This window comes from Nomascus leucogenys, chromosome X, assembly GCF_006542625.1.
Source record: "Nomascus leucogenys isolate Asia chromosome X, Asia_NLE_v1, whole genome shotgun sequence".
Lineage (NCBI taxonomy): Eukaryota > Metazoa > Chordata > Mammalia > Primates > Hylobatidae > Nomascus > Nomascus leucogenys.
Window position 1 is genome coordinate 42,335,498 of NC_044406.1, and position 136,749 is coordinate 42,472,246.

Consider the following 136,749-nt stretch of genomic DNA (forward strand, 5'->3'; position numbering starts at 1 on the left):
CGTTTTTTGTTTTTGTTTTTGTTTTTGTTTTTTTTGAGTCAAAGTCTCGCTCTGCCACCCAGGCTGGAGTGCAGTGTTGCGATCTTGGCTCACTTCAACATCCGCCTCCTGGGTTCATGCAATTCTCCTGCCTCAGCCTCCCAAGTAGCTGGGATTACAGGCACCTGCCACCACGCCCGGCTAAATTTTTGTATTTTTGGTAGAGACAGGTTTCGCCATGTTGGCCAGGCTGGTCTCAAACTCCTGACTGCAAGTGATCTTTGTTTTTTATGACATTGATGTCTTGATGAGTTCTTTGGTTGGGGTTTGCCTAATAGCTTCTCATGATTCGATTCAGATTATGAATTTTTGGCAGAAATACCACAGAAGTGATTTGTGTCTTTCTCAGTGCATTTTGTCGGAAAGCACATAATACCAATTTGTCCCTGTCCTGGTGATGCTAAAGGTGACTAGGTTAAGGTAGTGTTCTCCATTATAAAGTTAACCTAATCCTTGTTATAATTAAAAAGTAAGCCTGGGCAACATAGTGAGATCTCGTCTCTGCAAAAAATTTAAAAATTAGCCCTCTGGGCCAGGTGCGGTGGCTCACACCTGTAATTCCAGCACTTTGGGAGGCCGAGGCGGGGCGATCACCTGAGGTCAGGTCAGGGGTTCAAGACCAGCCTGACAAACATAGTGAAACCCCGTCTCTACTCAAAATACAAAAAATTAGCTGGGCATGGTGGCAGGCGCCTGTAATCCCAGCTACTCAGGAGGCTGAGGCAGGAGAATCGCTTGAACCCACCACACCTGGCTAATTTTTGTATTTTTAGTAGAGACCGGGTTTCACCATGTTGGTCAGGCTGGTCTTGAACCCCTGACCTCAGGTGATCCGACTGCCTCGGCCTACCAAAGTGCTGGGATTACAGGCGTGAGCCACAGCACCTGGCCTATTTTTTGCTTTTTTTAAAAACAGAGAGTCTCGCTCTGTCGCCCAGGCTGGAGTGCAGTGGCCCGACCTCGGCTCACTGCAACCTCTGCCTTCCAGGTTCAAGCGATTCTCCTTCTTCAGCCTTCCGAGTAGCTGAGATTACAGGCACCTGCCACCATGCCCAGCTAATTTTTGTATTTTTAGTAGAGACGGGGTTTCACCATGTTGGCCAGGCTGGTCTTGAACTTCTGACCTCAATTTATCCACCTACCTCGGCCTCCCAAACTGCTGGGATTACAGGCGTGAGCCACTGCGCCTGGCCAATGATGCTTGCCTAAAACAATTATTACAGTAGTAGTTGCCAAATAGTTATTTTCTAATTCCATCATTCCTTGTACATTTATTAGTTGGCATTCCTCTGTGAGGAAGAATTTTCCCTTCGCCTCCATTTATTTATTTAGATCACTTTGGTCTCCTATATTCTTTTTTAATTCAAATTCTTTCAATGTGTGGTTAAAACAAGATGTTCCAGGCTAATCTTGCACTTTCCTTGCCCCAGCCCTGCAATCAGCTATTTCTCTAAGGGGCCCTGGTTCCTGTTAGTGGAAAATGGTAATTAGGCAAGAGAAATCAATTATAGCCAATGTGACTGATTGGAAAAGAATAAAGATATCCCTATTTTCAGATGATATGATTTTGTACCTGGTAAACCCTAGAGAATCAATGATAAAACACTCTAACAATAAAAGTATTCAGTAAAATGGAAGGATATAAAATTAACATAGAGAAATCAATGGCTTTTGTATATATCAACAATAACCAGTGAGAGGATATAAAGACGCATAGTGGCTCACATGTGTAGTCTCAGCTACTTGGGAAGTTGAAATGGGAGGATCGCTTGAGCCCAGGAGTTCAGTGTGCGATGATCATGCCTATAAATAGCCAGTGCAGTCCAGCTGGGGCAACATAGTGAGATCCCGTCTCTACCAAAGAAAAAAAAGAGATACAATGATAGAGAAAACCTCATTTACAATAGCATCCACAGCATCAAAGAAAATAATTAGGAAGAACTCTAACAAGAAATGTGAAAAAAAATCTATGTGTGGAACACTTTAAAATGCATCTGTCAAAACCTGTTGATCTTTACGATACAAAAAAAGTTTGTCAATATATGCAAAATTAAAAAAAAAGCAACCAGGAGGTCAGGGGATCCAGTATGGAATGGGGACTGTGACAACATAATTTATATGTTACAAATGTAGGCAAGGGCCGGGCACGGTGGCTCACGCCTGTAATCCCAGCACTTTGGGAGGCTGAGGTGGGCAGATCCCTTGCGGCCAGGAGTTTGAGACCAACCTGGCCAACATGGTGAAACCTGTCTCTACCAAAAACACAAAAATTAGACGGGCATGGTGTCACGTGCCCGTAATCCCAGCAACTCGGGAGGCTGAGGTAGGAGAATTGCTAGAACCTGGGAGGCAGAGGTTGCAGTGAGCCAATATTGGGCCACTGAACTCCAGAGCGAGACTCCGTCTCAAAAAATCACACACATCCAAAAAAAAAAAAACAAAAACAAAAGTAGGCCTGGTGTGGTGGCTCACGCCTGAAATCCTAGCACTTTGGAAGGCAGATGTGGGTGGATCACTTGAGCCCAGGAGTTTGAGACCAGCCTGGGCAACATAGTAAGACTTGGTTTCTACAAAAAATTAAAAAAAAAATTAGCTGGGCGTGGTAGCCTGTGCCTGTAGTCCCAGCTACTCGGGGGGCTGAGGTAGGAGGATTGGTTGAGCCCAGAAGGTCGAGGCTGAAGTGAGCTGAGAGTGCACCACTGCACTCCAGTCTGGATGACAGCGAGACCCTGTCTCAAAAAAAAAAAAGAAAAGACAAAGGCCATGTGTGGTAGCTTAGCTCACGTCTTTAATCCCAGCACTTTGGGAGGCTGAGGCGGGTGGATCACCTGAGGTCAGGAGATCGAGACCAGGCTGGCCAACATGGTGAAACCCTGTTTCTACTAAAAATACAAACGTGGTGGTGGGTGCCTGTAATCCCAACTACTCGGGAGGCTGAGGCAGGAGAATCGCTTGAACCCGGGAGGCAGAGGTTGTGGTGAGCCAAGATCGCGCCATTGCACTCCAGCCTGGGCGACAAGAGCAAAACTCCGTCCACTCCCACCCAAAAAAGTTGTTAATATTCCTAACATACAAAGAGGCCAGGTGCGGTTGCGCACACCTGTAACCCCAGCACTTTGAGAGGCGGAGGCGGGAGGATAACTTGAGGTCAGGAGTTTGAGACCAACCTGGCCAACATGGTGAAACCCCATCTCTACTAAAAATACAAAAATTAGCTGGGCATGATGATGGGTGCCCGTAGTCCCAACTACTTGGGAGGCTGAGGCAGGAGAATCTCTTGAACCCGAGAGGCAGAGATTGCAGTGAGCCGAGATTGCGCCACTGCACTCCAACCTGGGCAACAGAGGGAGACTCCGTCTCAAAAGAAAAATAATAATTAAAGTAAAAAAAAATAAGAACAGATATTAAAATGGTTCTTGGTGGCATATATCTGTAGTCACAGCTACTTGGGGGGCTGAGGTGCGAGAATTGCTTGAGCCCAGGAAGTCAAGGCAGCAGTGAGCCCTGATTGTGCCACTACACTCCTGCGTGGGCGATAGAGCAAGACCCTGTCTCAAAATAAAATAAAATAAAAATAAAATAAAATAAAATAAAATAAAAATAAAAAAAGTTTGGGCACGGTGGCTCATGCCTGTAATCCCAGCACTTTGGGAGGCCGAGGCAGGTGGATCACCTGAGGTCAGGAGTTCAAGACCAGCCTGACCAATGTGGTAAAACCCTGTCTCTACTAAAAATACAAAAATTAGTCGGGCATGGTGGTAGGCGCCTGTAATCCCAGCTACTTGGGAGGCTGAGGCAGGAGAATTGCTTGAACCTGGGAGGCTGAGGTTGCAGTGAGCTGAGATCACACCAATGCACTCCAGCCTGGGCAACAAGAGTGAAACTCTGTCTCAAAAAAATAAATAAATAAAAATAAAAAATAAAATAAAATGGACCTTAAACATAGGACAAGGTGGTGAATCTCACTCATAATAAGAGGAACACAAATTAAAACTACACTAAGAGAATGGATAAACAAATTGTGGTATAGTCATACTATGGATTTTGTTTTGTTTTGTTTTGTTTTTGAGGCAGAGTTTTCCCCTCTATCACTAAGGCTGGAGTGCAGTGGCACGATCTCGGCTCACTGCACCCTCCACCTCTTGGGTTCAAGCGATTCTCATGCCTCAGCCTCCTGAGTAGCTGGGATTACAGGCGTGTACCACCACTCCTAGCTAATTTTTGTATTTTTAGTAGAGATATGGTTTCACCATGCTGGCCAGGCTGGTCTTGCACTCCTGACCTCAGGTGATCCACCTGCCTCGGCCCCCCAAAGTGCTGGGATTATAGGCGTGAGCCACTGAGCCCACCTGGCCCATACTATGGAATTTTACTAATCAATAAAAAGAAAAAAAGATATTTATACACAAAACAACTTGGATGAATCCCAAAAGGATTATGGTGAGTGAAAGAAGCCAGACAGAAAAGGATACATCCTGTCTCACTCTATTTGCATGAAACTCTGCAAGAGAAATGTAATCCAGTAACAGGAAGCCAATCATTGGTTACCTGGGATAGAGGGTGGGGTTTGGGATAAGGTATAAAGGAATCAATGTTCCCTATCTTGCTTGTGATGGTGGTTACAAGGTTGTATACATTAGACAAAGCTCACTAAATTGTACCCTTAAAATGGGTGCATTTATATATATAGACAGATCAATAGCGTTATCTTTCAATAAAGTTAATTAAATCAAGAAAGGAAACAAAGAGTCCTGGCTGGAAATCTTTTCTTTTTCTTTCTTTCGTTTTTCTCTTTTTTTCTTGGAGACAGAGTCTCGCTGTATCCCCCAGGCTGGAGTGTAGTGGTGCGATCTCGACTCACCGCAACCTCTGCCTGGCGAGTTCAAGCGATTCTCGTGCCTCAGCCTTCCGAGTAGCTGGGATTACAGGCGTCCACCACCACGCCCGGCCAATTTTTGTGTTTTTAGTAGAGACGGGGTTTCGCCATTTTGGCCAGGTTGGTCTCGAACTCCTGACCGCAAGTGAACCGCCCGCCTTGGCCTCCCAAAGTGCTGGGATTACAGGCGTGAGCCACTGCGCCCGGCCCTGCTGGAAATATTTTTCCACAGCAGGGAAATCATTAACTTCTATGAAAATAAGATGAAGGCTGGGCACGGTGGCTCACTCCTGTAATCCCAGCACTTTGGGAGGCCGAGGCGGGCGGACCACCTGAGGTCGGGAGTTCGAGACCAGCCTGACCAATATGGAGAAACCCCATCTCTACTAAAAAAAAAAAAAAAATAGCCAGGCGTAGTGGCGGGCGCCTGTAATCCCAGCTACTCGGGAGGCTGAGGCAGGAGAATCGCTTGAACTCGCCAAGCGGAGGTTGCTGTGATCGGATATCGTGCCATTGCACTCCAGCCTGGGCAGCAAAAGTGAAACTCCGTCTCTCAAACAACAACAACAACAACCAGAAAGAAAGACAAAAGAAGAAGAAAAAAACTACACTGAGATACCATTTCTTACTCTCAGATCGGTGAGGGTTATAGTGAATTCTTTTTTTTTTTTTTTTTTTTTTTTTTTTTTTTTTTGCGACGGAGTCTCGCTCTGTCGCCCAGGCTGGAGTGCAGTGGCGCAATCTCGGCTCACTGCAAGCTCCGCCTCCCGGGTTCAAGCCATTCTCCTGCCTCAGCCTCTCCGAGTAGCTGGGACTACAGGCGCCCGCCACCACGCCCGGCTAATTTTTTGTATTTTTTCGTAGAGACGGGGTTTCACCGTGGTCTCGATCTCCTGACCTCGTGATCCGCCCGCCTCGGCCTCCCAAAGTGCTGGGATTACAAGCGTGAGCCACCGCGCCCGGCTTGGTTATAGTGAATTCTAATAATTGAATGAGCCTGGTGTTTCACCACCCTGGTTTGTTTTTGTTTTTGTTTTGTTTTAATGTAGCTTTTTCGTTTGATTCACTGTCACTCTTTCCACTCTGCTATTTTTATTGGTGGCTAAGTCCTTTACCTAACGTGACGTGCAGTATCATGATAACAAAATAAGTGTCAAACCTTAAAAAAAAAAAAAAAGGCCAAAGGCTTTACAAGAGGTGGGATTCCCCTTTGGGGTCTCCCGGAGGAGGGCGGGAACAAGACCAGAGCGAAGCTTCCGCTTTCATTTCTATGGTTATTAAGTTACCCATTCTCATTAAAGGAGTACCGCGGAAGGGTGATTTTCTGTCGGCAAAGACTTCCCTAGCGACGAGTCCACCCATGAAACGGGGATGTAATAATGTCGTATCACAATGGGTGGCCTAGAAGAGCCCAAAAGCCAATCAGATGACTCACATTCGGGTAGAACGTTGTATTACAGTTCACCTGACCTGTCGGTTTCGTTCTCTTCTCTGCGTCTCCAAAATGCTGCCCTTCTGATTTAGGTTCTACCCCCTCCATTCCTGGCCAGTGGTTTGGTCCGACCTTAATACTGCCAGGAGGCGCGAGCTGCGTCTGCGCAGAAAGCTGGCGGGGGGGGTGGGGGGAGGAACATGGCGCAAGCTCTGTCTGAGGAGGAGTTTCAGCGGATGCAGGTGCCGCTCGCGGTGGGAAAGACCACCCGGCTAGGCGACCCGGGGCGGGGTAGAGAGAGGTCGTGCTATCAGCTCTGAGAAGGGGTTGGTTGGGATGGACCCTGAGTTTATGGGGTGGGTCTGGAGAAGGGAAACTGAGGCTCAGAGTGGTAAGACTATTGGATTCCGAGATACTCTGCGGCTTTGAAGGTTGGACTCTGTTAGCATTGTGGGCGGGGGAGAGCGCCCTTAAGTAGGCGGTACCTTACTCAGACCTGGAGGGGACGAGACTTTTGGGCCCGTGCAGGGCACAACGTCGGCGGGTGATGATAATGGGCTTTGAGGGAAGGAGATCCTGAGGAGGCGAAACCATTTTGTCTGGAGAAGAAGGAAGCGGGTGTTGGGTCGTTTGCGTCATGGTGGTGGGAGCCCTTGAGAGGGCAGAACCATTAGCGGGTGGGAGGTGGTAAGTTTTGGGGAGATACCACTGTGCCCGGGGATTGGGGAAAGACCCCAGATGTTGTCATTGTTCCTGGGAGGTGGAGATCCTGTGCCATTGGTGGTTGGTAGTGCATCCTAAGAGGGGGCGGCACCATTGGATGATTAAGGGTGATCCCATTAGGCTTGGGGTGAAGAAGGCCATGAATGGGTAATACCATTAATCCCATTAACTGGGGGGAGGACCAGAGGAGGTAAAAGATTGATACCTTGGACTACAAGGAGGAAAGATCACTGGGTTTTGGGGAGGTACCCCCACTTGATTCTTTTGGGGGGACTCTGAGATGCAATGAAAGGCCATAGCATTGCACTATGAATGGGCCCTTGTTGAGAGGGTTCCTCACTGGGGGGCTCTGAACAGGGTCCTGCATGGGGAGGGGAGGAACTCTGAGGGAGGACAGGTAATCCAATTGGTCCTTGAATGAGGGAAACCGGCTGTCCCTGTGTGAGGGACACTGAGAATGGAAGGGCGAGTTGATTAACCCATGAATGGGGAAGACCACTGTCATCTGAAGGGGATTCTAAGTGAGTAAGAGTCATCCAACTGGCCTACCCAAGGCCTTGTAGAGGCCTACCCTGAAGGGTGTAGGGCCATTCCCATTGGACCATGACTGGGGAGATCTTGAGGGGAGTGGGAGTACCCTTGAATGAGGAACATTGATCCCACTGGGCCATGAATGAGGGAGAACTACTGGGCTTTGTTGGGGGGCAAGTCTCAGGGGGTACAGAGGATATTCCAATTGGACCAGTACTTGGAGAGACAGATCACTGGGTCCTGGGGAGGACAGGAGCAGGAAAGATTCTGTGAAGGCCAAGCCCTCTGACCTTGAGCAGACTACCAGAGAGTAGCGAGTGGAGGCTGGTGGCGTGGGAGGGAGGGAAAAGTCCTGGTAGACGAAGGAACAGTAAGTTCCTTAATGGGAAGGAACCGGCCTTGCTGGGTGGAACCAGCCTCAGGGTCCTATAGGGCTGGTAGGGAGGAGGATGCTTAATTCTTTTTTTTTTTTTTTTTGAGACAGAGTCTCTCTCTGTCACCCAGGCTATAGTGTGCAGTGGCACGATCTCAGCTCACTGCAACCTCCACCTCCCAGGTTCAAGCGATTCTCCTATCTCAGCTTCCCTAGTAGCTGGGATTACAGGTGCGTACCACCACGCCCAGCTAATTTTTGTATTTTTAGTAGAGATGAGGTTTCACCATGTTGGCCAGGCTGGTCTTGAACTCCTGACCTCAAGTGATCTGCCCACTTCGGCCTCCGAAAGTGTTTGGATTATAGGTGTGAGCCACTGCGCCTGGCACTTTCCCTTAATTCTTTTTTTTTTTTTTTTGAGACAAAGTCTCACTCTGTCACCCAGGCTGGAGTGCAGTGGCACAACCTCGGCTCACTGCAACCTCTGCCTCCCAGGTTCAAGCGATTCTCCTGCCTCAGCCTCCCGAGTAGCTGGGACTACAGGTGTGCGCCACCACACCCGGCTAATTTTTTATATTTTTAGTGGAGACGGGGTTTCACCATATTGGCCAGGCTGATTTCGGACTCCTTACCTCGTGACCCACCCGCCTTGGCCTCCCAAAGTGCTGGGATGACAGGTGTGAGCCCCCGCACCTGGCCCTCCCTTAATTATCGAAGGGGGCCTGGATGTAGTTGGAGAGCCTTGGAGGTGGGGGGACCCTGGAAAGCCCCCGACTCAATGAAAGTTGGGCAGAATACTTGACCCTCTTCCCTTAGGAAAGAGGGAGGAGGACAGGCCCTTAACCCCCTGCCATCAGGGGCCCCCACATCTGGTCAGAAATATGGACAACGCCCCTGACAGTGTGTGTTCAGTGTGTGGAGAGGTCAGCCAGGATGAAGAGGAGGAACTTTATCCTGTGGGCATGGAGAGCCAGGGAACTCACACAAGCAAAACCCTGACTGGGGCAGTGCTCTGGGATGGCCTGAGTGCAGCGTAGATTGTAGTGTGAGATGGAGGGGTGAGGCTGGCTGGGGTTGTAAGTGGAGCTGGAAAAGGTGAGCCAGGGTCTGAGGGCCTGGAAGGTCACTTTGGGTGTAGCACATACAGGTCTTACGGAGTAGCTACAGAGGCACATGGAGGGCGTAAGGTCTGTGGGGCTTAGGGGCTTGGTTCTTTCATGGTAGGGGTAGGAGTGCTTTCCTGACCAAGTCTTCTCTCTTCCTGCCTCCCCCAAAGGCTCAGCTCCTGGAACTCCGGACAAACAACTACCAGCTTTCAGATGAACTACGCAAGAATGGTGTTGGTGAGCCAGGAGGGCCTTATTAGATGGGGGTGGCTTTGGGGCATGGTGTCCGAGGTTTTCCCTCAGAGGCCTGGCAAGAAGGCCTTTCAGTTTCTTGCCACCGGCTGAGGCTGAGTTTCCCTGCTTTCCCGACACCAGAACTCACCAGTCTTCGACAGAAGGTCGCCTACTTGGATAAGGAGTTCAGCAAAGCTCAGAAGGTACCTCCTTCCACCCACCCATCCACCTACCCATCCACCCTTGCCTCTACCTATCTGACTCATTCATCCCTCCAGTGAGCACCTACAGTGAACCAGACCTAATGTTGCATGCTGTTTTCATGTAGTCATTTAAAGGATTCTCATGGAATTCTCTTTAGTTGCTAATTTTACATAATCCTGCTTAATTTATTGATTAATTTTAATTTACTTTTAATTCATTTCCAATTTCAGTTACTCATTCTCATTCACTGACTTTTAATTAAATATTCAAATCTATCAGTAAATCCACCTCGAATCTGCCTCCCATCCTCTACTCACATTCCTGCCTTGTGCTCCTACTTCCCATCTCTGTCCTGGTCCAGTTGGGAAAATGAGAGCAAACCTACCTCTCAGATCCTCTAAAGATGAGATAGGATATAACCTATTGTGGCCCCTCAAGACATTCAAGGTCCTCCTTTGTCACTGCTCTGTCCCCATATCTAGCCATACCTAGCACAATGTTAATACATAATATGTGCTCAATAAATATTTGTTGGATGAACGAATACAGTATGCAGAAAATCCGGCAGTCAGGAAGCTGCACTTCTCTTTGGTAGGATGCTGATTCTCCTAAGCTGGCAATGCTCTTGGCTGCCCAGCAGGGGAGCGACAGTTTCCACACTGCGTGGGTGGGACCCACAGAGACATGTATGGACAGACGTAACAATGAAGCCACAGTTTCTGAGCCTGGAGATCCAGCCCATAAATGGTTAAATACCAGGGCATCTCCCTACCTCCCCCATCCCCCAACCAGCCTCAAGAGCTTCCAAGAAAGGACTATTTATGTGTGCTGGGGCCCCAGGGCAAGACTTGCATTCATTCATTCACTCATGCACTCATTCCGTCATTCCTTTGGGCTCCAAACTGTCACACATGTTCTGTGGTAGATGATGCTCCCATCCTGCAACCCCTGTCATCATTGTCCTCCCAAAACGCTTGGCACAATTGTCTCCATATCCTAGTAAGGCAGTCCATCTCTGTTCACTTTAGCTCTCTTCCCACCCACCCCCACTTTAGGCACTGAGCAAGAGCAAGAAAGCTCAGGTAAGGGGATCCTTTGTGGGTGAGTGTGACTGGGAGATGTCTTGGTGGGCTATTTCTGTATGCTGAGATTTCCTTGTACTGGCCTTTCTTTCTCTGTGTGCCTTTACGTCTGCTACTACCTCACTGCCATGTGTTGCTGTGTCTGTCCTTGTTTCCCTGTATTTGTCCTAACTCTGTGTCTCTTTCCTTTTCTCTCTTTCCATTCTTTTCTCTGAGCCTCTTTCTGTCTCTGTCTGTCTTCCTGTTCCTGTCTCTCTGACTCGTTTCTCTTCCCAATCTTCTCTGTCTCTCCCCCTCCTGTTCCTGTCTCTGTGATTTCTCTTTTTTCTGCTGTCTCTCTCTAACTCCTTGTTTCTCCCCCCCATTCCTCTCTCTTCCTAACTCATTTCTTTTCCTGACCCCTCCTTCTCTTCTCCCTGTTCTGTTCTCTCCCTGTTGATTTCTGTTTGTTCTTCTCTCCATCTTTTTCACTCTCTCCCTCCCAATCCCTCTCCCCCTCCCAATCCCTCTCCCCTTTTCTATCTCTCCCCCTTTCCCCATCTCTACCTCCTCTCTCCCCTATCATTATCTTCCTGTCTTTTCCTCCACTCTCTTCCTCCCTGTATTCCCTTCTCTCTACCTTCCCATGTCTTTATCTTTCTTTCCCTGTCTCTCGTTTTATCCCTCCCCATGTCTCTTTCTCCTATGTCACCTCATTCTCTGTACCCTATGTCCTCTCCCACCCATGTCATTTTCTCCCTCTCTCTGTTTCTTTGCCCTACCTCCCTATCCTTTTTGCCCTTGCTGGAGTCCTGGCCCTTGTCTGCCACTGCAGGAAGTCGAGGTATTGCTGAGTGAAAATGAGATGCTGCAGGCAAAGCTGCACAGCCAGGAGGAGGACTTCCGTTTGCAGAACAGCACGCTAATGGCCGAGTTCAGCAAGGTGCTGGTGCCTGGGATAGTCAAAGGGGAAATGAGGGGTAGGGTTCATCTGGGCTGAAACCTAACAGCAGCAGAGAGTGATTGGACAGGGTCTGTCCCTGGAGCACTGTCCGTGGTGCTGAAACAGGTCCTGGCTTGCTGCTGGGGGGCAGTAATTTGACAGATGGGGCCACTCACTCTGCTGGGATTAGAAGGCTTTGAGCCCTGAGGTCACCTGGTTCCTGGCCAAGTCACTCCTTTTATTTGAGCTTCAAGTCTCCATGTGTATAATGTGGGGTTGATGCTGTGGTGCTGCAAGGTGTTGGGGGGTTTTAGGCAGAGTTCTTATGCTTAATATAGGATGGAAAAGTGTTCGAGCTTCTTCCCTTTTCTCTTTCTTCTCTTCATCTGACCTGAGCCTGGGGTTCTACCTCTTCCAGATAATTCATCCTGGAGCTACTAATTCTATCTCTCCATTGATTTTAGTGTCCCATCTGTTTCTAAATCTACTGGGCAGTTGGAGACATTGTCTTTTGTTCCCTCATCTATCTTCTGTATCCACAGTTAATAATTGTCTATGTTTTTAGTGTGTTTTAAGGAAAAAAGTCTCATGGCAACAAATTTTTTTGAGATGGAGTTTCACTCTCGTTGTCTAGGCTGGAGTGCAATGGCATGATCTCGGCTCACCGCAACCTCTGCCTCCTGGGTTCAAGCGATTCTCCTGCCTCAGCCTCCCAAGTAGCTGGGAGTACAGGCATATGCCACCATGCCTGGCTAATTTTGTATTTTTAGTAGAGATGGGATTTCTCCATGTTGGTCAGGCTGGTCTTGAACTCCCGACTAAAGGTGATCCACCCGCCTTGGCCTCCCAAAGTGTTGAGATTAAAGGCATGAGCCACCGTTCCCGGCCCAAAAATGGTATTTCTAAGGCTCCATCTGAGAATATAGTGCCTATGACCTTAAAAAAACAAAACCGAAAATAACCTTTAAGCAGGTACAATACCAGGAGAGGCAGTTGAGCAAGTAGTAGTTACCAGCAGGGACTCTGGAGCCAGAAGGCCTAGATTAAAATCTTGGCTCTACCTTTTACTAACTGTAACCTTGAGGAAGTTACTTAACTTGCCTGGTTCTTGGTTCCCAAATGTTTAAAATGGAAGCCATGATAATAATAGTACCTGCCTCTTCACAGGGCTTTTGTGAGGATTAAATGAATAAATGCATGTAAATAACTTAGAACAGAGCCTTGCACGTAGTATCAGCTATGGAAGCATTAGTTATAATATTATCCTTCTATTAACTCATCTTCCCTCTAAAATATTTGACTTTTTAAAAGTTTTATGGCTGGGCGTGGTGGCTCACGCCTGTAATCCCAGCACTTTGGGAGGCCAAGGCGGGCGGATCATGAGGTCAGGAGATTGAGACCATCCTGGCTAATGTGGTAAAACCCTGTCTCTACTAAAAATACAAAAAATTAGCTGGGTGTGGTGGCACGTGCCTGTAGTCCCAGCTCGGGTGGCTGAGGCAGGAGAATTGCTTGAACCCGGGAGGCGGAGGTTGTAATGAGCCGAGATTGCACCACTGCACTCCAGCCTGGGCGACAGAGCAAGACTCTGTCTCAATTAAAAAAAAAAAAAGTTTTATGTCCACCCTGTGGCCCTGCTTTGCCTTAGCCTCTAGCACTTATCATCTGCTGTTTCTACAGCCGCCTTCCTGGTCTCTTCACTTCTACTTTCTTCTACTTAGTTCACACCACAGAGGCTGTTCTGACCTGCAGATCTTACGACATCACTCCTTTACATAATATATTCCAGTGCCCCGGTCCTGCTCCTAGTTCAGAGCCCCTGGTATTCACATAACTGCTGGCTTCACTGACTGACTCCTCACTGCTTCCTGCCTCCAGCCTCCATGGTATCATGATTCTTGCAGAGTGAGGCAGGGGCAGACATTCTTCCGTAAATCCAGCTTGTTTCCCTGCATCTGCCCTGGGCCAGCACTGGGCTAGTCGTAGAGACTTCCTACATAGTCCCCTTCCTCCTCCAACTCCTCCCAGGAACTGGAAGTGCTTACAGAGAGAGCTACGTTAAACCTGCCACCACCCCTTATTCACTAAGACATTTCAGCTTAATTGTTCCTTCAACAAATAGTTACTGAGTACCCACCACTTGCTCTATGTTCTAGAAATACAGTTGTAAGCAGCACAGAATGATCTCCTATCTTGGGTAGCTTACATTCTGGGGGTGGGATGAGGAGAAAGATGGTAACAGTAAACAAATAATACTAGTAGCTGACATTTATATGGTGCTTACTGTGTGCCAAGTCCTGTTTGAAGTACTCTACATTATTAACTCATTTAATCTTTGAAATAAGCCTATGAGATATTAGTATCCCTATATGGCAGATGAGGAAAACTGAGTTCCAGGGAGATTAAGTAATTTGTCACACAGCTAGTAAATGGCAGAGTAGAAATTCACATTCAAGCAGTCTCGTTTCAGAATCTGTGCTTGTTACAAAAGAAAATTGTGATTAGTACTAGATAAGAAAGAAATGAACAGTGCTGTGACAGAGTACTGGAATTTTCTGTGTTCAGGGATACTACTTTAAAGGTGACATCTGAGCAGAGCACTGAGGGATGCAAAGAAGGCAGTTAGGTGAAGAACTGGATGAGAGGATTGGTGTTCTGGATAGAAAATATTGCAAGCAGGCCAGGTGTGGTGGCTCACGCCTGTAATCCCAGCACTTTGGGAGGCTGAGGCGGGTGGTGGATCACCTGAGGTGAGGAGTTCGAGACCAGCCTGGCCAACATGGCGAAACCCCGTCTCTAATAAGAATACAAAAATTAGCCGGGCATGGTGGCGCATGCCTGTGGTCCCAGCTACTCAGGAGGCTGAGGCAGGAGAATCGCTTGAACCCGGGTGGTGGAGGTTGCAGTGAGCTGAAATCGTGCCACTGTACTCCAGCGTGGGTGACAGAGCGAGACTCCATCTCAAAAAAAAAAAAAAAAAAGAAAGAAAATATTGCAGGCAATAAAATAAAAATTCTGTGTAGGCCTCAATATCCTCATCTGAAAATGGGGACAAGGGAGTTTCTCAGGACTGCTTTGAGAAGTGTACTTCAGCCAGGAGTTGGGCAGGGGGCTGGCTTAGTTGTATTGGCATTGTATACCTCTCCAAGACTAACGGCTGGCAATGCAGGAGCTGTCATCAGTGTTGGCCCTGGAAATGCCCTGCAAGCTCTTTGTGGTGCTTAGGATGAGAGGGAGCTATCTCTGGGCCTAGGATCCAGCCCTTCACAGAAGAGGGGTTGCAGTGAGGCTGTCTGTAGCACTAACAACTTCCAGAGGAGCCTGAGGTATTGGGTTGCATCTCTGAGGTTGGGAGTAGGAAGAGGAAAATGGTTTTTGGTGTCCTCATACTTGTATGCTCTTGGTATTCTCTGACTCTGCCACTTAAAAGATGTGTGAATTTGAAATTGTTTAACATCTCTGTGCCTCAATGTCCTTATTTGTAAAGTGGGAGGGCACCTATATCATAGGGTCATTATGAGAATTAAGTGAATTGTAAAGTGCATGGACAAATGCTATATAGGTTTCAGCAAATACTGCTCTGATTCTCTGCTTCTCTGCCCCTTCTCTTCCTCTGTTCAGCTCTGCAGCCAGATGGAACAGCTGGAGCAAGAGAACCAGCAACTGAAGGAGGGGGCTGCAGGAGTAGGGGTTGCCCAAGCTGGGCCCCTCGTGGATGGGGAGCTGCTGAGGCTACAGGCTGAAAACACAGCCTTGCAGAAGAACGTGGCAGGTGCATAGAGGCCCACCTGGGGATGCGGGGACGTTGGGGCTTGAGTAGGGCAAGGAAGGCCGTCATCCTCTCAGGGGAAGGAGAAGGGCTTCAGAAATAGGGTTGGCCCATGCCCTGTGTGGCTTTGGACAAGCCATTTCACCTCTCTGAGCCAAAGCCTTATCATCTACACAGTGCATGTAGGGATGTCTGTCACCCAGAAGATTGTAGTAGAGATAAAAGGTGATATCATTCTGCATTAGTTCAGTGGTACTTAGCAGATGTTACAGATTAGCAGCTTGAATGTCAAAAAGGAGATATTTGCGGCCGGGCGCGGTGGCTCATGCCTGTAATTCCAGCACTTTGGGAGGCTGAGGTGGGCGGATCGCAAGGTCAGCAGATCGAGACCATCCTGGCTAACATGGTGAAACCCCGTCTCTACTAGAAATACAGAAAATTGGCCGGGCACAGTGGCGGGCACCTGTAGTCCCAGCTACTCTGGAGGCTGAGGCGGAATGGTGTGAACCTGGGAGGCGGAGCTTGCAGTGAGCCGAGATCACACCACTGCACTCCAGCCTGGGCGACAGGGCGAGACTCCATCTCAAAAAAAAAAAAAAAAAAAGGAGATATTTGCTAAGTGAAAAAATGAATGGAGTGTTGGGAAGATTCTGAGCCCAGATTGTAAGTGGGGTCTGGGATGAAAGCTGAAAGAAAGCTTGATAGAGTGTGGGAGCATGTGGTGTGTGGAACTTTGGAAAGCAGCTGGGACTTCTGTGGTGGTGGATGCTGGTTCCATGACCAGGAGGGAGACTTAGTAGAATGTGAGTAGGAATTAGGAGGCTCTAGGAGGGATTCAGCTGTAAGTCAGTGGTGGCATATGGTGGGCATGGCCTTCAAGGGCTATGGGTGGGGCTTGAAGGATTAAGAATGGGATTTGTGAAACCAGCTTGGGCTAATTTAATAGTAAACAAAATCTTAGTGGTTGATAGGGCTTAAAATATTTGTGAGAGCCTGGGCACAGTGGCTCATACCTTGATTCCAGCACTCTGGGAGGCCGAGGCAGAAGGATCTCTTGAGGCTAGGAGTTCAAGACCAGCCTAGGCAACATAGCAGGAACTTGTGTGTACTAAAAATAAAATAATTAGGCCAGGCACAGTGTTTCACACCTGTAATCCTAGCACTTTGGGAGGCCGAGGTGGGCAGATTGCCTGAGGTCAGGAGTTCAAGACCAGCCTGGCCAACATGACAAAACCCCATTTCTATTAAAAATACAATAATTAGCCAGGTTTGGTGGCAAATGCCTGTAATTCCAGCTACTTGGGAGGCTGAGGCAGGAGAATCACTTGAACCTAGGAGGCAGAGGTTGCAGTGAGCCGAGATCACACCACTGTACTCCAGCCTGGGTGACAAAGAGAGACTCAGTCTCAAGAAAATAAACAAATAAATAATAAAATAAAATTAACTGGGCATGGTGTGCACTTGTAGTCCCAGCTACTTGGGAGGATCGCTTGAGCCCAGGAGTTTGAGGTTGCAGTGAGCTATGATTGCACCACTGCACACCAGCCTGGGCAACAGAGCAAGACTGTCTAGGGAAAAAGATTTTTTTGAGACGGAGTCTCGCTCTGTCACCCCGGCTGGAGTGCAATGGCTCGATTGCGGCTCACTGCAACCTCCGCCTCCTGGGTTCAAGCGATTCTCCTGCCTCAGCCGCACGAGTAGCTGGGATTACAAGAGTGTGCGCCACCACGCCCGGCTAATTTTTGTATTTTTAGTAGAGACGGGGTTTCACCATGTTAGTCAGGCTGGTCTTGAACTCCTGACCTCATGATCCACCTGCCTTGGCCTCCCAAAGTGCTGGGATTACAGGCGTGAGCCACCGTGCCCAGCCAGGGAAAAAGATTTTTGGGGGAGGCTGAGGTGGGAGGATTGCTTGAGCTCAGGAGTTCAAGACCAGTCTGGGCAATGCAGCGAGACCTTGTCTCTACAAAAAAATCAAAAAATTAGCCCGGCATGATGGCACACACCTCTGATCCCAGCTACTTGGGAGAGTGAGGTGGGAGAATCACTTGAGCCCAGGAGGTCAAGGTTGCAGTGAACTGCGATCATTCCACTGCACTCCAGCCTGGGTGACAGAGCAAGTCCCTGTCTCAAAAAAAAAAAAAAAAATGTGAGAGGCATGGATAGAGCTGAACCTTCGTCTTTTAGGCATATGGTCATTTGGCACAGGGACTCTGCCACCTGAGGGGTTGAAGGCCAGTTCTCCCTCTATTCGAGGCATGGCAAGGGACTTCAGAGGCCACCTCATCCATCATATATCCCTGTTCTACTCACCAGCCCTGCAGGAACGCTATGGGAAAGAAGCCGGGAAGTCCTCAGCTGTCAATGAGGGCCAGGGGGACCCCCCAGGGGGCCCGGCCCCCACCGTCCTGGCCCCCATGCCGTTGGCAGAGGTGGAGCTGAAATGGGAAATGGAGAAAGAAGAGAAGAGATTGCTCTGGGAGCAGCTGCAAGGCTTAGAGGTGAATCTGGGTCTGTTGGAGCTGGAATGCCAGAAGGCAGGGCAGATGTTCTACCTCTGTCTATAGTCCCACGGAGATGGCTGTGACATCACCATCTTGTGGGCTGATGGGGTGAGGGAGGCAGGAGGGCGGGGGAAGGCTTCTCCTTGTCCTTGCTAACAACAACCCTCCCATCCCTCATCCTTCCCTGCAGAGCTCAAAGCAGGCCGAAACATCCAGGCTGCAGGAGGAACTTGCTAAGGTGCGGCTGCTTGGCTGTTTCCCATTCTACTCCCAATCTGCTGGATTCTTTCCCATTCCATTCCCAATCCTAGGGCAGAAGGGGCATTGTACCCCATCAAAGCCTAGGTTTCACCATCTGTGAAATGGAGAGACTCACACCTATGTCTCAGTTACTTTCAGTATGGAATGAGCTAATGTGGTCCCACTATATCTTGTGCATGATAAGTTTCATCCCATCCATCTCCTCTCAGCTTTGCCCATTCACTCATTCATTCATTCATGCAAGCATTTACAGACTCCTGGCTCTTATCTTAGGACCTGGAGACCCAGGGGTGTGGCACCCAGTCATGATATCCTGCTTTCCAGGCCTCCCAGCCTAGCCATTCTATAACATGGCCATTGGTCACTATGTTGGGAGCATAAATACTGGGCTTTGGAGCCTGAAGGATCTGGGTGGAGATAATATTGTTGTTGCTGACCCGCTGAGCAACCAAATTACTTAACCTTTCCAAGACTCAGTTTCCCCATTTGTAAAACTGATACTACTCACTTGTCAGGGCTATTTTGAGGATTCCACAAGACAACATAAGTAAATCCTGGCTTCCAAAAATGACTTAATAAGAAGTATCTATATTTATTAATTTTAGGTTTGTCTTTATATTATTCTCAATGTTATCACTTGTCTGTACCCCTCTCCCCAGCTCTCCGAGAAACTGAAAAAGAAGCAAGAAAGGTAAATTTCTTTTTCCCAAGGGTACTGGGGGCCGAGGGGGGAATTAACTTACGGAACTGACCCATCTACATCTGTCCTTCTGTGCCCAGTTTTTGCCGTCTGCAGACAGAAAAGGAGACTCTATTTAATGACAGCAGGTAACTGCCAGATTTGCGGGCATTGGTAGACAATTGGGACAGTGCCCAGTGAAGACTACAGGGGCAGAGCTAGGAGACTGGGCCTCAAGCCATGCCGAACACACCCCCTCCCCATCACTCCTAGGAACAAGATTGAGGAATTACAACAACGGAAGGAAGCTGATCACAAAGCCCAGTTGGCTCGAACCCAGAAGCTGCAGCAGGAACTTGAGGCTGCCAATCAGGTGATGGGGGCTGGGTTCTGAGATCCCTGGGGTAGGGACCAGGACTGGGAGCCTGGAGAGGTCTGAGGTCCATGGAGGCTGGTTGGGGAGTCTGAGATTTCCTGTGTTGGAAATGGGTTCTAGGGCCCCCCAGGAGCTAGGAAAATGGGAACTGGAGAGCCCTAGGAATTGTTATAGGAGTCTTCATGAGTGTAAGATCTCAGGGGGCTAAGGACTTAGGGGGCTGTGTGCTATAAGTTTGTGTAAATCTGAAACTCCTGGAGGTTTGAGACCATAGTCTGGATGAATCTGTGGTCACTAGGGCCTAGGACCAGGAATTGGGGTAAGTCTGAACTCCCTGGGTGCTGGGTGACTTTGAAATCTTTAGGGGCTGGGATGTCAGTAAATTTGGGACTCCGAAGGGCTGAGGACATGGCTGGGTAGATATACAACTTTCAAGGGTGAGACAGTTGGGGCTGAAGGCTGAGTGCATTTGAGACCCTCAGGATCTGGGCGCTGGCTTGGGCCTAAGACACCTAGGAAGTGGGATCATATGGGCTAGGTAGTCCTGAGATCCTTGGGAGCTGCGAACAAAAAGCTGGTCAGTTTGAGACCTCCAGGGGCTGGAGCAAAAGTTTAGGTGGGTTTGAGGCTCCTGAGGACTGGGGGCTGGATGATTCTGAAGCCTCTGGGTTTCCTTCTAGAAAAGGTGAGTCTGAGGTCCCTTGGAATGGAGGATATGGTGGCTTGTGGTTCTGAAGTCCCTAGAAACTGGGAACATGGGATCTGAGACAGGAGTCTGGGTAAAGCTGAGACCCCCAGGAACTGGTGGTTAGCTGGGTCTGAAGATCCCAAGACACTGGGGATCAGAGTGACAGGTGAAGGGGTCAGTCTGAGAGTTCACCAGGACCTGGAAACTAGGAGGTTGTGAGTTTGAGATCTCTAGGATCTGGGAGTATGAGTTTGGGTGGATCTCACTTGGGAGGTAGGGACGTGGGAGATGAGTGTGTCTGAAACCCCTGGTGGCTGGGACTGGGAGGCTGGGTGAAGCTGTCATCCTTGGGTGCTGACTACATCTGAGATCCATGGGGCTGTGTCTGAGAATCCTGGAGCTCCCAAGCTAGAATCTGGGTGAGTATGAGACCTCTTATGGATGGGAGCTGAGTAAGTTTGAACCACGTAGCAGCTAGGGCCAGGAGCCTAGATGTGCCTGAGATCTTGGACGCTGGGATAGAGGGGTTGACTGTGTCTGAGGCCCCTGAGGGTAGTGACCTGGCGTCTGGGTGAACCTGAGATTGCTGCTGGCTGGATAGTCTGAGACCCACAGGTGCTGAGAATATGCTGTTGGGTGGTCAGAGAGTCTGTACGGTTATATGCACCCCAGGAGAGGCTGAGGTGTAAAATGGGCTCCCCTGGTCTCCACAGAGCTTGGCAGAGCTGAGAGATCAGCGGCAGGGGGAGCGCCTGGAACATGCAGCAGCTTTGCGGGCCCTACAAGATCAGGTATGTTGTACTGGGTGGGCTCAGGGAGCTGGGGTTCAGGATGGGGGCAGCCTGAGTGGGTACTACATAGGCATCCAGGGTCCTCTACCTTGTTTTTTTTTTTTTTTAGTTGTCCTTTCTGGACCCACTCTCACGTGCTGTGGGCATGGGGCCAGGTATCCATCCAGAGTGCAGATGCACAGGAACAAGTGGAAGGGCTTTTGGCTGAGAACAATGCCTTGAGGACTAGCCTGGCTGCCCTGGAGCAGGTAAAGAACACCTGGGGGCCCTTGCTGATTCCTCTCTGGTTCCCCCATCTCCATCTGCTTCTGGTCCACATCAGGGTAGGGTGGTCTGTACCCCATGCTGTTCTCCTATCTTTATTTCTGTTGCTCCTTTCTGTTGGCGTCCAGCCCTCTTCTCTCTGGCCATCCAACCCTACTTTTTTTTTTTTTAACTTTTAAAAATTTTATTGGGGAGGCTGAGGCAGGAGAATTGCTTGAACCAGGACCCAGGAGGCAGAGGTTGCAGTGAGCCGAGATCGCGCCACTGTACTCCAGCCTGGGCAACAGAGCAATATACTCTGTCTCAAAAATAAAATAAAATAAAATAAAAAGGGCGTGGTGGCTCATGCCTGTAATCCTAGCACTTTGGGAGGCCAAGGTGGGTGGATTGCCTGAGCTCAGGAGTTCAAGACCAGCCTGGGCAACATGGTGAAACCCCATCTCTACTAAAATACAAAAAATTAGCTGGGCATGGCAGTGTGTGCCTGTAATCCCAGCTACTCAGGAGGCTGAGACAGGAGAATCTCTTGAACCCAGGAGGCGGAGGTTGCAGTGAGCTGAGATCGCGCCATTGCACTCCAGCCTGGGCAACAGAGCAAGACTCCATCTCAAAAAAAAAAAAAAAAAAAAAAAAAAAGCTGGGCACAGTGGCTCACTCCTGTAATCCTGGCACTTTGGGAGGCCGAGGCGGGCAGATCACCTGAGGTCAGGAGTTCAAGACCAGCCTGACCAACATAGAGAAACCCCGTCTCTACTAAAAATACAAAATTAGCTGGGTGTGATGGTGGGCGCCTGTAATCCAAGCTACTCGGGAGGCTGAGGTGGGAGAATCGCTTGAGCCCAGGAGGTGGAGGTTGTGGTGAGCCGAGATCGTGCCATTGCACTCAAGCCTGGGCAACAAGAGTGAAACTCTGTCTCAAAAAAAAAAAAAAAAAAAAACTTATTGGCGGGCGTGATGGCTCACACCTGTAATCCCAGCACTTTGGGAGGCAGAGGTGGGTGGATCACCTGACATCAGGAGTTCAAGACCAGCCTAGCCAACATGGCGAAACCTTGTCTCTACTAAAAATACAAAAATTAGGCCAGGCGCACTGGCTCACACCTATAATCCCAGCACTTAGGAAGGCTGAGACGGGCGGATCACATGGGGTTCGGAGTTCGAGACCAGCCTGGCCAATATGGTGAAACCCCATCTCTACTAAAAATACAAAAAAAATTAGCTGGGCATGGTGGCACATGCCTGTAATCCCAGCTACTCGGGAGGCTGAGGCAGGAGAATTGCTTGAACCTGGGAGGCAGAGGTTGTAGTGAGCTGAAATCACGCCACTGCACTCCAGCCTGGGTGACAGAGCGAGACTGCATCTCAAAAAAGAGAAAAAAAATTATTTTGTAGAGACAGGGTCTCACTATGTTGCCCAGACTGGCTTAAACTTCTGGCCTCAAGCTATCTTCCCACCTCGGCCTCCCAAAGTGCTGAGATTATAGGTGTGAGCCACTGTGCTTGGCCTGTCTCTGCTTTTTTTTTTTTTTTTTTGTAGACGGAGTTTCGGTCTTGTCGTCCAGGCTGGAGTGCTATGGCACGATCTCAGCTCACTGCAACCTCCACCTCCCGGGTTGAAGCGATTCTCCTGCCTCAGCCTCCCAAGTAGCTGGGACTACAGCCGTGTGCCACCATGCCCAGCTAATTTTTGTATTTTTAGTAGAGACGGGGTTTCACCATCTTGGCCAGGCTGGTCTCGAACTCCTGACCTCATGATCCACCCGCCTCGGCCTCTCAGAGTGCTGGGATTACAGGCGTGAGCCACCACGCCTGGCTTCTGCTTTACTTTCTTTCTAGTTTCTCTCTAGTAAAGTGCATGAAATGTACTAATCTTAAGTGTACACTCAGTGAATCCTCTCTTCCTCTCTCTCTCTCTCTCTCCCTCTGTCTCTCTTTCTCTCTCTCTTTCTCTCCCTGCCACCATAGCCACCACCCAGATCAAAGTATAAAGCACTTTTAGTACCCCAGAAGGTCCCCTTTACCCCTTCAAAGTCAGTACTCCCCCAGAAGTAACCATTATTCTGATCTCTAGCAACATAAGATTCATTTCGCTTGTTCTTTAACTTCATATAAATGGAATCAGCTGCTCTTTGTCTCTGACTTCTTTCTGGTAGCACTATGTAAGTTTATCCACGTGCAGCACAGGTCTGTTCTCTTACTGTTGTGTGGTATTCCATTGTATGAACATACCACATTTACCCATTCTCTTCATTGTTTTTCTGTTTGAAATTTCCTCTCTCTTCCTGGTTCTCTTCCCACCTCCCTCCCTGTTTCCCTGGAACTAGGAGGCTCATACCCTGTCCCTGGCCCCTGGGGTCCCTTTCACTCTATACTTCTCATCACCACTACTTTCTCCAGATCCAAACAGCAAAGACCCAAGAACTGAATATGCTCCGGGAACAGACCACTGGCCTGGCAGCTGAGTTGCAGCAGCGGCAGGCTGAGTATGAGGACCTTATGGGACAGAAAGATGACCTCAACTCCCAGCTCCAGGTAACACCTTTGGCTCTGGTCTGTCTCTTCCTAGTTCCCTAGTAATGGCCCAGTGAAGTTTCCAGTAAGGTGGAGTGGGAAGACTGGAGTCAGGAGGACCTAGGTTCCAGTCTGGCTCCCTAACTTATTAGCACCTGTGTGTTCTGGGACAAGTCATTTCACTTCTCTGAAACTGAGCCTCTTCAGTTAGTTAGGATATCAATTCTTTTTCATTTTTTAAATTTTTATTTTATTTTATTTTATTTTTTTTGAGATGGAGTCTCGCTCTGTCACCCAGTCTGGAGTGCGGTGGCATGAGCTCAGCTCACTGCAAGCTCCGCCTCCTGGGTTCTCGCCATTCTCCTGCCTCAGCCTCCCGAGTAGCTGGGACTATAGGTGCCTGCCGCCATGCCTGGCTAATTTTTTGTATTTTTAGTAGAGACGGGGTTTTACCGCGTTAGCCAGGATCGTTTCGATCTCCTGACCTCGTGATCTGCCCGCCTCGGCCTCCCAAAGTGCTGGTATTACAGGCGTGAGCCACCACGCCTGGCCTCCTTTTTTTTTTTTTTTTTTTTGAGATGGAGTCTCACTCTGTTGCCCAGCCTGGAGTGCAGTAGCGCGATCTCAGCTCACTGCAACCTCTGCCTCCTGGGTTCAAGCGATTCTACTGCCTCAGCCTCCTGAGTAGCTGGGATTACAGGCGCCTGGCACCACACCCAGCTAATTTTGTATTTTTAGTAGAGACGGGGTTTCACCATGTTGGTCAGGCTGGTCTTGAACTCCTGACCTCAGGAGATCCACCCGGCTCAGCCTCCCAAGGGATATCCATTCTGATTCCATAATAGAAACCAGAATAGTAATAGATTAAATAAGATACAAATTTAGTTCTCTCTCATTAAAAGTTCAGGGATGGAATGATGGCTTTCCAGTCATCTGTGACCCAGGTTCTTTCTCCATTGCTGTTCCTCCACCTTCAACACAAGACTTTTATCTTGGCATCCAAGATGGTTGCTGAAGCTCCCCGACCACCATGTTTGTATTCTATCTGGAAGGAAGGAGGAAAGGGGCAGGGAAGAGTGTGCCCCTTTCCTTTAAGAGCATAACCTAAATTACGCTCACCACTTCCGCATACAGAAATAAATCACATGGCCACACCTAACCATAAGGGAGGAGGGGAAACATCTGCTAGACAGCTGTATGCCCGGTGATAAATTTTATTGCTAGGGAAGTAAGGGACAATGAATACTGGGGAGCAACTAGCAGTCTCTGCTATATTTCCTATCCAGAAATTGAGATCACAATACCAACTTTACCAGGGAGAAGGGAGATGGTCTACCAGATGGTCCTGGGTGACTAGCACCTACTGGATGCTCTTTATCAAACTCTTTCCCTTTGGTGTCTGCATTAGGAGTCATTACGGGCCAATAGTCGGCTGCTGGAACAACTTCAAGAAATAGGGCAGGAGAAGGAGCAGTTGACCCAGGAATTACAGGAGGCTCGGAAGGTAGGGGGACATGAGGGTTGAGGGGAGAGGATGGGGGGTAGGAATTGGCTCAGTCCATGGAGATGGGAGGAGGTGATATAACCAAATATGTGGGGATAGGAGGGAAAGGAAAATTGACTGGTTTGTGGTTGACCAGTTTCTTGGCCAAATCCATGAGAGTGGGAGGGGAAAGAAAGAAAGTGACCAGTTCTATAAGGATGGGTGAGTGCCTTAGCCATTTCAATGGGGATGGGAGGGAGTGGAGTTTGACTAGTTCCTTGGGCATGGGAAGAGGGTTGGAGGCCTTTTTTTGATGTTGTGGAAGGAAGTTGACTGCCATCGTCCTGTCCCCCAGAGTGCTGAGAAGCGGAAGGCCATGCTGGATGAGCTAGCAATGGAAACGCTGCAAGAGAAGTCCCAGCACAAGGAAGAGCTGGGAGCAGTTCGTCTACGGCATGAGAAGGAGGTGCTGGGGGTGCGTGCCCGCTATGAGCGTGAGCTCCGAGAGCTGCATGAAGACAAGAAGCGTCAGGAGGAGGAGCTCCGTGGGCAGATCCGGGAGGAGAAGGTGGGTGGGTAGATGACGATGCCCTTCTTCCTCTAAAACCTGGGAACCACTGGCTGATAGGCCAGTGGGTGGCATGCATCAGGTACCTGCTCCTCTGCCTGCCTGGCCCATGACAGTCTGCCCCATCCCAGGCCCGGACACGGGAGCTGGAGACTCTCCAGCAGACAGTGGAAGAACTTCAAGCTCAGGTACACTCCATGGATGGAGCCAAGGGCTGGTTTGAACGGCGCTTGAAGGAAGCTGAGGTGAGTTGGTGATGCCTGGTGAGGAACAAAGGCTGATTGGGGCCCTCATGTCAAACCATAGAAGCAGGAGTGGTCAGGCCCTGGAACTTCCCGAGATTTTTTGGACTTAGGGATATCCCCACAGTCCCCTGGCTCAATAGCAGCCCTCTGGAGTGGATCAGGGGATGGCCATCAGATAGGACAGACTGTCACGTGTTAAGGCTGCCTTGCCTTTGTGCAAATTTGGAAAGGCACCTTTCTCCTGAAACTGTACTTCTGTCAGGAAATTAATGCGATACACTGATGTTATTTGAACAAGAACCTGCTGGGTGTGGTGGCTCACGCCTGTAATCCCAGCACTTTGGGAGGCCGAGGTGGGTGGATCACTTGAGGTCAGGAGTTCGAGACCAGCCTGGCCAACATGATGAAACCCTGTCTCTACTAAAAATACAAAAATTAGCCGGGCGTGGTGGCTGGCGCCTGTAATTCCAGCTACTCAGGAGGCTGAGGCAGAAGAATCACTTGAACCGTGGAGGCAGAGGTTGCAGTGAACTGAGATCGTATACTGCACTCCAGCCTGGGTGACAGAGCGAGACTCTGTCTCGGAAAAAGAACCTTTGTTGCCATTTTCTGGAAATCTCAATACATTGAAAGGCATTGTCATGTAGCAGTGAAGAGCACAGGCTGGAGTCAGTTGTTTGTCTAGGTTTGAATCCTGGCTGGGCCATTTCCTAGCCGTGTGACCTTGGGTAAGTTATCTGACCTCTCTGTGGCCTGTTTTCTTCAATGGTAGAAAGGGGATAACAATAATATCTACCATCTAGGTATTACGGGAGGATTATAGAAAATGAGTTAATATATGTAAAACCCTTAGAACATTCTTGGCATGTAGTAAGCACTGTGTTATGTTTTATTAAATAAAATAAAATGTAAATGCAAATCTAAGTCAACCATGTGAATGGTGCAACTTTAGATGTGACACTTCTGCATATTGCCTAAGGGCGTGTGGGGTTCCCTGCAGGAGGGTCATTTCTGCATACCTCTGGGCCCCCATTGCAGTCCCTGATACCCCTAACTGGGCATGATACCTACTGGGGGGCTGTGGCCAGACCTGGGACTTGTCTTGTAGGAATCCCTGCAGCAGCAGCAGCAGGAACAAGAGGAAGCCCTCAAGCAGTGTCGGGAGCAGCACGCTGCCGAGCTGAAGGTGCCTCTCGCATGATGGTGTTCCTCTCTCCAGACAGTGATGGGCCCTCCTGGGAGGACAGAGGCTTCCCAAGCCAATGCCTAAGCTGCTTTCTGCTTTGCAGGGCAAGGAGGAGGAGCTACAGGATGTGCGGGATCAGCTCGAGCAGGCCCAGGAGGAGCGGGACTGCCACCTGAAGACCATTAGCAGCCTGAAGCAGGTCAGCGGGTCCCTGCACATCCCCAGACACACCCCTGATCCTCAGCGTGCAAGAGGGGCAGGGAGGGAGCACGCTTCAGGCAGCCCTTCTGGCACCCGCCAGCCATGCCTGCTTTCTCCCACAGGAGGTGAAGGACACAGTGGATGGGCAGAGGATCCTGGAGAAGAAGGGCAGTGCTGCGGTAAGACGGAGGGGTGCCCAAGCACGGCTCCCTCCTACCTGTAGCCTGCCTCCTATGGGCCCACTGGGCCTCAGTCCTCATCTTACCCCTGTCCCCCACAGCTCAAGGACCTCAAGCGGCAGCTGCATTTGGAGCGGAAACGGGCAGATAAGCTGCAGGAGCGGCTGCAGGACATCCTCACTAACAGCAAGAGCCGCTCAGGTGAGGGACTAGGACAGGGAGAGGAGGCTGAGGCATGGAGGAGGCAGGGCCTGGGCCTGCAGGCTGCAGGTTAGTCCTGCATCTTCCTCAGCTGTGCTTTCCTGCTTCTGTCGCTCTGGAACTCCATCTGTCTTTTACCTTTTCTCTGTCTCTCCTCTGATTGTTTCTCTGCATTCTCTATTTCTATCTTTCTGTCTCGTTTTTGCCCTGTCTCTTCTCTATTTCTGTCTCTGCCTCTGTCTCAGTTTGTTCTCTCTCTTTCCTCTATATTTGCCTTTATCTCCTTGCTTTCTTTCTCTAGTTTTCTCCTTTTCTCTCTCTCTTTTTTTTTTTTTTTGAGACAGTTTTGCTCTTGTTGCCCAGGCTGGAGTGCAATGGTGTGATCTCGGCTCACTGCAACCTCTGCCTCCTGGGTTCAAGCAATTCTCCTGCCTCAGCCTCCTGAGTAGCTGGGATTACAGGCATGCACCACCACGCCTAGCTAATTTTGTATTTTTAGTAGAGACGGGGTTTCTACATGTTGGTCCGGCTGGTCCCGAACTCCCCACCTCAGGTGATCCGCCCGCTTCAGCCTCCCAAAGTGTTGGGATTACAGGCATGAGCCACTGGGCCCGGCCCCCGCCCTTTCTTTTCTCTGTCCCCTTATCTCTTCCCGCCACTCTGTCTCCTCTTCCTCTCTCTTCTGTTTATATCTCTGTCTGTCTCCTCACTGTATGTACTACATTACACACTCCCACACCTCACTTGGCGTTTCTAAATCTATTGTATACAATCTCTCATTCTATAAATCTCCATGCTCAAGTACAGGGTCCCTGATATAAAACTCCCCAAGTCTCTACCCTCCAGAAGCCCCCAGCTGAGCTAGGGAGACAGACTTATACACAGCCAGCAACACTGTGGTGTTTTCATTATACAGCTAATCCAATCTGTTATTTCTGCCACTTCAAGCAGAAGACACACACACACACACACACACACACACACACACACAACTTTAGTTGCTTCAGCCTTTTTTTAGACGGGGATGGCCTATAAATACATTTAAAAGTAAAATGCAGTGAAGGCTCTGGTGCATCTCTTAGATTACAGACTCAGAGAAAACTTGGTCCCTTGTTCCCCCACTCGGGATACCTATGGATCCCCACTCAGTCACCCCACCCTTGCCAGAGATCCTTGAGGGCTTTAAGTGATGTGGCAAAACAGATGTGTATCTCTCACCAAATCAATTTCTCTCTGAGGCACTTGGTCTCCTGAAGTAACCTTTCTTTAAAAAGGAGTTTTGTTTCTGTTTTATCACAGATGAATGTAAGAATCTTGGGAAAGGTGTAATCCCAGCACTTTGGGAGGCCAAGGTGGGTGGATCACCTGAGGTCAGGAGTTCAAGACCAGCCTGGCCAACATGGTGAAACCCCGTCTCAACTAAAAATACAAAAAAATTAGCTGAGTGTGGTGGTGGGCGCCTGTAATCCCAGCTACTTTGGGAGGCTGAGTCAGGAGAATTGCCTGAACCCCGGAGGCAGGGGTTGCAGTGAGCCGAGATTGCGCCATTGCACTCCAGCCTGGGCGACAAGACTGAAACTCTGTCTTAAAAAAAAAGAATCTTGGGAAAAGTTACAATTGTATACCATACATTCAATACATTCACCTTGTCCATTAGATTAAACTGAGATTGAGATTTAGGTGCGTGGGTACAAGAGCCTGCTTGCATCTTTTTTTTTTTTTTTTTTTTTTTTTTTTTTGAGACAGAGTCTCGCTCTGTCACCCAGGCTGGAGGGCAGTGGCGCGATCTCGGCTCACTGCAACCTCTGCCTCCCGGGTTCACGCCATTCTCCTGCCTCAGCCTCCCGAGTAGCTGGGACTACAGGCACCTGCCACCACGCCCACTTAATTTTTTGTATTTTTAGTAGAGACGGGGTTTCACCATTTTAGCCAGGATGGTCTCGATCTCCTGACCTCGTGATCCACCCACCGCGGCCTCCCAAAGTGCTGGGATTACAGGCGTGAGCCACCGCACCCGGCATCTTTTTTTCTCTCTGTCTCTGTCTCTGCTCTGGCTCACTTCTTTCTCCAGGGTCTCTGTTAGTTTCTGTCATCTGCTCTGGCTTTCCATCTCTGGCATTTTCTTTCTGCAAGTGGATGTGCCCTGTGCCCTCTCTAGCTGTCTTCCTTTCTCTGAACCCTGTGTCCAAGTGTGTCTGCCACTTGAGGCTCATGTGTACCCACATCGTTGTCTTTCTCCAACCTCTTCCATTTTCTCCTTCTCATTTTGTATGTGTTTCTCCAGAAAGGCAGCTCTTTCTTTTCTTTTCTTTCTTTTTTTTTTTTTTTGAGGCAGAGTCTCACTCTGTCACCCAGGCTGGAGTGCAATGGTACGATCTCGGCTCACTGCAACCTCCGCCTCCCGGGTTCAAGCGATTCTCCTGCCTCAGCCTCCTGAATCGCTGGAATTACAGGCACACACAACCACACCTAGCTAATTTTTGTATTTTTAGTAGAGACGGGGTTTCTCTATGTTGGCCAGGCTGTTCTCGAACTCCTGACATCAAGTGATCGGCCCACCTCAGCCTCCCAAAGTGCTGGGATTACAGGTGTGAGCCAGTGCGCCCGGCCTCAGCCCTTTTTTCTGTCTCTGTCTCTCCCTGTCCTCCTGTCTGCTTCTGCCTTTCCCCATGCCCAGGTGTCTCTCTTTCCATCTCTGTTAAATCTATTTCTGCCCCTTCCTGCTGGTTGCTGCCCTGGGACTCAGGGGTATTGGGGTTCAAGTTTCTCTTCCCTCCACCGCCCAGGCCTTGAGGAGCTGGTTCTCTCAGAGATGAACTCACCAAGCCGGACCCAGACAGGGGACAGCAGTAGCATCTCCTCCTTCAGCTACCGGGAGATCTTGCGGGAAAAGGAGAGCTCGGCTGTTCCAGCCAGGGTAAGGGGAAAGGAAGAACCTACAGCTCCAGCTTCTCTCAACCCAAAAATCTGAGAACCCCTCCCCTTTTCTCCTCACCTAAATCCATCTCCTACTTTGGGCGCAGCACACATATTTTCTTGTCAACTTTTCCCCAAGCCCACCAACTTGGATTCAGATTGCTACATGCAGGACAGGCCAATCATTCTCTCTCTGACTTTCTGTTTCATCATCTGTGGGCTAATTCCCCCTTCTCTGGTGCCATAAAGTATGTGGCTCATAGTAGGTGCACCATCCAAGGAGAAGGTCCCTTTTCCCAACTTGTAATGATCACTAATTATTATTGCCGGCTGTCATGTCAGCCTCCTTACCAGCCACTTTCCTTTGGAAATAACTTTTTTATTGTTCCACAAATAGTATGTGCGCGGCCGGGCGCGGTGGCTCACACCTGTAATCCCAGCACTTTGGGAGGCCGAGGCGGGCGGATCATGAGGTCAGGAGATCAAGACCATCTTGGCTGACACGGTGAAACCCCGTCTCTACTAAAAATAAAAAAAAAATAAAAAAAAATTAGTCGGGCACGGTGGCGGGCGCCTGTAATCCCAGCCACTCAGGAGGCTGAGGCAGGAGAATGGTGTGAACCTGGGAGGCGGAGCTTGCAGTGAGCCGAGATAGTGCCACTGCAGTCCGGCCTGGGCAAAAGAGCGAGACTCCGTCTCAAAAAAAAAAAAAAAAAAAAAAAAAAAAAAAAAAATAGTATGTGCGCATTGTAGTACATTTTTTAAAAACCACAAATGAGCAAAGATTTTTTAAAATCTTAAATGTCTGGCTGGGTGTGGTGGCTCATCCCTATAATCCTAGCACTTTGGGAGGCCAAGGTGGGCGGATCACTTGAGCTCAGGAGTTTAAGACCAGCCTGGGAAACATGGTAAAACTCCGACTCTATTTTAAAAAAACAAAAACAAAAAAACCTTGAATGTGAAAAAAAAAAAATAATATTTTCACCATCCAGAAGTCACCATTATAAATTCTTAGTTCAGGGCTGGGCGTGGTGGCTCATGCCTGTAACCCCAGCACTTTGGGAGGCTGAGGCAGGCAGATCACTTGAGGTTAGGAGTTTGAGAACTGGCCTGGCCAACATAGCAAAACCTCGTCTCTATTAAAATACAAAAATTAGCCGGGCGTGGTGGTGCGTGCCTGTAGTCCCAGCTACTCTAAAGGTTGAGGCAAGAGAATCGCTTGAACCCGGGAGGTGGAGGTTGCAATGAGCCGAGATCACACCACTGCACTCCAGCCTGGGCAACAGTGAGACTCCATCTCAAAAAATAAATAAATAAATTCTTAGCTCATACCCTTCCAGAATTCTCTCTCTTTTTAAAATCTAGATGAGATTAACCTGTTTTTATTCAACTGTTGTCTCTACCTTCCCAATTTGATAAGTTTTCATGTCATTGGCTGGGTGCGGTGTCTCCTGTCTATAATCCCAGTACTTTGGGAGGCTGAGGCGGGCAGATCACTTGAGGTCAGGAGTTCAAGACCAGCCTGGCCAACATGGTGAAACCCCGTCTCTTCTAAAAATACAAAAATTAGCTGGGCGTAGTGGCACGTGCCTGTAATTCCAGCTACTCGGGAGGCTGAGGCAGGAGAATCGCTTGATCCCGGGAGTTGGAGGTTGCAGTGAGCCAAGATCTTCCATTGCACTCCAGCCTGGGCAACAAGAGCGAAATTCTATCTCAAAAAAAAAAAAAAAAAAAAAAAATTTCACGTCGTCTAATACTTTGACCTTAACCAGATTTCTCTAGTTGGCCCCAGAATGTCCTTTCTTGCTGGTTTTATGAAAACTAGCATTCAGATTCAGAGCACATGTTACATCTGGTTGTTTTATGGCCCTTAAATCTCTTTAGTGTGGTCCCTTTTTTCCTGAGACCAACTTGTTGAAGAGGCCAGCCCAGTCACCCCACAGGAAGTATGCTACCTTTTGGGTTTTTCTGCTGGCTTCCTGGTGGTATGATTTAACATGTCCCTCTCTTCCAGTTTTCCTGTCAGCTGGAAGTTAGATCTCATTTGCTTTGGGATCTTCCTTTAATCCTCTCCACAAGGCTCTGATGTGGTTTACTCTCTACCCCCATTTAGGCAGAGGAGATAACAAGAGTCTGAGGGTACCAAGATGGGCCTACAGTCCCAGCTTCAGGGCCCACGTTCTCTCACCCACCTCTGGCCTGGTTCTCTTCCCCAGTCCCTGACACCTGTCTGGGGTCGTTGGTGCTGAGCCCGGGGCTGGCCTCTCCCCTTCTCTTTCCTGCAGTCCTTATCCAGCAGCCCTCAGGCACAGCCCCCTCGGCCAGCAGAGCTGTCAGATGAGGAAGTGGCTGAGCTCTTTCAGCGGCTGGCAGAGACACAGCAGGAGAAATGGATGCTGGAGGAGAAGGTGCTCCCTGCCTGCCTGCCTGCCCATCCCCACTTGAAGTGCCCTTGGGGGTGTGGGGTCTGCCCGGGCCCGCCTCATGTGTGAACATGCACAGTAGAGGGGTCTCAGGTGGGCTGGGCCATCTTGCAGGTGAAGCACCTGGAGGTGAGCAGTGCTTCCATGGCAGAGGACCTCTGCCGGAAGAGCGCCATCATTGAGACCTACGTCATGGACAGCCGGATCGGTCAGTGCCCCCTCCCCGGCCCTCAGCCCTGGTCCAGCCTTCACCTGGCCCTCCCTCTCCATTCTGTGCTGCGGCTTCTCTCCTCTCCTCTTGGAACTCAGTGAAGCTACTGACAAGACCATGGCCTGTCGAGGGGAGAACAGGAAAGCACTGTCTCTTGATCTCGCCTCCTCCCTCTTCTCTCTTTCTCTGTCATCTCTCCTCTCTCCATTCTCCAGTTTGTCTCTCTGTCCGCTTTCTCCTTTCCTCTTCCTGTGCCTCATCTTCCTCTCCTCTCCCTCTCCCTTCTCTCTTCTCCGTTTCTCTTTTTCACCCCACTCCATCTTGTCTCGCTGTCTATATTGTTTTCCTTCTCTGTTCATTGCTTTTGCTTTCTTTCAAACCTGCTCCTTCACAGATTTTTCTTTATTAATCAGAACCATACTGACCAACATGTGCTGAGGACTTTCTGTGTGCTCTGTGCTTCACATGCAGTCATGTGCATCTTTCCAGTTCCACAAGTTAGTTATCCTCATTTCTCGGGGCCATAGAGCTAGTGAGTGACAGAGCTAGGTTTTGTATGTCAAAGCCTCTGTCCTACATGACATGGCTTTTCCTGCTCCCTTCTCCCCTGGTATTCGTCTCCCTCTTTTCTCCTCTGGCTCTGCCTGGCTCTCCTCTGGCTCTGCCGAGGGGGTGGTTTTCAGCCTGGGCCCTTGCAGATGTGTCTGTGGCAGCAGGCCACACAGACCGCAGCGGGCTGGGCAGTGTCCTGAGAGACCTAGTGAAGCCAGGCGACGAGAACCTTCGGGAGATGAACAAGAAGCTGCAGAACATGCTGGAGGAGCAGCTCACCAAGAATATGCATTTGCACAAGGCGAGTGTGGCCTGCCAGCCTACCCATCTGTTCACCCAGCCACCTGCCTACCCAGCCACATAGCCCCTGGGTCATCTGCCAGTTCCCTTGCCCACCCACCCAGCCTGTCCTCCCAGCTATCCTCCTACCCACGCATCAACTACTACATCATGCTCTCATCTTCCACCCTCTCTTCAACTTATTATCCATTCGTTCCTTCCATGTACCCACCCATCCATTTATCTACACATTCACCCAACCATCTGCCCATCTGTCCATCTACCCAATCTACTACTTACTCATCTCATTGTCTACCCCATGTCCTGCCACCCATTTCTTGACATATCATTCTCTTATCTACTCATCAATTGCCCCTTGTGTTACCTTTCACCCACCCAGTTACCTGCTTGCCCACCTGTTGATCTCCATCTGTCCTCTGGACAATTCATTCATCCACCAATTTGTCTACCATAGATCCCCCATGCCCATGGCCCCCCACACACATCTTTCTGCCCAACCTGCCACCCAAAGACTTTCCCCATCTCTGAGAGTCAGAAAGGAGTCAGACCCAGCTCCTGCCTTTGAGAAGCAAGCTCACACTTAGTAGAAGAGCAGGTGGCCAGAGTGGTGGTGTATCCTGCAGCAGCACCATGCCACAGGAGGCATCCCACTCCCATTATCTGTAGCTCCCCACCCATCCTCATGACTTTTCTGAGCTCAGCCCACTGTTGGGGGTACTGTGAACTTCTCCAAGTACCTTCCCATCCCAGGCCAGACACAGCTGAGCATTGATTAATGAAAGGGTGTGAAGGAAATCACAGATGATACCCTACGTTTGGCAAGGGAGCAGCCTGTCCCCTTCTCTGGCCCCTGATGGTTCATTTGTTTCTTAGGATATGGAAGTTCTGTCCCAGGAAATTGTGCGGCTCAGCAAGGAGTGCGTGGGGCCTCCTGACCCAGACATAGAGCCAGGAGAAACCAGCTAAAGACCTGCAGGCTGCACCCACCTCCTCCCCTTCCTACCCCTTAGGATGCCATTCCCTTGGGCTGTGGTGGAAAAATGAGGGCTGGAGCCAAAATCAAATAGCTTGGGAGACTGGACATTAAAAGGGCTAGAGGCCTGATGGTTAGTGTTAATGATCCTGTCTTAGGGCAGAGGCCACCAGGGAGTGGGGATCGTGAGGGAAGGGGCAGGGATTTCTCCTTCTTCTTGGTCCTGGCTCCCAAAGGCTTCTGTCTTCATCTCTGCATGAGCTCTCCTTCCCAGAGACCAACTCTTTTTTATTTTATTTTATTTTATTTTATTTTTTAATTTATGTCTGGAGCCTGGCTACTCTGCATTTGGGATTGGGGATGTTGGGTGGGTGTGTGGTCCATGTTCAGCGTTCTAGCAACACGTGCGTGTGTGTGTGTAAAGGCTGTGCAGCCAAAATACCATCTGGCCAGACGGGCCCACCCACTGACTGTCTCGTCTCGTTCTTTTCAACCAGGAGGGATGTGCTGGGGGCGGGGAGGTTCACACCATTGGAATAGGGAGGGAGGTCTCTGGCTGCAACGTTACTCTCTTTTCCCCACCCTCATCCAGCCTGTCTCCATTTACTGCTGACCAGCCCCTCAAACTGAGTGGAGCTGAAATACCTGCAGATATGTACATGGGTAGACATGTATGGGATTGTGGGTATAGATGAGTAGACAGACGGGAGGATGGGTAAGTGGTTGGATGGACCGATGGATGAGTAAGTGGACGGTTGCATGGACTGATGATGGATAGACTGGGAAATAAATGGATGGATGGATGGATAGGTGGTTGGATGAATAAATGGGTAGATTGGTAGGTGGATAGAGGATGGATAGTAGAGATGTAAATGGACAGATGGATAATAGGTCTATGGACAAATGGATGGGTGGATGATTTAGGTAGATAGGTGGATGGATGGGTTTATGGACAGGTTAGGAGTAAACAGACCAATGGTTAGGGGAATGGATGGATGGGTAGATGAGCTAATGAATGGGAAGGGTAAAGAGTGGGAGAAGAAATGACGAGTGGAGCTATGTATGGACAGAGATGGGCAGAGGATGTCACCCTGCGTGTGTTCCGGGTGGGAAGAGATGGGCAGAGGATGGATACATACAGATAGATTGGCAAATAGCCAAATGGGGTGAACTTACAAATACAAATGGATGAATGAGTGGGTGGGTAGATTAACGACTAAGTGGACAGATGGGTGGGTGGAGGGATGGATAGAGGAATTGGTTGTGTGGGTGGGAGAATGGATGGATGGGTAGGTGGAGGAATGGATGTAGAAATGGACAAATCAGGAGTGTGCCAAATGGGCAATTGGAAGATTACACGGGTGGGTAAATTGGGTGAAAGGCTAGGCCTGGCCCTGCATTACGGTGCCCCTGTCATCACACTCCTTTAATTAAGATTAAGCATCCCCAGTGTGTGCTGTGTCCAGTGCTATCACCTTTCACATCATGTAATGCTCCAAATGACGCTATCAAGTTGGGATAAGTCTCTCCATCTGACAGTTGAGGAAACAATGCAAGTCACTTGCTCAAGGATGCAGCAAGTCAGTGGCAAAGCTGGGGTTTGAACCCACCCATAGCCAGCCAGAGGCATTCCATTATCAGTGCTCCTGCCATCCAGAAGCAGAGCCCTCTAGCGGAGGAGGTGTGATTTGAGGCCACTGGATATGGACAGATAAGAGACTACCCCCTCGGAGTGGGGCCTGCCTGAGATGGTAGGGGGGTGGGACCTGGATTGTCCCCCTCTACATTCCCTTTACCCTCATTTCATATCTAAAAACAGGAAGTCCCGTGCTCCAGTCCCACAGCCGAAGTCTTAGAGCTGGGGCTCTAATCCATGCTGCGCCCCTCAAGGGGGCGGCTTCGGAAGCTTGGCCATCTAGAGAAACACTCCCCAGCAATTACCCCCGACTCCTGGCTCTCCTGCCCTTCCACAGTCTGGGGGGCAGGGAGGGGACAGCGCTGCATCATTCCCTGTGGCACTCCGCTCTGGGGCCATTAACAGACGCCTTCCCATCGATCGGATCTGCTAAGTGCTGCTGATTCAGGCGAGTGGGGGTGGGGGCCCCTGGGGGCAGAGCGGGTAGGAGCTGGGCAGGAAGAGAGGGGAGTCCAGGAAGGAGGTGGAGAGAATTGGCAAAGTTCCCTGCCACCCCCATTTTCCAGATGACGCGACTGAGGCCCAACCAGCTTTGTAGGAGGCGGAGTCTCCCCAGGGTCCCTCTCTGGCTGTCCTAGGGGAGGGGGCTCGGGGAGCCACGAGGCCCCTCCCTGCCTCTCTCTCCATCTCCCGGCAAGCTCGGAGGGGCGGGGAGAGAGAGCCAGAGGAGGAGGAGAACTCAGGCAGCTCTGCAGAGGGGGCCAGGAGCTCGGGTGTTTGGTACCCCCAGCCCCACCGCTGTTGCTGCTGCTGCAGCGGGGACACAGGTGAGGACGGCCCGAGAGGGAGGGGGAGGGGGACCACCACTAGCGCTGTCCTCATCCTTCCCTGGTCCAGCCCCCACGCCCTAGCCCATCCTGGGATAGTCCCCAGGGGTCCCACTGGACCTTGCCCTTCCCAGGCCTCCTTCCAGGGACCCCGCGCCCTCTCCCTGCCTATGCCACCTTCTCCCCTACGCCTGGCTGTGATTGCTTCTCTTCCTCCTGCTGCCGCTGCTGCTACTGCCACTGCCCAGCACACACCGCCAGCCCCTCGGGGTGTGGTTTCCCCAGACCTGCCCCCAACGGTGGGACCCAGCCTTCTCCCGGCCTCTCCTGCCAGCTTCCTGCAAAGCCCAGGAGCCCCCCTCCCTGGAGACACACCCAACTCCCTTTCAACACCCCACCCCCCTCTTAATCCCATTTTGGGGGTAACCCCCTTCCTCTTATTTAGTCTTCATAGATCCTCTGGGTGCTCTGGGACTGTGCCCAACTTCCTAACATTTGAGTCCCGGCCCCTTGGAATTCCCCAGACCCCTTTTTCCTCCCTGTAGAACTCCTGAGAGTGTTGACCAGGCTTTCTTGGCCCCTCTAGATACCCACCTCCCCCAGATAACTCTCAGCCTCTCAAAAAATAACCCAGCCCCCTGTCTACCCCTTTAGATAACCCCTTCCCCTCTCCAGCCCTACTAGGAAGCCCTGGCCTCTCTTTTCTTCCCCAGAACTCCTGTAGAGTACAGACACCCCCCCGGGCTATTCTTGGCAACTCTAGGCAGTCCCAAGACACCTTTCAGCCTCTTTACAACCTCCTAGATCCACAGCCACCCCTCGAGATGCACCAGCTCCCTTTCCAGATCCATGAGGGGGGTCTAACCCTCTTATGCTTCCCCTAGAAGTCTTGAGGGTGTGGACAACCCTCCTCACCTGTCTCAGCCCCTCTAGAACCCCCATTTCCAGGCACTCTCAAGTCTCTTTCAAGCACCTCTGGTCCCATTTCTACCCCTCTGGATGCCCCAGTCTCCTCTCCACCCCCACAAAGGAGTTCCAGGCTCTTCTGCCTTCCCTGAGACTCTTGAGAGTGTAGAGAACTTCCCACGTGTTTCTTGGCCCCTCTAGACGCCCCCAGACACCTCTCAGGCACAGGCTGACTTCTTTAGAATCATCTCAGTCTCTCTAAACCCTCCCTCAGCTCCTTCTTGGCCCCATCCCCACACCCCTTTTCTGCTCTTCTCCATGTCCCCAAGGCCCTTCTCAGTCCCTCAGAACATTGCCCAGGCCCCTCCTAGGCTCTGTAAATGTCCCCCAAACTCCTTCGCATCTCTTTAGTTCTTCTTCCTGCTTCCTCTTGGCCTCTCTAGACACCCCCAGTTTCCTTGTTCGGGTGGCTCAAGGTGTCTCCAAGCCCCCACCATCCTGGAGACAGCCACATTCTCCTAAACGCCACCCTCACTAAGTCTCCCTGGGCTTGGGGAGTGGCACGATGGCGGCAGGCCTGGCCACGTGGCTGCCTTTTGCCCGGGCGGCAGCGGTGGGCTGGCTGCCCCTGGCCCAGCAGCCCCTGCCCCCGGCACCGGGGGTGAAGGCATCTCGAGGAGATGAGGTTCTGGTGGTGAACGTGAGCGGACGGCGCTTTGAGACTTGGAAGAATACACTGGACCGCTACCCAGATACCTTGCTGGGCAGCTCAGAGAAGGAATTCTTCTACGATGCTGACTCAGGCGAGTACTTCTTCGATCGCGACCCTGACATGTTCCGCCACGTGCTGAACTTCTACCGAACGGGGCGGCTGCACTGCCCACGGCAGGAATGCATCCAGGCCTTCGACGAAGAGCTGGCTTTCTACGGCCTGGTTCCCGAGCTAGTCGGTGACTGCTGCCTTGAAGAGTATCGGGACCGAAAGAAGGAGAATGCCGAGCGCCTGGCAGAGGACGAGGAGGCCGAGCAGGCCGGGGACGGCCCAGCCCTGCCAGCAGGCAGCTCCCTGCGGCAGCGGCTCTGGCGGGCCTTCGAGAATCCACACACAAGCACTGCAGCCCTCGTTTTCTACTATGTGACCGGCTTCTTCATTGCCGTGTCGGTCATTGCCAATGTGGTAGAGACCATCCCGTGCCGCGGCTCTGCACGCAGGTCCTCAAGGGAGCAGCCCTGTGGCGAACGCTTCCCACAGGCCTTTTTCTGCATGGACACAGCCTGTGTACTCATATTCACAGGTGAATACCTCCTGCGGCTGTTTGCCGCCCCCAGCCGCTGCCGCTTCCTGCGGAGTGTCATGAGCCTCATCGACGTGGTGGCCATCCTGCCCTACTACATTGGGCTTTTGGTGCCCAAGAACGATGATGTCTCAGGCGCCTTTGTCACCCTGCGTGTGTTCCGGGTGTTTCGCATCTTCAAGTTCTCCAGGCACTCACAGGGCTTGAGGATTCTGGGCTACACACTCAAGAGCTGTGCCTCTGAGCTGGGCTTTCTCCTCTTTTCGCTAACCATGGCCATCATCATCTTTGCCACTGTCATGTTTTATGCCGAGAAGGGCACAAACAAGACCAACTTTACAAGCATCCCTGCGGCCTTCTGGTATACCATTGTCACCATGACCACGCTTGGGTGAGTGTGGACTCTGCATTGGGGGCTGCCTGATTACACTCACCCTTTCTGTAAAATTAGGAAGTTTAAAGGAATGATCTCTCTCTCTCTCTCTCTCTCTCTCTCTTTCTTTCTTTCTTTCTTTTTCTTTCTTTCTTTTTTAAACGGAGTCTTACTCTGTCGCCCAGGCTGGAGTGCAGTGGCAAGATCTCAGCTCACTGCAACCTCTGCTTCCTGGGTTCAAGTGATTCTCCCGCCTCAGACTCCCAAGTAGCTGGGATTACAGGTACATGCCACCACGCCTGCCTAATTTTTGTATTTTTAATAGAGACAGGGTTTCACCATGTTGGCCAGGCTGGTCTCAAACTCCTGACCTCAGGTGATCTGCCCGCCTTGGCCTCCCAAAGTGCTGGGATTACAGGCGTGAGCCACCGCGCCTGGCCTCTTTCTCTTTTTGAGCTTCAGTTTGCTCATCTGTACAAACTGAGGGAGCTGGACTTAATTCTTCAGATCCCTCCCAGCTCTGACAATGCCTTGATTTTCTAGGTCAGGAGACTTGGGTTCAAGGATTGTCTTAGCTGCTCTCTTTCTGTTGATGTTTTCTCATGGCCTCAGTTTTCCCCTCTGTAAAATGGGAAATGCTGATCCCTTCATCATCTAGAGAGGATTCAATGACATCATAGTTGTGAAAGTTCTCTGAATGTTTCTGGTGCAGGATACATAGGTGTTGGCTTTCTAGCACCTTTTTCTGTTTTGGGGACCCATGTCTCCCAACCTTCTAGAATTGTCTGCTGTGTGGGGCACTACTTCTGTGCCTTTGCGATTCCTTGATGTTTCCCAGAACAAGATGTTTTCAGCATTTTTTTTTTTTTTTTGTCGATCCCTGCAGAAGAAACAGAGTTGGGATAAAAGTATCAAATGGAATCATCGAACTCACGAGCTTTCTAAAGATACTGTCAAGGGCAGATGCTGTGATCCTTCTCTAAGTTTCCATCACTGGGATTGGGTATACAGTTGGTGCTCAGTATCTGTTGAAGGAATAACTGAATGAATTGGGTTTGCTCAGTTTCTTCATAGAGGTACAAAAAAAGTTGATTTGGGGTTTCTAAAGCATAGAAACCCCAATTTTGGTTGGAGGTCCAGGATCAGACTGACAAACAAATACTGAGCGCTGACAGTGGGCTGGAACTGAGTATTTTGATGGCTTTTACTCTATTCAGGTCCTCACAACAACTCTGTGAGGGTGGATGGCTGCCCATGTCTCACAGTTGAGGACACGGTCTGAGATGACACATCACAGAGCCAGCAATGGCCAAGTTGGAGAGACTTTTGAGCAGAGTCCTGAATGCTTAAAATGAGTCAAAATACAGAAATAAGGAACAGCCATCCTAGGGCACAGCCTGAGAAAAGGCTTAGAGGCTGAAGACTGCAGAGGCTGTGTTTCTGTGGAGGAGTTCTGATTGGTTCTGCGGTCAGAACAAAAGTATGCAGTGTGATCTTGGGCGAGTCAGTTACAGAATCTCCCTGATCTTCAGGGGAGCTCTCTGTGAACAAGTTAGTAAGGTTGGCTCTGCTCTACCTCTGTGGGAGGTGGGTGGCATGGAGAAAGGCAGGGAGGTTTCAAAGCTCCTCCCTGTTTTGTCACATGTGGACAGTTTTCACGGATTCCCCTATAGGGGAATGAAAAGGGGTCCTACCTAGACCAGGTAAGACAGAGGCAGCCAAAACCAACAAAACACTCCTCCTGGGACTTGACGCCCTTCGGCTGGCCTGTGGTGCTGGGACTCTCTCCCCAGGAGGCTGTGTTCACTGCCTGTGACTTCCTCATGCTCCCCTCTGCTTGGTTTTCATAGATTTCTGGCTGACTCAGGTGCTTGGTATGTAGCTTGGACAGGTGCAGCAGATGGTAGGGGTTGAGGGCCAGGCCCATTTCTCACTTGACCCCCCAACATTTTACAGAGCAAGAAACTGAGGGATTCAGAAGGTTTGAGTGCCTGGCCAGGGTCACAGAGCTAGTCCAGTTAGATGGGGTGGAGTGGGGGACTGAAAGGTAGGTGGGCACTTTTCCTGACCTTGGCCTACCTCCCCTCGCTCCAGCTACGGAGACATGGTGCCCAGCACCATTGCTGGCAAGATTTTCGGGTCCATCTGCTCACTCAGTGGCGTCTTGGTCATTGCCCTGCCTGTGCCAGTCATTGTGTCCAACTTTAGCCGCATCTACCACCAGAACCAGCGGGCTGACAAGCGCCGAGCACAGCAGGTAACCACACTTTCCATCCGAGCACCTCCTACTCCCCACACCCCAAGCCAGTCTACTTTGGGGCTCACCCACCTGACCTTTTATCTCCTCTCTCTGCAGAAGGTGCGCTTGGCAAGGATCCGATTGGCAAAGAGTGGTACCACCAATGCCTTCCTGCAGTACAAGCAGAATGGGGGCCTTGAGGTGGGTCGGGGCCTGGATAGGGTTGGAGTGAGCCATAACAGGGGGAGGAAGGTGCTGCCCTTATCGCTCTGCTCCATCCACTCCAGGACAGCGGCAGTGGCGAGGAACAGGCTCTTTGTGTCAGGAACCGTTCTGCCTTTGAACAGCAACATCACCACTTGCTGCACTGTCTAGAGAAGACAACGGTGAGGCCTAATGTGAGGTGATATAGCAGAATAGAGGGGGTCCCTCTGTGGCCATGCCAACTCTCTCCCTTGGATGGGAGGCTCACTACAAATTGTGGAAATCACACAGAGCTTCCTGGAAGAGGCTACAGGAGAGCCAAGCCTTGAAGGATGGGCAAGGGAAGGGAAGAGGGAGTAATTTCCAGAAAGGAGAAAACAGCCTGAGCAAAGGCTTGAGGGTGGGATCAGCTCCCATGGGATGCCCCATGACCCTGCCTCCCTTCTGCCCATAGTGCCATGAGTTCACAGATGAGCTCACCTTCAGCGAAGCCCTGGGAGCCGTCTCGCCAGGTGGCCGCACCAGCCGCAGCACCTCTGTGTCTTCCCAGCCAATGGGACCCGGAAGCCTGCTGTCTTCTTGCTGCCCTCGCAGGGCCAAGCGCCGTGCCATCCGCCTTGCCAACTCCACTGCCTCAGTCAGCCGTGGCAGCATGCAGGAGCTGGACATGCTGGCAGGGCTGCGCAGGAGCCCTGCCCCTCAGAGGTAAGCAGCCCTCCTATCTGCTAGCCACACCTGGGGAAGCTCAGAGCTTAGACCAGCAGCTCTGAGATTTCATAACTCCAGGCCTAGCAAGTGAAGCTCGAACCCAAACCCCTCCATGCTGGAAGCTTGGGCTTATCTTGTCTGTAACTCATTCTTTATCCATTCTTTTTTTTTTTTCTTTTTTTTTTTTGAGACGGAGTCTCACTGTCACCCAGGCTGGAGTGCAATGGCAGGATCTCAACTCACTGCAGCCTCCACCTCCTGGGTTCAAGCGATTCTCCTGCTTCAGCCTCACGAGTAGCTGGTATTACAGGCACACGCCACTACGTCCAGCTAATTGTTGTATTTTTAGTAGAGATGAGGTTTTGCCATGTTACCCAGGCTAGTCTCGAACTCCTGACCTCAAGTGATGCACCTGCCTCAGCCTCCCAGAGTGCTGGGATTACAGACATGAGCCACCTCGCCTGGCCTCTTCATCCATTCTTTCACCAAATATTTATTGAGCACCTACTGTGTGGCAGGCACAGTTGTAGGCAACTTGGATGCGGCAGTGAATGAACAGACAGAAGCCCCTGTATCCCAGTCCTCTGGAACTTCTATTCTAGTGGGGTAAGACAGTTAATAAACAAATACACAGATTATATAGCATATCAAACAGCTGTAAACACCAAGGAGAAAAGTCAGTCAGGGATGGGGGCTAGAAAGCATAGAGCAGGCCGGGCGCAGTGGCTCATGCCTATTATCCCACCACTTTGGGAGGCCGAGGCGAGCGGATAACAGGTCAGGAGTTCGAGACCAGCCTGGCTAACATGGTGAAACCCTGTTTCTATTAAAAATACAAAAAACTAGCTGGGTGTGGTGGCACGCACCTGTAATCCCAGCTACTTGGGAGACTGAGGCAGGAGAATCGCCTGAACCTGGGAGGTGGAGGTTCCAGTGAACTGAGATCACATCATTGCACTCCAGCTTGGGCAACAAGAGCAAAACGCTGTCTAAAAAAAAAAAAAAAAGCATACAGCAGGGTGGTGATGCAGTTTTTTTTTTTTTTTTTTTGACGGAGTCTTGCTCTGTTGCTAGGCTGGAGTGCAGTGGCGTGATCTTAGCCCACTGCAACCTCCGCCTCCCGGGTTCAAGCGATTCTCCTGCCTCAGCCTCCCAAGTAGCCGGGACTACAGGCACATGCCACCATACCCCGCTAATTTTTGTATTTTTAGTAGAGACGGGGTTTCACCATGTTGGCCAGGATGGTATTGATCTCCTGACCTCATGATCCACCTGCCTCGGCCTCCCAAAGTGCTGGGATTACAGGCGTGAGCCACCGCGCCTGGCTGCATTTTTTTTTTTTTTTCGAGACGAAGTTTTGCTCTTGTTGCCCAGGCTAGAGTGCAGTGGCGCGATCTCGGCTCACTGCAACCTCTTCCTCCCGGGTTCAGACGATTCTCCTGCCTCAGCCTCCTGAGTGGCTGGGATTACAGGTGCCTGCCACCATACCCAGATAGTTTTTTATATTTTTGTTATGTTTATTTTTATTTATTTATTTATTTATTTATTTATTTTTGAGACGGAGTCCTGCTCTGTCACCCAGACTGGAGTGCGGTGGTGCAATCTTGGCTCACTGCAACCTCCGCCTCCCAGGTTCAAGCAATTCTCTGCCTTAGCCTCCCAAGTAGCTGGGACTACAGGTGCGCGCCACCACGCCCAGCTAATTTTTGTATTTTTAGTAGAGACGGGGTTTCACCATGTTGGCCAAGATGGTCTCAATCTCTTGACCTCGTGATCTGCCCACTTTGACCTCCCAAAGTGCTGGGATTACAGGCATGAGCCACCGCACCCGGCCAATTTTTTATATTTTTAGTAGAGATGGGGTTTTACCATGTTGGCCAGGCTGGCCTCAAACTCCTGACCTTCAGGTGGTCCACCTGCCTCGGCCTCCCAGAGTGCTGGGATTACAGGCATGAGCCACCACTCTTGGCTGGTGATGCAGTTTTAATAGTGTGGTCTGGGAAGGCTTTACTGAGGTGACAACTGAGCCAAGACCTGAAGGAGGCAAAGGAGTGAGCCATGCAGATAACTAGAGGAAGAGCTTTCTAAGCAGAGTGAATAGCCTGTGCAAAGGCCTTGAGGCAGATGTGGGTCCACATTAGAGACATAGCAAGGAAGCTATCATGGGTGGAGGAGAGTGAGCTGGGGGAGAGTGGTAAGAGGCAAACTCAGAAAGGAGTGAGGGTCCTACCTTAGATCCTACTGTGGACAGTTTGTAAGGACTTGGACACTGTTAGGAGTAACCATGAGAGATAACATTTTCATATGTATGTTCATTGTGTTCCAGACACTGCTCTGAGCACTTCGTATCATTTTTAATCTCACTTAATCTCCACAGCAACCTATGAGGTGGGAGATAGTGTTCGTCCCATGCTACAGATGAGAGAAGAGAGAGGTTTGGAGTGGTTAAAGTGGGACCAGGATTTGAACCCAGGACTATCTGACTCCAGAGTCCTCACTCTTTACCACTATAATTGGGGATGCAGGAGAAGTACTTAAGTACTTAGCACAGTGCCAGGGACCCAGTAGGTGCTCAATAAATGCCATGATTGCTGTGGCAAGTATTAATTTTTTTTTTTTTTTGAGACAGAGTCTCACTCTGTCGCCCAGGCTGGAGTGCAGTGGCGCAATCTCAGCTCACTGCAAGCTCCGCCTCCCGGGTTCACGCCATTCTCCTGCCTCAGCCTCCCGAGTAGCTGGGACTACAGGTGCCCGCCACCACGCCTGGCTAATTTTTTGTATTTTTAGTAGAGATGGAGTTTCACCGTGTTAGCCAGGATGATCTCAATCTCCTGATCTCGTGATCCGCCTGCCTCGGCCTCCCAAAGTGCTGGGATTACAGGCATGAGCCACCACATCCGGCTGATAATTTTTTTTTTTTTTTTTTTTTTTGAGACAGAGTCTCATTCCGTCACCCAGGCTGGAGTGCAGTGGTGCAATCTCAGCTCACTGCAACCTCTGCCCCCCAGGTTCAAGCAATTCTCCTGCCTCAGCCTCCCGAGTAACTGGGATTACAGGCATGCGCCACCATGCCCAGCTAATTTTTTGTATTTAGTAGAGACGGGGTTTCATCATGTTGGTCAGGCTGGTCTTGAACTCCTGACCTCAGATGATCCACTCACCTCGGCCTCCCAAAGTGCTGGGATTACAGGCATGAGCCACCGCACCCGGCCTAAGATAACTTTTTAAGAGCCTTCCATCTTCTCCACCCTTGTCCACAGCCGCTCCAGCCTCAATGCCAAGCCCCATGACAGCCTTGACCTGAACTGCGACAGCCGGGACTTCGTGGCTGCCATTATCAGTATCCCTACCCCTCCTGCCAACACCCCAGATGAGAGCCAACCTTCCTCCCCTGGCGGCGGTGGCAGGGCCGGCAGCACCCTCAGGAACTCCGGCCTGGGTACCCCTTGCCTCTTCCCCGAGACTGTCAAGATCTCATCCCTGTGAGGGGTAGGCCTGCCAATTCAGAGAGTCCTCTTCATTTTTGGGAACTCCTTTCCAAAGCCATATTTTTGGGAGGCAGAGAGGGGCAGGCTTGGGCACCCCTTCTGCCCCCCTACTGAGAACTATGCAATGGAGTTTCATGAAATGGTCCACATACTGGGGAAGTAGCCAGGAAATGGGAAACTTCCTCCCACCCCAGACATCTTTCCTGGTAGGAGCTGAAGCACTGGGCTTCCACAGGCCCCTGGCCTCCTTGCCCCAGCACACTGGGACTGGCCCCACTCTCCCAGCTGGACTCCTGCATGCTCCTCCCCTTGGGCTCTCAGATGAAGGTAAAGCTTTGATCCGACATCTGAGCTCTAGCCTAAGAAGGAGAGTTGAGATTTCCTCCTCCCTCTGGCTGGGATATGGAGCTTTGCAGGTTCAGAGAAGAGAACGCTCACCTCTGATCTGGCCTCTACGTGAGGTCCCCACCTCCATCTGGCCCAGCAATTTCCAGATTCTGAAGCTTGGAATGCAAACACAGGCTTCATGGGCTGTGGCCTCTGCAGCGACCTGCCATCCCCAGGCCTTGCCTGAGGGGTCAGGCTGCCTCTCCCAACAGACACTCAGATAGCACAAATTCTACTATCCCCTTCCCTGGCTGCTGGAAATGGACCCCGCAACCCTGTCCTCTGCTGGGCCCCCAGCAAACTCTAGCAATAGCAGCTGCTGCCGTGTCATTATGCAAAGCCTCTGACCAGTTTGCTGCAGCATTTACATCTGCCCTAATCAGAGGGGCCACCTCTAACTACTCCTCCTCCTCTCTTCTCCTCTGGTTTGCCTCCTTCTTGGGGTGGGCTGGAGTCTGGACTGGCTGAGATAAGAGCCTGGCAACCAGCAAGAGCTGGGCTGTATTTGGAGATCAGGGGCTCCGGCCTGGGATGTCTCTGAACTTTGGGAGTTATAGGAGACAGGAGGAACTTCTCCTCCTCCTCCTCCCCTACAATTCCTTTTCACATATTCCTTTCTTCTCCCTCTGGGGTCACCTTCCAGAACTCTGCTCTCAGGCTGAAATCTGGCATCATCTCAGGTTCCCTGTCCCCAGCACTGTCCCCATGGAGCTGGCGGCTGACAAAGATGTAGTTTCCATCAGTCAATAAAACCTGAGAGGAGAGATGAGGACTGAGAGTATCTCCTCGCTCTGTGGGTTTGGGGGCTGGGTTGGCCTTGGGCGTTGAAAACACTCTGATTTCAATCCCTTTTGGCTAGGAGAAGGGCTGGTATGGGTCAAGGTATGGGAGATGGATGGTTGGTGATGTATTCTGGAAGATGGGGATCCAGGAGAAATGAGTGTGGTTTGAGGAGTTCATCTACAGCCAGTGAGACAGGCCAGGGGGTCCTGAGACATTCCTCCTTGGATATCATCTGCGCCAGCTTCCTGATTCACAGATCGGGAAACTGAGACCCAGAGAAACACATAGTTAGTTAGAGGAGGCTTAAACCCAGCCTTCCTGACAGCAAACAACCCTGAATTTAACCCTAATAAAAGCATCACTTGGTTTGGTGAATTTCCCTTCCTTGTGGACGCCCCCTACATTCTCTCTTCTGGGCTACTGGCTACACTAGGCTAGTGTGTGGCTGAGTTCTATAGAGCACTGAGCAGACAGACCATGGATTCAGGTTGATCTGGGTTCCAATCCCTGGGTGAGAGAATCATTTACCTTCTCTTGCCTCAGGTTGCTAGTCCGTGAAATAGGGATAATTCATTTAGTCACCAAATATTTATTAACTTCCATCATGTGCCAGCCCTAGGGATACAAAGATGGGCAAAGTAGACATTGTCTCTGATGTATAGTTGAGCGTGGAAGGCAGACAAGTAATTACAACATGGTGTGGCAGAACTAAGATCCATGGGTTATAGAAGCATGCAGATGGCAGGAGAACTTAACCTGGCCAACACACAGGGAATGAGTTGGAGTTAGCCAGGCAGCAAATGAAAGGATGCAATGTTCTGGGCAGAGGGAACAGCATGTGCAATGACCTGGAGGTTAGAGAGTGAGCTCAGGCCTTTGGGGAACTGAAAGTAGTTCAGTCCAGCTGGGGAGGATAGTGAGGCTGTGAGGAGAGGAAGGATGGAGAGGTAGGCTAGATAACAAAAAGCTTTGAAGCTATGACGCGAATTTTGAACTTCATCCTAAAGATAGTGGGGACCTCTAAAGACTTTTAAACAGAAAAGTCATGATGAAGTTTGTGTTTTCAGAATGATAATTCTGGCTGTGGAGAGTGGATATAGAGAAACAGTCCTGGAAGGAAGAAAATTAGGGAGGAGGCTTTTATAATAGTCCAGGTGGTAGGGGACAGTGGCTTGGACCAGAGTAGTGGCAGTAGAATTGGAGAGTCTAGAGATTTGGGAGGCAGAATTGGCAGGACTTGGGATTGACAGGCATGTGGGAGTTGAGGAAGAGGGAGCAGTCAAGGTTGACTCCCAGTTTCTGGCTTGGACAACGGCTGGATGGGAGTGCTATTCCCTGGTAAAAGGAACATCAAAGCTGTTAGCACTCAGTGCTAGGTACATAGTAAGTACTTGGTGAAGGGTAGCCATGATTGCTATAATGAGTTCAGTTTTAGATGTGTAGTGAGTGAAATATATGGGGCTGGAGTAAGATGATCATGAGAAGATTCAATGTGATAATGTGCATAGGCATTTGGCACAGAGCCCTGAACACAACAGGCCCGGTAAACGTGAAAGTCCCCTCCCATTAAGTCTCATGAGCAGAAAACACTACTTAGAGCCCATTTATTACTTACACCTTTCAGGGAAGAATTTCAACTAGGGTTAGTATCTGAAGGGAGGAAAGGCTATACTCAAAACAGCTTTCCCATGGTCTCTTTCAGTCAACCTGTTGTATGGTTTGTCTCCTAAGACTGGAAGCGAACTCCAAATACCTTCTTGGTTCATCAGCTCATCTGAACCCCATAACCATTCCCTGAGGTAGTCTGGGCAGGCATTATCATTCCTGTTTTACACATGGGTAATCTCAAAAGCGACACAATGACTTGCTCAAGGTCATACAGTTGGTAATGGTCCATCTGTGCCTGGAACTGAGGTCTTTCTGGCTCCAAAGCCTTCCACTGCACCACCATGCAGACTACTTTATTGAACACTTCCTATGTGCTGGGCACAACACCAGGCCCTTCACAAGCATTAATCTCTGATTCTCGGATTGGAATTATCATTGCCAATTTATAGAATAGAAATTGAGGATGGGTGCTCACTTCGCACCACATATACTAAAATTAGAACGACAGAGATTAGCATGGCACTATGCAAAAGGATGACACGCAAATACGTGAAGCGTTCTATAAAAAAGTAAACAACAACAACAAAAATTGAGGACGGGGTGGGTTTTAAATGACTGACAAAGATCACTCAGACAGGAAGGGCAGAGCTTGGATTAGCGTGTAGCTCTCCAGCTACTCAATAGCAGGGATTCTGCCAATCCCATTTCGAGACGCTGACTGGTGACAGAGCTTTCATAAACCTCGATCGACCCAAGCAAACTCAGTTTTAGAAAAAGGATGGGCTTGGCCAGGCGCGGTGACTCACGCCTGTAATCCCAGCACTCTGGGAAGCCGAGGCGGGAGGATCACTTGAGCTCAGGAGCTGGAGATAAGCCTGGGCAACATAGTGAGACTTTGTCCCTAAAAAAAAGTGAAAAAAAAAAAATTAGCCGGGCGTAGTGGTGCGCGCCTGTGGTCCCAGCTATTCGGGAGGCTGAGGCGGGAGGATCGCTTGAACCTGGGAGTTGGAGTTTGCAATGAGCTATGATCGCGCCACTGCATTCCAACCTGGGCGACAGAGACCCCTGTCTCAATTAGAAAAAAAAAAAAAAAAAAAAAAAAAAAAAAAAAAAAAAAAGGCTGGGCCGCGCCTGCGCACTAGCCATAGGGGCGAGGAGGTCAACGCGAGGCCGAAAGTGCTGTGGTGCCAGAGAAGGCGTGTCTGTTTCCCAAACAACCACTGTCCCCACGGTGCCTGTCTGTCCCAAGGTTGGTCGGTATGACGCGAATGACGGCGTATCTTAACCAATCACCGCAGAACTCAGGCTGTTGCCGGGGTGAAGCGGTGTCCGCCTCCCCCGGAAGGGTATTTGTAGGTGGGTGGGACCGGAAGTGACGCTACAGGGGGGATGCTATGCTCCGGGAGTGTTGATGTTTTCCAGTCATTCCGGCTGACAGCGTTCAAGTTGGAAGCCTGGAGGGGAGGTGTTTTTCCTGTCGTACGTGGGACAGGCCACGCTGTCCGTCCGCAGTACCGACGCCTGCGAATCAGAGCTTGGGGAGAAAAGTGAAGAGCAAGACGGGACCGACGGGGAGAAAGGCTGGGAACCAGGGTGTCGACTTTGACTGAAATTTGAGCCGGAGGGCACCGGAGGGCGAGCACTCGCCTGTGATTGGCCCGTGGGCGTCGTCGAGGACCCACGCAGCTGCTCAATTGGTTGGTGTTTGCAATTGTTGTGGCGGCGGCGGCGATTTTGCCCACGTACTTCCGAGCAAGGGGCGGGGCTGTGCCCTGGCGCGCGTGCGCAGCGCCCGGGGGCCCCACCCGGTAGTGCAAGAACCTGCGAGGGGGCGGAGCGAAGAGGTGCTTGTTTTGGTTCTGTTTCCTTTGAAGCAGAAGGCCGGAACAAGCGTAGCAATAAACTTGCTGGACTTGGATAGAAGGCTAAGACAAACTCACCGCACTGCCTTCATCTTGGACTTTACATCCGGGTTCTCCTCCCGGCGTGACCCGCGCGCCGCCGCCGCCGCCGCCGAGGGTTCTCGAACCGGTGCCGCGATCCCTTTATCCGGGTTTCGCCGTTCCCGTCGTGCCTCGCGCACTACACTAGCCCCCCTCATCCGGGTTCTCTCCCGGCGTGCCACGCGCCGGGTTTGTTGGGGGGTACTCGGCAGTGCAGCCATGACTATACTCCCCAAAAAGAAGCCGCCGCCTCCCGACGCCGACCCCGCCAACGAGCCGCCGCCGCCCGGGCCGCTGCCCCCGGCGCCGCGGCGCGGCGGGGGCGTGGGCGTGGGCGGCGGCGGCACGGGCGTGGGCGGCGGCGATCGCGACCGTGACTCCGGCGTCGTGGGGGCCCGTCCGCGAGCTTCGCCACCGCCTCAAGGCCCGCTACCAGGACCGCCGGGCGCTCTTCATCGCTGGGCGCTGGCCGTGCCGCCTGGTGCAGTGGCGGGTCCCCGGCCACAACAGGCTTCTCCACCTCCTTGCGGGGGCCCAGGTGGTCCCGGCGGTGGTCCCGGCGACGCGCTGGGCGCAGCGGCGGCGGGTGTGGGTGCCGCGGGCGTGGTGGTGGGTGTGGGTGGTGCCGTAGGCGTGGGCGGCTGCTGCTCCGGGCCTGGGCACAGCAAACGGCGACGTCAAGCTCCCGGGGTTGGCGCGGTTGGCGGGGGCAGTCCCGAGCGTGAGGAGGTCGGCGCAGGCTACAACAGTGAGGACGAGTATGAGGCGGCTGCAGCACGCATCGAGGCTATGGACCCTGCTACTGTCGAGCAGGTAAGAGCTGTGGGGTGAGGGGTGAGCGGCCACGGCAGATGGGACCCCCAGACTGTGAAGGGACTCAAGGAAGGCTGTTTGAGATCGCCCCAAGGGATCTAGGCGTTTTCACTGGGCCTGACAGTCTTCTCTGGCGGTAGGGGTGTGAGACACCTTCTTTCCTCCCCTCCAGGGATTTGGGGCTAGAGGCCTACGATAAGGTGGCAGACTTAAAGATCCGATGCCTCTTTTAGGGTCTATAGTCGTCATTCCAATCCCTGGGACCTCATCTTGTAGGGCCAATAGGTGGGAATTCTCCAAGAAACACAGGTAGGATCGCGCCCCTCTTGAGCAGGAGTCTCAGGTCTCCCAAGAGACCTGGGTATGTGTTCAGTGGCTTAAGAGCTCTTTTCCTCTGGGATAGAAGTTTGAGATTCCCCTTCCAGGAAAGTCAAATAAGATGAAGACCTCTGAGGTCGGGGCTGAACATCCCCAAGGAGCCTAAGCCCTTTCAAGAGTCTGAGACACTCTGCATATAGGACAATCCTCTCCCGCTTCGCTGGGTAACACTGCACAGGACCACTGAATAGCCACACCTGAGACCTCAAGGGTCCTAAGTCTGTCTTCAGGGGCCTGAGAGTCCTGCTTCTAGAATCAAGGTCCTGACACACACACACACATGCCCCACTTAAGGATAGGGATCTTCTAAGCTTTTTCCAGGGATGTAAGACTTTTCACAGGGAGATACGATTCCCTTGCCCTTGGGGACAGGGACCAAAACCAACACCCAGTGACCAGCAGCTTTACTTGAGTGCAAGATACTCATCTCCTTTTGGAGTGACAAAGGTCTGCATTTCCTATCAGTGGCCTGAGACCTACCTCTTGGGAGACAAGAGCCTGAACCTCTTCAGGATCTTAAGCTTCTTGTAAGAAGAGATGGGCCCTCAGCACCCCCACCAGGGGCCTGAACCTTTCTTCAGGAAAATGAGACTCACAGCGTTGGATCCTAGGGCCTAAGATCCACCTGCTTATGAACTGAGGTTTTTAGAGACCGAGTCTGAGGCGTTTTCAGGGGCCTGGTGTCCTGCTGCAAAGGTCTCAGACAAGCTGAAGTCTTTAGGAGATCCTTCTTCTCAAGACTGGTGTCTGAGTGGTTTTGGAGGTCTGAGACTCCCCACCCCACGAGCATATGTGACCCTTTTACCCCAATTATAAGGGACTGAAACATACCTTGGGGATACAGTATCCCATTTTCCCCTCTGTAACAGGGGTTTGAGGCCCTCCCACCTTGGGCCTAAGCTTTTTGTCAGGGACATACGACCCATGCCTTGGGAACTTGAACCTGAGACGACTACTCAGGGGACATGGGCAACATGGGATCCCAGAGATGATGTCTGGGGCCTCCCTACAGATCTTTGCCTACTTTTAAGGGCCTGAGACCCACTCTGCCAAGGACACTTGAGCTTTCCTTCAGGGACAGGAGACTTATACATACCTTGGTGACTTGTGTGTCTAGAGGTAAGGTCTGAGCTTCCTCCTCAAGGAACTTAAGGTGTACACCTGAGAAACAGGAGGACTCCTCCCCCCAGACCTGAGCCTTGAGACCCTTCCCTTGGGGCAAGGATAAAGGATCCCTGTGGAACAGGGTCCTGAGTCTACCTCCAAGGGTTTGAATCCTACCTCAGGTGTGCGAAGGCCTGTTCCCCACCTTAGGACCTGATTTCTGAACCTGCCCTGAGGGTACTGTCACCTCACCTCAGACAACTTACATACACCCTAGTCTTAGGGGTAATTTAGGGACATAAGATTTCCTGCCTCGGGGACTTGGGCCTTAGACTCCCAACTCCTTTTGGGGACATGAATAGGGTAGGATTCTGAGGAAAAGAGTCCGGGCCCGAGCTTTCTCTGGGACAAGATACCGTTTGCCTTAGGGACTGGGGCCTGGCTCCCACTTGGGCATGAGGCTCTCCTCCTACCACACCAGGCAATCCTTTCTGTCCAGGGAGAGGAACGTGAGGTCATCCTCTCCCATTGGACAGAAGGACCTGGATGCTCTTCAGGGTCATATGAACCCCTTATCCTGAGCTCCCTCGTGGCCAGGGCCAAGAAGGTCCTCCTGCTTTCTATGAGAAGATTGTCAGGTCCTGGGGACATGGAGTCTGGAGCCTCCCTTCTGAAACCAGGAGCAATTCCGAGTCTCTCCCTGACCTAGCTATGCTTGCTTCTCATCTCTAGGTCATATAATAAGTTTTGAACTGCTTATGACAAGCTTTTTTCTTCCCAGGGACAGGAAAGGGGTTTGGGACATCGCCACTCTGGGGAAATTCTCCTCCCACATTCCTTTTCCCCTTGGCTCAGGTAAATCTTTCTGTACTTCACAGGGGCCCCAAGCCTTGTCTTGAGCTCCTTGTTCTTGGTCCCTTCCTCCCATCATTAATTCTGGCACGATAAGCCATTTGTACTCAAGGGTCAGGACCAGTTATTTCTTCTCTCCCTGGTTGGGTAGTTTCTTTCCTTCTCTAGAGGCAGGGAGCCATACATCACTGGTCCCAGGGACAGAGGAAGAACATCCTATGCAGCCATGATAACTCAAAAACACCTCCTTACTACCCTCCCTTGCAATACATCCCTGGTCCCAGGGACAGAGAGAAAGAACATCCTATGCTTCCATGGTAACTCAAAAACACCTCCTTATGCCCCTTGCAGTCCCTCCCTTATACTTGTCCCCATAAGAACATGGGAGTAAGCTGGGCATAGTGGCGCATGCCTGTAGTCCCAGCTACTCGGGAGGCTGAGGCGGGAGGATCACTTGAGCCCTGGAGTTCAAGACCTGCTTGGCAACATAGCGAGACCTCATCTTTATTAATAAAAAAAAAAATATGAAAATCAAGTTCTGTGGGTTCATGAAACCTGCCCTTCACAATGACAGGAGAGGCTTTCTGTCCCCACACTTCTTGGGACAAAGAAGGTGATCCTCTTCTCCCTGCCTCACCTGGTCCAACTTGAGAGCTTTTGGGGATGAGAAGAGGGAAGATTCCTCCTGCTACCCCAGTCTTGGTCCTAAACTGTCACTAGGGGTGGTTGTAGCCTGGAGGCCAGTTGGATCCCTTGGGAAGAGAGGCGTCGTTGAGAGGGAGTCTGGATGGCGATTCTGGGGTTCTGACTACTTGGGGGCTTCTTCTTTGTCCTGATTCTCTTGTATCCCTACTTCCTTTAGGAGTCTTTTTGGCACTCTGGGGTCCAGGTGCTGGGTGGGTGGTGATGTCAGGGGTTCCCAGGCATGGCTGTCTTGCTGAGAGTCTGCTGTATGAAAAGGTTGGCCTGTAAGCATCCTGAGTTTGGAGACCCCACAGAGCTCCTTGAGAAGGGGCATGTGAACTGAGGTGGTGGAAAAAGCGGGGCGTGGCACTGTAGTTGGTGCCTGGGTTCCAACTCTGGGTCTTTCAGGGCTTTGCTAGATGAACCAGGGTAGGTTCTACCTATGCTCTCTGGGGCCTCAGTTTCCTCACTGGCCAGGCAAAATGCTGGTGAGGTGTTACTTAGCTTTGGGATTTTAGGGAACTCAGTCCAAAGCTCTCTGGACCTGGAGCTGGCAAAGAATGGTGGATGTCTTTTGAGGAGGAACTGGGTTTCTCCCCTCTCTTCCTGGCTCCTCTGTTCCCTCTCAGCCATCCAAGCTTGGTGGGCAGGACAAGCAGCCTGTTTTGTGTGAGGCTCAGGGTTGATGAACAGCCATTTTTTGTGGGCAGCCATGTTGTAATGAACAAGCTCGATGGGATTTCCTGTCAGGAGGCCTGTTGGATAGTGGTGTAGAGAGGTAGAGTTGTGTGTGGAGTTTGGGCTTTGGAGCAAGGCAAGCTTTGAGCCATCATCCCTCAATTCTGTCATCGCCTTCCAGACCTCAGCATCTCCTCCTTACCTGCTTTATAGCTTTAGGCAAACTACTTCCCCCCTCAGCTGCCCATTTTGCAAAAGTTTGTCCATGCCCAGGTGTATCTGACCTTGCTCACCTTGGACCTTGGCCGGTTCTTCCTCTTGCCCAGAATGGGCAGTTTGCCCCAGGGTCATCTTGGTTCGTCCTAGGAGCCTTTGTCCACTCCTAGTAACCTATCTTTGGTAGCAAAGGCCCTTCATTTGGCATCTAGGAACCTGCTGATTTCTTGGGCTCTTCTTATCCCAACTGGAATTGGGTAGCTAGCTGGTGGGGAAGCACGAAGGGGTCTCTGCCCAGGTAACGTGGATTTGAGTCCTGTTTCTGCAGTAAGCTTTTGTGTGGTCTTCAGGCAGTTCCCTTTTCTGGTTCTTGGTTTCTCCCTCCATGAAATGGGTAGTGGTGAGGAGGGAGGTTGGACTCATTGCTCTGAAGCGAGTTATAGTCTCTTCCCTGCTCCCACTCCCCTCACCCTTCATGAAAGTTTTAAGTGGGACCCCTTGGCCTTTGGGGGTTGTGCTAGGACGTTTCAAGCAGTGTTCAGCATCCTTCTTGGCTGGTGCTGAGCCCTTGGGTGTGTTTCTTTTAACAACTGTAATGAGATGTAATTCATGTACCATACTATTCACCTATTTGAAGTGTACAGTTCAGTGGCTTTTAATATATTCCCAGATGTGTGCGTCCATCACATCACTACAGTCAATTTTAGAACATTTTCATCACCTTAAAGAGAAATCCAGCACTCTTTTAGCTATGATCCCCCAATTTCCTCATCCCTTTCCAGCCTCTGGCAACCACTAATCTACTTTCTGCCTTGATTGATTTGTCTGTTCTGGATGTTTCATGTAAATGGAATAATAGAATATGCAGTTGTTTGTTACTTGGCTTTTTTCACTTAGCATAGTATGTTCAAGGCTTATCCATGTTGTAGCATGTATCAGTACTTCATTCCTTTCTATTACTGAATAACAGGACCTTGGGTTTTTTTGTTTTTTGTTTTTTGTTTTTGTTTTTGTTTTTTAAGGTGGAGTCTCGCTCTGCTGCCCAGGCTGGAGTGCAGTGGTGGCGCAATCTCGGGTCGCTGCAACCTCCGGCTTCTGGGTTCAAGTGATTCTCCTGCCTCAGCCTCCCGAGTAGCTGGTACTACAGGCGTCTGCCACCACGCCCGACTAATTTTTGTATATTTAGATGGGGTTTCACCATGTTGGCAAAGCTGGTCTCCTGAACTCCTGACCTCAGGTGATCCGCCTGGCTTGGCCTCCCAAAGTGCTGGGATTACAGGTGTGAGTCACCGCACCCTGCCGATCTTGGAGGTTTTTAATCCCCCTGCCCTCAGTGGCCTAGCCAAATGTTGGGGCCTTGCTCTTTTCCCCTTCTGCCCTGGAGGGCTTGTGTTGGTCCTTAGAGAGTAGTGTGTCTATGTTTCTCGTTGGATGGGTTGCCTGTGTGTGTGTTTTTTTTTTTTTTGAGACAGAGTCTTACTCTGTCCCCCAGGCTGGAGTGTAGTGGCACGATCTTGGCTCACTGCCACCTCCACCTCCCAGGTTCACGCCATTCTGCCTCAGCCTCCCGAGTAGCTGGAACTACAGGCGCCTGACACCTCGCCCGGCTAATATTTTTGTATTTTTAGTAGAGACAGGAATTCACCGTGTTAGCCAGGATGGTCTCGATCTCCTGACTTCGTGATCCGCCCACCTCGGCCTCCCAAAGTGCTGGGATTACAGGCGTGAGCCACCGTGCCCGGCCCCCTGTGTTTTGTCCATGGAGCCAGGCTAGTGTTCTTGGGTGCTTTGCTGGAGGGGGTGGTCTTGGCACCAGGACTGCTGGGACAGAGTTGTGAGTCACAGAATGTTAAACACCTCTTGGCCATGGGCTCTGGGAAGACATCTGTCCATGAACTGCCACTGCTGCTACCATCTTTTGCCCCCCCCCCCCACCCCCCCACTTCAGTGGCAGCTCATCCATCCATAGGCAGGGTCAGTAGTTTCCCAGGCTGAGAAGGGAGATTCCAGGCCCCTGCTGCCTTAATTCTAACCTCCCACCCTGGAGGATGGTAGGCAGGTGGACCTTGCAGAGTGTGATCCATGCCATATGTCTCACACCTGTAAGGCACTAAGGAACAGACACCAAGGAGTGCTACCAAGGGGGGTGTGTTAGTTTCCTGTGGCTTTTGTGACAAATGTTACCACAGACTGGGTGGTTTAAAACAACAGAAGTTGGCTGGGTGTGGTGGGTCACCCCTGTAATCCCAGCACTTTGGGAGGCCGAGGCAGGTGGATCACGAGGTCAGGAGTTCAAGACCAGCCTGGCCAAGATAGTGAAACCCCATCTCTACTAAAAATACAAAAATTAGCTGGGTGTGGTGGCGGGTGCCTGTAATCCGAGCTACTTGGGAGGCTGAGGCAGAGAATTGCTTGAACCCAGGAAATGGATTGGAGGTTGCAGTGAGGTGGAGGTTGCAGTAAGCTGAGATTGCACCACTGCACTCCAGCCTGGGCGACAGAGTGAGACTCCATCTCAAAAAAAAAAAAAAAAAAAAAAAGTTTATTCTCTCACAGTTCTGGAGGCCAGAAGTCCGCAATCAGTTTCACTGCATCCAAGTCAAAGTGTTAGCAGGGCCACACTCCTTCTGGAAGCTCTCAGGGAGAATTTAGACCTTTTCTAGCCTCTCGTGGCTGCCAACATTCCTTGGTTTATGGCTGCATCATTCTAATCTCTGCCTCCATCTTCACCATCGCCTTCTCTGTATATGTGGTTTCCTTTTCTGTCTGTATCAAATTTTCCTCTGTCTCTCTTTTATAAGGACACTTGTGATTGCATTTAGGTCCTACCTGATACTCTAAGATAACCCCCCATCTCCAGATTTAATAATGTAAGTTAATTACATCTGCAAACACTTCTTTTCTTTTCTCTCTTTTTTTTTTTTTGAGATGGAGTCTCGCTTTGTCACCCAGGCCCAGTCTTGGCTCACTGCAACCTCTGCCTCCCGGGTTCAAGCTATTCTCCTGCCTCACCCTCCTGAGTAGCTGCAATTACAGGTGCCCACCACCACGCCTGGCTAATTTTTGTATTTTTAGTAGAGATGGGGTTTTGCCATGTTGGCCAGGCAGGTTTCAAACTCCTGACCTCAGGTGATCCGCCCGCCTCGGCCTCCCAAAGTGCTGGGATTACAGGCATGAGCCACTGTGCCCAGGCTTTTCTTTTCTTTTAGGACAGTGCTGGCCTGTCACCCAGGCTGCAGTGGCGTAATCTTGGCCCACTGCACCCTCCACTTCCTGGACTCAAGTGATCCTCCAGCCTCAGTCTTCCGAGTAGCTGGGATCACAGGTGCAAGCCACCATGCCCGGTTAATTTTTGGTGTTTATTTGTTTGTTTGTTTGTTTGTTTTTGAGACGGAGTCTCGCTGTGTCACCCGGGCTGGAGTGCAGTGGTACGATCTCGGCTCACTGCAACCTTCACCTCCCAGGTTCCAGCAATTCTCCTGCCTCAGCCTCCTGAGTAGTTGGGATTACAGGCGCCTGCTACCATGACCAGCTAATTTTTGTATTTTTAGTAGAGACAGGGTTTCACCATGTTGGCCAGGCTGGTCTCGAACTCCTGACCTCAGGTGATTCACCCGCCTTGGCCTCCCAGAGTGCTGTGATTACAGGCGTGAATCACTGTGCCTGGCCTGTATTTTTTGTAGAGATGAGATTTCACCATGTTGCCCAGGCTAGTCTTGAACTCTTGAGCTCAAAGTGATCTGCCTGCCTTAGCCTCCCAAAGTGCTGGGATTGCAGGCATGAGCCACAACACCTGGCCCTACTTTTTTCATTATAAGGTAACATTTACAAGTTCCAGGGGGGTTAGGGTTTGATATCTTCACGTGGCTATTAATCAGCCTACTAGAGAGGCTTTTTTCCCTCCTGGGGAAGGGAAGGGAACTCATTAAGTGGTCTCTTACTGGGCAAAGCCCTGTAATATTTTGAGTCTGCCCAGCATCCCTATTATTGGGAGGCTTGGTATCCCCATTCACAGATTGGAAAACTGTGGCTCAGAGCAGTTCATCATCACATGGCTAATAATTGGTGGAGCTAGATTGGAACCTAAGTCAGTTGGGTTCCACAGCCTGCCCCAACTTCACTTGGGCCTTTAGACCACTAGGTTACAGAATCTTGCCTCAGCTCCTGGGATCCTCTGGTGTTAGGGAGCTTTACTTAGCCTTTTTGTGGAGGCTCAAAGATATGGAGGGATTTTCCCACAGGCTCAGCAATGGGTTTGCAAAGTTCACAGCCTCCTCAGGCCAGGGCATTGTTGGAGCTTACATTTATCTATGGCTGAGCTATCCCCTACTAGCCCTTCCTGAGCAACATTTTCTCCTCAAAAGGAGAAAGAGAAGGGCCAGGGCCCAAACTCTTCAGGCTGCTGATGACAAAGCCAGTGGGTGGCTAGCAGTCCAGCCTCTAGATCCAAGCCTGGATGCCAGTTTGACTTCCCCAGGACCCAAACCCTGCAGTGTAAGGGGCCTATTCAGGTCTCTTTCATGTTTAGAGACAAACCAGGATATTCTATGGATGGGCTGCAAGGTATGTCCTCCATGCTGTGGCTCGTGGGGGCCTTCCCTGTTGCCTCTACACTAGGCTTTGCTGGTATCCAAACTCCAGCTCCTTTCTCTTTCTGCCTTTGTTTTTTTGTTTTTTTTGTTTTTTGTTTTTTGTTTTTTTTGAGACAGAGTCTTGCTCTGTTGCCCAGGCTGGCTGGGGTACAATGGTGCCATCTCGGCTCACTGCAACCTCCACCTCCCGAGTTCAAGCGATTCTCCTGCCTCAGCCTCCCAAGTAACTGGGATTACAGGCACATGCCACCATGCCCTGCTAATTTTTTGTATTTTCAGTAGAGACAAGGCTTCGCCATGTCAGCCAGGCTGGTCTTAAACTCCTAACCTCAGGTGATCCTTCCGCCTTGGCCTCCCAAAGTGCTGGGATTACAGGCGTGAGCCACCGTGTCTGGCCTCCTTTCTGCCTTTGTAAAGTGAGGGTAATGTTTCCTGCCACCTGGGCTGTGGTCAGGACAATTAAATGAGGTCACCCTTTGCATCTGGCATGGGGCAGGTATTCAGTTAATACGCGTTCGTCTTTCTTCCTGGCCCTCCCTGCTTACCTGCCTAGTACTACCCAGAACTTTAGCTCTACTGAATTCATTGCTGGGCTCCAGGCATTCCTGGTACTTCGTGGCAGAAGTGACTTCATTTCTCATCCAGTTAACAAGCATTTTTGGAGGTCTTGGTGTTTTAATCCTTTGGTCAGGTGGCACCTCCTCTCAGGTGCTAGCCTTAATGACTGTTTCTTTTTTTTTTTTTTCCCTTGAGACGGAGTTTTGCTCTTATTGCCCAGGCTGGAGTGCGATGGTGCGATCTCGGCTCACCGCAACCTCCGCCTCCCGGGTTCAAGCAATTCTCCTGCCTCAGCCTCCCGAGTAGCTGAGATTACAGGCATGCACCACCACGCCTGGCTAATTTTGTATTTTTCAGTAGAGATGGGGTTTCTCCATGTTGGTCAGGCTGGTCTCAAACTCCCGACCTCAGGTGATCCGCCCACCTCAGCCTCCCAAAGTTCTGGGATTACAGGTGTGAACCACCGCGCCTGGCCCAATGACTGTGTTTCTTTTCTTCTTTTTTTTGAGACAGCCTCACTCTGTCGCCTAGGCTAGAGTGCAGTGGTGTGATCCCGGCTCACTGCAACCTCTGCCTCCCAGGTTCAAGTGATTCTTCTCCCTCAGCCTCCTGATTTAGCTGGGATTACAGGCGTGCACCACCATGCCCAGCTAATTTTTTTTGTATTTTTTAGTAGAAATGAGGTTTCACCCTGTTGGCCAGGCTGGTCTTGAACTCTTGATCTCAAGTGATCCACCTGCCTCGGCCTCCCAAAGTGCTGGGATTACAGGCGAGAGCCACTGCGCCCAGCCTTTTTCTGTTTCACAACACCGGGCATTTACATTTTTCACGGCCTTGTTCATACCTTGTGGTGGTTGCCTGTTTCCCTGCCCCTCTGCTAAGTAGTTTGTGAGCTTATCAAGAGTGGCGACTAAGTCTGATTCATTTTACTGTCCTCACTGCCCAGCCCAATATCTTACTTAGTAGCTACCTGGTAAGTCTTTCTTGAATGGATAAGTAGGAGCCCCTCTCCTGTTTGATCTCCTTTTCTCCTCTCTTTTTCCCCTCTCTCCAAAGCCAGGAAGTCGCTGTGTTCCCTTCTTTTTAAGAACCCATTCTTGTGTCAGGTTTGGGACTATAGTTGTGGTTGCACCATCTCTGCTGGAGACCCCTGGCTGGGGCAGGCCCATGACTCTGAGAGATGGCTGACCCTGCGTGGCCAGATGGACTTGGGCATAACTGGCTGGAGTGTGTTAATCCACAGGCTTGGGGGCAAGGAGGGGCACCTGGACCACTGGAATGTTGTGCACAAACAGGAGTCCTTGTGCTGTGCATGGAAGCTCATTAAGGGCTTCTAGGTGTCTTTGTCATCTCTAGAAATCCAGCCCCATCGTGGGCCCTGATGATGGGGCTGGCTGGGTATTCCCTTGTCACCTCTTCCTCCCCTCCTGTCCCGCTACTCACCTAGGACTTTCTGAGGGTCTCTCAGTTGTACATAATCTCTGTGCTGATCTCTTCCCCTTCTGTGATTGGCAACAACTTCCCCCAGTATACGGTACGTTATTTACAAAGTTGCTTTAGGTCCTGAAACTCCTCTGAACCTCTTGACAGCTCTGTCCGGTAGATCAACATATCCCCCATTCCATAGGAAACTGAGACTGATATCGGACAGCAAGTGTGTGGCAAAGCTGGGATTGGAACCCAGAGCTCTTGCCTTCCAAACCTTGTGCTTACAACTTTGCCAGAGATGCTTCTCCTCTGGCTTTCTTAGGGGATGGGTTCCACCCCTTGCCTGAGCTGGGGAAAAATGGCCTTACAGATAGGTGGGCCCCTATGTCTGGTCTCTAATACCCCAGATCCTATAAATCCCTGGGCAGGCCTGTGTCCCCAAGGAGCAGGCTTGGGATCCTGTAGTTTGCAGCCCTGTTGCTGGGTCAGGCTGGCTGCTTCTGGTAGCCAGCAGAGGGCGTGAAGGGCCCAGGAAAGGTCTGCTGCTTCTGGTTGGTTTTGTTTTGAAATTGTTTTAAGAGGTTATGTGGTCATTATTTTTTTAATAAAAAAATATGCATTTGTACAGGTTCATTTAAGTTGAACCTTCGTGGTGCCAGGTGTGCTTTGGAATTTAGGAAAAATACAGAATTTATAAAACTTACCTGGTGTGTATACTTTGTATTACATAACACCTCCAGCAGGGTCTGAGGCAGCACCTCATAAGCAAACACCTGAATGTTTTCTGCATTGAAATATTTGAATATTCACCCCAAGTGGGATAGATTCTTGTCAGTTCTGGTCAGGTTATGATGCCAAATGAATTAGATAAAGACTTTTGGGCCGGGCACGGTGGCTCACGCCTGTAATCCCAGCACTTTGGGAGGCCGAGGCGGGCGGATCACGAGGTCAGGAGATTGAGACCATCCTGGCTAACATGGTGAAACCCCGTCTCTAATACAAATACAAATACAAAAAATTTGCCAGGCATGGTGGCAGGTGCCTGTAGTCCCAGCTACTCGGGAGGCAGAGCTTGCAGTGAGCCGAGATAGCACCACTGTACTCCGGCCTGGGCGAAAGAGCGAGACTCCGTCTCAAAAAAAAAAAAAAAACTTTTGATTTTCAAAGCTTTTTGGGTTTAGTGTAACTTTATGAAAGGAAAAGTGCAATAAAATCTCTGATAACACCAGGACTTAGGGATAATATTTTGCTGTCTAGCCTTCCCAATTTTGTGTACGTGTGTTTGTATACATACATATGTATATATATATATGTATTTTTTTTTTTTTTTTTGAGACAGAGTCTTGCTCTGTCGCCCAGGCTGGAGTGCAATGGCGCCATCTCGGCTCACTGCAAGCTCCGCCCCCCGGGTTCACGCCATTCTCCTGCCTCAGCCTCCCGAGTAGCTGGGACTACAGGCGCCCGCCAACACGCCCGGCTAATTTTTTGTATTTTTAGTAGAGACGGGGTTTCACTGTGTTAGCCAGGATGGTCTCGATCTCCTGACCTCGTGATCCGCCCGCCTTGGCCTCCCAAAGTACTGGGATTACAGGCTTGAGCCACCGCGCCCGGCCCATACATATGTATATATGTGTAGATACCTGTTAAATGTGTTCAGTCACAGATGAAAACATTGTTTGCACACTTTTGCCTTCTAGAGTATATCTCTTTTTTTTTTTTTTTTTTTTTTGAGACAGAGTTTCGCTCTTGTTGCCCAGGCTGGAGCGCAATGGCGTGATCTCAGCTCACCGCAACGTCTTGCCTCCCGGGTTCAAACGATTCTCCTGCCTAAGCCTCCTGAGTAGCTGGGATTACAGGCATGCACCACCACTCCCGACTACTTTTGGATTTTTATTAGAGACTGGGGTTTCTCCATGTTGGTCAGGCTGGTCTCGAACTCCCGACCTCAGGTGATCCACCCACCTTGGCCTCCCAAAGTGCTGGGATTACAGGTGTGAGCCACCACGCCTGGCCTACAGCATATCTTGGAATCCTCTAGCCCTTTGTCAGGTTCAGGATCTAGGTTCTTGCTAGTTACTCCCTCTTCACCACCTTTCCTAGATGAAACTCCTTGAGGTAGAGCCACATTCTCCACCCAGGCACTTGCTGAGTCTCTGGCTGCCTGGGGCAGTGTGGCTCCCTGGGCCAGGCCCTGCAAGGTCAACAGAAGCCATAAGGCATATGGGGCCACTGTTCTCAGGGCACCTAGGACCCTTTTGGAAGCAAGTCTTAGTTTCACTCAGCAACTAATTCCGTAAAAGAGTCTCCTACTTCACATGCATGGAGTGGTCAAACAGGGCTGAGAACTTTACCTTGGCCAGTGTCCTCTCTGTCAATGATCTAGGCCTCTCGGGAGCTTGAGGTCGGGGCCCTGGGGAGGGAGTACAGGGTTTCCCTGTTGCTGACCCCCACCTCTTCCCTCCAGCAGGAGCATTGGTTTGAAAAGGCCCTACGAGACAAGAAGGGCTTCATCATCAAGCAGATGAAGGAGGATGGCGCCTGTCTCTTCCGGGCTGTAGGTGAGTCTCTGCCTTAGTCCTTAAGGGCCTAGGGCTGCCCCTAAGCTGTGTCCCAGTTATCAGGAATAGCCCCTGAGACAGGGTTGAGGCAGAGCTAGCTAATCTTTTAGGGACTCTAGGCTCCAGCCTCAAGTTGGTATCTGACCTCTAGCTGTGGGTCTTGAGATATTGTAGTGGTGCAAGATTAATATGAATAATAACAGCAAGAAGAGTGATAAAGAAAATAATATCCTTTGGGACACATTGTTCTGTCAGGTGCTACAGGAAACCTCTTTGATTCCCCTCTAAGCTAGGTGAGTGTAGGGACTATTGTTGCTTCCATTTGTCAGATGAGAAAAGTGGCTCAGAGATGGTGAGTGACTTATCTGGAATAAAATAATAAGTGGTAGAGTTGGGATTCAGTGTCTGGGTTAGATTAGTCAGGCCCATGCTCTTAACCATAGCACACTGCTGCCACCCTGGGCTGTATGACCCCTAGGTTTATACCCAGATCCCATCTCTGGTGTGTTGCGGGTCTCTGTTCCTCAGTCTGTGTGTATGGGGGCTATCAGACTAGATCTTTACAAATTTCTTGTATCATATAATTTTTTTTCAACTTATATGAAAGTAGAGAGAATGATGAACCCTCATTTACCCATCATCCAGCTTCAAAATAGTCAATACGTGGCCAGCCTTGTTTCATCACTATCCCGCCCACTCTTTCTCACTCCCCTGAAAGAAGAGTATTTTTAAAGCAAAACCCCGACATTGGATCATTTCATTCGTAAATATTTCTGTATGTTTCTCTGACAGATACAGACTTACTCTCTTCTTTTTAACATAATCAAAATGCCATTACTGCACCTAACAGAATTAATAATGCCTTAATACCATCTGTTATCCAGTCTGAGTTGGATCTTTGAGGCCATTTTGGCTCTGAATCTGTGACCCAACAAGTAGTTGTGAGGTCCTGTGCTAGGGTGAAGGGGAAGCTGGGAATGTGACCTGATCCTCCCTCTGGTGCTCTGATATCTACCAACGAAAAGTGCCCTCTGATAGGAGCTTTGAGCTGGGAGTCAGAAGACCTACCTTCTAGTTCTGTCCCTGACTCATAACTGCTGTGACACTTGGCCTTGCTCTTCCCGTCTGTGAAATGGTGTTGATTCTCAATGCCTCCTTGAGTTCCTTCTTGGTCTGCTATTCTCTCCGTCTGTGGGTACCCCCCATGTCTATTGGTGGGCTGGGGTGTTTTAGGCTCCATCCCTGGCTGCACAACTGATTCTTGGTATGACCTTAGGCAAGCAGCTTTTCTTTCCTGAGACTGTTTCCTCATCTCTAAAATGGGGCTAAAAGACCCCAATGCTGTAACGATTTAATGAAGTTGCTTTGGTAAATCCCTTTAGTGCCTGACACATATAGTAGAACCTAATGGAACAGTAGCATTTGTAAAACCCAGATGCCATTTTCACTGGTGCCTCAGAGTCACATGTGTTTGTTGAAAGGGTGGAGTGAGTGGTCTCCTCTCTATTCTGCCAGGCAGAAGAGGCTCAGGCAATGGGCTCTATTGGACTGGGAAAAAAACTTACCCCTCTGGCTCAAGTTTGTGTTTTCCCTAGGATGTTTCCCAGAGGAAGAGCTGGGTTTTGGGGCATCTTGGACAAAAGAAAGGCAAAGAAAGAATAGGTGGGGGCCTGTTAGATGCTAGGCCCTGTGTTGAGACCTCAGGCTGGATGTAGGGTAAGCAGAGCTTCTGGTGGAGTTAGGATTAGAAAATGCAGCGGGCATCTGAGTCTTGGGCAGTCATTGAGGGTAAGCCTCGGGGCTGGCTAGTGAGGACCTGGCTTGTGTAGTAACTCATATCAAGAGCTGTGTGTGTGTGTGTGTGTGTGTGTGTGTGTGTGTGTGTGTGTATCTAGCTGTTCTCCCCAAATACCCCCGACCCTTGGGGCTAGCTAGTGAGGACCTGGCTTGTTGTAGTAACTCGTATCAAGAGCAGTATTTGTGTGTGTGTGTGTGTGTGTATGTGTGTGTGTGTGTGTGTGTATGTATCTAGCTGTTTTCCCCAAATACCCTCGACCCTTCCTCCCACTGGGGCCTTCAGTAAGGGGCCTCTACTTACAGGAAGAGCTGACCAGGGCAGGTTGAAGGCCTTTCCTTATTGGCACTATGGCTACACATTTCCCCTGACTGGGCTGCCTTTGGCTTTTCTCTGTAAAACCTCAGAAGTCCTGTGGCCTCTCCCCCGAAGTACATGGCCCTTGGTCTCCAGACCTTATCTGGAGGTTTCCTTGGTACAGAGTGCATAATACATGTGCCTGGGAAGGGGACTTTGTCCCTGGGCTTTTTGCTGCCCCCGTTTCCAGCCTCGCCTGGATGGGGACAGATGGCAGTCAGCTTAGACTGTAGTGTGAAGCCCTACAGGCTGACTTCCTGCCATGTGTTGAATAGTGGAAGGAACGTGGAGCAGAGTTGGAGTTGGAGTGGGAGGTTGCAAACATAGAGGGCACTGTTTCCTTGACCCCTGCTGTGTGCTAGGCATTCAGCTGGGTGCTTCAGGCTCACTGCAAAACTTGGATCATTATCCCATGAAACAGGTGAAAAGATTGAAGCATAGAAAGGGAAATGACATGCTCAGGGCCATTAGCCAGAGCTGGCCTGGGAACCCAGAGGTGTCCAAAGGACACACATTCTTTTTTTTTTTTTTTGAGATGGAGTCTCCCTCTGTCGCCCAGGCTGGAGTGTGCAGTGGCGTGATCTTGGCTCACTGCAACCTCCGCCTCCCGGGTTCAAGCGATTCTTCTGCCTCAGCCTCCTGAGTAGCTAGGATTACAGGCATGCACCATCACACCTGGTTAATTTTTGTGTTCTTAGCAGCGACAGGGTTTCACCATGTTGGTCAGGCTGGTCTCAAACTCCTGACTTCGTGATCCACCCGCTTTGGCCTCCCAAAGTGTTGGGATTATAGGCATGAGCCACCGCACCCGGCCAGGACACATTCTTTTTATGATCCTAGGATCCTTAGCTTCTTAGCTTGGTTGTCAACTGGCTGGATGACCTTGGCTGTGTTCCTTGACTTCTCTGGACCTTACCTCCTCCAAGTAGGAGCACGTGGCCCTCTATTGTTGGGAGTCTTGAGGCAGGTGGCTTTCTGCCTTCTGTTCCCCTGGATTATCTTCCTATAGAGTCCTACCATTTGCTTTAGAGACTTCCGAGAATTGCCTACTCCCCAGGTAGCTGCCTGCCTGTCATTGGTTCCCCTGAGTTAAGCAATATCCATTGCTTGCGCTCAGTTCTCTCCCACCTCCTCTTATTGGGGATTCGTAAGCATCAGTGAAGGCTTGGGTGGAGTGGAGGTGGGAACCTGAGCCTCAGAGGTATCCTGTGGCCCACCCTGTCCCTGTTATGCTCAGATAACCTCCTCCTGGAAACATGACTCTGCATCTCTCCCTTGCTCCCTCCCTCCACGTGGCTTTGACTCAGCAGAAACCTCTAACCCTGACCAGGGTCCTGGTGCTAGCTTCTGTGGGCAGAGTGGAGGCCACGTGGTTGTTTCTATATGCCACTCCCATGGGGGAGTGGCAAGGGCTGTGCATGTTACCACGATGAGGCCCAGAAACATTATTAGCTAGGCCCACTCTTCTGGGCCTTTTGGTCTTGGAACATGAACCATCAGCACTAGGAGGGATGGATCTGAGATCAATTTTGATTGTTTTATAAATGGGGAAACTGAGGCCTCAAGAGAAAGCCAAGACCCTACCCTATCTAGGTCATACAACCAGTGTCAGAACATTGGTATTTGAGGTTGAACCAGGCCACAGAAAGAAGATTCCCATGGGCCATTTCCTGAACACCAGCTTCCTTCAGCCTCTCTCTCCCCTGTATCCTTCAGATTTCTCATCCTTGCAGTGGGAATCCTTGAGCAGAGGAGCACACATCTCAGGAACCAGACTATCCAGGGGGATAAGTACTCCTGTCTCTCCCACTGAGGGTATGCTAATTGGGGTAGTTGGGGCCACAGACCAGGTCACACCACAGCTGCTTGACAGGCAAGTGAGACCTTTGTCCTGGCTCATCTCCTCAGGAGATTGGTTCTCAGTGGGCCCAGGGTTCCCACTGGACCAGGAAGGTAGTGGGGAGCAGACCAGGTCCCTGTTTCCCTCTGCAGCTGTGTGTACACACATTTGTGTGGTTTGTTTTTAGGTTCCCTGTAGACACCTAGCTTCCTTTTTTGCCCTTAGCGGGACTTGCTGTGGCTCTTCTGGGAGGCAGGCAGCTACCTGGGGAGTAGGCAGTTCTCAGATGTCTCTAAAGCAAATGGTAGGACCCTATAGGAAGATAATCTAGGCTCTCATGTCTTGCTTCTTAACATAAATCTGGGTACATTATTGGTTACATTACATTAGTTACATAAGGACTTCCCCCGGGCAACAGAGGAGAGAGGTTGAGGCTAGTCTGTTAGAGCTCTTGGTTATTTCCCCTGCCCTCCACCTACCCTGCCAGAGGCCAGGAAGGAGGTTGGTGGGGTAGGGAGTCCCTCAGTTTATAGAGCCTCACATCTTCAGTCTTTCCTGAAGTGGCAAGGGCATCTACTCATTGAATGTGATAGTTCTCTGTTGTAGGATTTGTTGGGTGAGCATTTAGCCTCAGGGAGCATCTTTGGCAGGCTCTGCTGTATGTGTATACACATGCGCATTTCTATACTGGTGTCTCTGTGTGTCCAGAGAAAGGAAAGAAGTGGGGTGCGTATGGGGAGTCCTAGGGAGAGATACAGCCCCTGATATCTATAATCTCTGCCCTCTCATGCCTTTCCTGGGTTCTAGCTGATTCCTGCTTGTGCTGGTGTGGAAACTGAGGCACACAAGATCAGGTCCTGCTCCAGGGAGTAAGGTGACTAAGATGGTGGCTAGATTGGGGTGAGGGTGGTAATATCAGCTGGGGCCAGCAGTTACCCTTTGAGAGCCTGGCCTCCCCTTCACCCCCCTAAATCTGTGATCCCAGGCAAGCTTTGCCACATTTCTGTGTCTCCTGGGTAAAGTAAGAGTATTTTGGTAAGGATAGAATGAGTTGGAGTGTGAAAAGTCTTTGGTGTGGGACAAATTGTAGTATTGTACTGAGGATTTCTGAGCCCTGTTGGAGATGGGAACAGAGGTAGAATGGTGGGGGACCCCCTTCCAGCTGGCCTCTGGGAGGGGAGAACAGGTGCAGATTGCCCACAAGTGCAGCGTCAGCAAGAGGAGGAGTTTCAGTTTCTATCAAAACAAGTTCTCTGAATTCCCCTACCTCTGCAGGTCATCCCCCCAACCTCAGACCCTTCCACAGGGAAGTCAAGCCAGCCCTGTGTGCCAGCCTTCTGGAGGACAGAGGTGGAGCTAGGAAAGTCAGAAAAACGAATTCTTTTTTTTTTTTTTGAGACAGAGTTTCGCTCTTGTTGCCTAGGCTGTAGCGCAGTGGTGTGATCTTGGCTCATTGCAACCTCCACCTCCTGGGTTCAAGTGATTCTTCTGCCTCAGCCTCCCAAATAGCTGGGATTACAGGCGTCCACCACCCCGCCTGGCTGTTTCTTTGTATTTTTAGTAGAGATAGGGTTTCACCATGTTGGCTAGGCTGGTCTCGAACTCCTGACCTCAGGTGATCCACCTGCGTTTGCCTCCCAAATTGCTGGGATTACAGGCATGAGCCACCACACCTGGCCAAAAATGAATTCTTGTTGAGTACTTCCTATGTGTTTAGCTCTGTGCTTAGATGCTTTTCCTGCCTTTATATTATTGGAGAAATCCTTCTATTCTCCCTTGTTGGGGTGGTACTATTGCTGTTTTCCTTGGTTTGGAGATGTATATTTTCTTCCATATTAATGATTCCAAACTTAGGGTATACCTTATAATCAGTGTGGTGTGTTTTTCCCCTCAAAAGCTGTGATTAGGTACATGTTATACCATATCACCTATCAGTTGCATCATCGGATTGAGGAGAAAAGGTGGTATTTTACATTTTACAGATAAGTAAAGAAATGTCATAACTCATCCATACTTTAGGACCCTGTTTTATGAAGCCTGTATTGTTAATTTGATATTAATTTAACTGCTGAAGTTTTGTTAGAACTAAGGGCCTAGAGGTAGACCTTTGGACCTTTGGTTTCACTAAAGGTAGAGAGCCAGGAGAGGACATGCATCCTAGGTCTGCATTTGGGGCTTTCCTCTGGCTGAGGATTTGCAGCAGAAATGAGGAAAGGCTCCATAAGTGGTTATGGCAACATTCTGGCTGACTCGTGGGTAACTAGCATATGAAGGAATCATTGTCGTCATGACAAATTGTGTTCCTGTTTCTTGACCAGCTACTATGCCTTAGGTGCTTGGCAAACCTCCTGTGTAGTTTTGACAACACCCAGCAGATGGAAGAGGAGTTACTGTCTCCACCTTATGCATGAGGACATTTCAGCTTAGAGAGGTTAAAGGCCTTATCCATTGCCACATAGCTAGGAGGCAGCAGAGCCTTTCTGCCAGGCAAAGGGGTCAGTGGCAGAGAAATGGGACCCTCAGGGGGTTTTCCCCCAGATCCCTTCCCTGTTCCACAGTCTCCTCTCTTTCCCACATTTTCCTGCATCTGGCATCTAGCTCTTGAAGATAGAACTCCCAGGCCTGGAAATGACAGTTGACCTTTCCATAGGAGATGGGCTTTCTCCAGCACCTCAGCCTATCTCTCTGAGCCTGGCCAGCCAACCCCTATTTAACCCCTTCACTCTCATCTTTGTTCCTGTTTACTGCAGCTGCCAACAGCACTGCCTCCCAGTACCCCAAGCTCAGCCTACAGAAATAGCTCCTCAAGTAGCTCACTGTGCGGGCTCTGTGGTCCTGGCTTCTAAGAAAGGCAGCAGCAGGGGGCCCCCAGCCTGTGCGCAGGACATGTGACTTGCTGGAAATGCCGCTGGGGAGGGCGGGGGAGAGTGTGGCCGCAGAACCCACATCCTTGTTTACATTGGTGAAGGGGCTACCCCCTTCCCGCCTTCACAACCTCCACACCCCCTTACCCTTCAGGTCTCTTCACCTCCAAGAGGACTGGAGACAAACGTGGGCCCTATTTTCTATCTCAGAGTAGCCTTTCTCACAGAACCCTTCAGGGTAGGAAGGGGAAGGCGGGGAAGGCAGGGAAGGCGTTCTTCTGACAGTTCTTCAGAGAGGTAGACTGACAGGGAAGAACTCAGGAGTGTTCCTGTGTGACCTGACCCTAGCCCCGTGCCCCAGGGAGATCCCATCAGAGCAGTGGTCTTCTGGGGAAACAAAGGGAAATTCCCAAAACCAGTGGAAATCAGACTTGCATGATCTTCAGGCCCACTTTAATTTCACAGGGAGAAGAGCTCCCTGGCTTACCCAGCCTATCCATTTGCTCAGTAAACTTTTCCTGATTTCCTTTACTGTATCGGGCCCTGAACTGGGGGTGGACTTTGGTGTGAACTGCCCTTTGCCTTCTGTGGGAGCCCAGTGTGGTCGGGCAGAAGTCTATGCACACCTTTGATAAATCTGGTGATAGAGGTGTCCTGGGTAGTGGGGAACTGTATTAAAGAACATGTTGGGCCAGGCGCGGTGGCTCACACCTGTAATCCAGGCGCTTTGGGAGTCTGAGGCGAGAGGATCGCTTGAGCCCAGGAGATCAAGGCTGCAGTGAACTATGATCACGCCACTGCACTCCAGCCTGGGCGACAGAGCGAGACCTTGTCTCAAATAAATAAATAAATAAATAAATAAAGAACACATTGGTGTTTGAGAAGTAGGCAGCTGACGAGGATGGAAGGAGCGTCCTGAAGAGAAGGAACGGCATGTGTGAAGATCCTCAAGCGAAGCAGAGGGAGTGTGTTTCCTTCTCGCCTTAGTTTGACCAAATCTCACGACGCCTGGACTATTCGGGCCACAGGCTGCCCATCCTGAGTTAAGCTAAAGTTAGTTGCATGTGTGTCTTATCTCTTTTACTAGACTGTGTGCTCCCCGAAGGTAGGGGCAGGATTTTACTCACCTCTGTCACCTTCACAGTACCCCACATTCAGGCCTCCCTATGGAGGAAGGAATTCTGATTTACTCTGTGGCTACTCTGTCCCAAGCCCAGTGGTAGTTATTTTATACCCATTATCTCATTTAATCCCCACAAAAGGCCTTTTTTTTGAGACAGAGTCTCACTCTGTTGCCCAGGCTGGAGTGCAGTGACATGATCTCGGCTCACTGCAACCTCTGCCTCCTGGGTTCAAGCGATTCTCCTGCTTCAGCCTCCCAAGTAGCTGGGATTACAGGCGCCTGCCACCATGCCCGGCTTATTTTTGTATGTTTGGTAGAGACGGGGTTTCACCATGTTGGCCAGGCTGGTCTCGAACTCCTGACCTCAAGTGATCTGCCCGCCTTGGCCTCCCAAAGTGTTGGGATTACAGGTGTGAGCCTCCACGCCTGGCCTGTTATCCCTCTTGTTCCTATTTTACAGATGAGGTATATGAGGCTTAGAACACTTGGGTCACTTGCCTCTGGTCACTCAGCTCTCTAGTATCTGGCAGAACTGGGCTTGGAGCCCATTTTTTTTTTTTCTTTCCTTTTTTTGTCTTTGTTCCCTTTTTTTTTTCCAACCTACACAGGCCATGTTGACTCGTGGGAGTCAGGAAAACTGAATTCAGAGTTGACTCTGTCACAAACTGACTCTTTGTGACCTTGGACAAACCACAAACTACCCCTGAACCTCAGTTTCCTCATGTGGAAAGCAAAGGGGGGGTGTGGGAATCAATAGCGTTTGAGGCCAACCTGTGGAACTTAGAATGTTGTTGATTTCTCTGAGTGGCCACGTGTACCCTAGACAAAGTTATTATCTGCCCAAGAGGCGTGTGGCTGTTTTCCTCTCACCTGCACTCTCTTGTTCTTCAAGTCTGGCCCTGCCTGCCTTATTTTTCCATGACCCCGTTCTAGCCTACAAGGGCAAGAACTCTCCAGGCCTTGGGGTAGAAAAGGGAATTTCCCTGGTCCCCCAGTTCCTCCTCCCCAAAGGATGTTCTATGATTCAGAGCTCTTCTCTGGCATCTCTGACCCTAGCTGCTGCTTTCTTCTGCCCCCACAGCTGACCAGGTGTATGGAGACCAGGACATGCATGAGGTTGTGCGAAAGCATTGCATGGACTATCTGGTGAGAAAATGGGGGAGGCCTTTGGGGGAGGGGCATGGTGGGAGGATTTCTTCTCCACACAGACCTTAACCTTCCAATCTATTCTGCAGATGAAGAATGCCGACTACTTCTCCAACTATGTCACAGAGGACTTTACCACCTACATTAACAGGAAGCGGAAAAACAATTGCCATGGCAACCACATTGAGATGCAGGCCATGGCAGAGATGTACAACCGTCCTGTGGAGGTGTACCAGTACAGCACAGGTACTTCTGCAGTGGGTAGGTGAGGGAAAGATGGCGCCTCGTTCGAGCCTGCCCTACCTGGCCTGCTGTGGATGCTCCCTCCTTCTCTTTCTCTGCAGAACCCATCAACACATTCCATGGGATACATCAAAACGAGGACGAACCCATTCGTGTTAGCTACCATCGGAATATCCACTATAATTCAGTGGTGAATCCTAACAAGGCCACCATTGGTGTGGGGCTGGGCCTGCCATCATTCAAACCAGGGGTGAGTGGGTCCCTGTGCCCAGAATGGCTGCTGGATATAGAGGTCAGAAACCTGTTGGAGTCTGTTTTGCCCCTAACTCACAAAAATATCCTGTCTCCTCTCTCCCCTGAGGTCTCACCCTTATAAAAAAAAAATAGGGAGTTACTTAAGGTGATCTCTCAGGGCTTGTTCTTTGGTCTTGGTTTGCCTGTCTGAGTTGGCTTAGCTATCTTTTGTGCCCGTTGAGGGCTGGCATTTTAGGATATGGAGTCCTATTTGGGAGCAGTGAGCCAGGGCTTGCTCTGGGCATCTTGGCATGGATCTTTCTCCCGGGATCATAGTGGTTACAGACAGCCATGGTCACAGAGACATGGGGTACAGGCCTGGCCCCACCACTCACTGGCTGTGTGATCTAGGCAGATTCTGTAAGTATTCCAGGCTAGCAGCTTGACTGATACAGAAAGCACCTCCCACTGGGCCTGGGGCCTAGTAGGTGTTCAGAAGGTGGCAGTGCATTTTCGCAGCACATACTGATAGATTCTCATTCATTTCTCTCTCTCTCATAGTCATCTGCTGAGGATTTTGGTATCTTCTATTCAGGTTTCACTTCTACAAACACAAAGTACTCCTTCATTTTCGGAAACACATAGCCTAACACCAACACACCTTCCAACATAGGGTTCTTTTTTGTTTTGTTTTTAAATAAACTTAATTTTAGAGCAGCTTTAGATTTACAGAATTACTGCAAAGAGGCCGGGCACGGTGGCCCACACCTGTAATCTCAGCATTTTGGGAAGCCGAGGCTGGCAGATCACCTGAGGTCAGGGGTTCAAGACCAGCCTGGCTAACATGGTGAAACCCTGTCTCTACTAAAAACACGAAAATTAGCTGGGCGTGGCAGTGGGTGCCTGTAATCCCAGCTACTCGGGAGGCTGAGGCAGGAGAATCACTTGAACCTGGGAGGTGGAAGTTGCAGTGAGCCAAGATTGTGCTACTGTACTCCAACTTGGGCGACAGAATGAGACTCTGTCTCAAAAAAAAAAAAAAAAAGTTGCAAATATATTACAGAGTTCCCATATGCCTCACTATGATTAATGTATTAACATAGTACATTTGTCATAGTTAATGAACCAATATCGACATATTATTAACTAAAGACCATACTTGACTCAGATTTCCTCAGTTTTTCCCTAATGACCTTTGTTCCAGGATCCCATCCAGGGTGCCATATTATATTTAGTTGTTGTGTCCCCTTTATCTCCTCTTGGCTGTGACAGTTTCTCAGAATTTTCTTGTTTTTGTTTTCGATCTGTTTACTGACTCTCGTTTTGCCTTTTCTAGAATGTCACATAATTGGAAATGTACAGTATGTAGCTTTTTCAGACTGGCTTTTTTCACTTAACGCTATGCATTTAAGATTCATCTGTGACTTGTCCTGGTTTAATGGCTCATTTTCTTTTTTGGTGGGCGGGTGGAGAGACAAGGTCTCACTCTGTCACCCAGGCTGCAGTGCAGTGGGGCAATCTAGGCTCACTGTAGCTAGCCTCCACTTCCCAGGCTCAAGCAAGCCTCTCACCTCAGCCTCCCGAGTAGCTGGGAGACTACAGGTGCTCACCACCATGCCCGGCCAGTGTTTTAAAAAAATTTTTTATAAAAAAATGAAAAATTTTTTTTTGTAGAGACAAGGTCTCACTATATTGCCAAGGCTGACCTTGAACTCTTGGGCTCAAGTGATCCCCGCGCCTCGGCCTCCCAAAGTGCTGGAATTACAGGCATGAGCCACTGCACCCAGCTTCCTCTTTTTCTTTCTTCAAAAATATGAATGTTCTGGCCAGGTGCGGTGGCTCACGCCTGTAATCCCAACACTGGGAGGCTGAGGTGGGAGGATCTCCTAAGGTCAGGAGTTCGAGACCAGCCTGGCCAACATGGTGAAACCCTGTTTCTATTAAAAATACTAAAAAAATTAGCCGGGTGTGGTGGCACACACCTGTAATCCAAGCTACTTGGGAAGCTGAGGCAGGAGAATTGCTTGAACCCGGGAGGCAGAGGTTGCAGTGAGCTGAGATTTCACCCCTGCACTCCAGCCTGGGTGATGGAGCGAGACTCTGTCTGAAAGAAAAAATAAAAATGATTGTTTTAAGTTTTTGTATTTAATAGACTTAATTGTTTAGAGCAGTTTTAGATTTACAGAACAATTGAGGAGATAATACAGAATTCCCACATATCCTCCTCTTCCCAAACACAGTTCTGCTATTATTATTATTATTATTATTATCTTTTTTTTGAGACGAAGTTTCTCTCTTGTCTCCCAGGCTGGAGTGCAATGGCTCAATCTTGGCTCACTGCAACCTCTGCCTCCCAGGTTCAAGCAATTCTCTTGCCTCAGCCTCCCGAGTAGCTGGGATTACAGGCACCTGCCACCACGCCCAGCTAATTTTTGTGTTTTTAGTAAAGACGGGGTTTCACCATGTTGAAGGCTGGTCTCGAACTCCTGACCTCAGGTGATCCACCCATCTCGGCTTCCCAAAATGCTGGGATTACAGGCGTGAGCCAAAGCGCCCGGCCCAGTTCTGCTATTATTAACAGCTCAGATGATTATGGTACATTTGTTACAATGTGCGAACCAATATTAATACTTATTATTATTTTTTTAAGACAGAGTTTCTCTCTGTGGCCCAGGCTGGAGTGCAATGAGGTGATCTCGGCTCACTGCAACCTCCGCCTTCTGTGTTCAAGCGATTCTTCTGCCTCAGCCTCCCAAGTAGCTGAGATTACAGGTGCCCACCACCACACCTGGCTAATTTTTCTAAGAAACGGGGTTTCACCACATTGGCGAGGCTGGTCTCGAACTCCTGACCTCAGGTGATCCACCCACCTCGGCCTCTCAAAGTGCTGTGATTACAGGCGTGAGCCACCACGCCCGGCCTAATATGTTGCTATTAAATGAAGTCTGCATGCCTCCTTAGGCCCCTTTATCTTTGATAGTTTCTCAGTTTTGTTTTGATGACCTTGACAGTTTTAAGGAGTACTGATCAAATATTTTGTAGGAAATGTCTCTTTTGGACTTTTTCTCATGTTTAAACTAGGGTTGTGGGTCTTAGGGAGGAAGATCACAGAGGTGAAGTGCCATTCTCATTACATCATTTCAAGGGTTTATACTATGAGTGTCATTTATGCCTGTTGGTGTTACCCTTTATCAACTGGCAGAAGTAGTGTTTGTTAGGTTTCTCCACCTAAGGTTACTCTTTCCCACCTTTCCCATACTGTACTGTGTGGAAGGAAGTCACTATGTGCAGCCCACACCTAAGAAATGGTTATGCCCCATCCCCTTGAGGGTAGAGTGTCTACATAGATTATTTGGAATTCTTCAAGGAGGATCTGTCTCTTGTTCTTAACTCATCCTTAATTTATTAATTTTTCCAGTTATTTATTTACATCAGTATGGTCTTTTTTTTTTTTTTTTTTTGAGAGAGAGTTTCGCTCTTGTTGCCCAGGCTGGAGTGCAAGGGTGCCATCTCAGCTCACTGCAACCTCTGCCTCCCAGGTTCAAGCGATTCTCCTGCCTCAGCCTCCCGAGTAGCTGGGATTACAGGCATGCGCCACCACACCCAGCTAATTTTTGTATTGTTTAGTAGAGATGGGGTTTCACCATGTTGGTCAGGCTGAAGTCTCGAACTCCTGACCTCAGGTGATCCACCCTCCTCGGTCTCCCAAAGTGCAGGGATTACAGGTGTGAGCTACTGTGCCCAGCTGAATCAGCCATTTCTTTAAAGAGCCCTGGAATGTATTGGAGACTGTTAACAGAAATCAAGACCTAGGTGTTGAATCTGCTCTTCGATATCAGGTTGTCCATGCTTCTAGGCCCTCTCAGCTGATAGAGCAAGGAGCTACATGTATGTATAGTGGCCTGTGTACACATATCTATAAATATTTCTACCTGTAACCATCTGTATTTATATTAAACATGAATCCTTACTGATGTCTCCAACTCAGATCCATTATCACATGCTTCATTCTAGCCTTCTCCCCTTGTTCTTCTGCAAATTCCCACTCCAACAGTAGATATGCCATCAGATGTATATGCACTGGTTCCTACCATCCATTTATGTAACTGCTCACTTCCGTATACACATGTAGCAGAATCACACTTGTTCACTCGTACCCCCGTGGGAAACAACTTTATCACTACAACACAATGCTACATATAGTTCTTTTTTGCCTTTGGTGTTATAGACTCCATTCATTTTGAAAGTGACCTACTTTTGCCCCCACCCCCTTCAAATGAGGGTGTTTATTTTTATTTTATTTTATTTTTTGAGACAGAGTCTTTCTCTGTCGCCCAGGCTGGAGTGCAGCGGCGTGATCTCAGCTCACAGCAAGCTCCACCTCCCGGGTTCACGCCATTCTCCTGCCTCAGCCTCCCAGGAAGCTGGGACTACAGGCACCTGCCACCATACCCGGCTAATTTTTTGTATTTTTAGTAGAGACGGGGTTTTACTGTGTTAGCCAGGATGGTCTCAATCTCCTGACCTCATGATCCGCCCGCCCCGGCCTCCCAAAGTGCTGGGATTACAGGCGTGAGCCACCGCGCCCAGCCAAGATTGTTTCATGTTTGTAATACATTTGTATTATTTTGTCACATTTTTGCATTCTATGCTGGGATCTCAGATCCCCTAATTTTTTTTTTGTTTATTTTTGAGACAGAGTCTCACTGTCGCCCAGGCTGGAGTGCAGTGGTGCGATGATCTCAGCTCACCGCAACCTTTACCTCCTGGGTTCAAGCAATTCTCGTGCCTCAGCCTCCCGAGTAGCTGGAATTACAGGCATGCACTACCACACCTGGCTAATTTTTGTATTTTTAGTAGAGACGGGGTTTCTCCATGTTGCCCAGCCTGGTCTCGAACTCCTGACTTCAGGTGCTCTGTCCACCTCGGCCTCCCAAAGTGCTGGGATTACAGGCGTGAGCCACCGCACTGGCCGTAGATCTTTTAATTTTAATTTAATTTAATTTTAGTTTTTATTTTTGAGACAGAGTCTTGCTCTGTCACCCAGGCTGGAGTACAGTGGTGCGATCTCGGCTCACTGCAACCTCAGCCTCCGTGGTTCAAGTGATTCTCTTGCCTCTGCCTCCTGAGTAGCTGGGATTACAGGCACGCGCCACCACGCCCAGCTAATTTTTTGTATTTTTAGTAGAAACAGGGTCTCACCATATTGGCCAGGCTGGTCTCGAACTCCTGACCTCAGGAGATCCACCCGCCTTGGCCTCCCAAAGTGCTGGGATTACAGGCATGAGCCACCGTGCCCAGCCTTCCTAATTTTTTTTTAAATAGCATATATTAAGGTCCACTCTTTCTGTTGTACATTCTATGGGTTTTGACAAATGTATAATGTCACGTATCTACTATTACAGTATTATTCAGAATAGTTTGACCACCCTTAAAATTCCTCGTACTCCATATGCTTACCCCTCCCTTCCTCTCTCTTCCTGCAAACACTAATCTATTGTGTTTGTGAGTTGCCTGTTTCAGAATGTCATATAATTGTAATCATACAGTATGTAGCCTTTTCATACTGCTTTTTTTTTTTTTTTTTTTTTTTTGAGACAGTGTATCACTGTTGCCCAGGCTGGAGTGCAGTGGCACAATATCACTGCAGCCTTGACCTCCTGGGTTTAAGCAATCCTCCCACCTCAGCCTCCCAAGTAGCTGGGACCACAGGCACACACCACCACGCCTGGCTAACTTTAAAAATATTTTTATTTTGTAGAGACAGGGTCTCACTGTGTTGCTCAGGCTGATCTCAAATTCCTGGGGACAAGTGATCCTCCTGCCTTGGCCTCTCAAAGTACTGGTATTGCAGGGGTGAGCCACCTGCAGCCAATTTGCTTTTTTTCCCCCTGAAATTAAAATGGTCAGCGTGACAGACTGCTTCTTTTTACTTAGCAGTATGCATTAAGGTTTCTCCATGTTCTTTCATGGCTTGTTAGCTGGTTTCTTTCTTATCACTTAATGTTCCTTTTATGGAGGTACCAGTTTAATTATTCACCTATTAAAAGACATTCTTGGTTGCTTCCAGTTTTTGATGATTATGAATAAAGCTTCTGTAATGTGCATGCAGGTTTTTTTGTGGACTAAGTTTTTAGATCAGTTGTATACATAGCTGGGAGCAAGATTGCTGGATTGCGTTGTAAGATTGTGTTTTGATTTATGAGGAACTGAGAAACTGTCTTCCAAAGTGGCTGTATAATTTGCATGCCCACCATAACGATTTAGAAGTTCCTGTTGCTCAGCATTACCAGCAATTGATACTGTCATTGTGTTGGATTTTAGCCATTCTCTTAGGTGTGTAGTGGTATCTCATTATTTTAACTTGCAATTGCCTATTGGCAAATGCTGTTAAGCATCTTTTCATATGCTTATTTGCCATCTGTATAGCTTCTTTGGTGAATTGTGTTTGTGACTTCCTGACATACAATTCCTAAAATCCTTAGAATCTCCAAAGTGATGCCTTTTTGTATGCTAATGAGATGACTGATGGCTGGCAGCCTCTAGGTAGCTTCAGGATGGGGGCTGGTGACCTGAAAGACCAAGGCAGGATTAGAGGTTTGCGACTTTAAGCCCATCCCCCAGCCTTTGGGGAGGGGAGAGAGGCTGAAGATTAGGTTGATCACCGATGTCCAATGGCATAATCAATAATGTCTGCATAATGAAGCTTCCAAAGAATCCCAAAAGGATTGGGTTCTGGGAGCTTCTGGGTAGCTGAATACATGGAAGTTTCTAGAGGGTGGCACCCCAGGGAGGGCATGGAAGCTCCACGTCCCTTCCCCCATATCTCACTCTGTGCATCTCATCTGTATACTTTCTAATTTTCTCTATAATAAACTGGCAGACGTGTTTCCTGGGTTTTGTGAGCTGCTCTAGGAAGTTAATTGAACCCCCCAAAAAGTATTGTGGGAATCCCAGTTTATAGCTGGTCAGTCAGAAATTCTGGAAGCCCAGACTTTCGACTGCTGTTTGAAGGGGGGTGGGGGGAGTCTTGTGGGACTGAGCCCTCAACCTGTGGGATCCCAGGCTGTCTCTGGGTATTGAATTGCATTGGAGGACGGACACCAGGTGTCCGCTGCTTGCTGTGTGGGAAAACACCCTCCCCCCAGCCCGCACACTTGGTCACAGAAGTCTCCTGTGTTGATTGTTGTTGAGTGAGTAGAAAAAACACTTGGAGTGTGTTTAACACTGCCAGAGTGGTTAGATTTTTTGACTATTTTTTAAATTGGCTTGTTCTAACATAGTTTTACGAATTGTTTTTAACTATTCACAGTAAAAAATTACATTTTATCTGAATGCAAGGTCTGCAGGAAAAAGAATACATTTTACATGATTACTTAGCATATATGCATTTGTGTGTGATGTGTATATGTGCATTAAAATAATGTTAACTAAAGCTTCATGAAACAACATTTGCACTTATTCCCTGGGATATACTCTGATAATGTCTATTTTTTAAAAATGCTGTTGGATCTCAGCCTGAAAAACAGTACTCTGATGTAGTGTCTTGTAACTCATAGCACCCCACACCATGTTGATACTGCCCCCTTATTCCCTCACACACCCACTACTTCCCCCAACCCCTCCCATGCTTGAATACTCCCTCCACCCTGTGCACACATAGCTAATTTTTGTATGTGTCTCATCTGCTCATGTGTGAGAAAGTCCTCAACATTATGAAACAGTCATCACTGGATGGGGCTTCTTTAAATTAAGGCCCAGGGCCAGGTGCAGTGGCTCAAGCCTATAATCCCAGCACTTTGGGAGGCCAAGTCGGGTGGATCACCTGAGGTCAGGAGTTCAAGACCAGCCTGGCCAACATGGTGAAACTCCATTTCTACTAAAAATACAAAAAAATTAGCCGGGAGTGGTGGCACTCACCTGTAATCCCAGCTACTTGGGAGGCTGAGGCTAGAGAATCACTTGAACCTGGGAGGCGGAGGTTGCAGTGAGCCGAGATTACGCCACTGCACTCCAGCCTGGGCGACAGAGTGATACTTCGTCTCAGGAAAAAAAAAAAAAAAGTCCCAGGTTGGAAGGCACCTGACTGCTGCAGTCTCAATGCCTCAGTTGAGGTGGTTTGGGGGTTGATGTCAGGTCTTACAAGCATAGGAGTTTGGAATGACAGGTCCCACATCCCAAGCCTGCTTTCCCCTGGTCCCCAATCAAGAGGTAGTCTGCAGAGTGTTGCTCTGTGGGAGTACCTGCTTTCCTGTCTCCTTTTTTTTTCTGGGGCCTGTGGGCCTACCTCGCTGAGCCTGTTCTGGCTCTTGGGCAGGTTCAGAGTGTATTGCACATCCCTGTTCCTCTCCCTCCTTGCAGTTTGCAGAGCAGTCTCTGATGAAGAATGCCATAAAAACGTCGGAGGAGTCATGGATCGAACAGCAGATGCTAGAAGACAAGAAACGGGCCACGGACTGGGAGGCCACAAATGAGGCCATCGAGGAGCAGGTGGCTCGGGAATCCTACCTGCAGTGGTTGCGGGATCAGGAGAAACAGGCTCGCCAGGTCCGAGGCCCCAGCCAGGTGGGTCATGGACTCTGTCACAGGCTTGGCCAAAAACTCATTACTTCTCATGCTTTGCCCTCAAGCGAGCAGAAAAAAATTAAGCAGTTTTGATATCTGGGAGGGAAGGAAGCATCCGGCACCATCTGTAACTCATCTTGGTCTTAGTTTTGGCATTGTACCTTGGAACTTTAAATACTTGTGCAGAACAGGCACTTAAGGAGAGAGAGGAGGGCAGCCATGCCGCTGGTGACACAAGGGAATAATGGATAGCTTCAGAGACACAAGCTTTTGTTGACTGCCCTTGTGTGCCAGGTCTCTACTGAGAATGTAACATCAGATCTGGACTACTCTGCCCTCAAGGATCTCATCTGTTGGGGGAGACAACTCATTGGTGGGGTCCTTGACCCTGGCTGGGAGATCAGTGGAGGTTGGGGCTCCGGTTAGTCTTCACAGAGGAAGGTTGAATTGTTAGGGAAGCGGGGAGGGGCAGGGCAGAGAAGCATCTGAGGAATTGTAAAATCACAAGGAGTTTTGAGTGATTGTAGATGTTGGCTGGCAGGAGCTGAGTTTTTTTTTTTTTTTTTTTTTTTTTTTGAGACAGAGTCTTGCTCTGTCGCCCAGGCTGGAGTGCAGTGGCGCAGTCTTGGCTCACTGCAAGCTCTGCCTTCCAGGTTAACGCCATTCTCCTGCCTCAGCCTCCTGAGTAGCTGGGACTACAGGCGCCCGCCACCACACCCGGCTACTTTTTTGTATTTTTAGTAGAGATGGGGTTTCACCATGTTAGCCAGGATGGTCTCCATCTCCTGACCTCGTGATCTGACCACCTTGGCCTCCCAAAGTGCTGGGATTACAGGCGTGAGCCACCGCACCCGGCTGAAGGAGCTGAGTTTTATTCTACAAATACCTACTACCAGTCTGTGGCAGGCCCTGTTTTCAGTATATGGGGATACATAGGTGAGCCCAGCAGACCAAGATCCCCGTCCTTGTGATGCTCACAGTTTTGCAGAGTGAAATAAAATAATAAATATAATGAATAAATTAGTTTGGAAATGCTGTGGATGGAAAGTGTAGAGCCAGGATAAAGGGGCTGAGCAGGAATGTGCGTTCACGGTATGAAATAGCACAGTCAGGGTAGGCCTCAGAGCAGGTGAGATTTGAACCTTGCAGAAAGTGAGAGTTAGCTGAGTGCACATGGAGGGGAGGACAGCAGACCCACACACCTGGTACAACTCAGGCACAGCCCAGAGGGAGGCCGGTGTGTCCGAACAGAATGTAGTAGTAGATGAAGTCAGAGAGGTTGTGGGTCCGATTGAGTAGGGGCTTGTGGGCTGTGGCGAGGACTTTGGCATTTACTCTGAGAGAGGCAGAAACCATGGGAGGATTGTGAGCAGAGGACGGACAGGATGTGGTTGGAGATTTAACAAGATCGCCTTGCCTGCTAGTCATCCAGTGGAGTCTGGTGAGTGAGGGCAGAAGCAGGGGCCAGTGAGGAGGAGGCTACTGCAGTAGGCCAGGTGACTGGTGGCCGGTGCTGGCAGTGGAGGTGGTGAGAAGGGGTTGGATTTGGGATCTATTTTCAGGATAGAGGTAACAGGGTTTCCTGTCAGATTGGCTGTAGGGATATGAGAGAAAGGGTAAGGAGCTCCACCTCTGTCCTGTGAGGAGCCTTGTGGTCCACCGTGTGAGTGGGGATGATGTTGACCTATGTAGAAGCTGTATCATAGCCAAGGTCCTGGGAAGGGAGCCAGCATTCAAGGATGGGTCACAGGAAGGTCATGGCTGCTGGTGGTCCTTAACACATTTTCCTTCCCCACTGCAGCCCCGGAAAGCCAGCGCCACATGCAGTTCGGCCACAGCAGCAGCCTCCAGTGGCCTGGAGGAGTGGACTAGCCGGTCCCCGCGGCAGCGGAGTTCAGCCTCGTCACCTGAGCACCCTGAGCTGCATGCTGAATTGGGCATGAAGCCCCCTTCCCCAGGCACTGTTTTAGCTCTTGCCAAACCTCCTTCACCCTGTGCGCCAGGTCAGTGATTTGCCCACAGGGAATGTGCTGGGAGTTAGGAGGCACTGCCTGGGTCCTGGGTCCTGGATCCTGGGTCCCTACCTTTGATTGTCCGTCTGCTTCAGGTACAAGCAGTCAGTTCTCGGCAGGGGCCGACCGGGCAACTTCCCCCCTTGTGTCCCTCTACCCTGCTTTGGAGTGCCGGGCCCTCATTCAGCAGATGTCCCCCTCTGCCTTTGGTAAGCCTCCTTTGTCTGGGGGGATGGAGGCTGCTAGGAGCTGGGAGAGACTGGAAGAAGTGGCAAGTCCTGAGAGGGGGTTTCTGGAGCCTCTGGCCATCTCCCCAAGAAAAGAAGAGAGAGGCACTGGAGGGGATTTTTCAGACCCAAGGAATTTGCCCCAGAAGGGTCTGGGGTCTAAGTGGGGTTTCACAGGCCTAGCAGATCCTTCTGTTTTGAGAAAGGAGTGAGAAGGGCCCTATGGGGTTTCTCCAGAGCCCCAGATGTTGGCACGGTGAGGAGAAGGCAGGCTGAGAGCGCTCCATCATCCTTTTCCTCTTCCTCTCGCCCAGCAGGTCTGAATGACTGGGATGATGATGAGATCCTAGCATCGGTGCTGGCAGTGTCCCAACAGGAATACCTAGACAGTATGAAGAAAAACAAAGTGCACAGAGACCCACCCCCAGACAAGAGTTGATGGAGACCCAGGGATGGGACACCATCTCCCAACCCCAGTACTCCTGCTCTCCGGTGCCACCTCACCTTCTTTGGCTTCTTCCCTCTTGCCTCCTTCTGTTCTTTCTGCTCTCCCCTCTTTTCCCTCCTCCTCACTTCCCTCTGGCTAGCCCACCCCTGCGTTCCCTCTCATTGCCGCTGCCACTATCACCTGTCTCTCTGCCAGCTGACGTGCCCTGTTGCCCCCCCTACCCCGCACAGAACCATCCCTGCATTCCACAGGGGACTCGGGCAAGGGTGCCGAAGATAGACAAGAGGCACACAGAGACAGACCAACTGGCAGCCAGGCAGCCCCAGAGGAGAGAGACATTCAGACAGAGGAAAGTCTCCCTGCCCCTCATTCCTTCCAAGATGAGAAAAACTTGCCACCACCCCTCCCCCCCGACACTGATGCCAGGGAGGTGGGAGGAAGAAGTGGGAAATTTCCCTTCCCAGTACCCCAAGAACGTCTGAGCCTTCAATGTTGAATTTTTTCTTTATTAAAATGTACTTTTATCTTATAAAATCAACTAATCAAAAATGATATAAACGACAGCACTGGCTCTGTGAAGGTGGCATCTTTCTGGGCAGGCAGGCCATGGGGCATGGAGGAGGGTGCAAAGATATGGGTTGCTGTCTTCTGGCCTCCAGCTGCATGGAGGCCGGCCCAGGGTCTAGGGTGTGCACTGGGCAAGGGCAGGGTGGCAGGTGTCAGGCCGGCTTGGACAATGAAACCCTGACCTTGCTGCATTCCTTTTGCTTCCACCACCACTAGCCTCTTTGGAATCTTGGGGTGGGGGTCATCTTTGGGGATTATGGCTGCCACCCGGGATTTGAGTGTAGGGAGTGTGGGAGCAGCCTTGGCAGATGGGGCACCCGTGCCCTACAGGTGTTGACAAGATCCGCCATCTGTAATGTCCTTGGCACAATAAAACCAAATGTCAGTTTCCCTGAGCGGCTCTGTTCTGTTTGGGGCAGGGGTTGGGCGGGCCTCTGGGCAGAGGATGCAATGACAATGCAATGACACGGACCTTGGCTTGACCTCAGAGGTGTGAATGCTCTCCAGCAGGGTCTGTCTGGGGGCCTGGAGTTTGTATTTGATTTGCTGCTTATTAAACCTCCTTCTGGACCTATTACCATTGGAAAAGCTGCGTCTTTGCCTGCAGACCCCACCCCTGCCTACCCTATTTCCTGGGGGTGTGATGGTAGCAGAGGACTGTGAGCTTGAACTTCCTGCCTGAATTCCAGCTTCTCCGCCTGCCTCTCACCGTGAATGCTGCTCTTATGATCTGATGAAGAAAAGCCTTGGAAAAGCGCAACTGATACTTTGTAGCAACATGAGTTTAGTGGAAGTAACCAGAGGGGCCTCACCCACTAGGTTTTAGAAGGTGAAGGATGGCTAAACCCTTTTTTGTTCTTGTCCCCCAGTCTGACACCTCTTTCCCTGCCCTCCCTAGGGGTAAATCCAAGGTAAAGAAGGCTGGCTGGCCCTCAGGTTTTCTCAAGCAGGTTTTTCACCATGCCATGATAATGTAGATCCTCTGACAGGATGTGTGTCTGGTTCTGCAGTTGAGGGCATGGCTAGCTGAGTGGCTGTCTGTGGAGTGTGTCTGGAACCCAATGGCCAAGCATATATTTGTTGTAGAGTTGCTTTGAAACCTTCCTGGTGTTTTCTAGCTGTGTGGCCCTGGTCAATTGCTTCTCTGTTTCAAGTGTCTCATCTGTACAAGAGGTGATTAGGCTGGGTGCAGTGACTCAGACCTATAATCCCAGCACTTTGGGAGGCTGAGGTGGGTGAATCAGCTGAGATCGGGAGTTCGAGACCAGCCTGGCCAACATGGAGAAACCCCATCTCTACTAAAAACACAAAAATTAGCCGTGCGTGGTTGTACGTGCCTGTAATCCTAGCTACTTGGGAGGCTGAGGCATGAGAATCGCTTGAACCCGGGAGGTGGAGGTTGCAGTGAGCCGAGATTGTGCCACCACACTCCAGCCTGGGCGACAGAGCGAGACTCCGTCTTAAAAAAAAAAAAAGTGATATCTACTCCCTCATGCTTCTGCTGTGATCATCTAGAGGGAATATGTATGATCAAAGTAACGTACTACTGGGCACAGTGCCTGGCACATTGAGAGAGCACAAATGTTAGTATTACTCTTTTTGTAGAAGTTTCTGCACCATTTGGCCCCTGCCAATCTCTCGCCGCTCTGTCCAGTGTTGTTGGCCTTTGCCTGCAATTTGCCGCCCCCCCCCCCCAGTCCTGAGCCACCAACCTTCTTTGTCTTTCAAGACAGATAGAGCGTCACCTGCTGAGAAGCCCATTCACATTCTCACTTCTATCTAAAAATCTCCCCAGTAACTGTACTACAGATAAACTTCATGGCACAGGTTTGATGCCTGACTTATCTGTACATCTCTGATACTAACATCCCCACCAAGGCCTGGCAGGCTTATAGCAAACCACCCCCTAATAATGTTGGGTGAACAAGGGAGAGTACATGTATGCTTTTTTGGTGTTGTCTGTGTGTGTGTGACTGTGGTGAGTCCAAGTCTTCATGTGCAGCTCACAGAGTGTCTCCAGTTGTGTGTGTGATGAAGGGCTTGTTTCCAGGTGTGTCAGATGGTGACTGAGTGTGGGACTCTTATCTCTGACAGTTTGTGTCTAAATCCAAGATGCGTGCATGCCTGCGTGGGTCTGTCTGTGACAGTGCATCTGTGGTTTCTGTCTGATGGGGTGGATGTCCGTTTGTGTTCCTGCAACAGATTCTGGGTAGCTATTTCTGGACAGTTTGTTCCATTGATAAACTGCATGTGTCATGGTGTATGTGTGTCTGTGTCTGAACAGGTCTATCCATGTCTGTTTTTGTGACACTGCCACAAAATGTGACTGTATCACATCAGTACATGTCTGCCTTCAGAGCAGTGCATGTGTGTCCCTGGAGCATCTGTGCATCTTCCTGTGACAGACTCTGCATCTCTCATTTCTGGGACAGTACAAGTCTTGCTGTGACAGTGCATGTCTGATGGTGACAGTGTGTTTGTGACAAGTTCTGCCAGTGTGTTTGATGGGACATTTCTATGTCATCACATGGCAAATGTAGGTCTGCGTGAGTGCCTTTCTGTAAGTGTGTCTCTGGGTGTCATTCTAGGACATAACTATTTTTCTGACAGTGTGCCTGCCTGAAAGTGTATGTCAGTCTCTGGCTGCATGTGTATCTAGGTCGTTTCTGTGAATGTGTCTGACAGTATGTGTTTGTGTATATCTTGGCATTCATGTGTCTTTGGAGTGCATTTTTCCTCCTGGGGTGTGGCGCCTTTTCTGGGTGTTTTTCACAAATTTGTCTCTGAGAGTTGCCACTTCTCTAGCAGCCTCTATCATGTCTCTCAGTCGTTGCCTCTCTCAACTCCAAATGCAGCCCCATGCCACCACCACTCTGGGCTCACCCCCATCCCCCAAGAACCACCCCCTGCTGTTCTAGATTCTAGACCTGCTGACTGGGCCCAGGGCTCAGGGTTAAAAGCTCCAATAAACACTCACCAGGCAATGCTGCCTTTGACCAATGCACACCCGTGGCGTTGATGGTAGGGGTTCCCCCTCCCTGGCTACCAGCTATTTCCAGGGCCCTGGCCTCAGCTTTGCAGTGAAGGCCGCCAGTCGCCTGGAGGACTCCGGTGAAGGAGTCCGACAAGCACCTTTCGAGACGGGGTCTTTGATAGCCACAGGCGCGAATTGTTAGAAGCCCGGCCTGGCGCTATCTCTGTGCTAATATCCAGGCAGCGGCGGCAAACCAACTTCCCAGGAAAGGATACTGCGCAGTTATTTTTTAAGTGTAAATACACACACACACACACACACACACACACACACCTCCACCACTACCAACAACAACCCCGCGCAACAACCAAAACAAGCGTGGTGCTGCAAAGGGATTCCCAGAACCGGTTTCCTCTTGGTGTGAGCCCCACCTCAAGCCCCCTCATTTACATGCTGGCCCCGCCTCCTCGGAAGAATCGAGCGTGTATTTGCATAAGGGGGCCCTTGAAACGATGAGGGTGGTATGCAAATAAGAACTGGCTCCGATTGGCTGTGGTACAGCAGGTGCCGCGTCCGGATTGATCAAAGCCAGGTGGGCGGGGCTGTCGCCCAGGGTGACTCTCCCGGGAGGCGCGTGCCCAGGCTCAGTAGCACTGGGGCTGGCGCGCGCGGCGAATCTTAACGCTGCGCCGTCTGCGGGCGCTTCCGGGCCACCAGTTTCTCTGCCTTCCACCCTGGCGCCCCCCAGCCCTGGCTCCCCAGCTGCGCTGCCCCGGGCGTCCACGCCCTGCGGGCTTAGCGGGTTCAGTGGGCTCAATCTGCGCAGCGCCACCTCCATGTTGACCAAGCCTCTACAGGGGCCTCCTGCGCCCCCCGTGACCCCCACGCCGCCGCCAGGTGAGTACATCCTCCCCTACTGCAACCAGACGGGGTGGGCTGGAATGATGGGTTGCAGCGCGGGGGGAGGGAGTCGTGGCTGGGCTCAGCACGCCGCCACCCTGACTTCCTCGCCTCCGCCTGCGTAGGAGGCAAGGATCGGGAAGCCTTCGAGGCCGAGTATCGACTCGGCCCCCTCCTGGGTAAGGGGGGCTTTGGCACCGTCTTCGCAGGACACCGCCTCACAGATCGACTCCAGGTATCCGTCACAAGGGTCTTGGGAGGGTCAGGTGCGTGTGGCGGGGGCGGGGGTCCTGGCCCTGGAATGCTGGTTGACCGAGGAGTGAGCCTGCAGAGTGTGTAGAGGACCAGGTGTGTGTGTGTGCGTGTGTGTGTCCGTCTGAGGAGTGAGCCTGCAGTGTGTGTAGAGGGCCAGGTGTGTGTGCGTGCGCGTGTGTGTCGGTCTAGGAGGTTATGGGGGGGCAGGGGGCTTCAGATTCCGGAGGTCCTCGACCCCAGGGTCCAGGCTGTGTATGTGTGTGAAAGCGGGGACCTAGATGTGAGATTTGTGGGACTTTTGGAGGTAGGTGTCCAGTGTGGAGCCATGCGGACCAGGACCCTGGTACAGAGTTGGGGTGTCGTAGAGCTAAATAGGAAGATTGTGGACCTGGGCTATCAGGAAATCTAGAACTCAGGACTTGGAGTGATGAGTCCTGATGCCTGAGAACGGAGAGCCCAGGGCTAAGGAAGGTGGGAGAGATAAACTTGGTTCCGAGGACCTGGAAGGCAGGGGAGACGCCCTGGTATGGGTTCTGTGGGGTGCTGTGGTTGGGGACCAGAAAGACTAGAGTGCTGGTAGATGGAGGAATACTGGAGGTAGGCAGAAGGTCTAGACTGAGAGGGGTCTGGGGATCACCTCCTGGCCTCCTTATCACGGCCCTCTTCTCCAGGTGGCCATCAAAGTGATTCCCCGGAATCGTGTGCTGGGCTGGTCCCCCTTGGTGAGTACCTTCGGAGCCCTTCCTGACCTACCTACTCCATCACTGATGAATTCACCTCCTTGTTTTTTCCAGGGGATGTATGACTCCCTGGGCCCTGTAACAGTGAGAATACTGCCAGCCCATTTATACTCCCTTGGGGTGACATACAGTTCTGATTAACCCCAATTCCCCTAGAGCCTTGGATTCTCCCCTCCAACAAACCTTTCCCATCCTCCCTCCAAACACTGCTGGGGGACTGCCCGCAGGGCATGCTGGTGGGGAACAAGGGGCAGAGGTCACTGGTTGCCATGGTGTTGGTGGCTGCTTCTCTCTTGCCGTTATAACGCTAACGGACATCAGGGCGGGTCTGGGCAAGTTGTAGAGTTGGGAGCGCCCCCTGGCGGGCTCTAGGGGAAACTGCGTCTGCGCAGTCCGTGGGACCCAAAGGGAGAGGGTGCGCCTGCGCAATATCGGAATTTTTGCATCTCGGTGAGAAAACGTCTGCTGCTGTGCAAGTCAGCAGCCTGGCCAGGAGAGGGCTCTACCTCAGCCCAGAAGGTTGCTGCTCGAAGTGTACCTGCGCAGGGCTTGAGGAGGCAGTGGGGGGCGGATTTTGTGGCCAGTAGCGTTTATACTTTTTTTTTTTCTTCTTTTTTTGGAGATACAGTCTCCCTCTGTTGCCCAGGCTGGAGTGAGGTGACGCGATCTCGGCTCACTGCAACCTCCGTCTCCTGGGTTCAAGCGATTCTCCTGCCTCAGCCTCCCAAGTAGCTGGGACTACAGGAGCGCACAACCATGCCCGGCTAATTTTTGTATTTTTAGTAGAGACAGGATTTCACCATGTTGGCCAGGCGGGTTTTGAACTGCCGACCTCAGGTGATCCGCCTGCCTCAGCCACCCAAAGTGCTGGGATTACAGGCATTAGCCACCACGCCCGGCTGTATTTATGACTTTTTTTTGTTTCCTTGAGACAGAGTTTCACTCTGCTGCCTGGGCTGGAGTGCAGTGGCATGATCTCAGCTCACTGCAGCCTCAACCTCCTGGGTTCAAGCGATTCTCCTGCCTCAGGCTCCTGAGTAGCTGTAATTACAGGCGCCCGCTGCCACGCCCGGCTAATTTTTATATTTTTAGTAGAGACCGTGTTTCACCATGTTGGCCAGGCTGGTCTGGAACTCCTGACCTAGTGATCTGCCCACCTTGGGCCTCCCAAAGTGCTGGGATTACAGGCGTGAGCCACCGTGCCCGGCCTCTAATTTTGTATTTTTAGTAGAGACGGGGTTTCTCCATGTTGGTCAGGCTGGTCTCGAACTCCCGACCTCAGATGATCTGCCTGTCTTGGCCTCCCAAAGTGCTGGGATTACAGGCGTGAGCCACTGCGCAGGGCCACATTTAGGCTTTTTATTGGCTGGTTCTAGGTGCTTGGTGATGCTGACAAAACACATGATAACACTAAGTCCTTTTGTGCTAAGTCCTTTGCAATAAATCACCCAGCTGTTAAACAAATTAGGTATATTGACCACCTACTATATGACAGACATAATTCTAGACACTCAGCAAAGTATTACATAAGTATTGAGAGCTCATTTTGTGCTAGGTCCTTTTTTTACTAATTGTTTTCACCTGTTTAACAAATACTTATTCAGCTCTACTCTTTAGCAGCGACTGTTCTAGTGCTTCATATATGTCCGTGAACAAAACAAACTATTACACAATAACAGTGTTTACTGAGTGCTAACTGCTTGTCAGAGCCCATCTATTAAGTGCTGTCATCTGTTTAACATTTATTGATCACCTACTGTGTAAGGTACTATTCTAATCTGGGATATGTCAGGGAACAAAACAAAACACCACATAATGGTGGTGCTGCTTCTGCTGAAAGCCTTAAGTTAATAACCAGATTTTTCTATTTTTGCTTGTTTGTTTTGAGACAGCTGGAGTGCAGTGGTGGATCTCCACTGCAACCTCTGCCTTCTTGGCTCAAGCGACCCTCCCACCACCTCAGCCTCCCAAGTAGCTGGGACTACAGGTGCATGCCACCAAGCCTGGCTAATTTTTGTGTTTGTGTAGAGATGGAGTCTTGCCATTTTGCCCAGGCTGATCTTGAACTCTTGGGCTCAAGCAATCCACCCACATCAGCCTCCCAAAGTGCTGGGATTACAGGGGTGAGCCACTGTGCCCGGCTGAACTTCTTTTGTTTATTCAAATGTTTATTGATCTACTACATGAGAGATTTGTGCAGACTCTTTGCTGGTTTCACCCTCTCAATCGCTGTGTGTTTGTGTCTTTAGGGAAACTGAGGCCCAGGAAGGGAAGTGAGTTGCTCAAGGACACACTGTCAGGAAAAGGGGCCCTGAGTTGAGCTTAGGTAAAAAGCCTCAGAGCTGTTGCCCTGACATCTGTCTTTTTTCTCTCCCTGCTTCCCACCCCACCTGTGTCCCCAGTCAGACTCAGTCACATGCCCACTCGAAGTGGCACTGCTATGGAAAGTGGGTGCAGGCGGTGGGCACCCTGGCGTGATCCGCCTGCTTGACTGGTTTGAGACACAGGAGGGCTTCATGCTGGTCCTCGAGCGGCCTTTGCCCGCCCAGGATCTCTTTGACTATATCACAGAGAAGGGCCCGCTGGGTGAAGGCCCAAGCCGCTGCTTCTTTGGCCAAGTAGTGGCAGCCATCCAGCACTGCCATTCCCGTGGAGTTGTCCATCGTGACATCAAGGATGAGAACATCCTGATAGACCTACGCCGTGGCTGTGCCAAACTCATTGATTTTGGTTCTGGTGCCCTGCTTCATGATGAACCCTACACTGACTTTGATGGTAAGGCTTCTCTAAATCTCCCCAGAGGGATTGTTTTTACTTGATGGCCTTGTGACCGTTGGCCTCCATGGTGGGGTGTCCTGTAATCCTTGACTCATACTGCATTATATAAGATGATCGATTGCTAATACTGGGGATTCTCAGCCTTGCCCTCTGATAAAGTCCATCTTTTAACGGTGTGCTAACCTTATTCTGGGCTCCTATTCTGGTGAGGGGGTCCTGTTACCATCCTGAGTATTCTTTCTCTGGTAAGGGGATCCTGTTACTTCTCAGTGCTTTTATTCTGTTGAAGGGACTCTGTTATTTTAGCTGCTCTTTATCTAGTGAGGGGACTCTGCTTTTATCTTGAGTGCTCTTAATTGTGGTGAGGCCATCCTTCCTGGGGAGTTTGGGGTTGGAGAAGAGCATCATGAGATTGAGTGGTCTAACCCCTGGCTTGTGTGCAGGGACAAGGGTGTACAGCCCCCCCGAGTGGATCTCTCGACACCAGTACCATGCACTCCCGGCCACTGTCTGGTCACTGGGCATCCTCCTCTATGACATGGTATGTGGGGACATTCCCTTCGAGAGGGACCAGGAGATTCTGGAAGCTGAGCTCCACTTCCCTGCCCATGTCTCCCCAGGTGAGGCCTCACTGACCCCAGCCCAGAAGACTCCATCCCTCTCAGGGACCAGTACCCCCTACTGACTGCTAATCTTCCCTCTCTGCTTCTTGGCCCACAGACTGCTGTGCCCTAATCCGCCGGTGCCTGGCCCCCAAACCTTCTTCCCGACCCTCACTGGAAGAGATCCTGCTGGACCCCTGGATGCAAACACCAGCCGAGGATGCACCCCTCAACCCCTCCAAAGGAGGCCCTGCCCCTTTGGCCTGGTCCTTGCTACCCTAAGCCTGGCCTGGCCCCCAGTGGTCGGAAGAGCCATCCCATGGCCATGTCACAGGGATAGATGGACATTTGTTGACTTGGTTTTACAGGTCATTACCGGTCATTAAAATCCAGTATTACTAAGGTAAGGGATTGAGGATCAGGGGTTAGAAGACATAAACCAAGTCTGCCCAGTTCCCTTCCCAATCCTACAAAGGAGCCTTCCTCCCAGAACCTGTGGTCCCTGATTCTGGAGGGGGAACTTCTTGCTTCTCATTTTGCTAAGGAAGTTTATTTTGGTGAAGTTGTTCCCATTCTGAGCCCCGGGACTCATATTCTGATGATGTGTCACCCCTTCATTGGCACCTCCTACTACCACCACACAAACTTAGTTCATATGCTCTTACTTGGGCAAGGGTGCTTTCCTTCCAATACCCCAGTAGCTTTTATTTTAGTAAAGGGACCCTTTCCCCTAGCCTAGGGTCCCATATTGGGTCAAGCTGCTTACCTGCCTCAGCCCAGGATTCGTTATTCTGGAGGAGGTAATGCCCTGTTGTTACCCCAAGGCTGCTTTTTTTTTTTTTTTTTTTTTTTTTTTTTGGTGAGGGGACCCTACTCTGTTATCCCAAGTGCTCTTATTCTGGTGAGAAGAACCTTACTTCCATAATTTGGGAAGGAATGGAAGATGGACACCACCAGACACTAGGATGGGATGGATGGTTTTTTGGGGGATGGGCTAGGGGAAATAAGGCTTGCTGTTTGTTCTCCTGGGGCGCCCCCTCCAACTTTTGCAGATTCTTGCAACCTCCTCCTGAGCCGGGATTGTCCAATTGCTAAAATGTAAATAATCACGTATTGTGGGGAGGGGAGTTCCAAGTGTGCCCTCCTCTCTTCTCCTGCCTGGATTATTTAAAAAGCCATGTGTGGAAACCCACTATTTAATAAAAGTAATAGAATCAGAAGCAGCTGGCCATTTGTAGGTGTGAGGCTTTTATGGAGCATCTACTGTGCACTGAGACAGACTGTCCCTCTGCTTTTGTCCTCAGGAAGCCACAGTCTTATGTTGCCATCCTAAAGAGCTTTAAGGATTCTTGAAGCTGCACCACACACACACACAAAAATCTTGATTCCCCCTGCCCCTGATCTTACACAGTGCCCAGTATGTGCAGAAGGTTCTCTGTTGGAGATACTGTGCATATTGAAGGTGTTTAGGGCACATCCCCAATTAAGATGGCCATCTCAGAAGCAGAAAAACTACCTACCCTGGCACCCCGGGGTAATGAAGAAGCCCTTTTCCCTGTTGGAGAGGAAAAGCCCTATCAGGGTACTGGCGAGGGCGGGGCTGGGGTTGGGCGCTGACTGGAATCTGTCCAGGGTGTAGTCACCTGTTTTGCTCTTAATCTTTAGCCTCTCCCCTATCTTTTTTTTTTTTTTTTTTTTTTTTTTTTGAGACGGAGTCTTGCTCTGTCCCCCAGGCTGGAGTGCAGTGGCGCGATCTCGGCTCACTGCAAGCTCCGCCTCCCGGGGTTCACGCCATTCTCCTGCCTCAGTCTCCCGAGTAGCTGGGACTACAGGCGCCCGCCAACACGCCCGGCTAATTTTGTGTATTTTTAGTAGAGACGGGGTTTCACCGTGTTAGCCAGGATGGTCTCGATCTCCTGACCTCGTGATCCGCCCACCTCGGCCTCCCAAAGTGCTGGGATTACAGGCTTGAGCCACCGCGCCCGGCCAACCTCTCCCCTATCTTTACCCTTATATACCCATCCCTCTAATTTCTCCAACACTTGACTTAACCTGGCCTGCCCTATTCCATGTTGGTTTCACTTGTTCCGTCCTCAGCTGTCCCCTCTCTTGGCCTGCTTGTCTTGGTTCAGTGCAACTTCCGGGTTCCAGCGGTTCTCCTGCCTCAGCCTCCAGAGTAGCTGGGTGCAGGTGCATACCACTACGCCCGGGTAATTTTTTTTTAATTTGAGATGCCCAGGCTGGAACTCCTGAGCTCAGGTGATCCGCCCGGCTCAGCCTCCCAAAGTGCTGGGATTACAGGCGTGAGCCACCGCCTCTGGCCCGGACTCTTGCCCTGCTTCCAAATGCTAGCTAACCTGTGAGCGTTTCGCCTGTCCCCTTTATTTGCCATCCTCAGTGGTGACTCACTTGTCTTCCTTTCTGTTCGTCAACTTTCCTTTGCATTTTCACTTGCTTATCCTCACCTGCTCTGCTTTTATCTACTAGCTTACATTCCTGACTCGCACCTGATGCCAGTACGCCCTCACCCGACCCCACCAGGTCAAAGTTTCTTCGTCCCCAGATTCCCGTGTGCTCTCCAGCGGGCGGGGCCTCGCTGGAAGACGGGAAAGCGGAACTTCAGTCCAACCGTGAAGCACCTGTTAGTTTCTGATACGGAAAGGGCGGTGCCTTATGGAGAAGCTGCCAATAAAGAGCCGAGATGAAAGGGGTGGGTGAACCAATGAGACTAGGAGACAGGATCGGGGGGTGATCTGGAAAGCGCGATCAGTGAAGTGGACGAACGGCAGGACAAGGCCGGTCTAGTGACAGGAATGGGCCGATGAAGCTCTGTAGGGACGATGGGTAGGCCGATCGGGCCGTGTCCTCGGCGTCCCGATCCGACGGAATTTGGAAATCCCCGGGGCTACTCATACATTGAGCTTTTAGGAGCGGAGGAGAAAAGCCACCACCCCGACGATCCCGGCTCTCGCACCACCTTTACTTAGGTGGCCCGGCAGCGGAAGTGACGAACACGGAAGTGGTTTTTCTGTTGCCGAGGGGACGGGCCAGGCAGATGCCAACATGGCAGCGGTTGGGGTTGGTGGTTCTACCGCGGCGCCCGGGCCAGGGGCGGTTTCCGCGGGTGCGTTGGAGCCGGGGACCGCGAGTGCGGGTGAGACAGTCTGTGCCCGAGCGGTCGCTTGGGAGGCGGAGGTCGGGATCGCTGGGAGTCGGGAATGTTCCTCACTAAAGTGAGAGGGAGCATCCCGTATGGACCGACGTGTGTGTGTGTCTGTGTGTGCACATTGTGTGTTGGGGGCGGGGAAGAGAACATTCTGAGTGATTGTGGGATCCTTCCGCATATGGAGAGTAGAGGCCATTGTGAGTGTGGTGGGTAATTCTTTTTGGGAAGGCTAAGGCCACCGAAACCATTCTGAATATGTGGAGTCCTTCCGTGTGGAAGAGACCATTCTGCGGGTGTGGGAGTTCCTCACTGAAGAAGGGGGAAACTATTCTGAGGGTGGTGGTTCCTTCCTTATAAAGGGACAGAGACTATTGTGAGTTAGGGTGGGGCGAGTCCTTTATGTGACTAGAGAGGGTCCATTTTGAGGATGGGGGTGTCCTTCATTATGTGCGGAGGAGACCGTTCTGGGGGCTCCCTTCCTAATGGAGGTAGAGTTCATTGTGCATTCAGGTGGGAGGGCTCATCGTTATATGGTGGAGAAAGAACGTTCTGAGAGTGCCGGGTCCTTCCTTATAGCAGAGAGAGCTCATTGTGAGTGTGGGTACAGCAAGGAAAAATTCATTAGCTAGAGGGTTGGTGTGTGGTGGTGGGAGGGCAGACCATGTGGAGTGCAGGGAAATATTTCCTCATGTGGTTGAGGGAGCCAGACCTTTCTTGGTGGGATAACCATTCCTGATACAGGATTCAGTCCCTGGGAGCATGTGGGAATCATTGCTTGTATTTAGTAGACTACTCTGGTTCGAGAGGAACCAGTTGTCACAGGAGTGAGGGGTTGGAGAGACCATGCTGGGTATGAGGAGGATCATTCCATATGGGATATAGGCCATTCTCAGTGTGAGGGAATCGAATCATTTCTTAGATGGGAGAAAGACTGTTCTTAGGGGTGAACATACCTCATATAGTGGCCTCATTCCCTGCATTGATGTATTATTCTTTACATGAGACAGTCCCTTGTTAAACAGGAGCATCATTTCATATAAATTCTCAGTTTTCTCATCCATAAATGGGAATCCTCGCAGTTCTTTTGGAGATGACAGTGATATGAGTCTATTGAGGTAATCCATAGAAATTCCTTAACCCAGTGATAGGCATACAGTAAACACTCAATAAATGTGGAGAATGTAGTTGTCGGTATTCTGTCTGGGGAAGAGTTGCTTCTCACTTAGGAGGAAGCCGAGGCGCGTGGCCAGGGCTTGCCTCAGCCATTACCTGACACCTAGGTAAGGATTCCAGGTATGGACTGGACAGGGTGGGGCCCATTTCTCCCTTCTGGCTCTTCCTGCTCGTGGTGAGGCAGTAAGCCGGTAGGAGTCAGACCCTCATTGGATGAGGGCAGGCAGGCTGAGGGAGCAAGTAGCCGTGGCTAGGAGGGTCCTGAGTGAGAAAGGAAAGGGGGTGGGTGGTGGTGTGGCTGTGCCCCAGCGGCTTCTGACCCCGTCCTTCCCCCTTGCCCCTTCCGTTCCCCACAGCTCACAGGCGCCTGAAGTACATATCCCTAGCTGTGCTGGTGGTCCAGAATGCCTCCCTCATCCTCAGCATCCGCTACGCCCGCACGTTGCCAGGGGACCGCTTCTTTGCCACCACTGCTGTGGTCATGGCGGAAGTGCTCAAAGGTCTCACCTGCCTGCTGCTGCTCTTCGCACAGAAGAGGGGTACGAGCCAGGGACGGGGCTGCACTGGGGTCGGTGGGTGAGACGCCACATGTATGTGTGTGTGTTCACACAGACGGTTTGCTTCAGGAGTGTCTCCAAATCTCAACCTGCCTGGGGCGCCACTCCAGCTATGCGTAGCGGCATCTTACACTTTTCTAGCCCTAACAGCCGGGGAGCCGGCCTGTGTAGGCTGTAGGAGTGAGATTGTCTATGCTTATAAAGTAGCAGGGGTCTCTCACATGTGATTTAGCTTCATATTATGGAGAATTCCGAATACATGCAAAATCAGAGAGAATAATCAAATAGTAAAATATCCGTGTACCCATCCTCCAGAGTCAGCAATTAGCAGCTCATGGCCGCTTTAAACAACATCAGTGATTGTTCACTCACTGCCAATCTCTATGTCTACCTACGTCCTTATCCCCTTATTATTTTTAAGTAAATCCCACACGAAGTAATATTGTATGGAAGTAAATTTCCCTGAATTATCTTGAATAAATGTAGCTGGGATTACAGGCACATGCCACCATGCCCAGCTAATTTTTTTGTATTTTTAGTGGAGACAGCGTTTCACCATGTTAGCCAGGATGGTCTCGAACTCCTGACCTTGTGATCCACCCACCTCAGCCTCCCAAAGTGCTGGGATTACAGGCGTGAGCCACCACGCTGGCCTTCTTTGGTATCTTCTAAATCTGTTAATCTCTAGGGGTTTTTTGGTCTTTGCAATTAATTTGTTGGAGAAAACAGGTCATTTGTCTTGTAGACTTTGGGTAGTCTGGATTTTGCTGACTGCCTCCCTGAGGCAAATATTCTCAAAAATTTAACAAATATTCTGTCTTCTACATATCTTGTAAATTGGGAGTTGGGTTTATCTACTAATTTCAACATCTCCCTGAAGGCCTTCTACTTTGAAGTGTTGCCCAATTGTTTCTCTAAAAAGGTCTTGCATAAGTAAAGGGATGGAGATGAATTATGCACCTTTGCCCTTTGTTTACATTGAAGAGAACATTCTCACCCACTTGTTAACTCCAGGTTAACAAGAGACCTGCTCTTACCTTTGTTAACTCTGTGAACAGTGTAGATGTGAACACTGCCTCAGGCCGTGGGGGTAGATAGGTTGGCAATGCAGAGGAGCAGCTTGTCCTGGTTGCTGATGGAAGATGGAAATAACAGATAGCCACAGACTTAATCACAGGCCTTCATCTCTTAGCCACAATTTCAGCACCCCTCCCTCCCCCGCCCGGAATTTTTTTCCCCTGAATTCAAGTTTGGAGACCAGGAGTGGACAGGGTTTGGTGAATGAACATCAGTAGGAGTTCCTGGGACAACCTTGTTCAGTGTTTGAAGAAGTTTTGCCTGTGGAGTGACACCCAGCTGTGACTTAAAAGATGAACTGCTGGCTGGGCGTGGTTGCTCACGTCTGTAATCCCAGCACTTTGGGAGGCCGAGAGGCAGGTGGATCACGAGGTCAGGAGTTAGAGACCAGCCTGGCCAAGATGGTGAAACCCCGTCTCTACTAAAAATACAAAAATTATCCAGGCGTGGTGGCGGATGCCTGTAATCCCAGCTACTTGGGAGGCTGAGGCAGGAGAATTGCTTGGACCTGGGAGGCAGAGGTTGCAGTGAGCCAAGATCACGCCACTGCACTCCAGCCTGGGCGACAGAGCAAGACTCCTCACCCACCCACCCACCCTGTCCCGCCAAAAAAAAAAGATGAACTGCCAAAAAGTGGGGCGAGCTTTGCAAAGGCCTTGTTACATAGGAAATGATTCTCATGTTTTTTGTTTGTTTTGAAACGGAGTTTTGCCCTTGTTGCCTAAGCTGGAGCGCAATGGCACGATCTTGGCTCACTGCAACCTCCGCCTCCCGGGTTCAAAAGATTCTCCTGCCTCAGCCTCCTGAGTAGCTGGGATTATAGGCTAATTTTTGTATTTTTGCTAGAGACAGGGTTTCATCACATTGGCCAGTCTGGTCTTGAACTCCTGACCTCAGGTGATCCACCCGCCTTAACCTCCCAAAGTGTTGGGATTACAGGCGTGAGCCACTGCGCCCAGCCCGATTATCATGTCTTCACTGGAGCAGGTCCCAAGCGGACTTCTGCTTAATGGTCAAGCCTGCATTCATCCATGTGGCAGAGGCAACTCTGTCTAGGGCTGACAGAAAGATGCAACAAGGGGGAGATGGCCCCTGCCCTCGGATGGCATATGGGTCAGTGAGGAGCTAGGATAAGTCTAAAAGTCGAGACTATGCCTGGTGTGGTGGCTCACATCTGTAATCCCAGAACTTTGGGAGGCCGAGGTAGGCGGATCACGAGGTCAGGAGATCGAGACCATCGTGGCTAACACGGTGAAGCCCCGTCTCTACTAAAGATACAAAAAATTAGCTGGGAGTGGTGGCACGCACCTGTATTCCCAGCTACTTGGGAGGCTGAGGCAGGAGAATCGCTTGAACCTGGGAGGTGGAGGTTGCAGTAAGCCGAGATGGTGCCACTGTGCCAAAAAAAAAAAAAAAGTCTAGACTAAACTTCTCTTCTGTGTGGGAGACAGCCCTCCACCCGAGCTCCTAGGGCTTCTATTTCATAAGCTCCAAGTTAATGATGGTTATTTCTTTTTTTTTTTTTTTTTTTTTTTTTTTGAGATGGAGTCTCACTCTGTTGCCCAGGCTGGAGTGCAATGGCATGGTCTTAGCTCACTGCAACCTCCGCCTCCCAGGTTCAAGCAATTCTCCTGCCTCAGCCTCCTAAGTAGCTGGGATTACAGTCGCGTGCCACCACACCTGGCTAATTTTTGTATTTTTAGTAGCGATGGGGTTTCAGTGTTGTTGGCCCAGCTGATCTTGAACTCCTGACCTCGTGAACCACCCGCCTTGGCCTCCCAAAGTGCTGGGATTACAGGCGTGAGCCACGGCGCCTGGCCTAATGATGGTTATTTCATTGTACACAAATGTATTTAGTATTGAGTGCTTGCCCTGAATGGGGCTCTCTGCCAGGGAGGTAGGCTCTAACATGAGTGACATGCTCTGTGATTAGCAGACACGGATGGCTGATTCTTTTGCTGCCATTAAACTGAGTCTCAGAAAAGCTTACTGGAAACATGGTTGTACTCTAGGGAAAACTGAGATCACATACTTCATTCCAGCCCCCAGGGATTGGACAGCAGGGTGGATGGGGGAGTCACGGGAGCAAGGCCTGTTCCCAGCCTTCAGGGGTTCCCCATGTATGGCTGTCAGTGCTAAGAAGGGCTCTCCTCCTCCCACCTAGGTAACGTGAAGCACCTGGTTCTCTTCCTCCATGAGGCCGTCCTGGTGCAGTATGTGGACACACTCAAGCTCGCAGTGCCCTCTCTCATCTACACCTTGCAGAATAACCTCCAGTATGTTGCCATCTCTAACCTACCAGCTGCCACTTTCCAGGTGAGCCCCAAGCCCAGCATGGCCCCAGAGGAACTAACTAGGTTGGGGACTGGAGTATGGGAATACCGTGGTGGGGGGGTGTTGCAGAGGACAGGGGCTATGTCACCTTCAGAATGTCCTTGGAACTCCTTCAACCTCCCTTTTCTCGTCTGTGAAAATTGGGGGTGGAAATAGTAATGCCTGTTCACTGAGATGCTAGGATACTTAAAAGAAATAATACCCGTGAAGAGCCCTTGATTGGCGACAGATAAGCTTTAGGCTATTTGTGGGCAGTTTTGTGAAATGGTTAAAGAGCCTGGATTCTGGGGCCAGGCTGTCTGGGTTCAAATCTCAGCTCTGCTACTTTCCAGCTGTGTGATTTTGGGGCACGTCACCTAACCTCTCTGTGCCTTAGTTTTCCCACCTTTAAATTGGGGCTTACAGTGGTGCTCACTTCAGAATGGTGTTGTGAGAATTAAATGAATGAATTCATGTGCAGTGCCTAGAACCACAGTGATACATTGTAAGCACTATGTAAGTATTTGCTGACATTGTTGTGGCTACTGATTCATTTGTATCAAGTCCCTCATCACAAAGATACTTCCATACCTCAGCCATCTTTTATAGAGGATGATGCCAGGGCTCAGACAGGGCAAGTGCTTTGTCCCCAGTCACACAGCCAGGAAATGGGATTGGGATGTGGATTTCTTGGCACAGCCATCCTTTTGTGCACTTGCTGGGAGAGACCTCAGAACTGTTTCGCTGCAGCTCAGCCAATGGCCAGTGGCTGGCTCCTTTTGCTGTTTTTGTTGTCATACCCCCCACCCTGTCCCTCTGTTGTGCCTGGGGGCCCACAGTGGGTGCTGCCCCCCATGTGCACCTGTTGGAGGCCAGGGTCAGCCCTCAGTGCCTTCCACGTGCCACTCGCAGGTGACATACCAGCTGAAGATCCTGACCACAGCGCTGTTCTCCGTGCTCATGCTGAATCGCAGCCTTTCCCGGCTGCAGTGGGCCTCCCTGCTGCTCCTCTTCACTGGCGTCGCCATTGTCCAGGCACAGCAAGCCGGTGGGGGAGGCCCACGGCCACTGGATCAGAACCCTGGGGCAGGCCTGGCAGCCGTCGTGGCCTCCTGTCTCTCCTCCGGCTTCGCAGGTGTCTACTTTGAGAAGATCCTCAAAGGCAGCTCAGGCTCCGTGTGGCTGCGCAACCTGCAACTGGGCCTCTTCGGCACAGCACTGGGCCTGGTGGGGCTCTGGTGGGCTGAGGGTACCGCCGTGGCCACCCGCGGTTTCTTTTTTGGGTACACGCCTGCTGTCTGGGGCGTGGTGCTCAACCAGGCCTTCGGCGGGCTACTGGTGGCTGTGGTTGTCAAGTACGCTGACAATATCCTCAAGGGCTTTGCCACTTCCCTGTCCATTGTGCTGTCCACTGTTGCCTCCATTCGCCTCTTTGGCTTCCACGTGGACCCATTATTTGCCCTTGGCGCTGGACTCGTCATTGGTGCTGTCTACCTCTACAGCCTTCCCCGAGGTGCAGCCAAAGCCATAGCCTCTGCCTCTGCCTCCGCCTCCGGGCCCTGCGTTCACCAGCAGCCTCCCGGGCAGCCACCGCCACCGCAGCTGTCTTCCCACCGTGGAGACCTCATCACGGAGCCCTTTCTGCCAAAGTCAGTGCTGGTGAAGTGAGGGCTGGCAACAATGGGGGGACACAAGGGAGGGGGACTGGGGTGGAGGGTGTTGGGCATCTGCAGGACCCAAGTTGCCGCCCTCCGGGGCCTGGCTCCTCTGGGTTTGGGAGATGGTCTTTTCTCCCAGGTCACTGAGACTTCTGGAGGGGTGTGGGACTAGAGCTCGCTGTCACGTGAACCCTTCCTGGTAGGCTGACCCCATTCCCCTGGAGGGGGTTTTAGAGCTGCCACCTCTGCTCCCTCTAACCTCTTTGGAGGCAGGGTTGGGGGTACTGTCATTCAAGGCCTTTTTTTTTGTCTGCCCCCTCCCCGACCCTGTGCCCTCTTCTGGAGGTGTCTCGTCTGGGAGAGTCCCTCCCAGCAGTCCCTCCACCTCCATAAGGACACACTGGACAAAACTCCCACAGCTCTTCAGGAATGACTGATGCCTACCTGTGGGGTTCATTTGCCCATAGTTTGAGGCCTTCTCTCCTCCCTTACCACTGCTCTGGATCATGTTACCAGTTCCGTCTTTTGTGTGGCCTTGGGCCAGCTTCCTTGACACCTTGAAGATGGGCTTCTTGTGAGTCCCCAGGGAGAAAGGGACAAGAGCTAAGATTTTTGCATCAGCCCTTCTGGCAGAAGGTGTGGTAGGGGCCATTTGTTTTTTTTAGTTGACTTGGGATTTGTGGTGTAATCATATTATTATTGATCCAGGGTGTGGGAAAAATGGAGGTCCTTGAAGTGGCTGAATCTCATTGTATTTAAAACACTGTCAGTTGCCAGATGTAGGGTTATTTTTGGAGACGTCTAGGAGAGGAAAAATAAAGCTGCCAATCATACTCTTGATATCCGTCTGGCTGTGTGACGCACCCCTACCTCATGGGGGTGTCTTGGGATTGATGAACTGTGGAACCTGCCTCCTGCGCTCCCCAAAGCTTATTAACCCCTTAACTGTATCGGGGCGGGGTGTGTGTGTGCATGGAAGATGCCTGGGCTGTCTTTGCTATATGTAAATAGAGCCATTGGATCTTTATTTTTGATTAATTTGTTCTGATTTTTTGGTTTGTTTTTTAAGGAACTGTAATGAACAAATGTCAGGATATCCAATGCCAAATAAAGATGTTGTATTTATTTAGTCCACGTGTAGCTTTCTGACCAGGGGGGCACCATTACTAACCCCAGGACTACCAGCCTCACCACTGCCGCCCTCACTTGCTCAGGAAACCCGCCTGCCGGCGTAGCCCAGCTTTGTGTTTTTCTTTCCTCCCCATTCCCACCACAGGTTGCTCACCAAGGTGAAGGGTTCCTAGCCGCTGGGATTGAAGACATTGGCCTGGCCTCGTTCTCTCTTCTTGCCCTGGCCCAGCTGGGACCAAACTCTGATCAGTATTAGGGGTAGGGTGAGGTAGACACTGGACTCCCTGTCCCCACCATCCCCGCCCCACACAGGGCCGACATGACTAAGCCCTCTCATGACCCACCTCAGCTCAGCCCCCCCAGCCCCTGCCAGCTCCACACTATCTCTTAGCTGAGTTTTTGCAAATAAAATGTGTTGTGCATCTTGCCGACTTGGGTTGGGCAGCCTCGAAGGAAGCACTCAGGCATGGTGGGCAGGATCACCAGAAAGCTTTTATTTTAACCCAGAGCCAGGGAGGCCGAAGCTTCAATCCTGCTGCTTGGTTCGGGAGGCCTCTGCATTGGCCCGGAGCACAGCCCCTGGGGATGGATACGGCCGCTGCTGGAAGAGGGGCCCAGCTGCTGTGGTGTCAGCGCCAGTCTTAGCCTCATTCCGCTTGGGGAGTCCTGTTGACCACGTGCCCCTGCCGGTGAAAGAGTCAGGGGATGGGGATGGGTGATGTGGCGGACACAACCCACCTGGTCCCAATGAGGAATGGAGGAAGGAGGCCGGAGGATGGTGTCCACGTACTGAGTCAAGAGAGGTTGTCACTTACCGGGGGGCGTCTGAGTATGAGCTAGGGTCCATGGGGTCTAACTCTTCATCCTTTCGGCTTACTGCTGTGGAAGTGGCAGGGCAAAGTCTTCAATAGAGGCACCAGGAGCCCCTGATCACTGAGCCCCACCCCACAAGAAGAAATGAAGCCCCTGGCTGCCATGTACCACAGCACCCTCCTCTAGGCCCCAGGTCCAGGCATCTTTTTGAGGGCAGGCTTCCTCACACAGTGCGCCCTGCACCTTGCTGGTCTCACCGAGCCCCATTCTGCCCAGCTTACCCTTCTTGCTCTTGGGGTAGGGAGCCAGCTCCTCCCGGCGATGGTGGCGCCGTTCTTTGCCCTCTTCCCGGTCTGCCTTGTCATACCCGCGGTCCCGATCCCGTTCCCTGTCTCGCTCTCTCTCTCTGTCTACCTTGTCATAGCCACGCTCTCGATCCCTGTCAGACTTGTCGTGGCCCCGGTCTGACTTGTCGTGGCCCCTGTCTGGTTTCTCATGGCTGCGGTCCGACTTGTCATGGCCCCTGTCCGACTTGTCATGGCTCCGGTCCAACTTTTCTTCAGCATCTGAGGACACAAGTCTTGAAGTGACCTCTTGCCACCCCAGGACCCAGCAGCCTCTGCCTTCAACAACCTCCCTTGCCTGAGGCTGGGCCCGCCTGGTCTCACCTGCCCCTCTGATCCACTATCATTCTACTTGGCCTCTCTGTGAGAACTGCTAAGATCACTCACGGCACCCTTGTACCTGCCAACTCACCTGCATTACTGCTTCTGAGCTTCTTGGCCGATTTGGTAACCACAGAGTTGGGGTCATGTGGGGAGAGCCAGGATACGAGGTCTGTGTCCGCATTCCAGTAGTAAGGAAGCCCGCTGTGGGGCCGCAGGAAAGAAGCGTCAGCACAGATGTCCTTGCCTTGGATCCTCAACTCTTGTCTCCCCAGTCTCTGCCTATACCTGCCCCATGTCAGGACCCCACAGGCAGGATCCCCAGAATCTCTTCTCCTGAAGAGAAAACACTGTCGGCTGGGCGTGGTGGCTCATGCCTGTAATCCCAGCACTTTGGGAGGCCGAGGCAGGCGGATCACCTGAGGTCAGGAGTTTGGGACCAGCCTGACCAATATGATGAAACCCCATCTCTACAAAAAATACCAAAATTAGCCAGGTGTGGTGGTGTGCACCTGTAATCCCAGTTACTTGGGAGGCTGAGACAGGAGAATCGCTTGAACCCGGGAGGCGAAGGTTGCAGTGAGCCGAGATCACACCATTGCACTCCACCCTGGGCAACGAGAGTGAAACTCCGTCTCAAAAAAGAGAGAAAAGACAGTCTTCCAACCCCAGAGGAGCCAGGCCCCAGCGGGCAGCAACTTGAGTCCTGCAGATACCTAACGCCAACGCCCTCCACCCAAGGCTCCCTCCCTTGTGTCGTCCACTTAAACCTCACAACCAAGGTCAGCACAGGAAGGGTGAAGTCAGAAGTTAGCCCCCCCTCACCCAGGCTCACCAGGAAGGGTCGAACACCTTGTACCAGCTTGGTGGTAGGCCCTCCAACCTGGTGGCCTCGTAGTCCACAGGATCATCGTCATAGTCCTCGGCAATGATCTCTTCCTCTGGTTCTGGTAGAACAAGGTGGGGATGAGGAGAGCAGATAAGGACCAGGGGACCTCATCCTACATGTAGAGCCTAGAGACACACACTCACATTCACACAAGCCACACGTAAAAGACACGTGTGTGTGTGTGTGCCAGGAAGCATATGAAGTATCTTTCACATTCCAAATCCCACTCTCTGTATTAGGAGGTTTACAAAAAAAGGTTACCTAAATCTGTTTCTGGGTTCAGATGATGAGTTCTACTGTTAGCCAAAGCTATCTGGTTTCAGAGTTGATAGGGATTCATCAAAAAATTTACTCATCTTGGCCAGGCGTGGTGGCTCACGCCTGTAATCCCAGCACTTTAGGAGGCCAAGGTGGGTAGATCACGAAGTCAGGAGTTCAAGACCAGCCTGGCCAAGATAGTGAAACCCCGTCTCTGAGACTAACCTGGTCAACATAGTGAGACCCCTGTCTCTACAAAAAAGTACAAAAAAAAAAAAATTAGCTGGGCACAGTGGCACACGTCTGTAGTCCCAACTACTCAGGAAGCTGAGGCAGGAGGCTCATTTGAGCCCAGGACTTTGAGCTTGCAGTGAGCTATTATCGTGCCATGCACTCCAGCCTGGGCAACAGAGTGAGATCCTGTCTCTAAACAAATAATAAATAATATATACACCATAGGCACAGGTCACTCAATAGGCTTAAAAGAAAATCCAGCCTGGCCAACATGGTGAAACCCCATCTCTACTAAAAAATACAAAAATTAGCCAGGCACAGTGGAGCACGCCTGTGGTCCCAGCTACTCGGGAGGCTGAGGCAGGAGAATCGCTTGAACCCGGGAGGCGGAGGTTGCAGTGGGCCAAGATCGCGCCACTGCACTCCAGCCTAGGTGACAGGGCGAGACTCTGTCTCAAAAAAAAAAAAAAAAAAAAAAAAAAAAGTAAATCAATGATCATTGCCAATTTTATTTTATTTTTTTGAGACGGAGTCTCGCTGTGTCGCCCAGGCTGGAGTGCAGTGGCATGATCTCGGCTCACTGCAAGCTCTGCCTTCCGGGTTCACACCATTCTCCTGCCTCAGCCTCCCGAGTAGCTGGGACTACAGGTACCTGGCACCACGCCCGGCTAATTTTTTTGTATTTTTATTAGAGATGGGGTTTCACCCTCTTAGCCAGGATGGTCTCCATCTCCTGACCTCGTGATCCGCCCACCTCCGCCTCCCAAAGCACTGAGATTACAGGCGTGAGCCACCCTGCCCGGCCTGGGATCATTGCCAATTTTATTAACCACAAGGTCTATACCTTGCACACAGTAGGCTTGTAATAGATGTCAGTTATCGATGAGGAGAAGATGCATTTTCCAGTGCCTGGCACACTATAGCCCCAAATAGATGCCAGTTTTTAGTATTACTGACAATAAGGTGTGATTTGCAGCCAGAGCACAGTAGGCCTAAATGATAGATCCTCACTGCAACTACACTTGGCACACAGGAGACAGCAGTAGAGATTAGCAGTACTTCCTATTAGATACTATGTCATCACCCCCATAGAGTAATCCATGGATTTAACCTGGCATACAGTAGGCCCCAAATAGGCATTAAGTGGTCAGTATTATTTTCTGTTCTTTTTTGGATTTTTTTGAGACAGGGTCTCCGTGTGTCAGCCAGGCTGGGGCGCAGTGGCACAATCTCAGCTCACTGCACCCTCGACATCCCAGGCTCAAGCGATCCTCTCACCTCAGCCTCCCAAGTAGCTGGGACTACAGGCATGCACCACAACACACGGCTAATTTTTGTATTTTTTTGTAGAGACGGGGTTTCGCCGCATTGCTCAGGCTAATCTCTAAATCCCTAAACTCAACCAATCTACCCGCCTCAGCCTCCGAAAGTGCTGGGAATACCGGCTTGAGCCGCCACACCCAGCCAGTCAGTATTTTTAAGAATGAAATATCAGCCGGGCACAGTGGCTTCTGCCTGTAATCCCAACCCTTTGGAAAGCCGAGCGGGGGGAGGGGGTGTGGATGGCCTGAGGTCAGGAGTTAGAGGCCAGCCTAGCCAACATGGTGAAACTCGTCTCTACTAAAAATACAAAAATCAGCCGGGTGTGGTGGCACGTGCCTGTAATCCCAGCTACTTGGGAGGCTGAGGCAGGAAAATCGCTTGAACCCGGGAGGCGGAGGTTGCAGTGAGACGAGATCACGCCACTGCGCTCCAGCCTGGGCGACAGAGCGAGATTCTGTCTCAAAAAAAAAAAAAAAAAAAAAAAAAAATCGCCAGGTGTGGTGGGGCGGGGCGTGCCTGTAGTCCCAACTACTCGGGAGGCTAAGGCAGGAGAATCGCTTGAACCCGGAAGGCGGAGGTTTTAGTGAGCCGAGATCGCACCACTGCACTCTAGCCTGGGTGCACAATGAGACTCTGCCTCAATAAAAAAAAAAAAAAAAAAAAGAATGAAATATCTATTCCCCCAACCCCCTCCATTTGACACGCGGTAGGGATGGATGTCAGGAATCCATATCATTAACAACGAAAAATGCCTGCCACCCCATTGCTTGGTGCACAGTTGGCCCATGCTAGGTATCAAGCGTCAGTATCAACAACAAAAGTGCCTGTCGAGGCTGGCACGTGTTAGGTCCATCTGCTTTTAGCCGTCTCACCAGGCTCCAGATGTTTGAGGATGCCTCTCTTGGCCAAGCGGGTCTGCAGCGCAACGGGCAGCGGCATAGCTGATAGCGGACAGACCTAGGGACAGACGAACAAACTGACAAGCAGCTCAGATAAAGATTCATATCTGGATCCCGTAACCAAGCGCCTCCCGTAAACATGTACTCATCTGACTCCCATCTACTTAAATGAACCAGTAGCTGGGTGGACAGAACATACGCACTAAAAGATGTAAGAGGTAGGTGGCAATATCATCGCAACTCCCACCAACCCTACTGTCCCGAAACCAGGTGCTCCAGGGCCCTGTTCCTCGCCCAGGCCCAGGCTCCGCCCACCGCCTAAGAAGCCCGGCCCCTCCGCACTTCAGAAATGGGCTCATCCAGCGTCCCCCAAAGACTGCCGGGTGGGAGAAACCAAAGCGCTGGGATGGGGGAGCAGAGGGCAGCACTTCCTCCAGCTCCAAAAGAGTGCACCCACCCCAACGTTACCAATACACTCGTGCAGGTAGTGGAAGGCTGTCACACCGGCCGTCTCTCTCGTGTCGCCGCTACGATACCTGGGCCCACACACCTCTCTTCCCAAAACACAGAATGAGACCTTCTCTCAATGAGGTCTTCACTCCCCGAACCTGAAAGTAACTGGACTACGCTCAGGAGGCAATGAACAAATGGCAGAACTCGATTGGCCAATGACAGTGCGTCCTTGGCGTGACATGCGGCGTAGCGACCCAATCGCTGCCCGGTAATAGGCGGAAGGCTCCGACGCCGCTGTGCGTCTACGCTGGGGGCGTGGCCTGACTGCGCGGCCAGACGCCAGCGCCATGGAGGAGTACGCTCGGGAGCCTTGGTACGGCGATGGGCACTGGCATCCGGACTGTTGCTGCGACACCAAGGCCAGCCGTGGGGGTCGGGCGGGGGAGGCATCGGCCGCACAGAGCCATGTACCAGATTCGGGGGACTCTTAACGTATCTCCCGCTACCCCGACTCGGTTCCTGTCACTCGGGCTCCGTTATGAGGGGCCACAACTGTCTGCCCTCAGAAGGTGCGGCGAAGGCCGAACCACGCCATGTTTCTCCTGACTTCGTAATCTCCTAGTCCCTGTTAACGAAAAGAGACACGCTGGACGATCCATCCCGGCTAGGGGTGGTACGGTGTTGACCGGAAATCCCCAGAGTTGCCGCGGGTGGTTTTTCCCAGGTCGCCTTTGTCAGTGGCGGCGGGGCACGGATGAGCCTGTTGAGGGTTGGCGGGGACGGTGGATGCTTCCCGGGGTCGCTCTTGGTTTTTCCCAGTTGTGCCGGATTGAAAAGGGGCGGGACATGGTTGGACGGGCTCACCGTCGGAGAAGGGGTGCGACGCGGTCCTGCTTTGCTGACAGTCTGTCTTGGCTAGTTAACACGCCTATGTCGCTTACTGAAACGTCAACTCTGCGTGTGCCAATTCATTTAATCTTTGATCACAGTAAAACAGTTGGCTGATTCCTTGGTTGGTACACAGGGCGAAGACTAATATTTCTCCCCCTTTGCCCCATTTCTCGCTTTAATGGGGGGGTGTGTGGAAAAAGCGTGACAGAACTAGCTCCTTATTATCTGAAGTGTTTGTTCCTACTTAGGAACTTCCCATTCTGGTGACTTGGTTTCTCCCAGTTAGAAAAGAGTTCCTGTGACAGGACCTGGGGGAGGGCTTAAATTAACCCTGTCCTTCCCTTCCTGCTTGCAGCCCATGGCGAATTGTGGATGATTGCGGTGGAGCCTTCACTATGGGTGTCATCGGTGGCGGAGTCTTCCAGGCCATCAAGGGTTTCCGCAATGCCCCTGTTGTGAGTCCAGGCCTTCCCTGGGTTGGTGTGGGGTCAGCTGTCTTGCCCACAAGGGAGGCTGCTCTGAAAACTGCTTGGAGCTGCCAGTCACGTGCACTTATTCATTCTGGTGCCCAGTCACCTACTATGTGCCGAGCCTGGCTCCTGTATCTGGGATTTTGTAGGGATTGCAAACATGGCCTCTGTCTTCCACCCTCCACCCCACCCAACTGGAGCTCCTCTGTGGAACTGCTGTGTCGTTCAAAGAGTCATCACCAAATTTTAAATGTATGTGCAAAGCCAGACAGATTTTTTTTTTTTTTTGAGACAGAGTCTTGCTCTGTTGCCCAGGCTAGAGTGCAGTGGCACGATCTCGGCTCACTGTAACCTCTGCCTCCTGGGTTCAGGCAATTCTCCTGTCTCAGCCTCCCAAGTAGCTGGGACTACAGGCGTGTTCCACCAGACCTGGCGAATTTTTGTACTTTTAGTAGAAATGGGGTTTCACTATGTTGGCCAGGCTGGTCCCGAACTCTGGACCTCAGGTGATCCACCTACCTCGGCCTCCCAAAGTGCTGGGATTATAGGCGTGTGCCACTGTGCCTGGCCAGGTTTGTTTGTTTGTTTTTTAGACAGCATCTTGCCCTGTCGCCTAGGCTGGCGTGCAGTGTCCTGATCATGGGTCACTACAGCTTCCACCTCCCAGGCTCAAGTGATCCTCCCACCTCAGCCTCCCAAGTAGCTGGGACCACAGGACTGCGCCACCACGCCCGGCTATTTATTTATTTATTTATTTATCTGTAGAGACGGGGTTTCAACATGTTGCTTAGGCTGATCTCTAATTCCTGTACTCAAGTGATCCACCCACCTCAGCCTCCCAAAGTGCTGGGATTACAGGTGTGAGCCACTGCGCCAGGACCAGACACATTTTACCTAGAGGCAGATTCTGGCTCAGAAACCTGGATAGAGGAAAATGACAGGAATTTAATTGGCAGAGGGAAGACTGCCTTAAAGTTGAGAGAATTCTTTTAACATAATTCTTTTTTTCTGACCACCTCCCCTCCCAGAAGATCACAAATGCCATGACTTTAAATGCCATCTATTAGCCAAGGTCTCTGCAATTTATGTATGTAGCCCCGTCCCTCCCCTAGACTCCTGGAACTCTCCTCCCTGGATCTTTGCCCAAGTTTGTCATCATCAAGGTCTCAGCACAGATTCCCCCTCCTTCAAGAGGCCTTTCCTGACCCCTCAGCCCCAGTCATATTTCTTCATGGCATTTCCTCTACAGTGCAGATTGCTGTCTGAAGCTCCCTTGTTTATCTGCCCTTGCTCAAGATCTGTGTCTCCCACCGTTAATGTGAGCTCTGAGAGGGCAGGGAGCAGGTCTACCTTGTTCATGTCTGTATCCCTGCATATGGCATGGTGCTTGGCACATATAGTAGGTACTTGTTAATCATTCACTGAATGAATGAACGAACAAACGTATGAATGAATTAGCACTAGGCTACTAGTTCTTGGCCACTTTCCACATCTCTACCGCTGATACCTCTAACAGGTCCCCCATCTTCCCTCTCTTAAAAGTTGGAAACCTGTCTGCCAGTGGCTTCAGCCCTGCCCTAACGCCCTTCCTTCCTTTCCCCAGGGAATTCGGCACCGGTTGAGAGGTAGTGCCAACGCTGTGAGGATCCGAGCCCCCCAGATTGGAGGTGAGGGGCTTGGGGAGATAGATATAGGAGATGTTTTGGCAAATGTGGGAGTGGTTGATTCTTTGGGTCTAGGCTGCAAGTTGGGGGTTCAGATTCTAGCGCCTGCCGGAGACTTTCCAGCGGGGTGATGTTTCCCAACAATTGAATATGGAGGGGAAGAAAGTGGGTTCTGGAGTTTAAATCTAGGTCCTGACTGTTCCCTGCTGTGTGACCCTGGGCTAGTGGCTTAACCTCTCTGAATCTCACTTGTACCGTGGGGGTGGTGATAACAGTAACCACTTCATCAGTAGTTTTATAGTTTATGTAATTTACATACTACTAAGTGCTGGTTGCTATGCTAAACACTTTAATAACATTAACTAATTTAAAATTGCAGAAGTCAAATAACACAGTACCGCGAACAGGTCCTGGCACACAGTAAGCCCTCAGTAAACATTTTAACTATCATATTAACTGGGTTTCCTAACCTATTTCCTTCTCACTGAAACCCAAATCAGAATTCCAACTCTGTGTGGTGATTATGAAGCTCAAAGTTGCTCTGTTAAAAGCCATATGAAGATAAACCTGCTTGTAAATATTTGTCAGCTCCCCATAAAGGTGAAGGGAATGTTGATGGTGATTACAGACGGCTTGAAGTGGGAGCTACCACAGGATGGGGACAGATAGGAAATACTCTGTGTGGGTTTGCTATCTGCCTTTGTGTCTGGGTTTTTCTCCCTGTTCTTGGCCAAAGCATTCAGGCCTTGGAAGTCCCCTGAGATGTGAATTCTCAGGATTTCCCAGGAACTAATTAGGCCTCGGTTCCACTACAGGTAGCTTCGCAGTGTGGGGTGGCCTGTTCTCCACAATCGACTGTGGCCTGGTGCGGCTTCGGGGCAAGGAGGATCCCTGGAACTCTATCACCAGTGGAGCATTGACCGGGGCTGTGCTGGCTGCCCGCAGTGAGTGACCCCTGGCCCTGGCCCAAGCCCCTTCCACCCTGTTCTGCCTGCCCTCACCTCTGTTTCTCTGCCTCCAACTCCCCCAGGTGGCCCACTGGCCATGGTGGGCTCAGCGATGATGGGGGGCATCCTGTTGGCCCTCATTGAGGGCGTTGGCATCCTCCTCACTCGCTACACGGCCCAGCAGTTCCGAAATGGTGAGTAACTGGTGGTTGGGGGAGTGGGAAATGCTCCACCTGGCCTCTTCCACTCATCCTTACCCAAGTCTCCCTTCTCCAGCGCCCCCATTCCTGGAGGACCCCAGCCAGCTGCCCCCTAAGGATGGCACCCCGGCCCCAGGCTACCCCAGCTACCAGCAGTACCACTGAGGGAAGCCACTGCCACCATGGGAGCTACTTCTCGGTTCCCTCCCCGATGATCTACCTCGAAGGGAGGGCTGGCTCCCAGTTAGCCCTGGGACCCTCCAGAGAGGGCTTCTACTCTGCTCCCTAGTCCCAGGGTGGGGGTGGGGCACCCCAGCTGCCCTGACAGATGGGTCCCCTTTTTCTCTCTCAGGGCACCCCAGCCCCACACACACATGTACGAAGTTCTCACCCCAGCTCCTTTGTGTGGCACCCTGATGAGTATTTAAAGCCCGTTTTAAAATGCCTATGTGTGGACTCCTTGAACTGCCTATGGGGCCCCTCCTTAGGACAAGGGGCAGAGCCTGCTTCAGGGACTCGGAAGCCCTAGGACTTGGAGGCCCACAGCAAGTGGGCTCTAGTAAACGTCTGTGGGATGGATGAGCAGGAAGGGAGAATGAAGATGTTAATTAGGGACATGAATAAGGTTGTCTGGGGCCTGGTGATGGGTCCTAGCTGTCAGAGGAACAAGCTTGGGAAAGAAGTGAATAAACACCAGGATTGCTGGGGGCGGGGGTGGTTCTGGATGTTGCATCCCTGACCCCATCCCCCCACACACACCCCAATACCCCTGACTCCTGTTCCACAAGCCCCAGTCACCAAGGCTGGGAAATGTGGCCTCACAGGAGTCCCTTCTTTCTGGACACTTAGCATGGCATTTGTGAAGGTGTTTCCCCTCCCTCCATGTGGCCTCAGGGTGGATCTGGGATGGAAGAAGGGGGCCAGGAGACTTAGCTCCCTCAAAGAAGGTGCCCTGGATCAGCCTCCCCTTCTGTCACAGAGCTGCTTTTCTGTTCTTCTCTGCTTAGTGTGGTCAAGTGTTTTTATTTGTTGTTTTTGAGAGGGAGTCTTGCTCTGTCGCCCAGGCTGGAGTGCAGTGGTGTGATCTCTGCTCACTGCAACCTTCACTTGCCGGGTTCAAGCGATCTCCTGCTTCAGCCTCCTGAGTAGTTGGGATTACAGGCGTCCACCACCACACCCAGCTAACTTTGTATTTTTAGTAGAGACGAGGTTTCACCATGTTAGCCAGGCTGGTTTCGAACTCCTGACCTCAAGTGATCCGCCCACCTCGGCCTCTCAAAGTGCTAGGATTACAGGCGTGAGCCACCACGCTCGGCCAATTTTTTTTTTTTTTTTTTTTTTTTTTTTTTTTTTTGAGACGGAGTCTCGCTCTGTCACCCAGGCTGGAGTGCAGTGGCGCGATCTCGGCTCACTGCAAGCTCCGCCTCCCGGGTTCACGCCATTCTCCTGCCTCAGCCTCTCCGAGTAGCTGGGACTACAGGCGCCCGCCACCACGCCCGGCTAATTTTTTGTATTTTTAGTAGAGACGGGGTTTCACCGTGGTCTTGATCTCCTGACCTCGTGATCCGCCCGCCTCGGCCTCCCAAAGTGCTGGGATTACAAGCGTGAGCCACCGCGCCCGGCCCGCTCGGCCAATTTTTGTATTTTCAGTAAAGACGGGGTTTTACCATGTTGGCCATGCTGGTCTCGAACTCCTGACCTCAGGTGATCTGCCCACCTCGGCCTCCCAAAGTGCTGGGATTACAGGCGTGAGCCACTGCGCCCGGCCAGGTCAAGTGTTTTTAAAGGGTAACCACAAAATAACCAGAAATGAGTTTTCATTTTGGGATGGGGGAGCTAGGAGATTTTTCTGGGCGGACATGCCCCCGCCCCCAAGCTGTGACTTCTGCGAAAACCTCTACATGGGTGGGGCAAACATTGCCTACACTGGGGTGCAGAAGCCACGGGGAGGCTCAAAAGCTTCCTGAGGAGTTAAGGGTTTCCTCTGCACAAACCGCTCCAGTGGCGAATGACCTCGAGAGACATGAAGACCGTCCCTTTCTTGCAAGCCAGTCCCTTACAAAACTGGTCTGTGGGAATGTAAAGAGTCCTCAGCGGTGACAGCTGTGACACCTGTTTGAGCGACCCAGTGCGGGGCAGGGCGCAGCCACGCCACTGATGGACCAGGGAGGGCAGCGCGGGGCCCGGCCTTCGGCCTCGAACCCGCATCTCCACAAGTATCGCGGCGGCAGCATCAGGCATGCATCTTTGAGACCGGAGCGCCAGTCAGACCCAGGGTGTTCCTTGTGTCCTGGGGCCAATACCTCCTTTAGTCCCGCCCCGGCCAATGCCTCCTTTAGTCCCGCCCCTTCTGGATCTTTGTGCCGGCCCTGCCCCCTGCAGGCCTTCACCTGCGTGGATCTAGCGCCGCCCCTGGAGAGTAGTTCCTGGAGGCCCTTCCCTTCCGAGAGTGCTGGAGGCTCCACGCTCCCGGGGTCTTCGGCCCCGCCCTGGTCGTTTCGCTCAGCACCGTCCCCTGAAGCCGCGGCGGGCCCCACCTGCCTACAACCACCCTGCTCCTCTGAGGCTGCGCCCCTCCATGCTCCCCGAGACCCACCGCCTCCCACCGCCAGGCCCCGCCCCTCTCCTGCGCGCGGGGCCCGCTGCGCAGTCTCCAGACTGGGGGCGGCCGGACCCACCCGCGGGGCCTAGGAACGGTCCTTCAGCGCGCCCTCGGCCCGGGTGTCCTGACCGCTTGCGGCGACGTTCGGGGCCTCCTCCGGCCGCTGGCTGGGGCGGGGCTGGGGGGCCGGAGTCACCTGGAGTGGGGCGGGACCAGCACCATGTTTAGAAGCGAGGGAGCGGGCTGGGAAACCGAGGCTAGGGGCCTCGCGTGAGAGTCGTAGGGCGGCTGGGGACGGTGCCGGGGGAGGGGGGACTCCGTGGAGGCCTGGCGTCAACGGCATCACCCGGGCTCACCAGGCCCCGAGGTGGGGCTGGGGCGCCCTGGGTCTTCCGCGGCTCGCGAGCTGGGGCGCGGCTGGGGCGAGCCCTGAGGCCCCGCCCTCTGACTGACCTAGGCCGGGGGCCGGCAGCCTCTGTTCCTAAAAGAAGGGAATACGGGGTGAGACCCTCGGTTGTTTCGACGAGAAGAGACTACCGAGACCAAGGGAAGACGGGGTATGGAGAGATGAAGAGAGAGAAATAGAAACAGACATGCACGTAGGGAGGTAGAGACCGACAGAGAGGTGGAAAGAGATCAATGAAAAGAGACAGAGACAAAGAGAAGGAGAGAGACGCTAAGAAATAGAAGAAGCTGCGTGAGGGTCAGAAACGCAGGCAGGCAGAGGGGAATACCACGTCAGATACAGGCAAACACAGGAGACAGTGAGGAGCGGGTGAGCTGTGAGCTGGCTTCAGGCCAGGCCTCCTCCGGCTGCCGCCCACCCACACCCTAGCTGCGGGGCCTCAGGGGACAGATACCTCACCTGCATCCTCTTGGTGTCTCTCTCTGGCACTCTCCCAGTCTCCTCTCTCATTTAATCCCATCTGCTTCCAGCAAGGACTTCAGCGGCTCTGTCTCAGGTTCCTCCTCCTGTTTCTTCCTGCTTCCTCCCTGACTAAACCCTTAGTCTCTGCCTCTATCTGTCTTGATTTCTCAGCTCCGCATCCTCATTTTTCTGCTGCGGTCTCCCTGGCTGGTGCTTTCACAGTGTGACCCCGGTGGCCCTTGAGTTTGCCACCCACCTGTCTGCATGAGGAGAAGGGAAATAGTCAGTGGGCGAGAGGGGTTAAGGAGGTGGGTGGGATCAGAGAAAAGCAAGGGGGTCCAGCCCTGACAGGTGTGGGATCACTTTACTCACTTCCTCAGGGACAGACCCTGACAGATCAGGGAGAAAGAGACAGACATGGGGGAATCAAAGGGACAGAAAGAGAAGAATAGGGAGAAAGACATAGAAAGAGAAGCCAGAGTTTACGGAGAGATAGAGATGCAGAAAAAGATACCAAGAGGCCAGGCGTGGTGGCTCATGCCTGTAATCCCAGCACTTTGGGAGGCCGAGGTGGGTGGATCACCTGAGGTCAGGAGTTCGAGACCAGCCTGACCAACAAGGTGAAACCCCGTCTCTACTAAAAATACAAAAATTAGCTGGGCATGGTGGCACATGCCTGTAGTCCCAGATACTCGGGAGGCTGAGACAGGAGAATTGCTTGAACCTGGGAGACAGAGGTTGCAGATAACTGCACTCCAGCCTGGGAGACTGAATGAGACCCTGTCTTGAAAAAAAAAAAGTGAGAAGGAGGGGCCAGGTGCAGTGGTTTATGCCTGTAATCCCAAAACTTGTGGAGGCCGAAGTGGGCGGGTCATTTGAGGTCAGGAGTTTGAGACCAGCCTGGCCAACATGGTGAAACCCCATCTCTACTAAAAATACAAAAATTAGCCAAGCACGGTGATGGGTGCCTGTAATCCCAGCTACTTGCATGGTTGAGGCAGGAGAATTGCTTGAACCCGGGAGGCGGAGGTTATAGTGAGCCGAGATCGCGCCACTGCACTTCAGCCTGGTCCGTCCAAAAAAACAAGTGAGAAGGAGAAAGACACACTGATAAAGACACAAGACAGAGATAACAGGGAAAAAAGAAAAACAGGAGCAGAGAGGGAACGAGATTGAGAAGGTAAGACGGATGCAGAGGAGCAAGAGATGGAGTCAATGCAGAGGGAGGAGGAGCAAAAGGGAGACGGAAGAGAGGTGCACGCACTTCACCTTGAGTCTGGGGCTGCTGGTTTCAGTGTTCCTATTTCCGCTGCTCTCTTAGTGGCAGTTGGAGAACAGGGCTTGACAGGCAGGGCAGCTCTGACACCCCTGACCCCAACCTAGCGGCAGACCTTTAGAGACTGATGCTCTGACGTTAAAAAATGCGAACCATCCCAGTGCGCCCATTTAGGACCACGTCTGAGGTGACACAAAACTGCCTTTTGTCCTCATTTGCACTTGAGGAAATTGAAACACAAAAAGGCGAAGCAACTTCCCATGACTACACTGCCTCAGAAGGGCAAGGCTGGGACTGAAATCCACGGCCGGGTGCAGTGGCTCGCACCTGTAATCCCAGCACTTTGAGAGGCCAAGATGGGAGGATCGCTTGAGGCCAGGAGTTCAAAATCCTTATTTACAGCACTTAGAGTTTCAGAGATACCATTTACAACATAGACAACATATTCTCAATTATAACTTCAGGTGTCATTTGAAGGTTTTATGAGCCTTCTTTGCTAAAGTAATAATTTCAAGGACAAACATTCCTCTTTTTGCTTTTATTATCGTATTTATTTAAGACAGGTTTTCTCTCTGTTCCCTGGGCTAGAGTGCAGTGGCACAATCTCGGCTCACTGCAACCTCTGCCTCCTGGGTTCCAGCGATTCTCGTGCCTCAGCCTCACGAGTAGCTGAGATTACAGGTACATCCCACCACGCCCAGCTAATTTTTGTATTTTTGGTAGAGACGGGGTTTCACCATGTTGGCCAGGCTGGTCTCGAACTCATGACCTCAAGTGATCCGCCCGCCTTGGTCTCCCAAAGTGCTGGGATTACAAGTGTAGTGGCCTATTATTATTATTATTATTATCATTTTCGAGACAGAGTCTTGCTCTGTCACCCAGGCTGGAGTGCAGTGGCGAGATCTCAGCTCACTGCAAACTCCACCTCCTGGGTTCAAGCAATTCTCCTGCCTCAGCCTCCCGAGTAGCTGGGATTACAGGCGCACACCACCACGCTCAGCTAATTTTTGTATTTTTTTTTTTTTTTTTTTTTTTTTGTAGAGATGGGGTTTCACCATGTTGGCCAGGCTGGTCTAAAACTCCTGACCTCAGGTGATCCACCTGCCTTGGCCTCCCAAAGTGATGGGATTACAGATGTGAGCCACTTTGCCCGGTCCCAGCCTATTATTTTTAATAGACACATAATAATTGTAAATATCTATGGGGTACAGTGTGACTTTTTCTTTTTGAGGCAGGATCTCAGTCTGTCACCTGGGCTGGAGTGCAGTGGCACCATCATAGCTCACTGCACCCTCAAGCTCCTGGGTTCAAGCGATCCTCCTGCCTCAGCCTCCCAAGTAGGTGGTACTACAGGTGTGCACCACCATGCCTGGATAATTTTTTATTATTTATTTTATTTTATTTTATTTTAGACAGAGTCTCGCTCTGTCGCCCAGGCTGGAGTGCAGTGGCGCAATCTCGGCTCACTGCAAGCTCCGCCTCCCGGGTTCACGCCTTTCTCCTGCCTCAGCCTCCCGAGTAGCTGGGACTACAGGCGCCTGGCACCACGCCCGGCTAATTTTTTTTTTGTTGTTGTTGTTTTTTTTTTTTTTTTTTTGAGGCGGAGTCTCGCTCAGGCTGGAGTGCAGTGGCGCAATCTCCGCTCACTGCAAGCTCCGCCTCCCGGGTTCACGCCATTCTCCTGTCTCAGCCTCTCCGAGTAGCTGGGACTACAGGCGCCCGCCACCACGCCCGGCTAATTTTTTTTGTGTTTTTAGTAGAGACGGGGTTTCACCATGGTCTCGATCTCCTGACCTCGTGATCCGCCCGCCTCGGCCTCCCAAAGTGCTGGGATTACAAGCGTGAGCCACCGCGCCCGGCTTTTTTTTGTATTTTTATTAGAGACGGGGTTTCACCATGTTAGCCAGGGTGGTCTCCATCTCCTGACCTCATGATCTGTCCGCCTCAGTCTCCAAAAGTGCTGGGATTACAGGAGTGAGCCACCACGCCCAGCCTTTATTTTTTATTGAAGACAAGATCTCACCATGTTGCATGGGCTGCTCTTGAACTCCTGGGCTCAAGTGATCCTCCCAAAGTGCTGGGATTACAGGCGGGAGCAGCCTCACCTGGCCTATAGCTGTACTTTTGTATTTGTTAACCAACCTTTTGCTCTCCCCACTGTGGACAGACTTGACTTAATGGAGATGGCGTTGGCAATGATCCTGGGCATTTCACAGGGTTCTGTAGTTGTACAGGGACTCAAGACAGACATTCTTGTCAAAGTTTCTCAATTCAGCACTTCACCAAATCAGATGGTGTAAACTAACTTTATGATGGAGATTGGACTCTCTCCCCCCACAGCCAAAAGGAAACTTAGATTCCTTTAGTTAATTATAAAGACAATCATTATTAAGGCTAGTGTCTGGATCTGGAATTTAATTAGGTAAATATTAAAAAGAAAATACATTTACGCCTATGGAGCTAACTTTTTATTGCAAAATACAAAGGATAGCGGCAAAGAGGATTTTCTTTAAGTTTCAGTGAAATAATGAGCATGTTATGTTTTCCTTCTACAAAATCAAAGGATTCCTTTAGGATCTGTCCCCCACTTAGCTCCCTTTCAGTTCAAACAGGCTTTCTTTCTTTCGTTCTTTTTGAGACAAGGTCTCATTCTGTCACCCAGGCTGAAGTGTAGTGGTGCCATCTCAGCTCACTGCAGCCTCAACCTCCTGGGCTCAAGTGATTCTCCTGCCTCAGCCTCCCGAGTAACTGGGACCACAGGCATGCGCCACCACATCCACCTAATTTTTATACTTTTTTGTAGAGATGGGTTTTTGCCATGTTGCCCAGGCTGGTCTTGAACTCTGGGGCTTGAATGATCCGCCTGCCTTGGCCTCCCAAAGTGCTGGGGTTACAGGCATGAGCCACTGTGCCCGGCCAATACAGGCATCTTCTGAGATGTGCCAGATACTATGTGGTCCTTGGATGTTGACTCATGATGCTCCTGCTTTATCCTTCAAACTGACTATGGGGTATTTCCAGGTCTAACTCTTGGTTAAATCTGTATCCCCTAGAGGCATAGGAAATATTTGCTTGCTCTTCCCAGCCATAACAGGAGTGCAGTGGTTTTGTGGGGCCCATCTGCCTAGAACAACATACAGATATGTCTACCCAGAAAGACGTAGTCAGCTTCAAACACATATGGTTGACAAAGGATGAATAGCCACAATACAAGGGGACTTCAAAAAGTGTGGAAAAATGAAATGACAATTGCCTTTGATGAGAGGAGTAGGCAGGAGCATTGTTGTGGTGGAGAAAGACTTTCTGCTGAAGCTTTCCCAGGTGTTCTGCTGCTAAAGCTTTGGTTTTCTCAAAACACTCAGAATACATATATATATATATTTTTTTGAGACAGAGTCTCGCTCTGTCGCCCAGGCTCGAGTGCAGTGGCTCGATCTCGGCTCACTGTAACCTCTACCTCCCGGGTTCATGCCATTCTCCTGCCTCAGCCTCCCAAGTAGCTGGGACTACAGGCTCCTGCCACCATGCCTGGCTAATTTTTTGTATTTTTAGTAGAGATGGGGTTTCACCATGTTAGCCAGGATGGTCTCGATCTCCTGACCTCGTGATCCGGTCGCCTTGGCCTCCCAAAGTGCTGGGATTACAGGCGCAAGCCACTGTGCCCGGCCCTTTTTTTTTGGAGACGGAGTCTTGCTCTGTTGCCCAGGCTGGAGTGCAATGGCATGATCTCTGCTCACTGCAAGCTCCATCTCCCAAGTTCACGCCGTTCTCCTGCCTCAGACTCCTGAGTAGCTGGGACTACAGGTGCCTGCCACCATGCCCGGCTAATTTTTTGTATTTTTAGTAGAGATGGGGTTTCACCATGTTAGCCAGGATGGTCTCGATCTCCTGACCTCGTGATCTGCTCACCTTGGCCTCCCAAAGTGCTGGGATTACAGGTGTGAGCCACTGCGCCCGGCCCCTTTTTTTTTTTTTTTTTTGAGATGGAGTGTTGCTTTTATTGCCCAGGCTGGAGTGCAGTGGCACCATCTCGGCTCACTGCAACCTCCACCTCCTGGGTTCAAGTAATTCTTGTGCCTCAGCCTCCCGAGTAGCTGGGATTAGAGGCACCCGCCACCATGCCCAGCTAATTTTTGTATTTTTGGTAGAGACGGGGTTTCTCCATGTTGGCCAGGCTGGTCTCCAACGTCTGACCTCAAGTGATCCGCCCACCTTGGCCTCCCAAAGTGCTGAGATTACAGGAGTGAGCCACCGCGCCCAGCCATAATACATAGTTGATTAATCCCCTGGCCAGGCGCGGTGGCTCACGCCTGTAACCCCAACACTTTGGGAGGCCAAGGCGGGCAAATCACGAGGTCAAGAGATCGAGACCAACCTGGCCAACATGGAGAAACCCCGTCTCTACTAAAAATACAAAAATTAGACGGGCGTGGCTGGGTGGGGTGGCTCACACCTGTAATCCCAGCACTTTGGGAGGCTGAGGCGGGCGGATCATGAGGTCAGGAGATCGAGACCATCCTGGCTAACACGGTGAAACCATGTCTCTACAGGCCGGGCACGGTGGCTCAAGCCTGTAATCCCAGCACTTTGGGAGGCCGAGGCGGGCGGATCACGAGGTCAGGAGATCGAGACCATCCTGGCTAACACAGTGAAACCCCGTCTCTACTAAAAATACAAAAAATTAGCCGGGTGTGTTGGCGGGCGCCTGTAGTCCCAGCTACTCGGGAGGCTGAGGCAGGAGAATGGCGTGAACCCGGGAGGCGGAGCTTGCAGTGAGCCGAGATTGCGCCACTTCACTCCAGCCTGGGGCACAGAGCAAGACTCCGTCTCAAAAAAAAAAAAAAAAAAAAAAAGAAACCATGTCTCTACTAAAAATACAAAAAATTAGACGGGCATGGTGGCAGGCGCCTGTAGTCCCAGCTACTCGGGAGGCTGAAGCAGTAGAATGGCGTGAACCCGGGAGGCAGAGCTTGCAGTGAGCGGAGATCGCGCCATTGGACTCCAGCCTGGGCGACAGAACGAGGCTCCGTCTCAAAAAAAAAAAAAAAAAAAATTAGACGGGCATGGTGCTGGGCGCCTGTAGTCCCAGCTACTCAGGAGGCTAAGGCAGGAGAATGGCTTGAACCCGGGAGGCGGGGGTTGCAGTGAGCCGAGATCACGCCATTGCACTCCAGCCTGGCGACAGAGTGAGACTCCATCTCAAAAAAAAAAAAAAAATCCCTTACCTGCTCCTTTTCTCTTGCAACCTGTGGATGACCACACCCTCCCTCTTTCCCCGCCAGCCCGCTTTTCCCATTTAAATATTGAAGCCCTCAAAATCATCTTTGGAGAAAGGCACAGGCACAGATGTGTGTCCAGGGCATTGTCCTTAACCTTGGCAAAGTAAACTTTTTTTTTTTTTGAGATGGAGTCTCGCTCTGTCACACAGGCTGGAGTGCAGTGGCGAGATCTTGGCTCACTGCAACCTCTGCCTTCTGGGTTCAGGCGATCCTCATGCCTCAGCCTTTCAAGTTGCTGGGATTACAGGTATGTGCCACCACACCTGGCTAGTTTTTTTGTTGTTGTTAGTAGACATGCAGTTTCACTATATTGGCCAGGCTGGTCTCGAACTCCTGTCTTTAAGTGATCCGCCTGGCTCGGCCTCCCAAAGTGCTGGGATTACAGGCATGAGCCATCTCACCTGGCCAACCTTGGCAAAGTAAACTTCAAAATTGATTGAGACCTGTCTGGGATACTTTTTGGTTCACACCCTCTTAGGAGGCTGCCCTTTACCTGGTCCTTTGGCTAAGGGGAAGAGGTTTCCCCAGGTCTCTGAGTCTTTTGTTTGTTTGTTTAGAGATGGAGGTCTCACTATGTTGCCCAGGTTGGATTTAAACTCCTGGGCTCAAGCGATCCTCCTGCCTCAGCCTCCTGGATAGCTGGGACTACAAGCATGCACCACTGTGCCCGCCAGGCTTTCCTGGGTCTTTTTTTTCTGCACTGCTTGGTGTTCTGGGTTGCTGCTTTCTCCAGCACCTGGTCTTGAATGCATAAGAAAACCCACAGGGCTCAGCACCATGTCATTTCTCGAGTCCGAATCCCTAGCCATCTGCTGGCTCTTCCGTACCTTGCAGTCTTCTCAGGCTTGTTTTCTATGTAACATCCATTGGTTTCAGCTGTATTCTGTAGGAGAAACAGGGAGGAGTGTATCCACTCCATCTTTTCCAGGAACTGTGGCAGGCCAGGTCTCCATAAGCCCCTTGTTGTAATGATGAGTGTATAAGTCAAACATTAAAGCAGGAGTAAAAAATGAATACTGACCTGGGAAAACTGGTGACTGAGTACCAGAGCTGAAATGCAAAAACAAACCATGAAAACCCCTCCTGGATTTCTCAACCTCAAAACCTGATAGAGTAATAAAAGCATTCCTACACATGCGACCCCTACCAAAACCCATTTAGGATTAAGATTAAGAAACTTGGCCAGCCACGATGGCTCATGTCTGCCATCCCAGCACTTTGGGAGGCCAAGCTGGGCAGATCACAAGGGCAGGAGTTCAAGACCAGCCTGTTCAATGTGGTGAAACCCCGTCTCTACTAAAAAATACAAAAATTAGCCAGGCGTAGTGGCATGTGCCTGTGGTCTCAGCTACTCGGGAGGCTGAGGCAGGAGAATCGCTTGAACCCAGGAGGCGGAGGTTGCAGTGAGCCCAGATCGAGCCATTGCACTCCAGCCTGGGCGACAGAGTGAGACTTCGTTTTAAAAAAAAAAAAAAACACTTTCCGGCCAGGCGTAGTGGCTCATGCCTGTAATCCCAACACTTTGGATGGCCGAGGCGGGTGGATCACGAGGTCGGGAGTTCGAGACCAGCCTGACCAACATGGCGAAACCCCATCTCTACTAAAAATATAAAAATTAGCCGGGCATGGTGGGTGCCTGCCAGTAATCCCAGCTACTCAGGAGGCTGAGGCAGGAGAATCGCTTGAACCCTGGAGGCAGAGGTTGCAGTTAGCTGAGATCACACCATTGCACTCCAGCCTGGGTGAGAGAGCAAGACTCCATCTCAAAAAAAAAAAAAAAAAAAAAGAAAAGAAATAAACTTTCCTACCTTCAGACCTCTAGTTAAGAGGATTAGATGGCCAGGTGAGGTGGCTCACGCCTGTAATCTCAACACTTTGGGAGGCCGAGGCGGGTGGATCACTTGAGCCTAGGAGGAGCTCGAGGCCACCCTCAGCAACATTGGGAGACCACATCTCTACAAAAAATTTAAAAATCAGTTGGGTGTAGTGGCGCTGGTGTGTAGTCTCAGCTACTCAGGAGGATGAGGTGGGAGGAATGCTTGAGCCGGGGAGGTCTAGACTGCACTGAGCCGAGATCATACCACTGCAGTCCAGCCTGGGTGACAGAGCAAGACCCTGTCTCAAAAAAAACAAAAAACAAAAAAAAAAATTAGATTAATTAAGAAACACTCCTGCACGTAGGCATAGAGTTTGAATTGTATACATAAGCTAACAAAACACCTAACTTTGGGTGGGTCTGGTGAGTTACTCCGACCTTCTCTCTGTAGCCAGCTGCAGAAAAAAACTCCCTTCTCTTCTAGTCTGTCTGCATCTTATTATTGGACCACAAGAACAAGCAGGTCCATCTGGGAACAGAACCAGAAGATTGGGTATTGGCGTTTATCAAATACTGGGGTGGGCCGGGTACAGTGGCTCACGCCTGTAATCCCACCACTTTGGGAGACCAAGGCGGGCAGATCACTTCAAGTCAGGAGTTCAAGACCAGCCTGACCACCATGGTGAAACCCAGTCTCTACTAAAAATGCAAAAACTAGCTGGGCGTGGTGGTGCATGCCTGTAGTTACAGCTACTTGGGAGGCTGAGGCAGGAGAATTGCTTGAACCCAGGAAGCAGAAGCTGCAGTGAGCCCAGATTGCGCCACTGCACTCCAGCCTGGGCGACAGAGAGAGACTCTGTCTCAAAAAAGAAAAGAAAAAAAAAAAACTGGTTTTGTTTGTTTGTTTGTTTTTTAGATGGAGTTTTGCTCTTGTTGCCCAGGCTGGATTGCAATGGCGTGATCCTGGCTCACTGCAACCTCTGCCTCCTGGGTTCAAGTGATTCTCCTGCCTCAGCCTCCTGAGTAGCTGGGATTACAGGTGCCCGCTACCATGCCCGGCTAATTTTTTTGTATTTTTAGTAGAGGCGAGATTTCACCATGTTGCCCAGGCTGGTCTCAAACTCCTGTCCTCAAGTGATCCACCTGCCTCAGCCTCCCAAAGTGCTGGGATTACAGGCGTGAGCCACCACACCTGGCCACTGGATTGTTTTTGTTTTCACATCAATTGATATGATCATATGCTTTTTTTCTTTAACCTGTTGTGGTGGATGACATTGATGAGTATCAAAAACTGAACCAGCCTTTCATACCTGGAAAAAATCCTACTTGGTTGTGGTGTATAATTCCTTTAAAACTGCTGGATTTGATTTCCTAATATTTTGTTGAGGGTTTTTGTGCCTAAATTCACAAGAGATATCAGTTTGTAGCTTTCCTTTTGTGTGTATGCTTTTTTCCCTGGTTTTGGTAGCAAGGTAACACTGGCCTCATACAATGAGTTGGGAGGTGTTCCCTTTGCTTCTATTATCTGGAAGAGAGTCTACAAAACTGACGCTAATTTCTCTTCAAGTGTTAGGAGGAATTCTCCAGTGAAAACATCTGGGCCTCAAGATTTCTTTTTTGAGGGCTAAATAATCAATTTAAATTTTTAATGGTTGTAGAATTATTCAGATCACCTATTTTATATTGCTTGAGTTTGGTCGTTTGTGGTTTTGGAGTAATTGGTCCATTTCTTCTAAGTTGTTGAATTTATGAGCATAGAGTTCTTCTTCATGGAACTTGTAGTATCCTTTCAGTGACTGCAAAATCTGTAGTGACATCCCCTCTTTCATTCCTAATATTGATGATTTGTATCTTCTCTCTTTTTATCTTTGCCAGTCTTGCTACAAGTTTTTCAATTGTATTGATCTTTTCAAAGATCCAAGTTTTTGCTTCATTGATTGTTTTCTCTGCTGTTTTTCTGTTTTCAATTGTATTGATTTCTGTTCTTATCTTTATTATTTCCTGCCTTCTGCTTCCTTGAGGTTCGTTTGCTCTTCTTTTTCTAGTTTCTTGAAGTAGGAACTTAGATTATTGATTTGAGACCTTTCCTCTTTTCTAATTTAAGTACGTAGTTCTATAAATTTCCCTCTCAACACTACACTCATGCATTGCACATATTTTGACAGGTGTATTTTCATTTTTTCCAGTTCTGTGTATTTATAAAATTTCCTTTTGACTTACTTTGTGACCCATGGATTATTGAGAAGCATGTTTTTAAATAAGTGTTTAGGGGTTTTCCTGTCGTCTTTCTGTTATGATTTCTAATTTGATTCTATATAATCAGAGAACATACTCCCTCTGATTTCAGTTTTTTTAAATTTGTTCAGGTTTGTTTTATGGCCCAGGTAATGTTCTATCTTGCTGAATGTTCCACAGGCACTCAAAAACAACATGTATTCTGTTGTTGGGTCAAATATTCTATAATGTCATTTCGATACTGTTTTTTTTTTTTTTTTGAGATGGAGTCTTGCTCTGTCGCCCAGGCTGGAGTGCAGTGATGTGATCTTGGTTCACTGCTACCTCTGCCTCCTGAGTTCAAGCGATTCTCCTGCCTCAGCCTCCCAAGTAGCTGGGACTACAGGTGTGTGCCACCACGCCTGGCTAATTTTTGTATTTTTAGTAGAGACAGGGTTTTGCCATGTTGGCCAGGCTGGTCTCGAACTCCTGACCTCAGGTGATCCACCCACCTTGGCCTCTCAAAGTGCTGGGATTACAAGCATAAGCCACCGAGCCTGGCCTTGTTACTGTTGATTGATGGTGTTGTTTAGTTCTTCTTTATCATTGCTTGAATTTCTCTCTAGTAATTCCATTTGTTGCAGGGGTGGGTGTTGATATCCTCAATTATGATTGTGGATTTGTCCACTTCTCCTTTCAGCCTGATCATTTTTTCTTCGTGTAATTTGAAATGATCTTGTTTAGTGCATGCACATTTAGGATTGCTATATCTCTTTGGTGGATTAATGTTTTCCTTTATGAGACGGAGCCTCACACTGTTGCCCAGACTGGAATGCAGTAGTGCAATCTCCGTTCACTGCAACCCCCACCTCCTGGGTTCAAGCGATTCTCCTGCTTCAGCCTCTTGAGTAGCTGGGACTACAGGCGCATGCCACCACGCCCGGCTAATTTTTTGTATTTTTAGTAGAGAGGGGGTTTCACCATGTTGGCCAGGATGGTCTCAATCTCCTGACCTGGTGATCCATCCGCCTTGGCCTCCCAAAGTGCTGGGATTACAGACTTGAGCCACCACACCCGGCCCACATTTTCTTTATTCACACATTGATGGATAGAGGTTGATTTCCTATCTTGGCTATTGTGAATAATGATATCATGAACATAAGAGTGCAGATATCATTTTAACATATTGATTTCTTTCTTTTTTTTTTTTTTTTTGAGACAGAGTTTCATTCTTGTTGCCCAGGCTTCAGTGCAACGATGTGATTTCAGCCCACTGCACCCTCTGCCTCCCGGGTTCAAGCGATTCTCCTGCCTCAGCCTCCCGAGTAGCTGGGATTACAGGCATGTGCCACTACGCCTGGCTAATTTTTTTTGTATTTTTAGTAGAGATGGGGTTTCTCCATGTTGGTCAGGCTGGTCTTGAACTCCTGACCTCAGGTGATCTGCCCGCCTCGGCCTCCCAAAGTGCTAGGATTATCTTTCATCTTTTTAAAAACTATATTTTATTTTTATTTTAGAGACAGATGTCTCACTGTGTTGCTCAGGCTGGCATAGAAATCTTGGGCTCAAGTGATTCTCCCAACTCAGCCTCCCTAGTAGCTGATACTAAAGATATCCACTGCTGTGCCCAACTTTGTCTTTTGGTTTTAATTTATTTTTATTTATGTTATTTTATTTTTGAGACAGGGTCTTGCTCTGTTGCCCAGGCTGGAGCATAGTGGCGCGATCTTGGCTCACTGCAGCCTCTGCCTCCTGGGTTCAAGCGATTCTCCTGCCTCAGCCTCCCTAGTAGCTGGGACTATAGGCACACACCACCATGCCTGGCTAATTTTTGTATTTTTAGTAGAGACAGGGTTTCACCATGTTGGCCAGTCTCGAACTCCTGACCTCAAGTGATCTGCCCGCCTCGGCCTCCCAAAGTGCTGGGATTACAGATGTGAGCCACCACACCCAGCCTCTTCGTCTTTTTATTTGAGATGGAATCTTGCTCTGTCACCCAGGCTGGAGTGCAGTGACACGATCTTGGCTCACTGCAACCTCTGCCTCCCGGGTTCGAGCAATTCTTCTGCCTCAGCCTCTTGAGTAGCTGGGATTACAGGAGTGTGCCACCACGCCTGGTTAATTTTTCTATTTTTAGTAGGGACGGGGTTTCACCATGTTGGCCAGGCTGGTCTCGAACTCCTGACCTCATGATCTCCCCACCTCGGCCTCCCAAAGTGCTGGGATTACAGGTGTGAGCCACTGCACCTGGCCCTCATTGTGGTTTAAATTAGTATATTTTACTATTGTTTTCTGTTTGTTCCCTCTGATACTCATTCCTTTGTTTCTTTCCCTTTGCCTTCCTTGGGGTGGGTACATTGCCATTTTTTTTTAGAATTCCATTTTGACTTATTTATATAATTTTTGAGCATATCACTGTTATGATTTGAATGTTTTTGTCCCTTCCAAAAATTCATGCCTAAACTTGATCCCCAATGCAGCAGTGTTGGTAGGTGGGGTCTTTTGGGATGTGTTTAGGTCAAGAGGACTCTGCCCTTATGAACAGATTAATGCTCTTAGAACAGGGCTTAAAGGAGGGAATGCCTCACTTTTTGCCCTTTCCCCTTTTTTGCCATGTGAGAACACAGTGTTCCCCCACTCCAGAGGATGCAGCATTCAAGGCACTGTCTTAGAAGCAGAGAGCAGCCCTTCCCAGATGCCAAACCTGTTGGTGACTTGATCTTGGACTTCCCAGCCTCCAGAACTGTGTGAAATAAATGTGTTTTATAAATTATCCAGTCTCAGGTATTCTGTTACAGCAGCACAGAATGTACTACGACAATCACTTTGTATGGTCTTCTTAGTGATTGCTCTAGGTATTACAACCTGCATGTGTAACTTATCACAGTCCACCGATGTCAGTGTTTTACTACTGCAATTGATGTGGAGGAATTTACTTCCCTTTAGATCCCTTTACCCATCCTATTTTCAAAATGTAATTGTCCTAAGTATTCTCTCTATATACATTGAAAACCATATCAAATGTTGTTACAATATTTTGCTTCAACCATCAAATATGGTTTAAAAACCTCATGAGAAAAAAAAAAGCTCATGAGAAGAGTATTTACTCCTATTTTAACCCATTTTGTTGTTCTCTTTTCCTTTCTGAAGTTCCAAACCTTCGTCTGTTATTTCACTTCTGTTTGAAGAACTTCCTGTCACCTTTCTTTAATAGCAGATGTCCTAGAAACAAATTTGCTATGGAATGAATTTTGTCTCCCCCAAAACTCATGTGTTGAAGCCTTCACCCACCATGTGACAGTATTTGGATACGGGACTTTGGGGAAGTAATTGGGTTTAGATGAGGTCATCAGGGGCCCTTGTGATGGGACGAGTGCCCTTATAAGAGACACCAGAGAGCTTGTTTCCCCTACCCTTCTCTCTCCTCCCACCATGGAAGGACACAGCCAGGAGGCAGCCCTCTGCGAGCAGCTAAGAGAGCCCTTTCCGGGAACCAGATCAGCCAGCATCTTGACTGAGGACTTCCCAGCCTCCTGAACTGTGAGAAATGAATTCATGTTGTTCAAGCCACCCAGTCTATGGTATTTCGTCATGGTAGCCTGAACTGATTAACACAGACTTGTTTTAGTTTTCCTTCGCCTGAGAATGTCTTTATTTCCCTCTCATTCCTGGAAGAGACTTTCCCCAATGTAGGACTCTCAGTTGACAGTTCTTTCAGTACTTGAAGAATATCATGTCACTTCCTTTTAGTTTCCCTAGTTTCAGATGAGAACAACACTGTCATTCTAATCAGTGTCCCCTATGCCTTATGTGTTGTTTCTCTCTAGCTGCTTTCAAGGGTTTTCCTTTGTTTTTAGTGTTTAGAGGTTAAATGATGACGTATGGGCATGGGTTTCGTTTGGTTTATCCTACTGGGGTTTGCACAACTTCTTCAATCTGTAGGTTTATGTCCTTTGCCCAATTTGGGAAGCTTTCAGCCATTATCTCTTTAAATATGTTTTCTTCACTACTATTTCTCCTCTTCTTTCAGAAGTCCAGTGACATAAATCTTAGATCTTTATTGTTGCCCTATAGGTCTCTGAGACTCTGTCCATCTTTTTTTCAGTGTATTTTCTCTCTGTTGTTGAGATTGGACACTTTCTACTGTTCTGTCTGCAAGATCACTTCTCTGTCATATTCATCCTGCCATTGAACCTTTTGCATTAGCTTTAATTTTCTGTTTTCTTTTTCTTTTTTTTGGATGGAGTTTTGCTCTTCTGCCCAGGCTGCAGTGAAGTGCAGTGGCTCACTGCAGCCTCCGCCTCCTTGGTTCAAGCCATTCTCCTGCCTCAGCCTCCCGAGTAGCTGGGATTACAGGCGCCCGCCACCAAGCCCGGCTAATTTTTGTATATTTAGTAGAGACAGGGTTTCACCATGTTGGCCAGGCTGGTTTTGAACTCCTGACCTCAGGTGATCCACCCACTTTGGACTCCCAAAGTGCTGGGATTACAGGCATGAGCCACCACGCCAGGCCAGTTTTAATTTTCATTTATAATTTTTAGTTCTATCATTTCTATTTGGTTCTTTTTCTGTATCATCTATATGGTGAGAATTTTTTTTTGAGATGGGGTCTCACTCTGTTGCCCAGGCTGGAGTGCAGTGGTGCAATCACGGCTCACTGCAGCCTCAACCTCCTAGGCTGAATCGATCCTCCTAAGCTCAGCCTCCCAAGTAACTGGAACCACAGGTGCACACCAACATACTTGGCTACTTTTTGTATTTTTTGTAGAGGTGGGGCTTCACTGTATTGCCCAGGCTGGTCTTGAACTCCTGGACTCAAACGACCTAACCGCCTTGGCCTCCCAAAGTACTGGGATTACAGTTGTGAGCCATTGCACCTGGCCGAAGAATTTCTATTTCTTCTTTTGTTTCCGGTTTATTTGTAATTACTTATTGAATCATTTTTACGGTGACTACTCTAAAATCCTTGTCAGATAATTCCAGCATGTGATTCATCTTGCTATTGGCTTCTGTTTTTTGTTTTGTTTTTTTGTTTTGTTTTGTTTTGAGACAGAGTCTTACTCTGTCACCCAGGCTGGAGTACAGTGGCATGATCATGGCTCACTGCAGCCTCAGCTTACCCTGGCTCAGGTGATTCTCCCAGCTCAGCCTCCCAAGTAGTAGCTGGGACTACAGGCACGTGCCACCACACCTGGCTAATTTTTTGATTGTTTTATAGAGATGAGGTTTTACCATGTTGCTCAGGCTGGTCTTGAACTCCTGGGCTCAAGCGGTTGGCCTGCCTTGGCCTCCCAAAGTTCTGGGATTATAGGCGTGAGCCGCCACACCTGGCCCATTCTTAAGCTGAGTTATCTATTTGTAAACTGCTGATTTATTTGGGGGCATTGTCCCCATAAACTTTTCAGAAAGCATCAGTGATTTTTCACCATTCTTCCACCCAACCGTCACCATAAATTTGATTTTGTTCTTGCTTCAGTATTGGCAGAATTTATGTGGCTCTGGTAGAGGCTCTTTTCAAATTGGTGTCTTATCCTTCTTAACCCCTCAAACCAGATCCTGTTCAGACATGTTATAACAAGTTAGTACAGATTTATTTTGGTGTAAAAAAAATTGAAATTCAAAAAAGAAAAAACAAATAAATAAAAGCAAAACAAAAATAGGAAAGAAAAAAGCAAAACAGAAAAATAACAAACAACTAGAAAACATTTGAAATCCATGCATATAGTTTTTTTCATCAAATGCATTTTCCGTGTACTTTTAGATGACCCCTCATATAAAAAGAACTCCTAAAAAATTTTAAGAGAAAGACAATCAAAAAGTATGTAAAGGTTATGAACAAACATTTTGCAAAAGAGGAAACCCAAATGGCCAATAAATATATAGAAATATGCTCACAGTAAATCAGAGAGCTGTATATTAAAGGAACAAAATGTTATTTCCTGTCTATCAGATGGGCAAAAAGATTTTTTTTTTGAGATGGAGTCTTGCTCTGTTGCCCAGGCTGGAGTGCAGTGACGCTATCTCAGCTCACTGCAATCTCCGCCTCCGGGGTTCAAGCAATTATCCCGTCTCAGCCTCCTGAGTACCTGGGACTACAGGCATGTGCCACCATGACTGGCTAATTTTTCTATTTTTAGTAGAGACGGGGTTTCACTATGTTGGCCAGGCTGGTCTTGAACTCCTGACCTCAGGTGATCTGCCTGCCTTCGCCTCCCTGAGTACTGGGATTACAGGTGTGAGCCACCGCTACCCGGCCCCAGATAGACAAAAAATTTAAAATCTGATAATACCAACTGTTGGTAAGGATTTCCAGAGACAGAATGTCTCATTCACAGCTGATGGGAGCATAATGGATACAACAATTATTTTGGAAAACCATTTGACAGTTCCTTTTTTCTTTTTCTTTTTTTTTTTTTTTGAGACAGAGTTTCACTCTTGTCACCCAGGCTGGAGTGCAGTCGCAAGATCTTGGCTCACTGCAACCTCTGTCTCCTGGGTTCAAGTGATTCTCCTGCCTCAGGCTCCCAAGTAGCTGCGATTACAGGTGCTCGCCACAGCACCCAGCTAATCTTTGTATTTTTAGTACAGACAGGATTTTACCATGTTGGCCAGGCTGGTCTCGAACTCCTGACCTCAGGTGATCCACCCGCTTTCGCCTCCCAAAGTGCTGGGATTACAGGCATAAGCCACCGCGCCCGGCCAGCAGTCTCTACTAGAGCTGTATATGTGCACACCCATCACTCAGTGATGCTACTTCTGGGTATATACTAAACAGAATGTGTATAAATGATTTTTTTGTTTTGTTTTGTTTTATCCTTTTTTTAAATTATACTTTTAAGTTTTAGGGTACGTGTGCACAACGTGCAGGTTAGTTACATATGTATACATGTGTCATGTTGGTGTGCTGCACCCAGTAACTCGTCATTTAACATTAGGTATATCTCCAAATGCTATCCCTCCCCCCTACCCCCACCCCACAATAGTCCCCAGTGTGTGATGTTCCCCTTCCTGTGTCCATGTGTTCTCACTATTCAATTCCCACCTATGAGTGAGAACATGTTGTGTTTGGTTTTTTGTCCTTGCAATAGTTTGCTGAGAATGATGCTTTCCAGCTTCATCCATGTCCCTACAAAGGACATGAACTCATCATTTTTTATGGCTGCATAGTATTCCATGGTGTAT

General features: G+C 50.3%; 8 protein-coding genes and 1 non-coding gene across 20 annotated transcripts; 7 read left to right on the plus strand and 2 right to left on the minus strand.

The window, feature by feature from the left end:
* Positions 1-6,517: 6,517 nt before the first annotated feature.
* GRIPAP1 (GRIP1 associated protein 1) lies at positions 6,518-35,273 on the plus strand. 2 transcript variants are annotated; one of them, XM_030807005.1, is made up of 26 exons: positions 6,518-6,589; positions 9,251-9,317; positions 9,456-9,517; positions 10,574-10,600; positions 11,415-11,522; positions 15,144-15,294; positions 17,608-17,792; positions 17,986-18,033; positions 18,716-18,747; positions 18,837-18,884; positions 19,009-19,108; positions 20,513-20,590; positions 20,746-20,838; positions 23,252-23,386; positions 24,774-24,869; positions 25,204-25,416; positions 25,548-25,661; positions 26,770-26,847; positions 26,951-27,046; positions 27,171-27,227; positions 27,329-27,428; positions 30,215-30,345; positions 32,630-32,752; positions 32,882-32,975; positions 33,677-33,831; positions 34,704-35,273. In XM_030807005.1, exons 1-26 carry the CDS (start codon positions 6,548-6,550, stop codon positions 34,794-34,796), a joined length of 2,526 nt encoding a protein of 841 aa, XP_030662865.1. In that variant the 5' UTR covers positions 6,518-6,547; the 3' UTR covers positions 34,797-35,273. The 2 variants fall into 2 exon arrangements, with proteins under 2 accessions (XP_030662865.1, XP_030662866.1); XM_030807006.1 differs by having other exon boundaries at positions 33,695-33,831.
* Positions 35,274-36,043: 770 nt separating this feature from the next.
* Positions 36,044-47,630, plus strand: KCND1 (potassium voltage-gated channel subfamily D member 1). Of its 2 annotated transcripts, XM_030807466.1 has the most exons (7): positions 36,044-37,266; positions 38,616-39,858; positions 41,935-42,097; positions 42,197-42,280; positions 42,367-42,465; positions 42,738-42,988; positions 46,252-47,630. In XM_030807466.1, the coding sequence occupies exons 2-7, from the start codon at positions 38,738-38,740 to the stop codon at positions 46,475-46,477; spliced, it is 1,944 nt and encodes a 647-aa protein (XP_030663326.1). In that variant the 5' UTR covers positions 36,044-37,266; positions 38,616-38,737; the 3' UTR covers positions 46,478-47,630. The 2 variants fall into 2 exon arrangements, with proteins under 2 accessions (XP_030663326.1, XP_030663325.1); XM_030807465.1 differs by having other exon boundaries at positions 36,044-39,858.
* Positions 47,631-49,724: 2,094 nt separating this feature from the next.
* Positions 49,725-49,826, plus strand: LOC115833417. The gene has a single exon (XR_004028850.1). It is a non-coding gene; the product is annotated as a U6 spliceosomal RNA (small nuclear RNA).
* A 565-nt stretch (positions 49,827-50,391) lies between these two features.
* LOC115833263 lies at positions 50,392-51,402 on the minus strand. The gene is made up of 2 exons (XM_030806834.1): positions 51,198-51,402; positions 50,392-51,078 (listed from the first exon to the last, which is right to left on the minus strand). Exons 1-2 carry the CDS (start codon positions 51,356-51,358, stop codon positions 50,559-50,561), a joined length of 681 nt encoding a protein of 226 aa, XP_030662694.1. The 5' UTR covers positions 51,359-51,402; the 3' UTR covers positions 50,392-50,558.
* OTUD5 (OTU deubiquitinase 5) lies at positions 51,365-86,877 on the plus strand. 2 transcript variants are annotated; one of them, XM_030806833.1, is made up of 9 exons: positions 51,365-52,013; positions 64,968-65,061; positions 74,122-74,186; positions 74,276-74,432; positions 74,531-74,679; positions 83,025-83,228; positions 85,030-85,231; positions 85,336-85,449; positions 85,785-86,877. In XM_030806833.1, the coding sequence occupies exons 1-9, from the start codon at positions 51,420-51,422 to the stop codon at positions 85,904-85,906; spliced, it is 1,701 nt and encodes a 566-aa protein (XP_030662693.1). In that variant the 5' UTR covers positions 51,365-51,419; the 3' UTR covers positions 85,907-86,877. The 2 variants fall into 2 exon arrangements, with proteins under 2 accessions (XP_030662693.1, XP_030662692.1); XM_030806832.1 differs by having other exon boundaries at positions 51,366-52,013; positions 85,782-86,877.
* A 3,174-nt stretch (positions 86,878-90,051) lies between these two features.
* On the plus strand, positions 90,052-95,951 carry PIM2 (Pim-2 proto-oncogene, serine/threonine kinase). Its single transcript, XM_003276841.4, has 6 exons — positions 90,052-90,353; positions 90,482-90,591; positions 91,283-91,333; positions 93,754-94,126; positions 94,573-94,749; positions 94,850-95,951. Exons 1-6 carry the CDS (start codon positions 90,293-90,295, stop codon positions 95,011-95,013), a joined length of 936 nt encoding a protein of 311 aa, XP_003276889.1. The 5' UTR covers positions 90,052-90,292; the 3' UTR covers positions 95,014-95,951.
* A 1,804-nt stretch (positions 95,952-97,755) lies between these two features.
* SLC35A2 (solute carrier family 35 member A2) lies at positions 97,756-106,237 on the plus strand. 2 transcript variants are annotated; one of them, XM_003276842.4, is made up of 5 exons: positions 97,756-97,885; positions 99,427-99,609; positions 102,869-103,020; positions 103,930-104,666; positions 105,952-106,237. In XM_003276842.4, exons 1-5 carry the CDS (start codon positions 97,795-97,797, stop codon positions 105,977-105,979), a joined length of 1,191 nt encoding a protein of 396 aa, XP_003276890.2. In that variant the 5' UTR covers positions 97,756-97,794; the 3' UTR covers positions 105,980-106,237. The 2 variants fall into 2 exon arrangements, with proteins under 2 accessions (XP_003276890.2, XP_012354318.2); XM_012498864.2 differs by lacking the exon at positions 105,952-106,237 and having other exon boundaries at positions 97,760-97,885; positions 104,520-105,805.
* Positions 106,238-106,273: 36 nt separating this feature from the next.
* On the minus strand, positions 106,274-119,070 carry PQBP1 (polyglutamine binding protein 1). 6 transcript variants are annotated; one of them, XM_030807612.1, is made up of 7 exons: positions 118,980-119,070; positions 110,861-110,945; positions 108,120-108,231; positions 107,376-107,488; positions 106,901-107,185; positions 106,622-106,685; positions 106,274-106,489 (listed from the first exon to the last, which is right to left on the minus strand). In XM_030807612.1, the coding sequence occupies exons 1-7, from the start codon at positions 119,028-119,030 to the stop codon at positions 106,333-106,335; spliced, it is 867 nt and encodes a 288-aa protein (XP_030663472.1). In that variant the 5' UTR covers positions 119,031-119,070; the 3' UTR covers positions 106,274-106,332. The 6 variants fall into 6 exon arrangements, with proteins under 6 accessions (XP_030663472.1, XP_004092463.1, XP_012354323.1 ...); XM_004092415.3 differs by lacking the exon at positions 118,980-119,070 and adding an exon at positions 111,356-111,723; XM_012498869.2 differs by lacking the exon at positions 118,980-119,070 and adding an exon at positions 111,345-111,580.
* Positions 111,622-115,960, plus strand: TIMM17B (translocase of inner mitochondrial membrane 17B). 3 transcript variants are annotated; one of them, XM_030807616.1, is made up of 7 exons: positions 111,665-111,713; positions 112,587-112,686; positions 113,951-114,100; positions 114,305-114,368; positions 115,181-115,309; positions 115,396-115,506; positions 115,589-115,960. In XM_030807616.1, exons 1-7 carry the CDS (start codon positions 111,688-111,690, stop codon positions 115,675-115,677), a joined length of 669 nt encoding a protein of 222 aa, XP_030663476.1. In that variant the 5' UTR covers positions 111,665-111,687; the 3' UTR covers positions 115,678-115,960. The 3 variants fall into 3 exon arrangements, with proteins under 3 accessions (XP_030663475.1, XP_030663476.1, XP_030663474.1); XM_030807615.1 differs by lacking the exon at positions 113,951-114,100 and having other exon boundaries at positions 111,622-111,713; XM_030807614.1 differs by lacking the exons at positions 111,665-111,713; positions 113,951-114,100 and adding an exon at positions 111,764-111,909.
* Positions 119,071-136,749: the final 17,679 nt, after the last annotated feature.

Excerpts from the sequence above, each read along its gene's own strand:
- KCND1 (XM_030807465.1), top strand. The coding sequence starts at position 38,738 with ATGGCGGCAGGCCTGGCCACGTGGCTGCCTTTTGCCCGGGCGGCAGCG. Across the intron at positions 39,859-41,934 it reads GTCACCATGACCACGCTTGG|CTACGGAGACATGGTGCCCA; the intron begins GTGAGTGTGGAC and ends CCCTCGCTCCAG. Across the intron at positions 42,466-42,737 it reads ACTGTCTAGAGAAGACAACG|TGCCATGAGTTCACAGATGA; the intron begins GTGAGGCCTAAT and ends TTCTGCCCATAG.
- PIM2 (XM_003276841.4), top strand. The coding sequence starts at position 90,293 with ATGTTGACCAAGCCTCTACAGGGGCCTCCTGCGCCCCCCGTGACCCCC. Across the intron at positions 90,592-91,282 it reads GCCTCACAGATCGACTCCAG|GTGGCCATCAAAGTGATTCC; the intron begins GTATCCGTCACA and ends CCTCTTCTCCAG. Across the intron at positions 91,334-93,753 it reads TGCTGGGCTGGTCCCCCTTG|TCAGACTCAGTCACATGCCC; the intron begins GTGAGTACCTTC and ends CTGTGTCCCCAG.
- PQBP1 (XM_012498866.2), bottom strand. The coding sequence starts at position 111,246 with ATGAGCCCATTTCTGAAGTGCGGAGGGGCCGGGCTTCTTAGGCGGTGG. Across the intron at positions 106,686-106,900 it reads CTACCCCAAGAGCAAGAAGG|CAGTAAGCCGAAAGGATGAA; the intron begins GTAAGCTGGGCA and ends CCACTTCCACAG. Across the intron at positions 106,490-106,621 it reads TCATACTCAGACGCCCCCCG|GGGCACGTGGTCAACAGGAC; the intron begins GTAAGTGACAAC and ends TTTCACCGGCAG.
- OTUD5 (XM_030806832.1), top strand. The coding sequence starts at position 51,420 with ATGACTATACTCCCCAAAAAGAAGCCGCCGCCTCCCGACGCCGACCCC. Across the intron at positions 74,187-74,275 it reads AGCATTGCATGGACTATCTG|ATGAAGAATGCCGACTACTT; the intron begins GTGAGAAAATGG and ends TCTATTCTGCAG. Across the intron at positions 74,433-74,530 it reads GGTGTACCAGTACAGCACAG|AACCCATCAACACATTCCAT; the intron begins GTACTTCTGCAG and ends CTTTCTCTGCAG.
- TIMM17B (XM_030807616.1), top strand. The coding sequence starts at position 111,688 with ATGGAGGAGTACGCTCGGGAGCCTTG. Across the intron at positions 114,101-114,304 it reads CATGGTGCTTGGCACATATA|GGAATTCGGCACCGGTTGAG; the intron begins GTAGGTACTTGT and ends TCCTTTCCCCAG. Across the intron at positions 115,310-115,395 it reads GGCTGTGCTGGCTGCCCGCA|GTGGCCCACTGGCCATGGTG; the intron begins GTGAGTGACCCC and ends CAACTCCCCCAG.
- LOC115833263 (XM_030806834.1), bottom strand. The coding sequence starts at position 51,358 with ATGAGGGGGGCTAGTGTAGTGCGCGAGGCACGACGGGAACGGCGAAAC. Across the intron at positions 51,079-51,197 it reads TCCAAGATGAAGGCAGTGCG|GTTCTTGCACTACCGGGTGG; the intron begins GTGAGTTTGTCT and ends GCCCCCTCGCAG.
- GRIPAP1 (XM_030807005.1), top strand. The coding sequence starts at position 6,548 with ATGGCGCAAGCTCTGTCTGAGGAGGAGTTTCAGCGGATGCAG. Across the intron at positions 26,848-26,950 it reads AGCACGCTGCCGAGCTGAAG|GGCAAGGAGGAGGAGCTACA; the intron begins GTGCCTCTCGCA and ends TCTGCTTTGCAG. Across the intron at positions 27,228-27,328 it reads AGAAGAAGGGCAGTGCTGCG|CTCAAGGACCTCAAGCGGCA; the intron begins GTAAGACGGAGG and ends TGTCCCCCACAG.
- SLC35A2 (XM_003276842.4), top strand. The coding sequence starts at position 97,795 with ATGGCAGCGGTTGGGGTTGGTGGTTCTACCGCGGCGCCCGGGCCAGGG. Across the intron at positions 97,886-99,426 it reads GCCGGGGACCGCGAGTGCGG|CTCACAGGCGCCTGAAGTAC; the intron begins GTGAGACAGTCT and ends CGTTCCCCACAG. Across the intron at positions 104,667-105,951 it reads ACGGAGCCCTTTCTGCCAAA|GTTGCTCACCAAGGTGAAGG; the intron begins GTCAGTGCTGGT and ends TTCCCACCACAG.